A 144,179-nucleotide genomic window follows, 5' to 3' on the forward strand; every position below is an offset into this window, starting at 1 on the left:
GGGTTAAATAGCCCATAGGCTGCGAAGAGACACGCACTCCATTCGAGCGTGTGTGTCCTTTGTTGTTGGGGTTTTTTTTTGCTGCTTTGCTTTAGCACCGGCGAAGCGACGCGTGTCGTGGTTGGCTTTCGCTTGCGCTATAAACCCGGCGGCCACGAGATCGATTCCCGCTCACGATCGATAACGGTGGCGACTATTTCTGAACCTGGGGCCTCACTGCATGTCGACCCGGTGGTGAAGCGAGTGACTCGTGCGATGTGTTCACATCGCCACCAGGGAGGGGGAAACAAAGACGTCCGGGCGTGGTTCTGGCCACGTTGCCCCCCCCCCTCGCCCTCGTGCGCAGTGCCAACCTTCACTCGTGCTCCTTGATTCCAGCGGTTCTATCTGGACTGTGCCCTGCCCCCTGACATCACTTGCCCCAACTGCTTAGGTGTAGTCAGTCGGCTATGTCAGCCATCTGTGTCTTTGTGTGCGTTGGAGCAGGTTGCGTCGCGGTTAGGGGACTGAGCCACGAGCCTGGCGCACCGAGTTCGATCACCGGCCGCGGCTAACATCAGTGGCTGAAATCTGGACCGCGTTTGTGCCTCTCCAAGGTTGACTCCGCCGTAAAATCAGCATCGGGGACATACGGGCTCAGCACCACCGTGCCAACAACAAGAGTTGCTCATGAGCATCCCTTGCCCCGACAGCCTTGTATAGGCTACACGGGGGACCTTTGTCTTTGTAGAACACAGAGCGGCACGAGCTGCTATAACCACTACGTACGGGGGTGGTCTTGTGATCAGTCATGACGCCAGGATAGGCAATGGCGTAGCATTAGTTTGCGTGTATTTGTTGTTTTTTAATTACACAGAGTGGTCATAAGAAAAAAAGTGTCACCCTCTTGTGAGCTATGACCCGGGTCGCCTGAGTTCGAATCCGGCTCATGGCTAACGTCAGCGGCGAGTTATGATCGGAATATCGGGACAGGTCTTGCACAATCGCTCCTGCCGTCCCATCTCACCCCGCAATAAACCCTCGAGTGAAAACCCCGGCCGCCCTGGTAAAGCGTGGCAAGGTGACGCCATCGTCCAGCAGTGGATACAGATTTCCCCTGTGGCTTTATTTTGGCGCGCACGGTGCACGGTTCAGATATCACTCGGTACTGTATGTATGGTGACCTTCTTTCGCACCGTACGTAGCCAACCTTGCGAATCGGAGGCGCGCGGGGAAGGTCGACAAACTAAAAACAAAAAGCAGCAGTGAAGAAATTAGTTTTCGTTCTAGATTTAAAAATGCACGGCTTCAGGTTGCGTCCTAATATCGTATGGAAGAGCGTTCCAGACGACCGCAGAAGCGCATCACCGTCTTTGTTCGACGGTGAGCCGTGGCTGGCAATTCAACGATGATCCCTCGGGGTTCTTAGCGCTTCTAGCCAGGCGTTGTTCTGCTAAACGCACGCGTGTACAACGGCATAATTAGATTGCCATTCAAATATTAAATTTGTGTAACCCCTAACCGTGTAATTTTGGCTTGGAGAAATGCCACGAATTTGGTGGGTTTTTTTTTAGTATGGAGAGGCCCTTCATCGAACGGTCGATTGAATACGGATGTTGATGATGGTGTTGATGGTGGTGGTGGCGATGATGATGATCATGTGGGGAGCGCTATTGTAGTGGTTAGCAGCGCCGCGCTACTGAACCTGGCGGCCCGAGTTCGATTCCCACTCACGATCATCACCAGTGACGATTATCTGAATCGGTCCTGGGCCTCCCCTAAGGTCGACTCAGCCTCAAGTGAGTACCTGGTGCGGTGTGTAAACATCGCCACTGGGGAGACAAAGGCGGCCAGGCGTGGTGACTCTGAATGAGCACGTCATTCAAGCACGCACCCCCTTGTTTGCTGTGCCGGCCTTCGTAAGTGCTACTCGCTAACAGCACTTGCCCCAATAACAGTTTGTTAAGGCTATACGATGGAGCTTTTTGTCTTTGATGATGATGATGATGACGATGACATAGACAACACGCGTTAGCTCAAGTCGAAAAGGTTGTTCGCGAATTGTTACCGGAGACGTGGGGCGCCACCACGGTGGTGAGATGTTAATTACCTCGCCTGGTATACAGGAAGCTGTGGGTTCGATCTCGAACCGGACAGCTGCAGTATATTAGGGGTTCCCATATCTCTCTTTACCCGTGGCCGCGCGGATTTTTCTCCTGGGTCCTCGTCTCGAGTATTTTCGCTGCTGTCATACATTTTCATGTGATAATGAGCCAACTTCTTTGAGATGTCATTTGCGATGACCAGGTCACTTCTTAAAAAGCGCTATAATAAGCTCAGCGGGCAATACCTGGTAAAATGAAAATACTGTACTGGAGTGGAGTGTTTGGCTGCTACACATTAACACACGATGATAAGGCATTTATCATTCGTGATGGACAGGTCACGTCTGAACAAATGAGCTGTAGAGCCCAGTGGGCCTTTACCTGGAAAAATAAAATAAAAATAAAAGGGTTCGTATCACGGACCCGTGTTTTCCATTTGCCCGTCTTAAATTACGAGCTTCGATGCTATCCCCCCGTCCATCCCCCTACCCCGCAAGTAGTATCGGCAAATAGCACACAAGCACGAACGCTCGCTTCGGATTTAGAATCCAAAATCAAACAATCGTCGAAATGAAAAGGCAACACAGGATACACGCGCGCGCGAGTAATACGTGCGATCTGACTCCCACCCCCGCGTGCAGAGATCTGTTAAAAAATAATAGTGATTTAGGAATGTGTCTATAGAAATTGGTATTTATCTACTCTAACGAAGGTTTGATCTCCGATACGTCGCCGATTATATATATTTTTTTCATTTAATACCACAGTGTTATTAACGAATGTGTGGAGCGTTGTCTTTGGCTGTACATGTGGCAAGTACACAATGGCCAGCTCTGTGTTGTATAGGCGCTTTGCTGGAGTACAGAATACTACTTTTAATGCTCGTGGTTCTTTCGGTAAAGTCACGTAGATGAAAAATAAAAAAAATATAAAAAAAAAACATTACAAAATAAAAGAAAAAAACCCAGACGTTTCGACCGCAACACAAGCCGTCTTCATCAGGCGGATGAAGACCGCTTGTGTTGCGATTGAAAATAAATACAATTTTTTTAAATTTTAGCTGCCTGATGAAACCGCTAGTGTTGCGATCAAAACGTCTGGGTTTTTTTCTTTTATTCTGTAATTAATTTTTAATTTAATTTATTTTTTATCTACGTGACTTTACCGAAAGAACCAAAAATATGAATTCCTGCCGTCACGAAAGTTTTAAGTCAAAACTTTTAATGCTAATAAGAGTTGACCACGGCAAGCAGGGCTCATCTTCTCAGGCGATACATTTTTCCGAACGATGTTCTTGGAGTAGGGATCACCGGCGTAAGGCACTACCACTAGACTACAAGCTTCGCATAGCCATAATAATCCTGCATTATTGTAGCCTATAAAAAAGACCGAGAGATTAGATATTGGCACTCGAAATATATCCCTACTGAACAATAGTTAATCGAAGGTAAACCCAAAGAATGATCAACGCAGAAGTATGATATATATTTTCTGTAGCGTCGTTATTGTCAGTCTCACAACTCAGGAAGGCATTCAGAGCCGACGCTTTCAACACTTGCCCAAGTTCTGTGGTCTCTATAGCAATACATTGGGAGGGGGGGGGGAGATGATTGCTGTAAGTATCTTCCCAATCAATGAATTCGTGACGCCGGGCACACATTAGCCTACTCTTGCGAGTTTCGCCACGGGATCTTTCACTTCCACTGCGAAAAAGGCAGCGGGGGCGGCGTAGCATCGTCCCCGGCGAGCGCATCCGCAGTTGACAATAACCGGGGCGACCGCTGGGATTCGAACCGCAGATCCTCTGCAAACGAGCCACGTGGCAGCTTCTCGCGCGTGCGCGCTGGCGAATATTTACGAGCGCTTAGCAGCCTCGGTCGCGAGCGATTATGTGGGGATTTTGAACTCGAAGCCACTTCAACGGCCTAATCCGTGCGCTGTCCGCGGGCTTGTGGCGTCTCGTTCACGTGAGCCTCTCGGTCCGGGTGGCTTTAAGCCCTCGCGGAATTACTCCATGGGATTACGCATGATCGCAATAATACATAATTACTATTGTACACAGTCACAATAATATCCAATCCCAAGTAACTCAGTTATACACAATCCAAATGATACTAAAGCACAATTATACACAATACCAATTATGCATGATCCCGATTATGCACGATCACAATTATGCACCATCCCGATTATACACATTACCAATTGTATCCAATCACAATTATACACAATCACAATTGTGCCCCATTATAGTAAACAAACATCGCCCTCGTCCCTACTGAGAACACTTTTTCAGGACCCTCCTTACAATCGAGTGACGGGACTGCTCGAGAAAGAATACTCCAACCATCACAATAATAGTCCTACACACTATTTACGCGCCATGCAGAAGGGTGGTTGCCCGGAAAAATCGCCTATTATAGTTGTTTCCATTTTAAGGGCCCATCATGCGGTGTTGCTGTTGTTGTTATTGACGAATGCGTTGTTGTTGTTGTGTGCTTGTGCACCACCGCTAATGCAGCAGCAGCATCACCAAATACAATGTGTTTATAATGCCAAAACAATAAACTAAACACATTTTACTTTTTTTACCAGGTAAGGCCCACTGAGCTATGAAGTTATTTTTCTCAGAAACGATCTGACCTATCACAAATGATGGCTCAACGAAGTGGCTGTTCACGTGGAAATGTACAAATCCTCGGCACGCACGATTCTAAATGTGAAGCGGAAAAACTCGGAGGACGCGAAGAACAATCCACTCGACCACGGAGAGAGAGACATGCAAACTGGAAATACACAGCAGGCGTCAGGGTCGGGATCGGGATCGAACCCACGACCTCCTGTATAGCAGGCGACGGGGTTGACATCTCGCCAAAGCAGTGTGTTAACACAGGAGGCAAGCAATGATGTACAACGAATTAATCAATTAGCATTATTTCTCACGCTAGTAATACGTGCATCGAATTGGTGTGTAATCGTTGATTTGTTACCGCAATGGATATGCAACAAGTTGAAGAAATAAAATAACCATTGTTTAATTCTATTGTCGCGTATGACAGCAAAGCTAAGTGCAAGGTTCCAGGTGTGCTCGCCACGATGAGAATAGGGCTTCAGACACAAACACGGCAGTAGCATCGCCAGTAAAACAGCAACTTACGGTAGAATATGAACAGAGCAATGTGTATTTAAATAACTTGGGCCATTTCTCCTAAGCATCTGAACTGATATCTCAATTGAGTCCGTGGGTAATAGACACCGCAGTGCATTCGCGACATCGTTCATATAAGCAGGTGAATGCTCATTTATAATAATTATTCATGTACTACTCATCGTGCGCTGGAGTGAGCTGAGACAATGACACGTGGCATTACAGCAGCATTTGTTTAACAAGTCCCATTCTACCGGCTGAAGAGACCCAGAAAGTCCACTGGACATCTGTGAAAAGGCGTTTCATAGTTCATCGGATTCTTTCTCCTGTAAAGAATAAAGATTTTTTTGTCGTAACCACTCCAGAGTTCGGCTGCTTAAACGAATGCTGCTTGCTAATTATGATTTGTGCATAATACCAAAGATTGCTTTATTTACATGCACAGACGCAGAACGCAGTTGTGATTATATAATTTTACGAATCAGTTTCAAATGGCATAGACCAACGGATAACACGTATGCGGCACACGCAAATATCCGAAAAAAAAGATACATCATCATCATCATCATCACTCGGCTATGGGTTGTTAACATTTAACACGACAGAAATTAATGCGACCTAATCCCGGAGTTGTCGGTGTCACGTTCGCCGACGCTGCGGCAAAAACCGCCGTGAGACCATAAACACATCTCACTCGGGAACGCTCGGAGCTGCGAGAAAGCGAACACGCAGATGTCGAGGTTATCCGAACTCGGCCCCCGTAATTGCAATTCTCGCTTAATCTGATTCGTTTCAAATTGGTTTTGGCCCGCAGCCAAATACGTGGGGAGTAACAGTGCACGCTGTGTTTCGCCTGGCGTGTACACATCACAGGTACAGAGTAGAGCACATTGACAACACGTATACACATCACAGATATAGAGTAGAGCACATTCACACAATACGTATACACATCACAGGTACAGAGTAGAGCACATTCACACAATACGTATACACATAACAGGTGTAGAGTAGAGCACATTCACACAACACGTATCCACATCACAGATATAGAGTAGAGCACATTCACACAATACGTGTACACATCACAGATATAGAGTAGAGCACATTCACACAATACGTGTACCCATCACAGGTGTATAGTAGAGCACATTCACACAACACGTATACTCATCACAGGTGAAGAGTAGATCACATTCACACAACACGTATACTCATCACAGGTGTATAGAGTAGAGCACATTCACACAATACGTGTACACATCACAGATATAGAGTAGAGCACATTCACACAATACGTATACACATCACATGTGTAGAGTAGAGCACATTCACACAATACGTATCCACATCACAGGTACAGAGTAGAACACATTCACACAATACGTGTACACATCACAGATATAGAGTAGAACACATTCACACAATACGTATCCACATCACAGGTACAGAGTAGAGCACATTCACACAACACGTATACACATCACAGATATAGAGTAGAGCACATTCACACAATACGTATATACATCACAGATATAGAGTAGAGCACATTCACACAATACGTATACACAACACATGTGTAGAGTAGAGCACATTCACAAAATACGTGTAAACATCACATGTATACAGTAGAGCACATTCACACAATACGTACGTACATCACAAGTATAGAGTAGACCACACTGACACAATACGTACGCAATAATAATAATACTTTAAATTATAAAGCGTCCTTAGACAATTCTAGATTTGAAGCTTTCGTGACTGCAAGGATTCATATTCTTAGGTTTTTTTCGGTAAAGTCAAGTAGGTAAAAAAATAAAATTAAAATTTCGATTTAAAGCTTTTGTGACTGCAGGGATTCATCTTCTTGGTTTTTTCGGTAAAGTCATGTAGAATGGAAATAATAAAATAATAAAAATAAAACATAATAAAATAATATTAAATATGAAAAATAAAACATAATAAAATAATCTAAAATATGTTTTTATGTTTTATTTTTATTATTTCATTATTTCCATTCTACGTGACTTTACCGAAAGAACCAAGAAGAAAATTTTAAATTAATAAAGGTAAAATAAAAAATCACGACGTTTCGGAGGCAACACAAGCTTCCGTCTTCAGGTGGAACCGTCACAGCACGATTGCTGTATCAAGTAAAGAGCTTTTTTATTTTACTTTTATTAATTTTAATTTTATTTTTTGCCTACGTGACTTTACCGAAAAAACCTACGATAGAAAATAACTAACGAGAAAGAAAGCCATTTTTTTAAACGGAGACGTTTTTAGTTGAGATTCCGATATTTGTAACCGTCTGGCAAGTCAGGGGGACTTGGACGGGCCAAGGAGTTACATAGTTTAGGTGCCGCATTTGCAAAGGCACCGTCACCACCCCCCCCCCCCTCAAGTGTGAAGCCGAGAGTCCGTGGCGACTTTGGGCAACGCACAATCTGTAACATCTGACACAGAGGTATGCACGACTCATCTCGCACTGAACACGTGCACAGCAAACGTGTAGCTTGAAGTCACACGCACTAAATGTAAACGTAAAAAAAAACCTAAGACAAAATATCATCCGTCTTGCCTTGAACGGACTGTTGGGGCAAGTGATGTTAACAGGCAACTATGAAGACTGACACGGCACACGAGCGGGTGGGTGACCAACTCTACGCTCGGCCGCCTTTGTATCTCCAGTGGCGATGTTTACACACCGCACCATATACTCATTTTGAGGCTGAGTCGACTTAGGAGAGGCCTATGACCAGTTCAGATAATCGTCACCACTGGTGTTGGCCGTGAGCGGGAATCGAACTCAGGTCGACCGTACACCACATCGTTGTTGTGTACACAAAAACGACAAAGGTCACCCGTATAGCCTGTAACAGACTGTTGGGGCAAGTGCTGTTAGCGAGTAGCACCTGTGAAGGCCGGCACGGCACACGAGGTTTTACCAGGACCACACCCGCTGTATAACGCACGCGTGCTACATACACCACACACATGCACACACTATACATTACATAAACACATAGGCCTATATATATACAGTACTGTACGTGGACATGCACACATTAACGGAGCTACATTGTACACCACACAACGACAGACGGACACGCACACACACACACTTGGGTCGTCGGGTTCAAAGCATAGTGCGCTAACCACTGCGCCACCGCTCCTCGCGTGCGGCTAACATCATCAGGGGCGAGTGATTATAATAATCTGAACCGGCCCTCCATCGGGAAAACCCCGCAATGACGGGCGTGGTGAAGTATGGTCAAACAACCCACGTGACTGCCACGGAATTGGGAAGCATTCATCCAGCAGTGGATTGCCAAACGCATGCTCATACGGCCGTGGGATTCTCCGGAGACTCGTGAAAGTCCGCAGATGCACAGCGTGGGATGAGCGGTGGCGCAGTGGTTAGCGACCAGCGCCGCGCACCAAGACCGCACGATTGTTGGGTGTCTGAACCCGTCTCACGGCCCCCCTCCCCTAGGTAGACTCGGACCCAAATGAGCAGCTGCTGCGGGGTGCAAGCGTCAACACCTGATGGGGCTTTCGGCGAAAAGTGCGCCGTGCTGATGAACTAAAACCAAGCACTTTTCTCCCAATAATCTTCATAGTCCGTTGTGATTACAGGTGGATGTTTGTATTTTTGCTATTGGCGTGTGTTTGTTTGTGTGTTTGCGTGCTAAACATGTGCACATGTGCGTATGTGATAGGTTATGGATGCGTATATTTTCAATTGACGTGGGTGTTTTGCGTAAAATATTAATGTGTGTGAGTTTGTGCGTCTCGTGGCCGCTTTGCAAGGCGGTCGGGCGTGGTGCTGGCCACCCACCCCCTCGTGTACCGTTCTGGCCTTTATAGGTGCTCGCTTACAGCACTTGCCCCAACAGTCTATTGAGGCTATACGGGAGATCTTTGTCTTTTTGTATGTATGTGTCTGCGTGTATGTGTTTAAGTGTGTATCCATGCGTGTCTCCATGACGATTATCTGAACCGGTCCTGGGCGTCCCCTAGGTCGGAACAGCTTAAAATTGGTGCCGAGTGCGATGTGTTAAAAAAAAAACATTGCCACTAGGGAGACAAAGGCGGCTGGGCGTGGTGCTGGCCACCCACCTCCTCGTGTGCCGTTCCGGCCTTCACAGACGCTCGCTAACAGCACTTGTCCTTACAGTCTGTTAAGGCTACACGAGGGATCTTTGTCTTTGTGCGTGGGGAGCGGTGGCGGGGGTAGTTGGCGCACTGCGCTACGAACCTTGCCACCCGAGTTAGATTCCCGTTCACGACCACTGACAGTGGCGAATATCTGAACCGGTCCAGGGTATCCCCCCGAGGTCGACTCAGCCTCAAGGGAGTACACTTCATGAAGGTGTGTACACATCATCGGCGGCCTGCCTTCGAGATGAGAGGCCACAAAAGGCACCGTCACGAATCCACGAGATCACGTCTGACTCACCAGGGTGTCTTCCCCTCCCGGGTTCTCGTTTCTGGAATTCCCTGGCCCCTAGAACTCCACCTGACCTCCAAGACTACCCTTCCCTTTCGAAAGGAATCGAAAAAAAGTACTTTTTTTAAGATGGGTAGGTTTCAATGTACTGTATATATATGTGTACACACACAGAGTTGCCCAATCAGTCACATCGCGTAATTATATGTATTTATACACATCGCGTATGGTTATTTAATTTATTTTAACAAACGTTCAAAATGACTCCCATTAATATCACGCATGTATGGCCTCTTTTGTTTTCAATGTATGACAATAGGACGTTTTAAAAGATCGTAGGTGTCATCTTTCAACATTCATCAATTATCTGATTTGTTTAAATTGCATATACAGTAATATCCACGCCTCTCCTCTTTATACGTTGTTTTGCAAATATGTCGTCACTTTAGAGACACCACAACCATCATTTGCGTCGCCTCAACTCGCACACTCACGTCGCTGACAGCACCATCGTCCGTCCTTCCTCGTTATCCGTCGCCTTTCAGCCCCCGCCTCCTCCACCCAACTACTTCCCTGGGTTAAACCGCTTCGATATAACGCGTCGTTTCGATATCCGTCGTCGTACCTTTCACGCGAACCGGGCTATTACTCGAACAAACCCCACGCGTCCCGATGTGTTGGGCCACCCCGTTAATTACGCTGCCCACAGGCAACTGCAAACCCAAGAGGTACGCAGACTATTTTTTTCGAGCCATCCTGGACAGGGTGGTAGTCACGACACGTCGTCATCTATACCTTAGCGGCGAGCTTTGCTCGACTCTGTTTAGCATTTTATTTTAACCCCACCACCACCCCACCCCATCCCTCCCCCCACATTTCAATTTGAGTTCAGACCAAACCAGACCATCCTTCCTCGCCCGGAGCACTGCGATAAGACGAGACGATGGCATCGCTAAAGCCGCAATCTTCTCTGAAACCGGGTGCTCTGACTCAATTTGCGAGCAAAGACAAAGATCCACCCCCCCCCCAACTCCCGTCCCGCCCGCCCGCCCCACCACCGTACAGCACTTGCCCCAACAGACTGCTGGGGCAAGTGCCGTGAGCTAATAGCGGCACCCGTGAAGGCGGACGTGGCACGCGAGGGGTGGGTGGCGCACAGACACAGACACATACGAGTCGCCAGGACTCTTTCGTGATTGTCTTACCCGCGTTCTGCGGACACGCGCAGTTAAGTGAAGTTGTACCCCAATTTACTAGAGCGGTCATAAGCGACCGACACAAGAGACAAGGATTCCCCGTGTAGCCTCAACAGACTGTTGGGGAAAGTGCTGTTAGCGAGCTTCTACGTAGGCCGGCACGGCACACGAGGGGGTGGGTGACCAGCACCACGCTCGGCCGCCTTTGTCTCCCCACACCGCGCCAGGTACTCACTTAAGGCTTAGTCGACCAAAGGGAGTCCCAGGACCGGTTCAGATAATCGCCACCGCTCCCCTCTACGCATACGCAGACGGACGGACAGACAAGGCAGAGCAAACGGCACATCGCACAAGTACCCGCGTATCCCATTCACGGCACACACCTGCACGTGGCTCGAAGGCAAAGATCTCCCGTAAATTCTAGATTTGAAGCTTTCGTGACTGCAAGGATTCATATTCTTAGGTTTTTTCGGTAAAGTCACGTAGGTAAAAAATTAAAATTAATAAAAGTAAAATAAAAACTATTTATTTTTATTTTACTTTTATTAATAAAATTGATTAATAAAAAGAAAATGCTTTTATTTTTAATTTACTTTTATTAATTTTAATGTTATTTTTTTACCTACGTGACTTTACCGAAAAAACCCTAAGAATCTCCCGTAAACTGCCTTTAAGAGACTGTTGGGGCCCAGGGCTGTTAGGGAGCAACTGGGGAGAACTGCACGGTGGACGAGAGGGTGGTGTGATCGTCACCGCACCCGGCCGCCTTTGTCTCCCCAGTGCTGATGTTTTACACACACACACACTGCACCAGGTACGCATTTAAGGCTGAGGCGACATAAGGGAGACCCAGCACCGGTTCAGATATTCGCCACGGTTATTGGTCGTGGGTGAGAATCGAACACAGAGTCCTGGATTTGTAGCGCAGTGCGCTAACTGCATCACCGCTTCCCTATGACAAAGACCACCCATATAGCCTTCAACAGACTGTTGAGGCAAGTGCGAGGAGCACCTATGAAGGTCGGAACGGCACACGAGGGGGTGGGTGGCCAGCGCCACGCCCGGCCGCCTTTGTCTCCCTAGTGACAATGTTTCGCACCGTACGTAGCCAACCGTGCTAATTGGAGGTACAGCGGGGAAGGACAATAAACTAAAACACAAAAAGTAGTTGTAAAGAAATGAGTTTTAAACCTAAATTATTAAAAGTGCATATCTCCAGCGGCTTCCTAATATCGGAAGGAAGAGCGTTCCAGACGGCCGCAGATGCGCATCTGAAAGCGCGCGGATGCGTTATAAATAAATATTCGTTCAAGGTCGAGTCGACCTAGGAGAGGCCCAGTATCCGTTGTAGATATAACGCGACACTAAAGTTGGGCCTTGGACCGTCTGGAGTTTTCTTGCTTAAACAAATGCTGCTTGAAAATATTGGAACGCAAAGTCAATGAAGGGTCGATAGACCAAATGGAACATGGTGCTGTTGCATTGTTTGTTGTTGTTGTTGTGACGTTCTGAGACGCCCCCTACTGGACATCTGTGAAAAAAGAGCTTTACAACTTATAGGATTTCTCCAGTATCAATAAATATTCTGATTTCAATTGTCTGCGGTGTGTCGGTTTTGATCTCCCAGCGTCCTCATTGGCTGAAGCCCCACGCACGCGCCGCCCACCGCTTCTTCTCATTGGTTCCCGCCGCGGGTGGGGGCGGGGCATGTCGGGAGTAGGGGGGGGCTGTTGCACCGGTGTGATAAAGAGCTTTATAGTTCATCGGATTCCTCCAGTATAAATAAATATTCTGATCGTATAAGATACTGCGCGTAAAAGGAATGTTCAATTTAAATGTGACTGATATATCTCGAATAGAAAACAATTAAATACAATCGAAGAGCGTTGTACGAAGGTTCAACTTTCGACATATCTTTGATACGTGCTTGTGATCGCAGATTATTATAATAGTTATTTTCTGAAGAGCATTTATATATATAATAAGAATACTGTACGTACTGGGACTCTGATTTGGCATAACTCCTACGCTACAATGCACGTGCTTCGTAGTCTGCATACATGCGGGCGGTGATGTAATGTATACCTGGGCACAGACAAGCGATTCTATGAATAACAAACGAATTGCACAAAAAATACACGTGTATGCAAAGGCAAAGACCCCCCGTATAGCCTCACTAGAATGTTGGGGCGAGTGCGGCTAGCGAGCAAATATGAAGGCCGGCACGGCTCACGACGGGATGGGTGACCAGAGCTAGTAGACCCGGCAGCTTTTTTGTGTAACCAGCGCCAATGTTTATATCCAGCACCGGGTGCTCATGTGAGGCTGAGTCTACCTAGGGGATGCCCACGACCGGTTCAGATAATCGTCACTGATCTTGGCTGTGTGCATGAATCTAACTCGGGTCGCCGGGTTCGTAGCGTAATGCTCCAAACCACTGCACTGACGCTTGCAATTCACATATAAGGACGCGTACAGCCACACGCGAACAAACCAAAGACAAAGATCCCCCGTATAGCCTTAACATACGTTTGGGACAAGTGCTGATCGCGAGGACCTGCGACACACGCCGTTGCCTCATCGTTTGAGAACGCTCAACAATATGGCCAGAAGTTTGTAAAAAAATAAAAAACATCACTTACCAACGCAGCCACGCATGCGTAACGCCGTCTTCTACACATTATAAGACGCGCAGACCTCCTCGGGAGTGCTTCTTATATATCTATAATAATCCGCCAGAGAGCTTTTTGGGATAGATCGCGTAAATATATAAATGTGTCGTTAAAACCCGTCACCACCCGACACAGCGAACTAGGAAGGTTTGTCGCGTAAACAGTACGTGCCAATTTGTTAAAAATGTAAGAAACGAAACAGGTGGACTTCTGCGCATATCTGGCTGTCGCCTGATGAAGCTAGTTGCAATTACTGGCGAAACGTCGTGCTCAGATTGTAAATGTTGTGGCTTGGCTCTCCAACACACAACCGGTTAGTGCTGTACTAGTGACGAATTGGACACGTTCTCTTTACGTCGCAAACCTCACTAATTGGCTGTGTCGGGTGGTGGCGGGTTTAACGACACATTTATATATTTACGCGATCTAACTCCGCAACCCCCCCTGTGTGTTACGACTCAAGATCTGTCACCCATTTCACTGGAGCGTTTCGTTTCAGAAACAGGAGCGCCTCGCACTTGCCGTGAGTCCTGGACTCTCGTCGCTTGCACTCACTCCACGGCGCCGGTGTGAATATCAAAAGCGTGGGACGATTGCTCCGCGATACGCAGGTGAGTTGCGATGCCGAGCGGTGGCGCAGTGGTTAGCGCGCTACACCCTCTGACCGTGCAACCACGGAGTTTGATTTCCCGCTCACGGCTAACATCAGTGGCGAGTGATTTGTGAACTGAGCAATCAGGCCCCACCCCGCAACCTACCACCACCACCACTACCGCCAGCACAATGCCACACTAAGCAGCCAAATCCGTTGTTGTACTCTACTTATAAGCGCCCCCAACGGAACCGCATTCATTCATCAGTGGATTGCCAAAGGGCTGGAAATTATGATTATTATATTAGACAAATTATCTTGGCGATGTTCCAGCTGCTGCTGCGTTGGCAGTGGTGCACAAGCACAGTCCAACAACAACAACAGACATTTGTCAACAACGATTGTGGCCTTAAGTTGAGAAAAAAAGTCAACTATTTGCGAACTATTCACGTGTGAATTTAAAAGCGTGTCATTAGAACACGCACATGTGTTTGTACTTCTCAACAGGCAACCGTGGTGGAATCGAGTGCAGTCTCCAACTCGTATCTACTCCGTCTCTCTTCTGGCCTATCTGGAGTAGGAGCACCGCCCTTACACATCGTAAGTGAACCGAGTAATTCGCCTCCGGTGGAGTGTGACGCTAAAGCCGATATAAAGTCAGGGGTAAGCCCGCGACCGATTATTTGTATAATTAAATCGTATAATAAAGGGCCCATTACACACAGGGTGTCCATAACGTGTCTTTGTATATATATATATATATCATTAGTTCAATTACATATATATAGACTGTATGGACACCCTGTATATAGCAATAGGGGCTGGTGGGGAAAGTGATTGTCCTGGCTGAGATGATCTGTCGGGGAGGCCCGAAACCGGTTCAAGACAATAACGTCACTGATGGTGGCGCTGAGACGAAAATCGAACTCGGGTCTGCGGGTTCGGAGTGCAGTGCGCTAACCACCACCACCAGCACCACCAGAGGCCAGATTATCCTAGTGGCAAAAGTAACTACATATGCTACGGGCCCCGCACTTTCAAGGGCCCCGCGCTAAATGCTTTCAAGCTATCAATTCCGGTTGAGTGATTCTGCACGTGCTCTATTACTATAGTACTATACTGCCTTCAACTTTTATGAACGACTGCGTATTTAGGGTTAGCGATTTGTCGTACTATCTGGCTTTATAGCACATGAAAGAATACAATTACTTTACTACGCAAGTAAAACAGTTGTTTTAATATTTACGTTTTTTATAAATATTTAGGGCCCCTTTATAGCATATGTTACAGGCCCCGCACTTCGCTTCATCCGGCACTGAGCACCACCACCACTCTAGACGGCACAGAGCAGGCGTTGGCAAACCTGCGGCTCCGAAGCCGCATGCGGTGTGAGCTCTTTGACGACTGCTGCTTCGCGACGACTTTATTTAGCAAGGGACAACCCCCCCCCCCCCCACCGTCTCGTGTTCACCACAGAGGGCATTGCGATCCTTGAAATATCGAGGGGTTTTTTGTTGTTGTTGTTATCGAATTCGAAAAAAAATCATATTCTTGTTATTTTTTTTGCCGACCCCCTGCTATAAACTACAACTACATGCTGTTTATACAGGGTGGGCCCATAGGTCTGGAATCATAGGGAAAAATTGTTTCTGCAGGCCCAAGATGTATCTGAGTGATAAGGAAGAACGAGTCCAGATCATTCCACTCGTAGGCAATCTGAGACAAGAGGGAGGCCGCTGTTGAATATAACAGGCTGCATCCAGACCGCGACACAATAACACAGCGCTGCAGTGTTAGCAAACTTGTGGCAAAGTTTCGGGAAACGGGACCCATGCGAGAAAAACCACGCAGTGGACCCTCGAAAAGTTGTTTATCGGTGGACTTATTTCGCACGTTTTGTGAATAAATGCGTCTTTATTGCCTTCTTTGTATTATATTTCCTCTGATTCCAGACGTATGGGACACCCTCTATATATACACACAGTCACACGCGGTGATGGTGTAACACATTGAGCGTTTATTTAGTGCAACCGGCTGAGAGCCGCAAAAGACCGGCATAGAGTCTGGATTTGCAAGAATGCAAATGAGGTCACCAAAGTTATCACGAAGCAAGTCGATAGACGAAGGCGATGTGTGCGGCGAGGATGCGATAGAAATCGGCACGAAAAAACAACCGCAGAATAAATTCCCTGCATCGCTCGGAGGTGGCGGCGGCGGGGGGTGGGGGTCAGATAATGTTGTGGAGTGATTAAACAGCAGTCCCAATGACGAAATAAAGTCAGAGGAACAGCAGACGGATATATGGAGGGGGGGGGGGTGTCTCGTGTACTCGTGCGTAAGCGGTCGAGGGTTACGTGAAGCCAAAAGCGATTTGCAACTGAAGTAAGCATAAATAATCGACAGTTAAAGTTTGACATCGTTGTGTAGATGCGAGAGTAAGAGCCGTGGATATTATAAAGCGATGGGATTCCACGTCTTTAGGGCATAAAAGAGTCACGATGCGTAAGGTTTTATATATTTATGTTAACAAATTACATCGGGTTATTTAATTGCTTCTATTTAACAAATGTTCAAACTGATTTATATTCACATTCACGCGCGCACGAATTGAATTTTGTAATTAAATTAGGGGCCGTTCTTTTTGTTTGTAAAGTTTACAGATTCCTTCTTTAACCAGCTTTAAAAAAATCTGATTTATCTCGCTCATCCTCGAGTAGCAAAAAAATGTCACCTGCAAAGAAAGAAAGAAAGAAAAAAGAAGAAAAGTTGATATTAATAATGACAATAGATAAAATATTAACTTTAAAAAATAAAATATTTCAAATGTGTTATTTTCAGTGTAATTTTTTTAAAATAACCTAGTGTGTCCTGATTTTTGGGCCATACCGATCTCTATATTTATGATGTTAGCAATAACTATGCATCCAGGTATCAACAAAGTAAAAAATGTACTTATATGCACATATACAATATATAGACACAATACATACACTAATACAAAATCAAATATAATATATAGACAATACATGCAATCACACAAAACCAATATACACAACATAGACACAATACATACAATAATACAAAGTTTTATGTCAAACATAATGTTTTCTTATTTTTGGTTCTTTCGGTAAAGTCACGTAAAAGGGGAATAATAAAATAATAAAAATTAAACATAATAAAATAAAATAAAAAATAAAATTCTCACTTTAATCGAAATTGAATGTTTTCTTAATCCGGCCTACACATACAAAAACATACATGGAAACGTCACCAGTTACTCTTCCGTGAAATGAAAATAGAGAGTCGATTCATTTTGCAAATTGAGTGCAACAGTTGCTATGAACTATCGCGTCGATCTATCAATGTCCACTATCGATCATTACCTTAAACACAATCGATGAATCACCCACATACAGCAGTATACTCCAGCATGTGTCTATGATATCGGAGATAGCGTTTAAACACCACACACCCCGTAACTGCACAGCGCCTATCGATATACACACACACACACCTACACAACAGACAGTACACGCGACAAGACCAAGGCAGCTCGGATAGTCTAAAGCAGCGCTTCTTCTTCTAAACCTTCTTAACCTGGGGGTGCACCATGCACTCCCTGGGGGTGCGAGACGCCCTTTCTGGGGGTGCGAGGCATGGTTGAACTTGTTTTTGGAATGTTAAATAATCGAAATCACAAATTAAGCACGGATACGTAAGTACAACTCACTTTGTTTCATGAAACCAAGATGTATATTTTTTGTTACGATCGAGAAGTAATGGGGTTCAGGTTGCAGGTAAGGTTAAGAGCCACTGGTCTTCAGGAGGTGCTGTTAGCGAGCGCCTATTACGGCCGGAGTGGTACACGGGGCTGTGTTACGTGGTCGGCACAACGCCGGGCCGCCTTTGTATACATGTTGTTGACATCGTTTATTGTGAAAATTCGGTCACAGTTCCTATGATCACTGTTTCATTGCTTTTATGGCTTAATTTTGGTGATTTTTGAAAAGTTTTTCGGTTTGGCCATGTTTGTTTGTTGTAGTACAGAGTTAGACTGATGGCCTAAATCTAAATTGTCTTGTGGTTGTTGTTGTTTGACTTGCATCCCACTGGGATTTTTGCACACAGCGTTGGTGTACGGTGCTTTTTCTGCAATATTTTGCTGTCTTTTCTTGGATTTTCTGTTTGCACATAGTCACTTTAAGATGTTTTCTTGTTCATGTTTTTGTTTTTTTGTTTGTTGCGGTTGCACCCGATTCAAGAGCCGAATGGCTCACAGGGCTATACCTAATAAATGAAACTTGAAACTTGAATCTCCAGTGCTGATGTTTACGCGCCACACAAGGCACTCGTTTGAGGCTGAGTCGACCTAGGGGACGCTCAGGACCGGTTCTAATCATCGCCACTGTTCGTGCTTCGTGAACGGGAGTCGAACTCGTGTCGCAGGGTTCGTAGCGCGATTCGCTAACCACCGCGCCACCGCTCCCCCGTAATAGCGCTATGGGGTGTCCGTGTTTTCATTTGTTGTTAAATCGTTTGAAGACATTTGATAAATAAGTAATGGAAATCTATTTATTTATTTATTCAGTAGTAGTGGATTGGACAAACAGATGTTTGCTCTCGATGTGCTCTTACCTCGTTATACATAAAATATATTATTATGATTTGTATTAGATAATTGTCATATCAGTGCCCTATGTTAATGCAGGCCAATTCAGACTGTATTGGTCACCCCGTGCCCCTTATACATCTCAACGTTCATCCTTTCAAGTCGCATCACAAGGGAGAAACACACACAGATAGACACTTTTTTGTGCCCGTATTGAAACGGCTGTAACGCCGTATGGACCTGAAAACTCAATTTCCCTGTACAAGAATACGGGGTGAACCGTGTGAATTGACACGGTATGGATAATAATTATAACCGATGCCTGTGTTTCGAATACAAACACCATTAGCGGACGATCTTCAGTGATTTGAAAGAGTTATTTTCGAGGAACACCAATATATCTTTGTTTGCTCTTCATCGTGAAATAATAATTTGTTCGGGCACTTAGTTGCACGTAATCGGCGTCTATCTGCGCCAAATCGAATTAGGCCCGCCGGTGGTACCAGTTGGCTGTAGAGCGCGCGCCGCTCACACCGGAACGCCACGACGACCACATTCATGCTCTTCCCGTGCAATTATCATCGACGCGATTACGCAGGACGCGCATCACGCCGCAGCACTTTTGGAGAGAGAGAATTTGCGTGTCATCCTTGCGCAGGGGCCATGCTAATCTTCTCTGTATCGTTCCAATTTTTAGTATATGTACTGCCGGAGAGAGAGAGAGAGGGGGGGAGAGAAGCGCATCTCGATCAGCCGCTACCATCTCCAGACTGAACATCAACGCGTACGTGTGTGTGTGGCTTTCATAGGTGCTCGCTAACAGCACTTGCCCTAGCAGTCTGTTCAGGCTATACGGGGGATATTTGTATTTATCTTTGTGTGTGTGGGAGGGGGGGTGTAGTTGTAAGCACGCTGCGCTACGAACCTGGCGACCCGAATTCGATTCCCGCTCACGGCCAACACCAGTGACGATTATCTGAAAACAGGCCATGGGCCTCCCCTAGGTCTACTCAGCCTCAAATGAGTACCTGGTGTGGTGTGTAAACATCGCCACTGGGGAGACAAAGGCGTCCGGGCGTGGTGTTGGCCACCCACCACCTCGCCTGCAGTGTGGCTCTTCCTCATATGTGCTCGCTCACAGCACTTGCCCGAACAGTCTGTTAAGGCAATATTGTACAACCCACACCACACGCGCACACATCAACCTTAGCCGCACACGTGCGCACGTATCCACCTACAAAGAAAAAGATCCCCCATGTAGCCTTTAGTAGACAGCCCGGGCAAGTGCCGTGAGCGAGCACCTCGGGGCGGGTGGCCAGCGCCACGCCCGACCGCCTTTGTCTCCCCAGTGGCGATGTTTCCTCCACACCGTACCAGGTACTCATTTGAGGCTGAGTCGACCTTGGGGAGGCCCAGGACCTATCCAGATAATCGCCACCGCGGGAATCGATCTCGGGTCGCCGGGATACACAGCGCAGCGCGCTAACCACTACACCACCGCTCCCCGCCACACACACACCTCCCCACCTCACCCACCACGCCGGGGCAGAACTTAGGCGGCGCACCCAAACTCCAAACTCCACCTTCCTGCGGCTCGCCGCGTGGAGGAGGCGGGACGCTCCCCCTCCCCACCTGCCCCCCCCCCTTCCTCCCACTGTGTGTGGGGGAGCCGGTACAGGTGAGCGGCTATAGCGGAGCGACGAGCACGCGCTCACAGGTAGCTTCTCTACCCCCCTCCCACCCCACCAAACCACCCAACCACCCCTCAGGCTATTACCTGCCCGCAGCATCTTCGGCAGCTGTTCGTGCATAGCGTGTGCACGGTATAGCGCTCGTTCCCGCCCTGCAGCAGTAAGCAGCGACAGCGGCGGCAGCAGCAGCAGCAGGAACATCAACATCATCATCATCAACATCATCATCAGCAACAGCAGCTCCCCGCGGCCGCGTGTGCTGGCCGGCTGGTTGGAATCAGAGAGGCGGGCAGGCATGTCACTGCTGCACAGCAAGGCGGAGTGGCAGGTACGGCTCGCGCGGCGATGAGACGGAGCGGCGGGGGGTGGGTGGCGGACGGAACGCGTGGCGAGCGGCGGGTCGTGCGCGCGGCTGTGGAGAGACGGGGACGAGAGGGCCTTTGTGGAAGTCGTGCTCGCGGAGTGGAGAGTTCCACATCGTCGCGTTGCTGATGCGATGTCGAGATTACGCAATGGTTACTTGACTATTTTTATTTTTTAACGAGGTTCAGTTTTTGGTTTTCTACGCGCGTGTTTGTGTGTGCTCGGTAACAGCACTTGCCCCAACAATATGTGGAGGCTATACGGGTGATCTTTGTATTTGTTTCTTTGTGTGTGTGTGTTAAATGCGTGTGTGTGAGTGTGAATGTGAGGGCAAAAGAGCGACGCTCACAACAACGAGCAGAGCGCCGGGCGGATAAAACTCAGAAAGTTTAACACGTAGGCTTTCGCCACCAATATTATTCATAATAAGGGTTTGTTTGGGTTAGATCGCTATCTAACCCGTAAACATTTTTATTATTAAAACTCAGAAAGTGTTCACAGTCGGGAGCACAGTTGGTGCATCTGCCAGTCATCTCAGTCAGTGTCAGCCAACCCATGGCACCTGGGGTCTGTCCCGTGACCTCCTGCCAGCAGCTAACCTTCGACACATCAGGTGCTCTCAAAGAGCACCTAGCCTGGCACAATCGCCGTGGTGACGTAGTAGGTTTGGCGTTCGGTTTATTTTGCCACAGGTGATGCCGACTGCAGGGTAATGAATGCTCATTTTCGTCGGGGACCAGGGTACACTGGTTACTACAGCAAACAACAAATTGGACACACACACGCACACGTACACACCAAAAAAAAAATCGCAAACATTTCGATTTAAAGCTTTCGTGACTGCAGGGATTCATATTATTGGTTCTTTCGGTAAAGTCACGTGGAAGGGAAAGAAAAAAATGTTTTAATTTTTTTGTTTGTTTCCCTTCTACGTGACTTTACCGAAAGAACCAACAATATAATTGCTGCATGGTCAAGTTCCGAATGGCAAGACATTAGCGCGTGAACGTCACGGCACAACCCAGCACACGGAATAACAACCCAGCAGAGAGAGAGAGATCATCAACTCCACAAGAGAATATCGGTGCAATGCCGAAGTCGGTTAAGATTGTAAAACAAAATAAAACTCACCATTTCTAAGTTGAAGTCTGCAAAAGGAGAGCGATCAGTCGCGTGTGTGGATAGGTAGATATGTGTGTGTGTTATGTTCAGGACTTATTCTAGGTTTACTCAGCCTCAAACGAGTTCCTGCTGCAGAGAGAGACAAAGGCGGCCGGGCTTGGTGTTGACCACCCACCCCTTCGCGTACCGTTGCGGCCTTCATAGGTGCTCACTAACAGCACTTGCCCAGACAGGCTGTTCAGGCTATACTGGGGATCTAGATCTTTTTTATATGAAGACATGACATACGGGTTGTAGTATACACGTGTGTACAGGTATTTGCTGGCGTGTGTTGCTGTTTGTTTGTTGGCTGGGTCACGACGCCCGAATGCCCAGCCACCGCATGCCCAAGCAGATTTTGTTTGACCGGATCGAGGGGGCTAAACCGGGCGTGACACGGGCTAGAGAAGAGATGGAGTGATGTGGCACAGGAGGATGTGGAGCTGAGCGGACTTGCCGATGACTGGTACCAGCGGTGTCAAGATCGGCCTCTGTGCAGGAGGCTTGTGAAGGACGCTACTGGGCAGTTGGAGGCAGTCGCCCTCCAGCAACAACGGAGGGCGGAGGAGCGACGCTCACAACAACGAGCGGAGCGCCGAGCGAATAAAACGCAGCAAGTTGGCACAGTGGCTAATCTGCCAGTCTTCTCATTCAGTCAACTCACGGTACCCTTCACACTTCACGTGGCCTCAAAGTGCACCTAGTCTGGCACAAGCGCCGTGCCGACATCACTGCCACTTCCTGACGAACGACGGCTGTTGATGTTGTTGTGCTAGGTGTGTGTGTGTGTGTTCACCAGGCGTGTGTGGCTGTGAATCTTTGTCCGTCCTATCGTGGAGTAGCTGGTTGAGGAATCACACGCACACAACATTTTCCTCCTAACTTACCACTTAATTGAGCACGCGTTAAGCGAGAAACACACATAATTAGCGCCCTTGACACAACTGGATGCAATTTAAACGATAAGGTGCTTGTTGTAGGCGTAACATCTGGGGAAGACAGCGAATTAAGTTGCACTATATAAGCGATTTGAACGATTGTATGCAACTGGCAGGAGTATCCAATGCAAAGTTATTGAGTAAATATCGTGGACAGAGACGCGTGAATGGAAGGAAGGCCATCCTTGCAGACGGATTGGAGAGGTAACGCGGGTACGTAGAGAGAGAACGAGAGAGATCGATTCTGTTGGTGAATTATTATTGTTATTATGCGTTCATACATCGTGTTACGATACAATTCATAATTATTATGTTGCATATATAGACAATGTGTCTGTATATATTGGAAATCGACGTATCTAGATACATTACTGAACTGTAAATTTCGATTAAAGCTTTCGTGACTGCAGGGATTCATCTTCTTGGTTCTTTCGGTAAAGTCACGTAGAAGGCAAATAATAAAATAATAATTACTGAACTGTGTATACAGATAACTCTAAAAGATAGATAGTATGTAAATTAATTAGGCAATTATATGCATTTAGAACTTATAGTCTATGCCCTAATTTAAAAAGCCCGTTTTGAATATTGTTCACACGCTGCAAATTTTTTTATTTGACAAATTGTAGAACAAAAAAAAACCCTCTGAAAACAAAACTGTGCCTACTGTGAATTAACTTGGAATTTAATTCCAAACGAAGCGTCCGTGCAAAACGTGGCTGTGGCTCCAGAAAGTGCCCGCCACGCCTTTCACCGCAACCCCAACTCTTGCTGCTGCTGCTGCTGGGGGGTGCGTAACGCATTTTCGCTGCGACGACAAGCCCCCGGTAACGATACACATTGTAGAACGCTCTCCGTGCATTGCAATACTTACTGCCTCGCGGTCGACTCACTGTTTAAGCTCGCGGATTCTCGGATGAGAACTGCACACCCCCCATCCCCCTCCAGCCATCGTGGAGTTGAGCTCTCGGTGAGAGTGTAATTTGCTCGTTCAAGGAACCCATTTACGGACAGCAGAATCTCAACATTGATTGAAATCCATCGTAAACTTTACCTGTTACAACACGTTTGCTCTAACTGTTACCATATACGCTACTTTATTGAATGACTATAGTATTAATCAGTTCATCGGTTAATCGCAGCGCCACCGTGGCGAGAAGTTAACTCCCTCGCCTGGTATTCAGGAGGTCGTGGGTTCGATCCCGATCCCGACCCTGACGCCTGCTGCTGTATATTTGGAGTTTGCGTGTCTCTGTCTCTCCCTGGTCGCGTGGATTTTTCTCCGGGTCCTCTCCGCTTTCTCTGCGTTTAGAGTATTTATTTTATTATGTTTTATTTTTATTATTTCATTACTTCCCTTCTACGTGACTTTACCGAAAGAACCAAGAAGATGAATCCCTGCAGTCACGAAAGCTTTAAATCGAAATTTAGAGTATTTGTTTTATAATAAATGTCCACGTGTTAAGCCACTTCTTTGAGCTATCATTTGTGGCCAGGTCGCTTCTGAAAAAGAGATGCATAGTTCAGTGGGCCTTAGCTGGTAAAATAAATAGTAAAACATATAGTTTAGACTCAATTGATTATATAATCTTTGTTGTGAGCATCATCATCATCGTGTTAATGATTTATATATGGAGATGCAATGAGTCATGGGCGTTTGCGAATGTTTGAATGTGTTCCAGGAATTATCATTCTGTATCGTCTTCGGTTTGAATTTGTATTTCGTTTGTCTTCATATCTGCGATCGTCTAAGAAAGTGGTTCTAACCTTTACTGCAGCCTTACACCCCTTGATTCTCAATCGTAATTTATTTTATCATTGGTAATAAATACGGATATTTGATGAAACAAAGTACTCGTATGATAATTGTTTTTTTACCCTTCTATCTGGCAACAAAACTGACACCTTTTTACAAGGAATCATGTTTGCATAGACCACAATACCTGCAGTCATAACGCAAACAAAAAACATAACTCTGATAATGTATGCACTGTCCTTGAAGTTGATTGGTCCACACCCGAGACAGCTTTCCTTAGAGCCTAGTCTCACATGGGTTGGACCAGATGACGCCAAATAACATTATCAGAGTTATGTTTTTTGTTCGCATTATGACTGCAGGTATTGTGGTCTATGCAAACATGACTCCTTGTAAAAAAGGTGTCAGTTTTGTTGCCAGATAGAAGGGTAAAAAATCAATTATCATATTTTTTACTGCCAAATGAGGTTCCAATGGTGTGAAAGCAGTCGTACTCAAGTGCCCGTTCTTTATTTGTGTTTCGATGATTTGCCTTCTAAAAAAAAAATAATCTGGCCCATGTCTCGCACCCCCAAAAAGGGCATCTCGCACCCCCACGGCGTGCGTGCACCCCAGGTTCAGTAACCGCTGCCCTAAGCAGTTGATTCCCACGGTTGATTGTTTAATGGTTTGTACGGAATGTCTGACTCTCTCGTGGGGGTGAATTGAGTCATCGGCGATTGTAATATTTTTTTGAATGCGTTCCAGCAAGCGAATTCCTCGAACAAAAGTGTAATTTTTGGTGTTGCGTTTGATCGGCTGAACGTGATTGTTTGAGATATATAATATTAAAACCTGTTGTAATAAATAGGACTGTGAATAAGGGATAACGCCTTTTGAAGATCAAACGTTGCATGGTAAACATACACGTACATATGTAAGCCAGATCTCTGGTTGGTGTCTCCACATGTAGGGTAAATAGACAATATGTGCTGAGTTCATCGACCTCGCGGCTTTCCACACCAGCATCATCAAGCAGCACTTGTTCAAAGAGGTCAAACTCTGGACCGGATTCGACTTTCTGGGTCTCATCAGCAGGATCGGGCTGTGGTTAAAAAAAAAAAACTGCTGGCTGTGTTACAATGTGTCATTGGCCAGGGCACTCCATCCGAACCGTGGGATCCCAGTCGATGAAATCTATTGCTAGACGTACACACTCGGTTATGCGTTACTGTGAAGAATGAAGGGTAAAAGCACATACAGCGACTCCTCTACTTACGAACGAGCTAGGTTCCAGAGGTCTGTTCGTAAGTCGAAGGTTCGCTAATATTTATTGTATAATATACTAGCTGTACTACCCGGCTTCGCCCGGGACTTGTATCCACCACGGCCGGCCGCCTTTGTCTCCCCAGTGGCGATGTTAATACGCCACACCAGTTACTCGTTTGAGGCTGAGTCGACCTATGGGAGGTTCAAATAATCTTGACCGGTGGTGGCCATGAGCGGGAATCGAACTCGGTTCGCCGGGTTGGTAGCGCAGCGTAGCGTTAACCACTACACCCACCGCTCCTCACACACACAGACGCACAGACACACACACAGACACACACACAGACACACGCAGAAACACACAGACAGACACAGACAGACACACAGACACACAGACAGCACGCTAACCACTACACTACCGCTCCCCACACACCACACACGCACACACACAGACACACACACAGAACACACACACAGACAGACACACACACACAGACACACAGACAGCACGCTAACCACTACACTACCGCTCCCCACACACCACACACGCACACACACAGACACACACACACAGACACACAGACACACACACAGGCAGCACGCTAAGCACTACACTACCGTTCCCCCTACACACCACACACGCACACACACAGACACACACACAGACACACACACACAGACACACACACACAGACACAGGCAGCACGCTAAGCACTACACTACCGTTCCCCCTACACAACACACGCGCGCGCGTCCATAGGTACACATACACGCGCTTGCTGCAGACACACACATACACACACATACATACACGCACATACACACAAACACATACACACACATACACACACATGCATACACACAGACATACACATACATACAAACACACACATACATACACACAAACACATACACAATACACACACACATACATACAGACACACACATACATACACACAAACACATACAGACACATACATACACACATACATACAGACACACAGACATACACATAAACACATACACACATAGTCATGACCCGGCTTTGCCCGGGACTTGTATCCACCACGCCCGGCCGCCTTTGTCTCCCCAGTGGCGATGTTAATACGCCACACCAGTTACTCGTTTTGAGGCTGAGTCCCTCCCTCGCCACTCTGCCTCCCTCGCCACTCTGTAGAGGACGTGAAATTTGTATGAATTTACCTCAGAGTGGCGTGTTGGGTGTCGAGGCCTAGCACCGTGCAGAGCCTCCCGCCTTGCCTGATTTTCCCACCCGGCGAACGCTGGGTACGGGTGCCGGTCCCCCCCCCCCGCGCTATTAAAAATGGCGTCCACCCCGCGGAGAAAAGTTGCTACTCGTTGCCAGGGGCAACCGCCGTCCAATGAAAGCGGCGAAGGCGTCGTTAGCTGTTGCCAGGGGCAACCGCCGTCCAATGAAAGTGCGTATGGTCCGAAATCCACACACACATACACAGACAGACAGACATGCACGATTTTATATATATAGAAGATACAAGCAGAACTCCAGTCTGTGTTTCTGTACATATATAGAAATAACAAACATTTTTTATGTACACTATGGGAACCTCATTTGCCAGTAAAAATATGATAATTGGTTTTTTACCCTTCTTTCTGGCAACATACTCTGATGGTGCATTGTTTTTGAGTTGTGCGCCTTTTGGCGTCATCTGGTCCAACCCATGTGAGACTAGGCTCTAAGGAAAGCTGTCTCGGGTGTGGACCAATCAACTTCAAAGACAGTGCACATTATCAGAGTTATGTCTTTTGTTTGTATTATGACTGCAGGTATTGCGGTCTATGCAAACATGACTCCTTGTAAAAAGGTGTCAGTTTTGTTGCCAGATAGAAGGGTAAAAAAACAATTATAATTTTTTACTGTAATTCTCCACAATCCAAGACTCGTATATATGCTACTATACGGATCGTGGGGGGGGGGGGGTCGTGAGGGCCTTGTGGGAGGCCTTCATCCAGCAGTGGATTGGACATGGCTGCAGCTGATGATAACGTTGCTTGCGCTTAAGTGCAGACGTCCAGGAATACATGTTTCACTAATTTCCAGAACGCTGCTAAGCTGGCTCGGAGTAGAGATTATCGGCGTAGGGCACTACCACTAGATTACCAAGGTCCTCCTATCCAAAGTAATTATATCGTATCGGAACTATACATTCCTATAAACCTATGTTGTGTTAATGCGATGATGGCTATTTGGGTGACAGATTATTTTTCCAAGCATTTAAAAAAAAATTAACTTAACTGCATGAACAGGTGGAAGACAACATGAGTCGAGATGAGATGTGGATGGGTTGCCAATAAACGATTCTCCTTAACTTTGTATTTAAGAACTTGCATCTTGGAATCCCTGCCTCACTTGATACAGCAAATCTGGCTGTGACGGTCCCACCTGATGACGGAGACTTGTGTTGCCTCCAAAACGTCGTGAATTTTATTATTTTATTTTTATTAATTTTAATTTCACTTTTTTACTTACGTGACTTTACCGAAAAAACCAAGACTATGAATCCTTGCAGTCACGAAAGCTTCAAATCTAGAATGAAACGATTCCCCGTCACACAGCGCTCCCGACTATTCCGGGGCTGAGACGCAGCAGCGGTTGACATCGCAGCATCGTTGCAAAGGTGCCGCTCGGATTTCACCCCAGCAGTGGATCGAGCATGACGTCTGCTGCACGACTTCTCGTTAGCTTCTCGCTAAGTGCAACCCCAACACGGCCGTCATTATCTGCGCCTCCCCCCACCGCCATCCACTGCCCCGTGCACTTTGTGCAACAGTCGGAATTTTTACCCCGCGGGAGAAATCGGCCGAGCCGAGTTGCATTCCGAGCCTCATTTGCAACTCTATGAGCGACGGGCAGAACAAAAAAAAATGCGACCCCCAAGTCGAGGAGTCTTTACCATCGCCATTACCATTACTTAGAAATTCGCTCGCTCGCTCGCTCGTTGGCGCGCGTTCGCGTGTTTGCGCGTGTGTGTCATCTGTCGGGCGTGGTGTGCTGCTCTGCCCACAATCCTCCACCACCACCACCACCCACCCACCCACCCTCCCTCCCTCCTCCTCGTATGTCGCGTCGGCCTTCATGAAGCTACCTTTGGTGATCTCGCCAAGAAGCTGAAAACCACCACGGGAACTCCGGACATCTTTGCAGCAGCAGCAGCGGCGGTGGCGGCTTTTGACTCAGCCGCCGAACAAAGACGACTGCGCTTCTCGCTGCCGTCTGGAACGCTCTTCCTTCCAAGAGCCATGCACTTTTAAATCTAAGATTGAAAACTCACTTCTTTAGAGCTGCTTTTCGTGTGTTTAGTTTGTTGTCTTTCCCCCGCACCTCCGATTAGTTCGGTTGGCTACGTACGGTGCGAAAGAAGTTCCACAAACATACATACATAGGTGCTGCTACTCGATAACAGCGCTTGCCCCAACAGTCTGTTGAAAACTATACGGGGGATCTTTGTCTCTTGTTGTTCGCCGTGTGTGTGCGCTCGAGTATATGTGACTGATAATGGGTTTGTGTGCGGGCGTGGGTGTCTCGCTGTCACATATATGTGTGGAGTGTGTGAATGTCATGTGTGTGCCCGCGCGTGTGCATGTGTGTGTGTGTATTTGAGGAATAGCACTTGCCCCAAAAGTCTGTTAAGGCTATACTGGGACGTAATTTATTTTGTCTTTGGGGAGCCGTAGCGGCGACCCAGAGTTCGATTCCCGCTCTCGGTCACCAATACCGGCGACGATTATCCGCACCGATCCTCGCCCTCCCCTAGGTCGACTCAGCCTCAAATGAGCACGTGCTGCGATGTGTCAAGATCGCCGTGCGGGTGACTAAGGCGGCCGAGCGTGATTCGTGGCCACCCACCCGCTCGTGTCCCGTGCCGGCCTTCGTAGGTTGCTACTCGCTAACAGCACTGACCCACACAACGTGTGTTCAGACTAAACGGGGGTATCTTTGTCGCGTGTATTTCGGGGTGGGGGGGGGGGGGGTTGTACTGGCGCGTTTAGCGCCTTGCGTTACAGAAAACCCGGCGGTTACCTGAGTTCGATTCCCGCTTACGTTCAACATTAGTAGCGAATATCTGGCAGTACTTCGTCTATAGGGAACAACTCTGTATTTGTATTTATAATCTAGAATACTCACTGCATAACAGCGTCTCACAAGATCACAGATATGTACTGGACGAACGTTGGCGTGTTTTTATGCGACTCCGATGATATCCGGTGGTGTATTGATGGCAGCAGAGGTGTTTTCACACCTGCACGGAAAGGCGTTGCGCTCTCATTGCACCGGGCCGACGTTAGGAACGTACGCACGCCCCGTAGTGGGTTTGTGTACACAAACAAATTATTATTTATGAAGGGCGTGGATGCCCATGCGTTTAGCTATTCTGTAGTGGTGAGTGACTGAATGATGTGGATTTTAACGATGTTCTTTCTCGAAGTGCAAGACAGATGGAATTTGGTGCACGCTTTGGTCAAGCGATGCTTCTTCTGGGCTACAACAAACAACAACAACCGCAGTTCACTACTAAGTGGCGATGACGTTACCACGGCGCTTGTGCCAGGCTAGGTGCACTTTGAGGCCAGATCCAGGTGCTCATGGGTTGACTGGCTGAGATGACTGGCAGGCGCGCACCGACTGTGCTCCCCACTGTGCCAATTCTCCGCGTTTTAACCACCCGGCGCTCCGCTCGTTGTTGTGAGCGTCGTTCCTCTGCCCTCCGTCGTTGCTGGAGGGCGACTGCCTCCAACTACCCAGCAGCAGCAGCAGCGGCCCTTCACTAACCACCACCTCCTCCTCCTTCACAGCGGCCACAAACCCTAGGACCGCACCCGCACACAATCAATGGCAGCAGCAACAGCGTAGCGCTATGGTTAGCGGTGGCCGTGAGCGAGAATCGAACTCAAATGATCAGCGCTAGGCTGTGAACCCGGCGGCCCGAGTTCGATTCTCGCTCACGGCCACCAACACCGGAGACGATTGTCTGAACCGGTCCCCGGGCCTCCCCTACGTCGACTCAGCCTCAAATGAATACCTGGTGCGGTGTGTAAACATCGCCACTCGGGAGTCAAAGGCGGCCGGGCGTGGTGCTGGCCACCCTCCCCCTCGTGTGCCGTGCCGGCCTTCATAGGTGCTACTCGCTAACAGCACTTGCCCCAACAGTCTGTTAAGGCTATACGGGGAATCTTTGTTTCGTGTACTGTATATACACGTATGTATGCCTGTCACGTATAAGTATATATATATATAGGATATGTAGCACAAGGTTAAGTTATATTATATATTAAGATATATCAATATTATTATTGATATTTGGAATTATGTATAGCGTCCTGTAATAATTGACTTTAATAATAACAACAACAGCAACAACAACAACCCTTAGATTACATTGCGAATTAAACGTATTCGCTTGTCAGCTGTGAGACCAATAACGATTCAGTTTAGCGACAATATGTACGGAAGCCACCGCACAATGCACGCAACTAAACGCACGTGAATCGGTTTCAAGTAATTGCGCGCGTCTCGATGTACGCACTTTGTACGTCGGTTTTGCAAATCGCGTGCGTGCTGATGCATAACTTACGTGTAGTTGAATAGATTTGGCCATCTGGGGAGTGACCCTCCAGAAGTAACGAGTGGGTTTCAAAAGATTTATATCACCTCTTGCCACGGCAGCTTTCCCGTCGACTTCAGCATTGTATTGCAGTGGTTGTCCCACCTGATGAAGGTTACGTGTGTTGCGATCGAAACGTCGTGATTTGTTTTTATTTTATTTATACCTACGTGACTTTACCGAAAGAACCAAAGAGTATGGATTCCTGCAGTCACGAAAGCTTCGAATTAAGATTGCAAACTCTCTCGTGAAATCACGGGGGGGGGGGGGGGGGAGGCTTCTGCTCAAACGACGAATTCGCTTGTCGGGAGAAGCGAACACCACGGGGTTCATCTCCCGTGGTGTCCCGCGGCACCCACGATGCCACCACTCATCAAGATTCGGCAACGCCAACGGCAGAAGCGGTGGTCCGTGCAGAATATTGGGGGAAGGGACCGTAGAGGTTGGACAGAAGACACGAAGAAAAAGAGGAAGACTTACGTTTAATATTGAACAGCAATGCTATTATTATATTATTGGTTCTTTCGGTAAAGTCACGTAGAAGGGAGATAATAAAATAATATAAATATACAAAAAAATTCTCACGACGTTTCGACTGCAACACAAGCAATCGTCATCAGGTGTGAAATCCACAGCAAGAAAATTTGTTGTTATTATTTTTATTCCCACACTTTGTCTACCCAGGCAAGCCTCGGTGAGTCGTGTGACTCATTTTTTTAAAGCGAGTCACGTTTTGCTGTCGCGAGGTGCGATGATTATCGCCGTCGATTAATTAACGGGAAAAAGAATATTTGTTTAAATTAATTTATCAATATATCTATTTATCTATTAATTTCTTTTAACCTGGCAAATATTAAGTTCGTGGCGTCGGGCACACAGTGGGCAACTCTTGAAAAGAACGTCACGGAATCTTTAACGTCCGCTGTGAGTGGCGCGGAGAATACAAATACAAAGATCCCCCGTATAGCCTTAAATGGGATTTTATTGGTGGGGCAAGTGCTGTGAGCGAGTAGCACCCAATGAAAGCCAACGCGGCACTACGTTGGTGGGAGGGTGGCCAGCTTCACGCCCGGCCGTCTTTGTCTCCCTAACGGCGATGTTTACACCGTGCGCGACAGGTACTCGTTTAAGGCTGAGTCGACCTAGGAGGAGGCCCAGGACCGGTTCGAATAATCGTCATTGGTGGTGTTGGTGGGCCGTGAGCAGTAAATCGAACCCGGATCGTCAGGACTCGTAGCGTAACGCGACTGACACACGGCAGTATTAACCGGGGAGGCCGCTGGAATCGAACCGCGAACCTCCACAACAACAACAACAAGCGGTGCCTGCAGCTGAACCGCGTCCCCACTCCTACGGAGGAGAGCTTCTCTCTGTGTAGCAGTCACACATAGAATATAAAGTATGAATGCCCAGTATGTACATATATATCTACGTAGTATTTATATATGTGTGTTTTCTATTAACTATATGTCCAGGATGTATGCATGTTATCTATGTGTATAGTACAGCGATTCTAGTTGGTGCTATTATAAACAATTCTTGGTTATTATTATATATAATATATATTTTTAATGTTACATTTAAACGAATATTATGTCCGTTAAACTGTTATCGTCGAATAGAAGGTGTATATAGTATTAATGTAAACATACATACACATTAATATAACTCAGGTGCACATGCAAATGTACCTGGATTAAACACATTATGTCATGATAATTTTGCATATGCGCTTAGTACCAGTGGTGCACGAAGCAAACTACAATAATTAATTAATTACGTAGCAAAGTAATTCATATATAGTGGGCGACGTTTCGGCGAATGGTCCTTGTCCATGGCACATCATAATATGCCATAGAGAAGGGTCATTGCCCGAAACGTTGTGTATTACATATTTTTATTTTTAGGCTAGTGTTATGAACTAGTGTATTGATGTTTTTTGGTATTCATCATTATGCATCGTTCACCAATTATCTACCCGTAACACCACAAATTATCTCCCTAACCCTCTACTGCACAAAAACACACACCGAGCTGACGTTTAGGGTAAGGACCCTTCATCAGAGAAAGCTATAACTTACACGGGCACACAGGGCAATTACATTCTGGCGCGTGGTTTGTGCTTAGTGGTGCAACGTGCTTGGCATGGGTCTTGGTGCAAGGAATTCATTTTTAATGAAATTGTGGGGGGGTACCCCCCCATAACATTCACCCTCCCCCCACACACTCTTCATAGCCTCACGCCTGAGCCCTGGCGCAGTTGCACCGCCTGCACACTCAACACCTCTTAGTCCAGTGGTGCTTCTTAACCTGGAGTGCACTGCCCTTGGGGTGCGAGATGCCCTTTCTGGGGTGTGCGAGACAATGCCAGATTTTTGTTTAGAAGGTAAATCGTCGAAAACACAAATTAAGCACGTGCACGGGAGTACATCAATTCCGATGTATGCATTAACATTCCACATGTTTTGACAACTGAGAGCCAAAACGGTTGCAAATGCTGCAGTGAAGGTTAAGAATCAGTGTCTTCGACGGCTTCCGTACGGCCACTCTGTTCCAAGTCGCCCGACCAGGTGACGCGGGCAAGCGAGAGCGATGACCGCCCACGCACGTGGCTCAGGGCACGAGGCATTACCTGTCATGACGATGCCTCTCCACCCGCCTCAATCGCAATCCCATCGCACGCGACCGCTTTGTCCACTTCTGAGCGAGTGGTTTGCGCAACGGAGGGGGGGGGGGGGCGATCGAACCGCGCGTCGTTGGGCATCGCCGGTCAGCGCAAATGTGCCATGTGGTGCGCGATAAATGAAATGCGTCGCGACAAACCATCAGTGGCCCCGTAATCCTCCAACCCGGATCTGACCTACCGAGGAGGATTTGGGTCCTCCTTGAATGGGATCCGGACACTCGATGGAAGATGTGGAGACACTTTCTCCGTAAATGGAAGATGAACGAGAGTCCAGTTCGTGGCTATGGTGGTGCAACATCACAGAGCGTGCAACATGTCGTGAACGACTGCCCCATCGGATCATCCAACGGCGATCTGAAACAAATTCACGCTGCTGCAATCTGAAGCAGTCGAATGTGGATATCAAATCTCGACATTAAGTTGTAATCTTATCTTCTTATCTGAATGAGATTCAAATAGCGCCTCTACCAAGGCGCTTGACACCAACTATACAATTGTGCATAGCGTGATCATCCTTTGAAATGAAGAATTGGGCTCTTGTAAATGGTGGTGTAGTTTTGATGCAGTAAAACAAGAAGGATTGATAAGGAGGGGTTTGCGATTTTCCTGGTCGTAGCTGGGGGGTGTGGGGGGGGCTGAAAAGGAACGAAGCATCGTTGCATTAAATTTCGATTTAAAGCTTTCGTGACTGCATGGATTCATCTTCTTGGTTCTTTCGGTAAAGTCACGTAGAAGGGAAGTAATAAAATAATAAAAATAAAACATAATAAAATAATATAATAATGTTTTATTTTTTATTATTTTATTACTTCCCTTCTACGTGACTTTACCGAAAGAACCAAGAAGACATCGTTGCATTGGAAAGACAAAGGGGGACGGCGAGGGGCTGGAGACCGGCTCGCTTTCCAGAGGATGTCATTACAGCAGTGGGTTCTTGAATCCATCTGTGCGGAAGTTTGAGTGTGGTTACTTGGTCGTAAGCGACGGGAAATTTCGCTGCTGCTTGCCCCGTTTTCTCTCCCAATTGGCCAAACATCCCAAGTCATGAGCCTCTTTCAAAAAAACCCCACGTGAGTCTTGAGACTCAGTGAGGCTTCCCTGGGTCAATATTACAGGCCCATTATTATTATTATTATTGTTGTTTACACTCACTTTCATTATTTTCAACAATCGCACTTCATGACACATGCGATTCTTTACTCACCGGTACGATAATTATAGGCTTACTTAATGGTATTTATCCAGGTGTACAATTATGTAATTGTAAAATTGCTTCATGCCTATTAATACATTTCCGTGGATGTTTAGTGGCCGCTTCGGGAGAATTATACTGTATAACAATCGTGGTACTTGAATTGTAAAATGATTACATAATGACAAAGATTAATTTATCGATATATCTATTTATCTACCTATTAATTTATTTTCACCTGGCAAATATCTAGTCCGTGGCGTCGGGCACACAGTGGGCAACTCTTGAAAAGAACGTCACTGGATCTTTAACGTCCGCTCTGAGTGGCGCGGAGAATACAAATACAAAGATCCCCGTATAACCTTAAACGGGCTTTATTGGGGGGGGGGGGGGGCAAGTGCTGTGAGCGAGTAGCACCCAATGAAAGCCAGCGCGGCACACGTTTGGGGGAGGGTGTCAATCGCTACGCCTCCAAAAGAACTCGCAATCAAACACCTCGTTGTGAAACGACACAACGCAGAAGATCCCGTGGGGTTTGATCTTCCACCGAAGCTCATGGTCCACCCCTAAACCGAATCCACTGCTAAAATCGTGACGGCAGCAGCCAGCAGCAGATGCGGATGCTGCCTGATTGTGCACAAATTGAAAATTACAAAACTCTGCAGTAGTAGTGGTGCGACCGCGCAGCGTGTGACGACGACTCAACGCCCCGATCCGCAAATGCGAAGAAGACATCGCAGCGACGATGACGACGATGATGATGATGATGACGACGACGACGATGATGATGACGACGACGACGATGATGATGATGACGACGATGATGATGACGATGATGATGATGACGACGACGACGATGATGATGATGACGACGATGATGATGACGATGATGATGATGATGACGACGACGACGACGATGATGATGATGACGACGACGACAATGATGATGATGATGATGACGATGATGGTGATGATGACGATGATGCACCACTCCGCTGCCTCCTGACGCTGTTGCCTGCTGGCTGGATCACCACCTGAATGTGAAATTGTAGTCGTTGCCCTGCATCGACATCATCATCATCAGCCGCCGTACGAACGAAGAAGAAGAAGAAGACAGAAGCAACGCTTCTTATTGATGACCATTGGCGCGCGCGTTTGTTTATTTATTTAGCTCATCTGTGCAAGAATGCGTCTCATCAAAGCGCCTCCAATTATTCGATTTAAGCAGATTTACTGAGCCAGGAATTCTACCGGCAGTGTAGAGATTTTGAGGCGTGGTGGTGGTCGTGGTGGTGGTGGTTAGTGGTGGTGGTTGTGGTGGTCGTGGTGATCGTGGTGGTCGTGGTGGTTGTGGTGGTGGTAGTGAAGTGCTTTGCACGCTGCGCTACGAAACCGGCGACCCGAGTTCGATTCCCGCTCACGGCCAACACCGGTGATAGCGAGTATCTGAACCGATCATGGGCCTCCCCTAGGTTGACTCAGCCTCAAATGAGTATCTTGTGCGATGGTGGATGTGTAAACATCGCACACTAGAGAGACAAAGGCGATCGGGCGTGATGCTGTCAACCAACCCCGATGTGTACCGTTCCGGCCTTCATAGACGCTCACTAACAGCACTTGCCCCACGCAGTCTGTTAAGGCTATATGGGGGGGGGGGGGGCGGGGGGGCGGGAATATTTGTCTTTGGTGCTTGTTAAAGGCTACACGGGGGATCTTTGTCTTTGCCAGTCGCAGTCGTCGTGAAGGTGGCGATGATGACAACGGTGGTGGTGGTGGTGCCGGCGGTGTTGGTGATGTAGTAAGACGCATGTGGAGAGGAGGCGTGGGGTGGTGGGGCTTGGTGGATGATGTTAGGGGGTCGTGAAGGAGCTTGATGATGATGAAGGGGGGGGGGGGGTGGTGGCTTCATCCAATACCTTGAGCGCGGCGCTCGCTGGAGGCGATGCTGGAGAGGGGGAAATTCTGCCGAGGCGCCGTAGAAGGGCCACAGCCTGTGGCGTCTCTGCTCCGCTAATCCCTTAATCTCGCCGTCTTATCACGCACAGACAAACACCTGCGCCGCCCTCTTTGTTTTATCATTCCGTTTCTGGTTTATGCGCCTCTCAAAAGCCAAAAATTGGCCCCAATTTTGACGCGCGCGTGTGTCCGTGCGTGTGTGTATGTGCTCGCTTAACTGCACTTGCCCCAAACAGTCTGTTAGGGCTATACGGGTGATCTTTGTCTCTGTAGTGTGCTCGCTTACAGCACTTGCCCCAACAGTCTGTTAAGGCTATACGGGTGATCTTTGTCTCTGTAGGTGCTCGCTTAACAGCACTTGTCCCAAACAGTCTGTTAAGGCTATACGGGTGATATTTGTCTCTGTAGGTGCTCGCTTACAGCACTTGCCCCAACAGTCTGTTAAGGCTATACGGGTGATCTTTGTCTCTGTATGTGCTCGCTTAACAGCACTTGCCCCAAACAGTCTGTTAAGGCTATACGGATGATCTTTGTCTATGTAGGTGCTCGCTTAACAGCACTTGTCCCAAACAGTCTGTTAAGGCTATACGGGTGATCTTTGTCTCTGTAGGTGCTCGCTAACATCACTTTCCCCAAACAGTCTGTTAAGGCTATACGGGTGATCTTTGTCTCTGTATGTGCTCGCTTAACAGCACTTGCCCCAACAGTTTGTTGAGGCTATACGGGTGATCTTTGTCTCTGTCGGTGCTCGCTTAACAGCACTTGTCCCAAACAGTCTGTTAAGGTTATACGGGTGATCTTTGTCTCTGTAGGTGCTCGCTAACAGCACTTGTCCCCCAACAGTCTGTTAAAGGCGACACGGGGGATCTTTCCCGTCGTGTGTGCGTGTGTGTTCTCGTGTGCGTGTGTGTGTTGTCGTGCGTGTGTGTTGTGCGTGTGTGTTGTCGTGCGTGTGCGTGTGTGTGCACAGTATTTAGTTCCAGCCCGGACAATTCGTTGCGGGAATGATGTTTTGACCCACGCCGCATTCGATCTCGCGTCGTGACGTTACCTCCCGGCGACACCGCTCGCATCGTTCGAGGAGGAAATATCGTGGGGGCAATAATGGTCGGGTTCATTCTGGGTAAGCGCACCTTTGTATTCGAGCGGCAGTGCTTCGTGTCGATAATCCACACTCTAAGCCAGCCCATCAGCGTTGCGACAAACAGAGTCGAGAAATTAATCCCCGTGTTGTTTGTACGTGCGCGCGCGCGCGGGCGATGGAGGAGCGGTGGCGCAACGGTGCGGCTCGCTGAGCCATGAACCCCGTTGTCGATTCCCGCCCGCTCACGATCAATAATAACGGTGGCGAATGTTTGAACCTGTCCATGTACCTCTTCCCCTAAGGTTTGGCTCAGCCTCAAACGAGTAACCTGGGTGTAAACAATCAGCACTGGGGGTACAAAGGCGCCCGGGTGCGGTGTTGGCCACACACCCACGCGTGTGCCGTATCGGCCTTCATAGGTGCTCGTTTACTGCACTTGCCCCAACAGCCCGTTCGAGGCTATACGGGGAAAGTGGTGCAGTGGTTAGCGCGCTGTGCTGTGAACTCCGCTCGCGATCAATATGTTGGCCATACCCACCAGCAAAATACATAAACATCAGCACCGGGAGAGACAAACACGGCCGGGCGTGTTCCTGGCCATACCACGACATTGTGCGACGTTGCCGCCTTAACATAGCGGCTCGCTAACAGCACTTGCCCCAACAGTCTATGGAGGCTACAACGGGGTTTGCAATTCATTATCCGCCCTGCAATGTATACGGCATACGATTTACCCGTTTTGTAAGTTATCTAATCTACTTAAGCGTGTTGCGTTTGAATTATTGATTGCCTTTAACCGTTCTCGAACCAAGTAACAGTCAGCATGTCATAGGCAGGGACGTTTTTTTGTTTTGTTATTTTAACCTCCGCAATTATGCATACGTGGGGTGGAGGGGTGGCGCAGTGGTTAGCGCGATGCGCGAGCAACCCCGGTGAACCTGAGTTCAATTCCCGGCCACGGCCAGCGAAGCAGGGCCCATGGCGGCACATACAGGCGCCGTGCCAATAATATCCGGCAGTTCATTCGATGAGACGCTGCAAGTGGAAACCCGCCCAGAGTGTTGCGCTGACCAGCGTGGTGAAGTATAGTCAACCGCCACCACCACCGATATAACAACGGTGGCCGGGGAGGGATCTACATCCGGCGGTGAATTGACGAAAGGATTGTAGATTAAGAATCAGAATCACCCGGGGTCAATTCACTGCTGAATGAAGACCGCTCCATGCCTCCAACAGCTCTCACGACTCGGGGATGTTCAGCATTCCAACTCTACCAATCTACACAAACCGATTCCATTATTCCATTTCCAGTAGATTCACATTATAGTATTGACCAATACACACAAGACAACGATCCCCCGTATAGCCTGGAACAGACTGGTGGTGGCAAGTGCTGTTAGCGAGCACCAATAAAGCCAGAAACGGCACACGAGGGGGTGGGTGGCCAACACCGTGCCCGGCCGCCTTTGTCTCCCCAGTGGCGATGTTTTTACACCCCCCACCAGGTGCACATTTTAGGCTGAGTCGACCTAGGGGAGGCCCCGGACGGGTTCTCATAATCTTCACTGGTGTTGGCCGTGAGCGCAGTGCACTAAACGCTACACTACCGCTCCCCACCAATGCACACACACACACATATACATACGTTCGATTCACGTTGGCGTGTATAATTACCGGCGCGGGTCAAATTTTATTTTAATTAAATGTAAAAAAGAAAAAAAATCACACGGCAGTTTATATAAGCACAGCCTACTAATAAGGACAGCATTGGCATATGACAGGCAGCTGCTGCACCTGCCACCTTAATGACACGGGCACAATGGAAGGAGGGCGTTCGCAAACAGGAACACGAGACCCCCTCTGTATTGTGTGAGCAGCACGTACGGTGTGATCTAGCAGGTAAAGATAGGTCGTAATTATAATAATAACAACTAAAGTAACAATGAGAAACGTACAGACCTTTGTTAGATCCACCGCTCGACGAAGACCTCCCAACGCCGTGTCGAGCATGGACATGGGATAGGAAGAAATTCGGGAGTGTAGCACGTGGTAGTAGTAGTAGTAGGAGGAGGAGTCTAACACCACCAATATTATCCATAATATAAAAAAATTCGTTTGGGGGGGTTAGACGTAAATATAAACGTGTCGTTAAAACTTCCACCACCCGACGCAGCCAATTAGTGAGGGTTCAAGTCAACTAGTTAGTCGTTCAGCACGAGCGGGCCGCGTTTCGGAGAATAAAACCACTCTAAACGTTTACAATTCGAGACACCGTGACATTTGGCTTACGGCTTTGGGACCGTTCGAGTCGACCCCACCGCGGCGCTCACTGCGTGTTGACGAAGTGGCGGTGGGAGAGCCGGAATCGGTTCAAAGGTCATTCGTCGAGCCAGAATCGGTTCAGAGGTCATTCGCCGAGATGGAATCGGTTCAGAGGTCATTCGCCGAGCCTGTATCGGTTCAAAGGTCATTCGCCGAGCCGGAATCGGTTCAGAGGTCATTCGCCGAGCCGAAATCGGGTCAGAGGTCATTCGCCGAGCCGGAATCGGTTTAAAGGTCATTCGCCGAGACTGAATCGGTTCAAAGGTCATTCGCCGAGACCGAATCAGTTCAAAGGTCATTTGCTGAGCCGGAATCGGTTCAGAGGTCATTCGCCACTGTCCCATTGGCAGTGGCGTTATTCCGGGGGATGAGGCGGGGGGGGGGGGGTTGAACTCGGCCCGCAGGGATCGTCGCGAGCGTGCCGCTAACCACCGCGCCACCGCTCCGCCGTGAATCATTCAAATGTGCGCTTCGACGAACGCAAACTGCTCATTGCATCGTCCGCGTTCTGCAAACGACGTCCGGCGTTGTTTGTAAGAGACTCACGCACAGGGCCTCTGCTAGGTCGACTCGGCCTCAAATAAGTACCTGGTACGGTGTATAAACATCGCCACTGGGGAGACAAAGGCGGTCGAGCGTGGTGCTGGCCACCCAACTGCTCGTGTGCCGTTCCGGCCTTCATAGGTGCGACTCGCTAACAGCGTTCCATCCCATGACGCCCTTTATTCAAGCGGTGAGAGCCGTGTTCAAATTATTATACAAAGTGTTTGCACACATTGCGAGCTGGCTACACTGAACCCATAAATCCTCAATACCTACAGATGCCGGCCCATGTGCTTTTAGTGATTACTCGGGGATTCAAAACTTAATTTGGAGCTTTCGTGACTGCGGGAATTACTCTTTGGTTCTTTCGGTAAAGTCACGTGTGTGCCTATACAAAGTATTTCTGTGATATCTATCTGTCTGCTTATATGTCTGTCTATATGTCTCTGGTTCTGTGTTTTATCTCTCTCTCTAATTTAGCATTCTCAGGAAGAACGTAATCAACCAGGTAGGGTGGTTGACTGTTATGTTATCCGACTCTCTGTTGTATTACATTACATTTCTAAGTATACTAGATTTGTGTTTCTATTTCATTTATACCTGATGATGATGATTGCTTGTGTTGCAATCGAAACGTCGTATGCTAGTATTTAATTTATTATTTTCTCTTTATACGTGACTTTACCCAAAGAACCAACGAGTGATTACTCGAGAAACCTATTAAAGCCGACGTGGTGCATCATTTCTTAGCATCAAGATGATCGATTGACAGATACAACAATATAATCGGCGGCGACGTTTCGTGCAATCGCCCTTCCCGTCGCGCGCATGACGCACAAGGGCCACTTGGCCCGTATTGTCATTGACGATCTGTTTGGGGGTTTTTTCCCCCCGTCGCGTCCTTGCCTGTCGCACCGCTGCCAACGCAGCAGGAAACTCGCCGACGTGAATCTGGGTGCGTAGAGGCGACACCCGGTAGGGGAGTTTGTCGCCAGGGAAAGGGAGGTGTGGGACCGCCGATGCCGCGACCCTCACCAGGACAAGCGGATTGTTTTACCTACGTGACTTTACCGAAAAAACCTAAGAATATGAATCCTTGCAGTCACGAAAGCATCAAATCTAGAATTAACGAAGGAGAGAGAGAACACCCACCTCAATCTGAGGAGCAAGGGGGTAGGGGCAGAGGGGGGTGAGAAATTATTTTCGAGCGAAATTAACATCTCGTTTAAAAGCATCGATGGAAACATGTGCGTGTGTGTGTGTGTCCCAACCCGACACTTTTAAATACGCGTGGTTAAGTCGCTCTAACCATCACTCGTCTCTTTGCTAAGACATAGAGCCGATTGAAATACTAATTTAATTTAGAACTGCTTTTGTGTGTGTGTGTCCTGTTTGTTTGTCCCTCGCCTGGCACCTCCGATTAGCACGGGGTGTCTACGTACGGTGCGAAAGACATTCAACGTACATACTTTCACAATGTTGGCTTAAACAAAAGAACACCCTTCTCAGGCTACGGCTGTTCGCATGCAAACACGGCCACCCGAGGTGGTTACCTTTGAGAGAGACTGAAGAATATGATTAACGTGTTATTCGACTGTGCACATTTTCAAAAGAAAGACGTTTGGCACGAATCGCCCTCAGTGGATGCCTTTGTTTGAAAGTGGGGAGGGGGGGGGTCCTATGGAACGGTGTGAAAACCTAAAAGTGTAACACTCTCGTCAAATAACACTGGCTTATCGAAATACAATGATATTATTATATATTTCTACACAATGGGCGACGTTTCAGACAACGTCCCTTCTTCAGAGCACACGGAATGTAATAAGGATGAGATAACGAGAATGATGTGAAATCTATTTGCAGAATATTAATAACCGCAAACCTTTAGCAGCGCGATTAAGGTGGTCACTAGCGGCCAGGGGTACATCCAGGGTGGAGATGGAGTGACGGGGGCGGCTAGGGAAGCTCAAGTAGTAAGTAGCAGCAGGATTGCTGTCCGTGATTGTGTGGCGACGGAATTGTTGGTGCGCTGCATACAGCCGTGGATAGATCGTGGCCAGGATGATGGCGACAATGTTGATGCAAATGAAATGAGAGAGCATTACCTGGAAATTCAATTTCAGACAATTGTTTTTTAACACACGGATCATCTTAACTCCGATGATCCATATCGTACTGGTAAGCTGATAGGCTCCAGACGACACCTGCCCGCAGGTCGTGTTTATAAAGAATTATAAAGAATTATAAAGAAGGCTGACAACATCCGTGATTGACATGGGCAGGATGGATTTTAATTCCAATGTTCGAAACGGGGACAACCCCTAACTGTGTCGTGTCAACAGCGGGGGCTTATTTGGCTGTCTTATTTGCACCGCACGTTTTCCGACCGCGAGTCGGTTGAACCCCATTATTACGCGTGAATTCATTTCTTAATCGATGACTTTATTTTCTGAAATCTGAAAGGGGGGGGGGGGCGGGGGGGGGTTATCTGAGAAGCCCCGGTGTAAATGCCGGGCAGCACGTGGATGATAATTGTTGTTGTTGTTTAAAATATGTAATGAAATTGCGAAGTTGTTCTGCAACGGAAGGTTATAAGACAGCTGTCATGTTTAAGCTTTTCTCACAATGCTGCTGCGTTCGTGGCACTAAGAGTAGTCGTCGTCTTTGTTCTACGTAAGAATAAAATACCAAGATCAGATCTATCGCTAGGTTGTTGTTGTTGTTGTACAAATATATTTGTCCCCCCTATGATTTATGGAAGAATTAATCCGGCGAAAGAATGACATTGCTCGGAGCACACACATTGAAACGTTAGAGACATTTTAAATGAACCCCGTGTGGTCAATCTTCTGTATTCGTTACTCTAACCCCTTCGTTGTCACTATCCATCATCTTCATCGCCATTATTATCATTCAGCTTCTTCTTCCGGCGCCTTTTCAACTCAATCGATTGTTTGCTTGTTACGCGGGGAAAAAAAATCCCGTGTAGCCAGCTACCCAGCTAGCTTCGGTGGCAGCCACTAACAAGCAGAGTTACTGCTGGCGCAGTGAGGAGCCCAGCCAGCAGCCAGCCAAGAAACTCGAAGCATAGATTATTATATATTTGCATGGGACAGGAGTATGACACCAGCTGTGTACATGCGAAGATGGGCCAGCATACAGACCAACACAAAGGCAACAATAATGTGGGGGACAATGTCTGTTGGGGAGCACGAAGAGGCTGATGTGGTTATAAGCACCACGCCCGGCCGCCTTTGTCTCCCCAGCGCTGATACGTTACACATCGCAGACGCCAGTTCGCCGCTGATGTCAAACCGTTGCCTGCAATCGAACCCAGGTCGTCAGCTTCACAGCGGTGTGCTAACCGCTGCGCCACCACTCTCGTTTACACACACACATTGCACAACCACACACGGTGTATACACAGTATACATATATATGTAACGCGTTTCGTAACAGGTAAATCGTTTTAAAGCTTTCGTGACTGCAGGGATTCATCTTCTTGGTTCTTTCGGTAAAGTCACGTAGAAGGGAAATAATACAATGCTAATAATAAAACATAATAAAATAATTCTCACGACGTTTCAGGCCACAACGCAAGCAGCCGTCCTCAGGTGAAGAACAGGTCTGTCGATAAGACAGAGTCTGAATGTCTTATCGACAGACCTGTTCTTGTCTGAATGACTCTGTCTTCTCGACAGACCTGTTCTTCACCTGAGGACGGCTGCTTGCGTTGTGGCTGAAACGTCGTGATAATTATTTTATTATGTTTTATTTTTATTATTTTATTATTTCCATTTAACGTGACTTTACCGAAAGAACCAAGAAGAGGTAAAACGTTGTGTTTTATTAAAGCAACGATACCAAATTATCTATGCAGGTTGCTCCGTTTACAGACACCCTATTAATATGACGGGGAGAAATAGTTCGGGAGTCTATATGGGATAACCTTTTTTATTCGTGCCAGACTTTGTGCTGTACATATTTATTTGTTCGTTGAATTGTTTTACTGGCGATGTGCGTTGCAAGCATTGCGGATTGTCAAGTTAATATGGTCGTAAGAATAAAATAAAAATGCGATAATAGTTATGGGGGGAAAAAAAAGCCTAATCGTCATATCGTGATAAATGACAACGTACAATATCGTGTACAATTATAGTGCAAATGATCACACTGTCAACAATTGTATTGTGGATGTGGAACGATGCGTGGCCCAGCAGCAGCGGGTTCACCGCTCGTTGTGGCAAAAGTTCGCGGTTCGAATTCCAGTGCCCGTCCTGGTTAACACTGCGGATGTTGCAACGATAACAAATAACCCGACGCACGCTGTGCTGGACTCACAGCGGACGTTAAAGATCCCCTGACGTCACTCGCAAGGGGGTAGGGCTTCGTGTGCCGGCGTCACGCGATGCAAATGTTCCAGAGTCATTCACGAGATGACTATGTACATGTACACACACACAGAACTAGCAGAACAACATCAACGCAGAGTGTACGAATGATTGGGGAGAGGTGGGTAATGTGGAAAATTGTATATTGAATATTGTTGCTGTTGCTGCTACTGCTGCTACTGCTGCTGCTGTTGATGTTGCTACTATTTCAGCTTTAAGTCAAGAGTTGCTGCTGCTGTTGATGATGCTGCTGTTGCTGTAGCTGCTGTAGCTGCGGTTGCTGCTGCTGTTGCTGCTGCTATTACTGCTGCTACTGTTGTTGTTGCTGCTGCTGTTGCTGCTGCGTTTGCTGTTGCTGCTGCTGTTGCTGCTGATGTGGCTGTTACTGATGTTGCTACTGCTACATCTACTACTGCTCCTGCTGCTATAGTTGCTGATGCTGTTGCTGCTGATGTTGCCGTTGCTGCTGCTGTTTGTTGTTGCACAGGAGGTTGGAGGGTTGCACTTTTTTTTAAAACACGCATTCCTTTTGTCAGCGCTATTTTATTGTGATAAGGGCAATAGGGCAGGAGAGAGGTGATGGGGGCGGGGGGTTAGAGGGTGGGGGGGGGGACTCGGGGAGACAGGGGGAGGGGCTGCAAAGTATAAAGGTTGCACGGTGAGACCAACACATTCCTGCCCGACTGCGCCTCGCGCACAAAGCCCGCAGGTAGTAAAAGAGACGCGAGTGAGACAGACAACGAAATATAAAACAATATATTTATTTTCCTTCCATCAGCGCCGTGGGAGCCTCCAGCAATATTTGTAATGGTCTTCCCATGCTTCTCCAAGGAGGGGTGAGTGAAGAATTTCTTGCCATCGTTAACTGCCATTAATCCTCTAATTTTGTTTCACTATCCGCCGGGGGGGGGGTAACGAATCGATTCTTTATTTGCCATGGTGGTGAACCCATGGGGATTTCTCCAGGATATATAAAGATTCTGATTCTCAACTCGCCTGCAGAGACGAACAGAGCAATCCATTTATCACTCAACAACAGCCGCAACAACCGCTATTCGATACTAAACGATGGGTGACGTAACAACGGCGCTTGTGCCAGGCTAGGTGCCCATTGAGACCGCGTCAAATTGTTGAAGGCTCGCTGCTGACAGGAGGTCACGTGACGGGTTTGTCGTTTTAACCCACACGGCGCTCTGCCCGTGGTTGTGAGCGCGGGGCTCTGGTGCACTTCCTCCGCCGTCGCTGGAGGGCGACTGCCTTTCACGAATGACCTCCTCCACAGAGGGCGATCTCAGACACCGCTGGCGAGCCGGTCACACGCAGAGTGCCACGACTCTTGTGGGATTATGACTCGGGTCGACGGGTTTTAACCGCTGCGGCGCCGCTCCCTACAATACCCCCCTCGACACACACACCCACACACTCACACACTCACACACACACACCCACACACACACCCAGACACACACACACACTCACACACACTCACACACACCCACACACACCCACCCACACACACCCACACACCCCCACACACACCCAGAAACACACCCCCACACACACCCAGACACACACACACACACCCACACACCCACCCACACACATCCAGACACACACACACACCCACACACACACACCCACACACACACCCACACACACACACCCACACACACCCACACACACCAACCCACCCACACCCACACACACCCACACACACACAGGCACCCACCCACCCACCCACACACACACACATACACCCACCCACCCTCACACATCCACACACACCCAGACACACACACCCACACACACACATCCACACACACACACCCACACACACCCACACACACCCACCCACACACCCAGACACACACACACACTCACACACACACCCACACACACCCACCCACACACCCAGACACACACACACACACACACCCATACATACCCACACACACACACATACACACACACCCACACACACACACATACACACCCACACCCACATACACACACACACACTCATACACACACACACCCACATACACACCCACACACACATATACACTCACACACACACCCACACACACACACCCCTCCACACACCCACACACTCACACACCCACATACACCCACACACACACCCCCACACACACCCACCCACACACACATCCACACACACAAATACACACACACACGCCCACACACACATCCACATACACACACACACCCCCCACACACCCCCCCCACACACACACACACATACACACACCCCCACACACACACACACATACACACACCCCCACACACCCACATACACCCACACACACACCCCCCACACACCCACACACATACACACACCCCCACACACACACATACACACACCCCCACACACACACACACATACACACACACCCACACCCACATACACCCACACACACACCCCCCACACACCCACACACACATACACACAGACACACACACATACACACACCCCCACACAGACACCCCCCCACACACACACGCTCACTTCACGCTCACCTTCGCCACAGTGCAAAGCTGACCTGGCCATGTATACAAATTCAAATTGGCTGCCACGCCTCATATGCAAATGAGGCTGTGTTGTTAAAGGATAGGCGAGGCGATGTTGATTAGGGGGGCGGAGGGGGAGGGGCGGGGTCGAGAGGGGGATCGTGAGTTGGTTGGACTGGGGGGGGTGGTAATCACATACCTTTGGTTAAGATCTTTTTTTTAATTCTCATTATTTTTATTGACAGGTTCAATGGGCCAAAACGCCCAGCGGCCAGCAACGAAACAGAACTGTTAAAGTTGTAATGATTCTAGATTTGAAGCTTTCGTGACTGCAAGGATTCATACTCTTAGTTCTTTCGGGAAAGTCACGTAGGTAAAAAATGAAATAAAAATTAATAAAAATAAAAGAATAAAAATCACGACGTTTCGGAGGCAACACAAGCTTCCGTCTTCAGGTGAAACCGTTACAGCAAAATATCTTGATACAGAAGACGAAAGCTTGTGTTGCCTCCGAAACGTCGTGATTTTTATTCTTTTATTTTTATTAATTTCATTTTTTACCTACGTGACTTTACCTAAAAGTTGTAATGGACAGCAAAGTTAACATATTCCGCGAATTGCGCGAAGTTTATATACTGTAATGCGAGCTTGTTAAAAGAGATAATGGTGATTGGAGGGGAATTCCAGAGTGGAGCAGTGGGATGGAAGAGGCAGAAAGAGATGCTAGAGAAGTGACCTGCAATGTGGTGGTGGTCGTGGTTTAACGCAGTGTGGTGTTGGTGGTTGGACACCGCGTGGTGGATGAGACGAGGCAGTCCTCAACATGGGTGGATGAATCAACGAGTGGAGTTCACGGGAGCAGGAGGCATTGCGTTGTATTAGCGATAGAAAAGTGACAAGGAGGTGACTGACCGCCGTCACGTTCTTCGAAGACACCGGTGGTTGTAACCATCGACTTTTTCAGAACATCAACTGGGCAGATGCGCACATCTCCATCATGAATGGCAAAGCCACAGTAGCGCGACTATGGCCAAGCAACCCAAACCACGGATCTCCAGTAAACCCACAGATGCACACAGAGATGCATCGACTAATCGAGAGACACAGAGACACGTGGAGTTACATTCAAAGTACAAGCCAAGATAGTGCGACTGTGGCCATGCAACCCAAGCCACGGGTCTCCAGTAAACCACCGTGGTTCGCGTTTCTTCAACGGAGGAGGAGCAGCGGACACTCTCTCTGCTCTGCTGAAGCCCTTCCTCTCGTCGTGACCACCAGCAGCAGCAGCGGCGGCGGCAGCATCATCTGGCCGTCGCCTGATGATGCCGGTTGTATTTACTTGCGAAACATCGAACTCGAAATGTGTGGTTAAACCCGCCAGCCCACTTCGCGCAAGAAGAGCGCACAAGTATTGGCTTCGCACCGATGACTCGATTAAGGAACGAAACGGGCGGACTTATCCACAAATCTGGCTGTCGCCTGATGATCCTGGTTGTAATGACTGGCGAAACGTCGTGGGCTTTACTCTCCAGCACACCGGCGTTGCTGTACTAGTAACGAATTGGCACGTTCTGTTCACGTGACAAACCTTACTGATTAGCTGTGTCGCGTAGTGGCGGGTTTCACGGCGCACTTATATTTACACGATCTAAAACCCAGGAAAACACCTCTATCATGAGTAGCAGCAGCAGCAGCAGCAGTAGGAGCTCAACATTCACATCGAGCTATTGAGCGACAACAACATCGCTGCTGATAATTGGTTCTTTACCCTTCTATCTGGCAACAAAACTGACACCTTTTTGTAAGGAGTCATGTTTGCATAGACCGCAATACCTGCAGTCATAATACAAACAAAAGAACATAACTCTGATAATGTGCACTGTCCTTGAAGTTGATTGGTCCACACCCGAGACAGCTTTCCTTCGAGCCTAGTCTCATATGGGTTGGACCAGATGACGCCAAAAGGCGCACAACTCAAGGACAATGCACCATCAGAGTATGAGAGCTCGGGGCAAGCATCTACACTATGGGGACCTCATTTGCCAGTAAAAATATGATAGTTGGTTCTTTACCCTTCTATCTGGCAACAAAACTGACTGCAGGTATTGCGGTCTATGCAAACATGACTCCTTACAAAAAGGTGTCAGTTTTGTTGCCAGATAGAAGGGTAAAGAACCAATTATCATATTTTTACTGGCAAATGAGGTCCCCATAGTGTAACATCGCTGCTATTGCACGCGACAATAAACGAGCTGGGTAATTGAGCGAGTAGCTTTGGATCACCGATGAACTCGACTGCCGCTCGTTCTTACGCGCAATTCATATCGGGTTTTTTGTTGTTGAACCCTCTCTCTTCTCATTAAAAAGAAATCTGCTCAAGCGAGGAGCGGAAATGTATAATATCCACCCCCCCCCCTTGACAGTAGGGCTGGCAATAACCACGGAGTTTTTTTTTTCAACCTCGGAAAATGTGTGTGTGGGGGGCGGGTGGTGGCTCAGTTGACAATACAAGCGAAGCAAGTTCTCTTCTGAAGTCAAATGGCTGCGAGGTGTGGGTGGGTGGATGGTTCTGGAGAAGAGGGGGGAGGGCGGTAATGTTGTGGGGGGCCGGGGCGCGCTAACGCGGGGAGCGGTGGTGCAACGGTTAGCGCTGCGCTACGAACCCGGCCACCCGAGTTCGATTCCCGCTCACGGCCAACGCCGGCGACGATTGTCTGAACCAGTCCTGAGCCTCCCCTAGGTCGACTCAGCCTCAGATGAGTACCTGCTGCGGTCTTGTCGTAAGCATCGCGGCACTGGGGAGAGACAAAGGCGGTCGGGCGTGGTGCTGGCCACCCAACACCGTGGCGGCCTTCCTAGGTTTGCTGCTCGCGAACAGCACTTGCCCCAACGTCCGCAGGCTATACGGTAGGGGGGGATCTTTGTCTTTGGGGCGCCACGCACCTTTGGCAGAGGCCCCCCTTTTTGAATGACAATGCGGCGTCTCGAGTCGAGGCGTGGCAGAGGGAGTCTGGAGCTCCGCGGGTTTTTTGTGTCGAGTTTTTTTTCTTCCTCCGTCTCTTCCAGAGAGGGCGAGGAGGGTATTTGGGGGGGAGGGGGGTTGGTGGGTGGGCGGGTGGGTGGGGGCGGTAAAAGACAATGACACACAGAGAGAGGGCAGAGACAAATCCCAGCACGTGAGCTCGAACGCAGGCGCCGCGGATCAATTAAGACGGCGAGGGATAGCCCCCACCCCTCTCCCCTACCACCCCCCCTCGCCCCCCCCTCTCCACCACCTCGCCCCCCCCTCCACCTCTCCATACACACTGGAGGGCCCCGACAGTGTGGCGGGCTCCGGGCTCCTGATTGGCCGGCGCAATGGACTTTACGACTATTATTATTTTCATCATCATTGTTCGTTCATCATCACCACCACCACCACCGTCGTCGCGATCATCGTGAGCCGTGATTCATCCGCTGCTGGTCGATGAATCGGCGCCCAAACTGCTTCGTCATCCAGCAGCGGAAAAATCGCCGGACCATCTCCCGCAATCGAGCGGCGTAGAATAAATCCGTCCCTGGTTTCATCGCTCCGTCTCTCCCCGCGCGAACGTTCCCTCCTTGCGTGGTTGTCATTTCAATTCAGTTTCATGTATTTGGTATAGCCCCGTGAGCCATGCGGCTCTTGAATCGGGTGCAACCGCAACAAACAAAAACATGAACAAGAAACAGCTTAAAGTGACTACGCGCAACAGAAAAATCCAGAAAAAAACAGCAAAGTCTTCCAGAACAAGCACCGTATATCAACGCTGTGTGCAAAAATCCCAGTGGGATGCAAGTCAAACAGTAACAACCATTTCGATGAAAGAAATCAGTCTAATTCTGTACTACGACAAACAAACATGGCTAAACCAAAACGTTTTCGAAATCACCAAAATAAATCTATGAAAACAATGTAACAGTGATCATAGGAACTGTGATTATTCTCATCGTCGTCGTCATCGATGTTATGTGCACGCGAGAGGGTTCGTGTGTCGGTGGATTTGTGGGGAGCGGTGGCGCAGTGGTTAGAGCGCCGCGTGACGAATCCGACAGAGATCCGAGTTCGTTCGATTCCCGCTCACGGTCGCCAGACACCAGCGACGATTGTTTTAACCGGTCCGGGGCCTCCCCTAGGTCGACTCGGCCTCAAATGGGTACCTGGTGCGGTGTGTAAACATCGTCACTGGGGAGACAAAGGCGTCCGGGCGTGGTGCTGGCCACCCATACCATCGTGTCCCGTGCCGGCCTTCGTAGGTGCTACTCGCTAACGGCACTTGCCCCAACAGCCTGTTAAAGGCTATACGGGGGATCTGTGTCATTGTTGTTGTTTGTGAGCATCTCTGCTTCTCTCTGTTGCATAATGATTGTTTAGTAATATTTCACAGGCCATTGCCAATCCAATCTCGGGCGAACACCTTCCCCATGTTTGACCATACTTCACCACGCTGGTCAATGCTCGTTGGTGAAGTGCTTGTTGAGGTGTGAGTTGGACGAAGGGAGTTTTTCGCCACTGATGTTAGGCGCGTCTAAGAATCGAACTCAGGTCGCCGGGTTCATAGCGTGGTGAAGTAGAGTCAGATCACTCCCGGCGTGTTAAAAACAACTTTCATTGAGCACCTGTGAAGAAGAGCTTCATAGCTCATCGGATTCCTCCAGTATAAACTCATATTCTCATTCTGAAGCGGTGAAATCAGCAGTGGCATTACATCGTTAAAGAGTTCGCGTAGCTATGATCGATTACACGACTACGATCGGTGCCACGAATAATCGGTTCATCATTGCATGCATCGAGCGACAGAGATAAAATTTTAAATCGATAAACAGTCGATAGGAGACGTCAGCAATACAAGGATAAGAGAGAGAGAGAGAGAAGAAAAAAATCGATGTTTGTGAATCGGCACTTTGCCCACCGCTGAGCCCAGCAAAGCAATTTCACCGGCAGAGCCTTAACTTAATTACAGGTATCCTCGTACTCACTCGAGTGGCAGAGATCATGTGGTGATTATAACAAGTCCATTAAAGTTCTTAGTTTAATTGCGGGTTGTACGCAGCGCGCACCCCTATTATCTCCTATCGTGGCCTGTAAATTGCTACTCGCTACGCTATAATTTGCGCGGCTGGCGAGGGAACGGCCGGTTCAAGGAGTCCCTTGAGGAAATCAATCATTGCCCACGCCGCCGCAAACGGACTGCGGATATATCGAGTCATCCAGCAGTGGATTCATGGTGACCGACGACGACGATGCTGCTCGTGATGATAATGGTGACGAGTTGCGTGCAAGCTGTCGGCTGTGCACGTGTTTGCTCGTCGACATATTTGACAGTGGTTATAGTCGATGTTGGTTGTGCAAAGTTCTGTTCGCGAGTACTTCTCCTTCGACCCAGTATCCACATGCCTACCTGGCTATCTCCACCTGCCTAAAGTGTAATATACCTGCTTGGCGAACTACCCGCCAACTTACCTATCTACCTATCCACACACTAACCCGTGTCTACATTCCTACCCAGCTACTTAGTACTGTACATACACACGTACCCACCCACCTACCTGCCAGCCTACGCACTTATACACCTTCATAACGTACATACCTACCCATTCGCATACACATCTACCCACCTACATATACACATATTAGGATGTGTGTCTCTGTGTGTTATGTCCGTGGGTGTCTATGTGTGTATGTGCTGGCCACCCACCCCCTCGTGTGCTGTTCCGGCTTTCATAGGTGCTCGCGAACAGCACTTGTCCCAACAGTATGTCGAGGCTATATGGGGGATCTTTGTTTTTTGTGTGTGCATGTTCGCGCGTGCGAGCTCGATTCTCGCTCAGGGCCAACACCAGTGACGATTATCGGAACCGGTGTTGTGCCTCTCCTAGGTATACTCAGCCTCAAATGAGTACCTGGCGCGGTGTGTAGCAGTAAACATCTCGCCGCGAGCGGAAGCAAATGCGATGGGGCGCGGTGCCGTGCCGGTCTTCATAGGTGCTGCCCGCCAACAGCACTTGCCACTGCAGTCTGTTGAGGCTATACGGGTGATCTTTGTCTCTGACGAGAGAGAGATGATTTGCATGCCCTCATTGCGTCTCAACGCAATTGCAATCCAGTCGTAGTTAGTCGTCGTCGTAATAACGATACGAGCTCTGCTCTGTTGTTGGACGGCGAGGCGCACGCGGTTAATCGAGACCAAAATAGCAGCATCATCATCATCATCGTCGTAGTCAGCAGCAGGATGAGGCATCACGGAGGCTCGCGGAGAGCCGAGATTGTGTCACCGTGCAAGTAGATGAGTTCGCCCCCCCCGCGTCTCCGTAAGAGCACCAGTCTGATCGTGTGTTTCCACAAAATACCGGTTTAGAATGTCACAGGTATTGGACAAAAACATGCTTCATCATCACAACAACATCGAAGGAACCGCGCCTACTGTCCAGTGCGTTGTGGGGAGCGGTGGCGCACGTGGTTAGCGCACTGCGCTCACGAACCCGGCGACCCGAGGTCGATTCTTTCCCGCTCGCGGCCAACACCGCTGAAGATTATCTGCACTGGTTCTGGTCCTACCCTAGGTCATTGCAGCCTTAAATGAGAACCCGGTGCGGTGTGTGTGTGTGTCCACACCGGGGCGTGGCTCTGCCCCCCCCCCATCCATCCCCCGTGTAGTTGCTACTCGCTAACAACACAACATTTGATCCTTATGGCGGTACCTCGGGGTACCAAATAATACTGAATGCCCGAGACACTAAAATATTTTATTTCTGGGACACTATTTTTTGCCAGGGGTGTACTTCACTCCGCGATTGGGGTACCAATCAATCCGACATCGGTGACACACTCCGCGATGTCGAAACGCAGCACCGTAGTGGTGGTGCATGGTGTACATCTCGTCCAGATGAGTCGATTGCCGCATCGCCCACCATCAACCGACGAAAAATGACTGCGTCACGGACATTGTGCGAGAGCCATGGGTACGATGGTTCCCCAGGTTCGTTTGCCCCAACAGTCTGTAAAGGCTACACGTGCCCGGGCGTTTGATCGTGTTCATCGGTAATTAGTGGCGTGACTAAGGCGTGCGCGCGCGAATTCGTCTGCTGTATGTTTGTATTGCACAACAATAGGCGATCGTGTTTTGAGAACACAGCAGCATATTAGGGGTGTAACTTTTAAACGGCAATAACAACAACCACCACCACAACCGCCGCCGCCCGCCACTAAGTGGCGGTGACGTCACCACGGCGCTTGTGCCAGGCTAGGTGCACGTTAAGGCCACGCGAAGTGTCGAACGCCCGCCGGCAGGAGGTCACGGGATGGACCCAGGTGGTGCCATGGGTCGGCTGATTGAGATGACTGGCCGATGCACCACCTGTGGTACCTTCAGACATACACACACACACACCACAAAGACAAACACTGCCGGATAGCCTTTACAGACTGTTGGGGCAAGTGCAATGACACGTGGTAATGTATTTTAAAATGACCCAGAATTTCGAAACCGGCCCATGGTTTACTTGCTTAAACAATTGCCTGCTTTATTATATTATTTGGTCTGGATGGCCAATCAATAGGTCGATGATGCGAACAAAAGTATAATAATAACAAACAATAATTATTATCGATATATAGGGTAGCCCAAAAGTCAGGACACATGGGCTAATTGCATTCCTTTCAAGAAATCAAACAGGGTTATATAATTTATTTTAACACATGTTAAAACGAAATTCCATTACTAATATTAACGCATAATGCGTGAATTCTCTTTTGAAATGAATTTGTGACTTTTCTTCTCTCTCTCTATAAGTTTACAGGCGTCATCTTTAAACATTCGTCAATAACGTTTTGTCTCGATTCAGTCAAATTTTTAATCTTATCTTCATATTTAGACATCGTCTTGCATCCAAGGCACTTTATTTTGGCGTTTCCTGGTCTCACACCGGTGAGACGAGGCCCTAAAGAAAGCTGTTTCTGGTGTAGGCCAATCATTTGCAAGGACAATGCATAATATATTATCAGTGCATGTTTGTGTGTAAGTTCACCACAAGTTCGTGTGGTTAATGCAGACAAGATTCCTTGCAAAAAGTTTCTATTTGGTGTTTGAGCATATTAACACAAACTGTTTTATTGCCAGAAAGGGCAACACCTAGTCTTATTTCTTCCATATGGTGGCATGTGTGTAAATGTCACCTGGAAAAGGAAGAAGACGAAATGGAAACATCAATAACGATGGATGCAATCTTCTTGGTTCTTTCGGTAAAGTCACGTAGAAGAGAAATAATAAAATAATAAAAATTAAATATAATAAAATAATTCTCACGACATTTCGGCCACAACGCAAGCAGCCGTCCTCATGTGAAGAACAGGTCTGTCAGAAAGACAGCGTCTGAATTAAATACCCCACGCTTGGAGCGTATATTCATTCAGACGCTGTCTTCCCGACAGACCTGTTCTTCCCCTGAGGACGGCTGCTTGCGTTGTGGCCGAAATGTCGTGAGAATTATTTTATGCTTTATTTTTATTCTTTTATTATTTCCCTTCTACGTGACTTTACCGAAAGAACTAAGAAGATGAATCGCTGCAGTCACGAAAGCTTTAAATCTAGATGGATGCAATATGAACTTAAAGAACAAACATTGAACATGTTCTAATGCCGGTGTTAATATGAACACGATAACCCTGTGTGTCCTTACTCATGGGCCTCCCTGCATTCGGCGCTGAGAGAAGCAACAGGGCAGTTGGATTAAAATGACCCCGCGTATGCCGCTGTGCTTCGGGTTCTATTCGCTCGCTGTTGTGACAACAATATCCGTGCGAGCCGCGTTCATCCCCTGTGTGCGTTGTAACGCGATAATCCCGTGAATTTGCTGCGTCCATCTGTGCGGCGCGCGCCTCTTCTCAGCTTTGCGATTCGCTGCTGCTGCGATTATGAAAAAAAACGTAGCATCTATCATCAACACCACTGCTGATTGAAGGTCACCCCCAAGACAAAGCTCCCCCGGGTAGCCTTAACAGACGTTTTGTGGCAAGTGTTAGCGAGTAGTACCACCTCTTGAAGGCCGGCACGGCACACGAGGGGTGGGTGGCCAGCAACCACGCCCGGCTGCCTTTGTCTCTCCAGTGACGATGTTTACTACACACCGCCCCAGCTACTCATTTGAGGCTGAGCCGACGTACGGACGACCCAGGCAAAGGTTCAGATAATCGTCAATGATGCTAGCCGTGCTTGGGAATCCAATCTCGGGGTGACCTTCAATCGCCGGGTTCGTAACGCAGTGTAGGTGATTGGGAAAGAGTTCGATTCGCGTGCAACTGTCAGCGGCGAGTGATAATATGAACGATTCCTTGGGCTCCCTTCCTGCATCAACTCGCATTGACGAGCGTGGTGAAGTATGGTCAAGGTAACCCTCGACATTTAAAATTGCACGATCGTTTCGCTAATCCCCCCTTGTCTTAATTCTCCGCACCTACCACGTCCCCCATCCGTGTGTCTCGATGTATCTCTGTGTGAGTCTATGTGTCTCTGTGTGTCTCTGTGTGTCTCTGTATGTGTCTGTGTCTCTGTGTGTGTCGATGTGTCTCTGCGTGTGTCTATGTATCTCTGTGTCTCTGTGGGTCTCTGTGGGTCTCTGTGTGTCTCTGTGTGTCTCTGTGGGTCTCTGTGTGTCTCTATGAGTTTCTGCGTATCTCTGTGTGTCTCTATGTGTCTCTGTGTGTATCTCTATGGGTCTCTGTGTGTCTCTGTGTGTCTCTGTGTGTGTCTGTGTCTCTATGTGTCTCTGTGTGTGTCTATGTGTCTCTGTGTGTATCTATGTATCTGTGTGTGTCTCTGTGTGTCTCTGTGTGTGTCTGTGTGTCTCTATGTATCTCTGTGTGTGTCTATGTGTCTCTGTGTGTGTCTATGTGTCTCTGTGTGTATCTATGTATCTGTGTGTGTGTCTGTGTGTCTCTGTGTGTGTCTGTGTATCTCTGTGTGTCTCTATTTATCTCTGTGTGTCTCTATGTGTCTCTGTGTGTCTTTGTGTGTCTCTGTGTGTCTCTATGTGTCTCTGTGAGTCTATGTGTCTCTGTGTGTGTCTGTGTGTCTCTGTGTGTCTCTGTGTGTGTCTGTGTGTCTCTATGTATCTCTGTGTGTGTCTGTGTATCTCTGTGTGTCTCTGTGTGTGTCTATGTGTCTCTGTGTGTCTCTATGTGTCTCTGTGTGTGTCTGTGTCTCTGTGTGTCTCTACGTATGTACCTCGAACTTCTTCCGCACCGTACGTAGCCAACCGTGCCTAATCGGATGTGTCTCTATGAATCTCGACGTGTCTAAGCATCTGTGTAGGTCTCTACAGTGTATGTATCTCTAGGAGTATAAATGCGTCTCGGTGAATGTTCTGATGGAGTTGACAGGACTTGGCGGAACCACTCCCTCGTAGCACGAAATCAATAATCAAATGAGTCACATCGAACCGCGTACAAAAAGGCAAAGATCCCCCGCGTAGCCGACACAGACTGTTGGGGAAAGTGTTGAGGCAAGAGCTCTTAGCGCGCACCTATTGTGGCAGACACGAGGGGATGGAAGTGTGTCCAGCACCACGCCCGGCCGCCTTTGTCTCGCCAGCAGTGAGGTTTATATCACACCGCACCAGGTACTAATTTAAGGCTGAGTCGACCTAGGGGGGAGGGCCCATGACCGGTTTATTTACATTCGCCACCGATATTAGCCGTGCCGAGGAATCGAACTCGAGTTGGGGTTTCCCGGGTCAAATTGCAACTCCCTGCGGCACTCTTAACCACCAACAACAACAACAATAACATCAACAGATGAATCAACAAAAGCAGCGTGACCTTTAAATAAAAAAATCTAGAAAATAAGCGACGTTTCGGGCAAAGGCCCTTCTTCACAGGACACGAAATCAACCTTCGAGCAAAAAACACGTGGCCGCAGCCGCAGCTCCCGAATCGCTCACGGCCACTAGAGGGAGACACGCGCAGCGACTCGGAGAGAGGGAGGGAGAGGAAAGGAGAGTGTGTGGGGAGAGAGGGAGAGTAAAAGAGAGGGAGGGAGAGAGCGAGTGAGAGGGAAGGAGAGAGGGAGGGAGAGGAAAGGAGAGTAAAGAAGAGTGTGTGGAGAGAGGGAGGGAGAGTAAAGGAGAGGGAGGGAGAGAGAGGGAGAGAGGGAGGGTGAGTAAAGGAGAATGTGTGGAGAGAGAAGGAGGGTGTGGGGAGAGAGGAGAGAGGAAAGGAGAGGGAGGGAGAGGAAAGGAGAGTAAAGGAGAGTGTGTGTGGGGAGAGGGGGAGAGTAAAGGAGAGGGAGGGAGAGAGAGGGAGGGAGAGCGAGAGGGAGAGAGGGTGGGGAGAGTGCGCGGGAGGGGTGAGCTGAGTATGGGGGGGGGAGCGGGGGGAGGGGTGGGCTGAGTGGGGGGGGTGAGTAGCCGAGGGGCGAACTTGAATATATCAGCGGCAGCTCGCAGGGAGAGTTGGGCACTCGCCGCGCCAGTGAGGACCAGGAGTCATACCCCGGAGTCGTCATGCTTCTGAAATTACAGGACAATGTCAAATACTCGCTGCTCTCCGACGTAAGTGTACGCGTGTGTGTGCTAGTTAGTGTGTGTGTGAAGGTGTGTGTTGGTGTGTGTGCTAGTGTGTGTGTGTGTGTTAGTGTGTGTGTGAAGGTGTGTGTTGGTGTGTGTGCTAGTGTGTGTGAAGGTGAGTGTGTTTAATGTATGTTAGTGTGTGTGTTGGTGTGTGTGCTAGTGTGTGTGTTAGTGTGTGTGTGCTAGTGTGTGTGTTAGTGTGTGTGTGAAGGTGTGTGTTGGTGTGTGTGTTAGTGTGTGTGTTAGTGTGTGTGCTAGTGTTAGTGTGTGTGTTCATGTGTGTGAAGGTGTGTGTTGGTGTGCTAGTGTGTGTGTTAGCGTGTGTGTGTTAGTGTGTGTGCTAGTGTGTGTGCTAGTGTGTGTGTTAGTGTGTGTGCTAGTGTGTGTGCTAGTGTGTGTGCTAGTGTGTGTGCTAGTTAGTGTGTGTGTGCTAGTGTGTGTGTTAGTGTGTGTGTTAGTGTGTGTGTGTTAGTGTGTGTGCTAGTGTTTGTTGGTGTGTGTGTTGGTGTGTGTGTGTTAGTGTGTGTGTTTAATGTGTGTTAGTGTGTGTGTTAGTGTGTGTTTAATGTGTGTTAGTGTGTGTTAGTGTGTGTGCTAGTGTTAGTGTGTGTGTTCATGTGTGTGTTAGTGTGTGTGTTTAATGTGTGTTAGTGTGTGTGTGTTTAATGTGTGCGTTAGTGTGTGTTAATGTGTGTGTTAGTGTGTGTGCTAGTGTGTGTGTTAGTGTGTGTGCTGGTGTGTGTATGCTGGTGTGTGTGTGCTAGTGTGTGTGTTAGTGTGTGTGTGTGAGTGTGTGTGTTAGTGTGTATGCTAGTGTGTGCTAGTGTGTGTGTTAGTGTGTGTGTGCTAGTGTGTGTACTAGTGTGTGTGTGTTAGTGTGTGTGTTAGTGTGTGTGTAGTGCGGTGTGTGGAGCGGTGGTGTCGCGGTTAGCGCGCTGCACTACGGCCAACACCGGTGGCGATTATCTAAACCGGTCCTGGGCCTCCCCTAGGTCGACTCAGCCTAAAATGAGTATCTGGTGCCGATGTGTAAACATCGCCACTGGCCGGGCGTGGTGCTGGCCACCCACCCCCTCGTGTGCCGTACCGGCCTTCAAAGGTCCTCGCTAACAGCACTTGCCCCAACAGTCTATTCTAGGCTTTACGGGTGATCTTTGTGTCCGTATTTGCAATTCGTGTTGATCACGAGTTGTATGTTGTGTATATATATTAAGAACGCGCGATGATTTTAAAGTTTTGTTGTTTGTCGCTTAAGAGAGGGGGAAGAGGCCAGTCGCGCACGAGGGGAGCGATATAGCGAATAACGTCCCGGTCACAACCGAGCTTGCTGATGAGACCCAACAAAGTCGAACTCTTCGCCCGCTTGACACAAATCGGCCGGGAAGGCCGATAGGAGATACACACCGCGAGACGAGGCGTTTCGTTGTCACTCGGATATACGGGCAACGGAGTGTGGTTACGCTGGTTTGTTCAATGCATCGTATTGCATTTTAACTATCGTATATTCCGCGGTGCGTACAGCATCTTTTTTCTATGCTTTGTCGCCAGAGGTATATTCATTTGTCGAGAGGCATGCCTGTACAGCACATGGGTAGTAGGTATGTGAAGTCGGCGCGTTCTTGAAGCGCGGCCTCTATTCTTGTATATAAATGCGCCCATTGATTCTGTGAAGGGTGTTGAGATGCCGTCTGCATCGAGACCTCTACATATGAATCCACGTTGCATTTGCATCGCATGGACTCCTCCCGGGAAGCATAGATTTTCATGGAGACCTACGGTGAAACAGGCTCTCCGCTCTATGTAAGATGCATGCGCCCGCTGTGTGTGTTGTTATGTGCAGCGGTTTTGAAATTCACCTTTGAACGCACGAAGGTTAAGATTGCTCTACATCGTGTTTGCCGTGGAACTTAAAGCTGACGCGCGCTTGTGAGCGCACATGCAAATGGTGCGTTCGTACACGCAGACAAAGATCCCCCATACAACTTTAAGGAGCTGTCGGGGCGAGTGCTGTTGACGAGCCACCTATGAAGGACCGGTCCGGAACACGATCAGCACCACGCCTGGCCGCCTTTGTCTTTCTCGCGGCGATGTTTACACACACACACACACGCGCACCGGACCAAGTTACTAATTTCAGTCTGAGTCGACCTAGCGGAGGCCCAGGACCCGGTTCAAACATTTCGCCACTGTTATTGATCGTGAGTGGGAATCGAACTAGGGGGGGGGGCGTTCATGGTGCAGTGCGCTAAGCGCTCGGTACTGCATTGGCACATCGCACGAACACGCACCACATTCTATATATTCTTTGAATTCCTGCAGTCACGAAAGCTTTAAGTCAACATTCTATATAGTACACGCGGTGCAGAAAATTAGTAAAAAATTTACGTGATATGTTTGGTCGATAAATGTTACCATAATTAAATACCTAATGCACGTGCGATGTATTATGCGTACACGTGCACGTGCGTGCGCTCTGATAATGTAACGCGTAAGTTAATTTCAGCGTCTTCTATAATTATATCTGTAATATATAATGTAACTCCAAAATAATGTAACCCATAAGACAAAAAATACGCGTGGCTTAAATTACACAAAACGTTGCTCGATGGGCCGAACGGCATTAACCGCATTCCGTGCATACACGGTCATCATTTGCGAAATAGCCCCTCGGATCGCAATGTGACATTAGTGGCAAGACTGCATCAAGCGTGGTGGAGCGGTGGCGCAGCGGTGAGGGCACTGCGCACTGTGAACCCCGATTGATCCCGAGTTCGATTCCCATGCACGCCTCTAACATCCGTGGCGTGTGATAACTGAACTGTCTTCTTGGTTCTTTCGGTAAAGTCACGTAGAAGGGAAGTAATAAAATAATAAAAATAAAACATAATAAAATAAATTAATTATTATGTTTTATTTTTATTATTTTATTACTTCCCTTCTACGTGACTTTACCGAAAGAACCAAGAAGATGAATCCCTGCAGTCACGAAAGCTTTAAATCGAAATATAACTGAACTGGTCGTGCACTGACCATAGTGGTGAAGTATGGTCAAATGAAAAATAACCCGAAGCTACTTTTTATTTATTTGAGCAGTTAAGGCTCACTGAGCCATTAGCTCCTTTTCAGAAGCGATCTGGCCATAAATGTTGGCTCAACGAAAGTGGATTATAGTCATGTGGTCTTAGTCTCAAATGAGTACCTGGTGCGGTGTATAGTAAACATCGCCGTTCGGGAGACAAAGGCGGCCGGGCGTGGTGTTGGCCACCCACCCCCTCGTGTGCCGTGCCGGCCTTCATAGGTGCTGCTACTCGCTAACAGCACTTGCCCCAACAGTCTGTTAAGGCTACACGGGGGGATCTATGTCATCGGCTTTGTCATGCGCCACATATAAAGTAGAGGCCCATGCGTTAACTTGGTTCATCATCATCACTATTCTCAGCCATCATCTATCCACTGCTGGATTGATCCCTACTCAGACCGTCAAAGCCCACCGGTTAAGTAAGAATGCAATGAGCAACACATTCACTCGATATTGTACTTGGAGTAAAGCATTTGTCTGCTTAAATAGTGTGTGTATATAGTGTATAGTGTGTGTATGTATGTGTAGGTATAGTGTGTGTATATGTATAGTGTGTATGTATAGTGTATGTATGTGTGAATGTATAGTGTGTGTGTATATGTATAGTGTGTATGTATAGTGTATGTGTATGTATAGTGTATGTGTGTATGTATAGTGTGTGTGTATAGTGTATGTGTATATGTATAGTGTGTGTGTATCGTGGGGAGTGGTAGTGTAGCGGTTCGGGCGCTGCGCTACGAACCTGGCGAACCGAGTTCGATTCCCAACCACGGATAAGACAATTGACGATTATCTGAACCTTGCCTGGGTCTCCCCATAGATCGACACAGCCTCAAGTTACTACATTCTGCGGTGTGTAAACATCGCCTTCATAACAGCACTTACGCAAGAGAGGCTATTACAATGTGTCCATCACTAACTTTGAATGGTATGCATTGTAATTATATGTACAGTGTATTTATACATCATATATAGCATATGGTTGTATATGCCTAAATATAAACGGATCTGCGTTGTGGGTTTTTGTCATGTACTATGCATATACATGGATTTTAGGACCGTGCTTTTGAATGAATGTGTGGAATATAATCCCCCGTAAATCGATAACTTTTCTCGACAAACTTTTACCCAACTGAATCCGTTGAAATCCAACTGCAATGCGCGCGTGTAATTTAAAACTCGGATAAACGACGACGACAACAACAACAACAAAAACAATTAACTCAGAATAAAATAGGGCTATTAACACAACATCCTGTTTCCATTAACCATTACACGCGGAGCGGTGGCGCAGCGGTGAGCGCGCAACCGCGGCGAGACGAGTTCGATGCCCGTGGCTGCGGCTGCCACGACTGGCGATCGATAATTATCATCCGAAGCAGCTTGCGTGAGCTGTGGTTCCACGTGAATTTGCGCGAACGACTACGGCGCGATAGGCAAGAGAACTCCCACTCACGCAGCAGCGCAGGGCACGGCCGATTCACACATTTTATATGAATGATTCCAGTATTATCATTCTAATATGCGTTTTAACATACTCTAATTGCGTTTTTTTGCTAATTGATCTATGCGCATGCATGTCAACACAAGGTGCGGTGGTGGTGATGGTGCCTTTGATCAGAGATACCGAATTCACATTCACGTGGTATACACAGTACCTACATTTGCTAACCACGGCAAAGCTACAATCAATAGAGAATACAGTAACTGTCATTATCGTTAGTGTTATCATCAGTCAACTATGGTTTAAACTAAAACTAAACTATTTTTATATTTTTTCAGGCAAGGCCCACTGATCTATACACCTCTTTCAGAAGCGTCTTGGCAATCACAAATGATAGCTCAACGAAGTGGCTTATCGTGTGGACATTCAAAGCAGCCACATGCCCTAAGCGTGTGTTGGTTCTCAATGTGGAAGGACAAACCGGAGAACACGGAGAACAATCCACGCGACCGTGGGCAGACAGACACCGCAAACTACAAATATACAGCAGGCGTCAAGGGTTGGGATCAAAACCCACGACCTCCTGTATACCAGTCGAGGTAGTTAACATCTCGATTTAAAGCTTTCGTGACTGCAGGGATTCATCTTCTTGGTTCTTTCTGTAAAGTGACGTAGAATGGAAATAATAAAATAATAAAAATAAAACTTAATAAAATAATTCTCACGACGTTTCGGCCACAACGCAAGCAGCCGTCCTCAGGTGAAGAACAGGTCTGTCGAGAAGACAGCGTCTGAATGAGATTCATTCGTCGTGAGAATTATTTTATAATGTTTTATTTTTATTATTTTATTATTTCCATTCTACGTGACTTTACCGAAAGAACCAAGAAGATAGTTAACATCTCCTAGCCACCGTGGCGCCCATGCTGGATGTCTTCTCCCCGCCGAGCCATCTCTCACGATCTCTCTCTCTCTCTCGATGCACCAACGACGAGCCACACACGAGCGCGTGGTATCTCTGCACAGCGACTTCTTGATGATGGATAATATAATGATCCATATCATCCATCCGCACGTGGCAACTTAATTGCGGTTATTTTTCACGGCACGTGGGTTTGCTTGCGTGCGCTACTACTACTACTCCTACACTCACACGTCGTACCGCCGCTACACGCGTGTACACGTAATTGATATGCACACTCGAGAAACTTATCAAGTATAACGTAATGATAGTGCATATTGGAATGGCAGATTATGGAATAGCAAATGCGTTCGAGAGTTTGTCCGCCAGATGATTATTATGATGATGATGATGAATATTTGGGCGATAAAGTTCAGTTCGTGACCGGAGGTTCGTGCTGGGTGGAAGTTCAGCGGGATTGAAGAGGCAGGCCTTCATCCAGCAGTGGATAATCTCGCCATGGCTGATGTCACGCCACTGTTGGATGAGTGTTCCTCCGCGGCGCGGTTTGGGACGTGGCCTGTAGATTGATCGGACGTACTTAACCATAGTAGGCCGACTGTAGTCGGTTCGTCGAGTTTACTGGATGTTTACGAATTTAAATTGATAATGTCGTAATGGCCGTTGACGCAGTTTAAGATGACGTTTCTCGCAATGATCCTCATTCAGTTGTGCTAGTTTAGCTCGCTAAATGTTTAGTTTGAATACTGTTGCTGTTGTAGTATATTTATCAAATGGTTATATATATATATATATTTGCCGTGTGTGTGAAAACAAAAATAACACATCCGCAAAAACAACTCATCAAGCATATACTGGATACCGGTGGAATGTGAACTTAGAATTACTCTGAAGTTGTGGAAGAGTGAGAAGGACGAGATATACGTACATACATATCGATACATATCCATTAAAAATAGATCTATTGGGGATAGTATTTGTCGTGAAAGCCGACGTGCTAAACTGATCTATATAAATGCCTACATTGGGATGCTAAATATATATGAGAGTATGCTCCACCAAGTTTCGCACGACACACTTAAAGAAAAAAAAATATCTATCGATCGGTGAAGCAGGTAATTTGCCTCCGTGGCAGTGCGATACTGAATTAACAAGGATGTGCGCAAAGACTGCGATCCAAACACACAAAGATCGCTCGCATCCCCCCGTGTAGCCTTTAGCAGACTGTTGGGGCAGGTTCTGTTAGCTAGCACACGAAACGAGAGGGTGGTGTGGTCGGAACCACGCCCGGCCGCCTTTGTCACTCCAATGCTGATGTTTACTACACAGTGCACAGGATACTCATTCAAGGCTGAGTCGACCTAGGGGAGGCTCAAGATCGGTTCAAATAATCGTCAGCGGTGTTGGCGCTAGCAGCTACACTACCGCTCCCCACTACAGACACGCAGACACACAAGACAAAGACACACACACGCAGAGACACACACGCAGAGACACACACACACGCAGAGACACACACGCAGAGACACACACACGCAGACACACACACACGCAGAGACACACACACACGCAGAGACACACGCAGAGACACAGACACACACACGCAGAGTCACACACAGACACACACACACACGCAGACACACACACACACAGACACACACGCAGAGACACACACACACGCAGAGACACACACACACGCAGAGTCACACACAGACACACACACACACGCAGACACACACACACAGACACACACGCAGAGACACACACACGCACACACAGGAATGTCGCAATCCACTGGTGCGCCGCAGCGCGTTGGGCAGCGCACGAGGTCGCGCTCCAAACCCGTGGCACGGGGCGACTCCATCGCGTTCTGTGGCACGGACGGCATCGCTCTCTCATCTCGGCCATCGCTCGTGCGCTCTCATTGCCGCTCTCACCCCGAGTCCAATTATATTATCCCTCACCTCTCTGTGTGTCTCTCTCTTTGTGTGTGTCTCTCTCTGTGTGTCTCTCTGTGTGTGTCTCTCTCTGTGTGTCTCTCTCTGTGTGTCTCTCTGTGTGTCTCTCTCTGTGTGTCTCTCCGTGTGTGTCTCCTCGTCTATTTGTTTCGCTGTCTCTCTGCTTGTCTCCCAGTCTATCTCCCTGCGTATTTTACCTCTCTGTGTATCTCTCTGTGTGTCTCTCTCTGTGTGTCTCTCTGTGTGTGTCTATCTCTGTGTCTCTCTCTGTGTGTCTCTCTCTGTGTGTCTCTCTGTGTGTGTGTGTCTCTCTCTGTGTGTCTCTCTCTGTGTCTCTCTCTCTGTGTGTCTCTCTCTGTGTGTGTCTCTCTCTCTCTCTGTGTCTCTCTCTGTGTGTCTCTCTCTGTGTATCTCTCTCTGTGTCTCTCTCTGTGTGTCTCTCTCTGTGTGTCTCCTCGTCTATTTGTTTCGCTGTCTCCCTGTTTGTCTCCCTGTACTTCTCGCTGTTTTTTGTCGTTTACCTCCCTGCATATGTTTTATCTCTATGCCTCTCATTCTCTTTCTCAACCTCCCTGGGTTATTTCTCTCTCTGCCTCTGTCTCCGTGTCTCTCCGCCTCGATGTCTGCCTGTTTCTCGTGTCTCCATCCGTCACCCACGGCAAATTGGCATCGGATACATTGTAATTCCCTCCAAATCGTCTATTTATCCGAAGTTCCAGTAACCTTTTTTTGGAAGAACCTTGAAACGTTTTAACCATCAGCTACATCTCTACCACAATTTTATTCGTGATGTGTGTTGCTGGTCGCTTGGCGTTGTTTTAGGGCCTACGGGTTTCGTGTTCATCAATCGCGATGATTAGTTGAGTCGTATAAATCGAGTCTGAGACGAGGGCATGGAGCAGCTCGGACGCATAACGCGTCGCTGCGTCGCGTACATCTCGAGGTGGTTACTCAACAACACCACCACCACCACCAAAAACACCACCAACAACACCACCAAAAACACCACCAACAACACCAACAACACCACCAAAAACACCACCAACAACACCAACAACACCACCAAAAACACCACCAACAACACCAACAACACCACCAAAACACCACCAACAACACCAACAAAATCACCACCAACAACACCACCAACAACACCACCAACAACAACAACACCAACAACACCACCAACAACAACACCACCAACAACACCACCAACAAAATCACCACCAACAACACCACCAACAACAACACCAACAACACCACCAACAACAACACCACCAACAACACCACCAACAACACCACCAACACCACCACCAACAACACCACCAACACCAACACCACCACCAACAACACCACCAACAACACCACCAACACCACCAACAACACCAACAAAATCACTACCAACAACACCACCAACAACACCGACACCACCAACAACAACACCACCAACAACACCGACAACACCAAAGACAAAGCTCCCCCATATAGCCTTGAATATACTTTTGGGGCAAGTGCTGTTAGTTAACAGCCTATAAAGGCCGGCACGGCAAACGAGGGTGTGTGGGGGCCATCACCGCGCCCTACCGCCTTTGTCTCCCCAGCGGCGATGTCGAGAACACATCACCGCACCAGGTACTCATTTGACGCTGAGTCGACCGAGGGAAGGCCCCAGAACCGGTGTCAGATAATCGTCGCTGGGTGTTGGTGGGCGTGAACGGGAATCGAACTCGGGTCCCCTGGTTCGTAGCGCGGCGCGCTAGCCGCTTACGCTAAGCGCTCACCCGGGACACGTGCGTGTGTGTCTCTGTAGCGGGAGTGGTGAACCGGCCACACCATTCCCTCTCGTCGGTGTGTTTCGTTCCGGCTTGCACGTGTCGCTCACTAACAGCACTTGTCCCAGCAGTCTGTGTGGGCTACGCAGGGAGCACCTTTGTCTTGGTGTTTGTAGCGGTTATCGACGCTGGGCGCAGCGTTGGTGAGATGTTAACTATCTCGCCTGGTATGCAGGAGGTTCGTGGGTTCGATTTCCATCCTGACGCCTGCTGCTGTTGTATATTTGGAATTTGCGTGTTCTCTCGCTCTCTCTCCCCGTGGTCGCGTAGATTCTTCTCTGGGTCCTCCGTGTTTTCCCTCTGCGTTTACAAAGAACGTCACGCGTTTAGAATGTTTGTCTGCGATAAATGTCCACGTGATGAGCCACTTATTTGAGCGAGCATTTGTGGACAGGCCACTTCTGAAAAGATGAATGTAGCTCAGTGGGCCTTTTATGGAAAATTTTTAAAAAAATTGTTTAGTTTAAGATGACGATCCAAGTTCCCTATATGGCCACGATTAACACTCTGATTATACTATACGTACCGGTCACCAGGCCTACCTTAGGTCTACTCAGCCTTAAACATCAAAAGAGTACTGGACACATTGATAGACCAGTAGTTAGATTGGTAGTTAGATTGATAGATCGATAGTTAGACTGTTGGATAGATTGACAGATAGATTGGTAGTTAATTTGATACATTGATTAATTGTTAGATCGTTAGTTAGAGTGATACATTGGAAACCAGACTGACAGTTATATTAATATACTGATATTGATAATTATATTGATAGTTAGACTGATAGATTGATAGTTAGACTGATATATTGATAGTTAGACTGATAATTATATTGATAGTTAGACTGATAGATTGATAGTTAGATTTATAATTAGATTGATAGTTTTACTGATAATTAGATTGATAGTTAGACTGATAATTAGATTGATAGACTGATAGATTGACAGTCAGACTCATAGTTCAGCACGGAACTTATTTATGTTAATTGAATTTCACCAATACCTGCTCGACTTGCAAGCTAATCCGCGGAAGTTCATCTCACATCGTTTTATTGAAATGTCCATTACACATTTGGGCGAAAAGCGGATAACTTTCAATGCTATCGGAACGAATTAGCGCGTATTTTCTATACTCGCTTAACGACCAAATCACTGAACGACCGGTTTCGTGGATAACCAATGACCGCCGTTAAGAAGAGGAGTTCTCCTGTACAACGTAGAGGCATGTGCGACTATCGGCTGAGCTTGCCTTGCGAGTGAAAACGATCAGCCTCTCACCGTTCTTTTAGGGGGAATCACGCTTCAAAAATGAACCTCATGGCGGGACCCCGGGGTTCCCCCATAAACCCCCCGGCTCTCTCGCATGAACTGCGTTGCGACGTCATTCTATGTCTGTTGAAGGCGAACGACACAGCGATCTGTTCCTCTCGACGAGCTCTGCACGATGCGCTAATCAAAGTTTTGTTTCTTCTGCGCGTTCGTCCTCGCCGCTGCGCTTGGACACGACACGACAACGGAACGATCCGATGTGCGCGGTGAGACGGAGTCGCCAGAAATGAATGAATGAATTACGATTTTGACGACCCGTTTAATGTTAAGTTTCTAACGGTCACGCACTCACGATCGTTTGGCGTGTATACAGGAGTATGTCAGAATATTTATGTACGCTGGTGGAATCCAATGAGCTATAAAGTTATTTTTCACAAGCGTTCAGTAGGGGCTGGTCAGAACGTTACAACAACAGGCAGTGCAAAAACACGACAGGAGTGCAAAGTATAGGAAAGGTAGGGAAATCACTCAACAATGTGTACAACTAAAACTAAACTGATGTGTTTATCTCAGCAGGTAAAGCCCACCGAGCTACAAACTGCTTTTTCAGAAGCTACCTGGCCCCAAATGATAGCTCAACAAAGTGTGAAAATGTATAGCAGAAAACTAATTCTAGATTTGAAGCTTTTGTGACTGCAAGGATTCATACTCTTAGGTTATTTCGGTAAAGTCAGTAGGTAAAAAATAATAATAAAAGAAAATACTAATAAATTAAAATAACTCAATTAAATCACGACGTTTCGGAGGCAACACAAGTCTCCGTCTTCAGGTGGGACCGTCACAGCCAAATTTACTGTATCAAGTGAAGAGAAATCCAGGAGTCAAGATCTTAAATACTGGTTAACCAGTACATTTGGCTGTGACGGTCCCACCTGAAGACGGAGACTTGTGTTGCCTCCGAAACGTCGTGATTTAATTGAGTTATTTTCGTTTATTATTATTTTAATTTATTTTAATTTTTTACCTACTGACTTTACCGAAAAAACCTAAGAGCAGCAAACTAATCTAAACAATATCGACGCATAAGTGTTTGTCTAAGTGATTGCACACTCACATGTGAGAACAACTCATTTCGTTTATTTTTGAACGTGTGCTTTGAAGAAGGGTCGTGACTCAAAACGTCCCTTTGAAGACATCCACGCGGTGTGTTGTTATTGATCACGGGACGTGCTGAGTTTGATGTTTGTTGTTGGCGTTGACTCTGCTCGTGCACAGCAGCCAACGCAGCAGCATCGCCAACATAATTAGCTTCACGTCGCGTTCGTGCTATCACAATATTGCATCCACGCTCGCATTAGCACATACTGCAATTTACAGCAAAGCACTTTTACGCGATCGTGATCATCACGTGCGATCTACCGCTCGATGAACGGTCTGCGGCAGTCGTCCCCCACGTGGCAAGTTGCCATCCTCCGACTCGTGTTCCGTCACCAGTCTCGTCCATCGCCACCACCACCATCATCGTCGTGGTCGTCATCCCGTCTAGCCGTGATGCGTCCACCCACGGCCGTTCATAGGGGGGTGCGGGACCCGGGGCAACTCACGAACCGTGTGGGTGCCCCCGATGCCTTCAAACTAAACCGGAACTCTTCTTGGTTCTTTCGGTAAAGTCACGTAGAAGGGAAATAATAAAATAATAAAAATAAAACATAAAATAATTCTCACGACGTTTCGGTCACAACGCAAGCAGCCGTCCTCATTCAGACGTTGTCTTTCCGACAGACCTGTTCTTCACCTGAGGACGGCTGCTTGCGTTGTGGCCGAAACGTCGTGAGAATTATTTTATGATGTTTAATTTTTATTATTTTATTATTTCCATTCTACGTGACTTTACCGAAAGAACCAAAAAGATGAATCCCTGCAGTCACGAAAGCTTTAAATCGAAATTTAAACCGGAACTATTACATCTGACACCGGCACGTCTAAGCGCGCCCCCCCCCCCCCAAAGCGCGGGGCCCGGGGCGGTCACCCCAATTTGGCCCGTACCCTAAGGACGGCTCCAACTATCCAAACCAAAACCCAAGCACGCCGATGATGAGTCGAAGCGCAGCGCTTCAATTCGGGCGACTCAAATGGCCGTCAAAGTTAGCCGCAGCGTGCTGCGTTTCACAGACAGTAATCGTCTGCTACGGTGGCTTTACCCGTCTCGTCAAGTCGATTCTATGCGTGGTGTTTACTCACGCGTGTGGGCGCCTTTTCGTGGCACAAACCTCGATTGAAAACTCATTTCTTGAGGACTGCTCTTTGTGTGTGTTTAGTTTATTGTCCTTCCCCCCCCCCTCCCCCGCACCCCCGCTCAACGCGGTTGGCTACGTACGGCGCGAAAGAAGTTCAACACACGCAAATACTTTAACAATATGAGCAAAACAGATAACAGCAAATCCTACAGCTATACATCATCACATTCCCAAATGATTGTAAATTATATTTGTGAAGCGTCGATGCCGGCAGGGACACCGTGGACTTTGCGACGATCGCTCTGTGTCTGACAACAACACAACCACCAACAACAACACCATCATCAACAACATCATCATCATCATTAACAACAACAACAACATTCGCCACTAAATGGCGGTGACGTCACCACGGCGCTTGCGCCAGGCCAGGTGCACTCCGAGGCCAGAGTGTCGAAGGCTCGCCGACAAGAACGACGCTTACGGATATTGTTTAACTGTGAAGCAAACGGCTGGTAGTAGTAGTTCACGCAAATAAATAAAGAGGTGGTGAGGCGGGGGGGATTAAATACACCCGCACGCAGTATTGACCGGGGCTGCCTCGGGGTTCGAACCGCGCACCTCTCTCAACGTCGTTGACGCCCACGTGTTCCTTCGCTCGTTCACAGTTCGCTCCAATTAGCGGCGTCACGACGCCAATCAACGCCGCCGCTCACTCGCAAGGCCTCGCCGCTCTTCGCTTGGGCATTCCGTTGAATCGCGCGGTCACCCGCTTATATCATCGTCGTCGTTATCGTTATAATCAATCGGCCATGGTCAATCCACTGCTGGAAGAAGACCCCAACCCTAAGCCACTGCCGCCGCCGCTGCCAGCACTTGCCCACGAATTGATTCCATTTCATCGCTCCATCTCTCACGGCGTGCGCAAACCTGTCGGACGCGTTCCATTATGATCATCATCATCATTATTATAATAATTGACGTTATTTGTTTACGGCCAGTCCGTTGTTAATCTCGACCGTTGGCCATCAAATCAAATCCCTTCTCGAGCCGTGGGGCGTCCTGCCCCAAGCCGTACACCTCCTCCTTCGAAGCTCGACTCACGGCCGTCATTCCGACCCCCCCCCCCCCAGCGTCTGCTCAAGCGCCGTGCGCTCCTCGTCATCCGTTGATGTCCGCGGGTGGCCACGCGTGCGATCCATCTATAGACACCCCACTTATTTTCTACATTTCTCACGACCCCCTGCCCCCCCCCCCTCCCCTCTATCTCTCTCGCCCCTTGCGTCCTTCTCAAAACGTGGTTGACTTTCGCGGCGTTGAACGATTTTAAAGTGCACCATTTGGAATTGGTGGGAGACTTTTTAGAGGCTTTGAAATGAAATCGTTTGGGGTTGTTTCTCCCCACCCCTATCTTCCGTCCTATAATGTTACTATTTTAGCGGGGGGGGGGGGGGGGGGGCTCTACAAATGGATCACCATGTGATGTAAAGTCAAGTCTGTGTATGGGGGTGTGTCTGTGTGGTGTGTTGTAGGTGTGCAGTCCGCGCGCATTGTTGGCATACATCCACAAACTCGCCCAAAAAAACTTCCGTGGCCTTAAAAGGGACACACACATATATATATATATAAATCATACGCGACGGTTCTGGCATTGAGCCCTTCTTCATTGCAGAGACAGGGCGACGTTTTTTTGCGGGAAATATGTCTTCACGCATATTAATTTCATTTTGTCGTGTAATTTTGTTTCATTATCCGTGCTTGTGCTCCACTGCCGACGACATCCGCAACATCAGCAGTAACACCACAACGACAACAAACTAAAACTATTTATTTGATTTATTTCAGCAGGCAAGGCCCACTGAGCTATTAGCTCCTTTTTCACGAAGCGACCTGGCCACAGTTGATAGCACGACGAAAGTGTCTGATAATCGCGTCGTCTCAGCCTCAAATGAGTACCTGGTTTGCGCTGTATACAACAACAAAAAACATCGCCACTAAGAAGACAAAGGCGGTCGGGCGTGGTGCTGACACCCCCCCCCCCCTCGTGTGCCACAGGCGCTACTAGCTAACAGCACTTGCCCCAACAGTCTGTGAAGGCTACACGGGGGAGAGGGGGATCTTTGCCTTTTCTTGTTGACGTCTCGCGCCGATGACATCTCTGACCAACACCGGCATGGACACCGTGGACTTTGCGATGATCGCTCTGTTTGACAACAACACAACCACCAACAACAACATCATCATTAACAACAACAACAACATTCGTCACCAAGTAGCGGTGATGTCACCGCGTCGCCTGTGCCAGGCCAGGTGCACTTTGAGTGGTGACATTTGACACATTTACACACACACACAGCCGCATTACAGTACTGTATATATATATATGCAGCGCGAGGTCGATGTGCTTATAACTACATCAATACGATTTATTAGTTTTGATGTTACAATTTGAATTTCCCCAAACATTACGGAGTTTAAATCGTTTAACTCGGAGGTGCGGGCCGGATCAGCCTAGTAGCCAACATTGCTTAAAGTCTCACGCTAATTATAAACAATCACCAACCATAATAAAAGTAAAAATCTCAACATTCGTCAATAAATACTGGCGCAAGAAAAAATATATAGTAGGCGACGTTTCGGGCAATAGCCCTTCTTCATGGCACATGGTTCCGCATCATAGGCGAACCGATTAATTTGCCTCGAGTGGAGTGTGACGCTCAAGCCGATGAAAAGTAAAATACCGTATACATTCTTGAGTTGTGGAAAAATATACAAATATATAATAATGTGCGGTAAACACCGCACGTGCACGCGTGAAATTACAGGTAAAACAAACATTACGTCTATCTAGTAACAGTGCGATTCATGCTGGCAATTTGTGTTTAATTAATTGGCTTATTTAACTTCAGTTCATTTTTCGTCGACGATGCAGGCCAAACAGCCCATTCGGAGAGCTCACCCTAACCCCAGTGCAGTGTCACAACAACAAACAGGTCCACGGATGCTTGACAAGTCAAGCAGTTGTATGGCAACAGACTGGTTCCTTGCCACGGAAGCTCTGTCGCCTACTTCAGCATTTTGTCTTGCTGTGGTTGTTCCACCTGATGAAGATTGCTTGTGTTGCGATCGAAACGTCGTGATTTGTTTGATGACTTTACCGAAAGAACCAAAGAGTATAGTAACATAGTCATTTAACATCGTCACAGACAACGTATTCTGGGTGCAGCGATGTCTCGTGCCATTCACGGAAAACGACAGAGTTTTAAACAAGACAAAGATCATCCTTAGATCCTCAACAGACTATGAAGGCCGGAACGGCACACGAGGAGGTGGGTGGCCAGCACCACGCCCAACCGCCTTTGTCTCCCCAGTGCCGATGTTTACACATCACACCAGGTACTCATTTGATGCTGAGTCGACCTAGGGGAGGCCCAGGACCGGTTCAGAAAATCGTCACCGGTGTTGGCCGTGAGCGGGAATCTAAAGCGGGTCGCCAGGTTCATAGCGCAGCGTAGCTAACCACACACACACATCCAGGGATAAGTCGAAATCATGTTCTGGAGTTCTAGAATGAACGAATGAGCCAGTGCATCGCAATTGAGCATCGCTAATAGGTGAACAGCGGCCAGGTTTCCATGCAGAGCTGAACAGAATGACGACGGGATTCAATCACGCAATTGGCGTGTGATCTCCAAGACGGCATGGAATAAAATACTCCAGATAGCAAATTTAAGGTGGGGGCGGGGGGGGGAGATCGCATTTAATAAATAACAGCTGTTTAAAGTAAACAATAAACACACGCGACTCGTGTGTCCGCCCCAGTGGTCATGTCACGTAATAAACACAAAGACAAAGAACCCCCGTGTAGCCGACACGAGGCTGTTGGGGCAAGTTGCTGTCTGCGGGGACCTATGAAAGTCGGCAAGGCTACACGAGGGGGGGGGGGGGGTGGGTGGCTAGCACCACGCCCGGCCGCCTTTATCTTCCCGAGTGGCGATCCTTACACATCGCAACCGGGTACTCATTTGAGGCTGAGTCGACCAAGGGGAGGCCCCAGGACCGGTCCGGATAATCGTCACTCCTGGTGTTGTTCCGTGAACGGGAATCGAACTCGGGTCGCCGGGTTCCGCAACGCAGCGGTAGCGTCAACCGTTGTGACTCCTCTCCCACCGCACACGACCGCACGACTGTGTGCGCGTGTGTGTGCGTGTGTGTGCATGTGTGTGCATGTGTGCGTGTGTGTGCGTGTGTGCATGTGTGTGCGTGTGTGTGTGCGCGTGTGTGTGTGTATGTATGCGTGTGTGTATGCGCGTGCGTGCGTGTGTGTGCGTGTGTGTGTGTGTGCGTGTGTGTGTGCGTGTGTGCGTGTGTGCGCGCGTGTGCGTGTGCGCGTGTGTGTGCGCGTGTGTGTGCGTGTGCGTGCGCGTGTGTGTGCGCGTGTGTGTGTGCGTGTGCGCATGTGTGTGCGCGTGTGCGCGTGTGTGCGTGTGTGCGCGCGTGTGCGCGTGTGCGTGCGTGCGTGTGCGTGTGTGTGCGCGCGTGTGTGTGCGTGCGTGTGCATGCGTGTGTGTGCGCGCATGTGTGTGCGCGTGTGCGTGCGTGTGTGTGCGCGCGCTCTATAAACAATAGAGTTCACGCATTTAACGTGCGCATGAGTGATGGCAATGACACGAGTGTGAATTCGTGATCGTGTGCACGCGACTGCGTCGTGTTCCGCCGCGACTCGCGCGTACGGAGAGTGTACTCGCGTGGCATGCGCTCGTCTCTCTTCGTCTCTCTCTTCTTTCTCTCTCTCCCCGTGTGCGTGTGTCTCCCATGTGTCTCGCGTACGTATGTTGAACTTCTTTCGCGCCGTGCGTGTGCCAATCGCGCTAATCGGAGGTGCGGGGGAAGGACAACAAACTGAACACGAAAAGTAGTTCTCGAGAAATGAGTTTCCAGTCTAGAGAGTTTTTAATCTGTCCGTGTGTCCTCACGTCTCGCTCCGTCTGTGTGCATGTCTCCACGTCTTTTTGTGTCTCCGTGTTTTCTCTGTGACACTCCGTGTGCGATTCCCATCATGTATTTGTCCATGCGAGCCTCTCTGCGCGTATCCGTGTCGGTGTTTCTCCGCATCTCTCCGTGTCTCTGTACTTCTCTCCCTGTGCGTCTTTCTCCCTGTATCCGTGTCTTTGTCGCTGTATATTTTCGTCTCCGTTCCCCTACTTCTCTGATTATATATTTTTGTTCTTTCTCCGTCTCTGTATTTAAATCTGCTCTCCGCGTCAGCTTTATCTTCCGTCTACATCCGCCCTCTTGCTCGTCTCACCCCGTACCTGTCTCCGCGTCTCCCCCCTCTGTCTCCCCGTGTCCATCTCTGTCCCTGCCCCCCGTCGTCCGCACCCCCTTGCGCACCACCACCACCACCACCGCCGCGCGTTCATCATCCGCTCCGCTTTAACCAACCCACGAGCCTCTCTCCTGGCCCCACAACGCATCGCTCACCCCTCGTCTCCTTTGCTCCCCTCTCCGCACCCAAAAAAAACACAACACAGGAGCGCTCAGAAGGGGTCGGTGGCCATGGAGGTCCGCGACTCACGCAGCTGGGACAGGGCAGCCCGTACTCCAACGCGCCGCCGCTGACGCACGCCACGAGCGGCGGCGCCGACTTCCAACCCCCCTACTTCCCTCCGCCGTACCAGCCGCTGGCCTACCAGCCGCAGGACCCCTACGCGCACGACCCGTTCGGCCTTAACCAGCTGCACCACGCCGCGCAGTACCACCATCACCACCACCACCATGCCCAGTCGCAGCAGTGGCCCGCAAGCCAGCGGCAGTCCGTTGGGCCCGGTGGCGGCGGCGGGGGCGGAGGAGGAGGCGGCGGTCCCACGTCCGATGGGGTCCTCTTGTCCCAGGCGTCGATGGCGCAACAGCAGCGGGGGTTGGCGGCACAGCTGTCGGGCCGCGACTACTCGGCCGCGGCTGCTGCGGCTGCGGCGGCTGCTGCCAGACGGCCCGACATCCTGTTGCACGGAGGACCCGGCTCGCTGGACCACCCGGGCCTGGCCGAGCAGGGCTTGAGTCTGCATCATCAGATGGGTCATCACGGATTGGATGAACAGCAGGTGAGATGTTCCGCGATGGATCCATCGCCGGTTGTAAATAAAACAAGTATAACCCGTAAAAACAAAGTTTTTCACTATAAATCCTTTATATGCGTGGCGGCTAGAGTCCTCTCGTCCTCTGGCTTGAGATGGCTGCCACCTATGGGTCAGATGATTGTCTGCCAGTATTAAGCAATTGGTAATTAAATATTTAATTTGTTTTCCCTAAAAAGTGTAAATTTTTGGGAAAAAAATTTCACGAACATTAATTGTCTCGCACAGCGAGTCTGTGTGCAAAATGTCAGCTCGATTGGATCACGGGAAGTGGATTAAAAAACGACCGAAAAATTTGCACGGTCGTAAGCAAGCAAGCAAGCACGCAAGCACGCAAGCAAGCGAACTTAATATATAGGATTTAAAAAAAGGGGGTTGGCTTGAGTTTAGTTATTGCGTTCGTTTCGATATTGAGATGGAACATCTCGTTCCAGTTGGCTGAAACGTAATAATGATTCGTGCACAAAGAACAGAAATATATTATCGGCCTAAGGAACTACCACTAGAATACAAGACAAAGATCTCCCGCATAGCCTTAATAGACTGTTGGGGCAAGTGATGTTAGCGAGCACCTATGAAGGCCAGAACCACACACGAGGGGGTGGTGGGTGGTCAACACTACGCCCGGCCGCCTTTGTCTCCCCAGTGGCGATTTTACACACCGCACCAGGTAGTCATTTGAGACTCAGTCGACCTAGGGGAGGCCCAGGACAGGTTCAGATAATCGTCGCTGGTGTTGGTTCCTGTGAACGGGGAATCGAAAACGGGTCGCCGGGTCCGTAGCGCGCTAACCACTGCGCCATCATGTCCCCTCCCCCAGCGCTCGTGCCAGGCTAGGTGCACTTTGACGTGTGGAGGCCTACGTGAAGTGTTATTGAAAACACGCACAAAGACACAGACAAACACACACATCTTCTTGGTTCTTTCGGTAAAGTCACGTAGAAGGGTAGTAATAAAATAATACAAATAAAACATAATAAAATAATTCTCACGACGTTTCGGCCACAACGCAAGCATCCGTCCTCAGGTGAAAACCAGGTCTGTCGAGGCGACAGCGTCTGAATGAAACAGCACACGTGCTTGGAGCATATATATAAGCCTGGGTTATTTGTATTATTTTATTACTTCCCTTCTACGTGACTTTACAGAAAGAACCAAGAAGATGAATCTCTGCAGTCACGAAAGCTTTAAATCGAAATTTAAACACACACAGACAAACACACACACAGGCAAACACACACGCACAATGCTTTGCAAACACGTTTTTGCAGTTAGCGTTCAGCGTGTAATTAAGGGCTCGCGTAATTACATGCAGAGGGAATTCATTGACTCGCTGGAAATCTGCATAAATAGACGACAGCGCCAGCGGCGGTGCATCGTCGAATAAGCTCAAAGATGCGACCTGTTTAATAATCCCCTCGTCTGCAGGGGGCATTCAAAGCACCCACGGTACTTAGTTCCGATATTAATAATGTTGTATTAAGTAGGCGACTTGGCGAGAATTAATGACGCGGGCCAGCGGCTGTTTATTGGGCGCGTGTCACAAACGTTGCGCACACAAAGGTAGAAAAGAGAAAGATTGGCCCGTACGGGCACATGCTTGTCAGCGGGCAGCAGCACCGATGGAGACACGCGAGAGGATGGTGTCGCTAACGCCACGCCCGACCGCCTTTGTCTCCCTAGCGGCGACGTTTAACGCACTCATTCGTGGCTGAGTCGACCTAGGCGGGGTGGGTGGGGGGGACATAACCGGTTTCAGATTGTCGCCAGCGGGAATCGAACTCGCGTCGCTGTAGGTTCGTCGCGCAGCGCGCTAACCACTTGCGCCACCGCTCCCCCGTGCGGACCCTAATGCTGCACGATCGATGGCGTCGCCACGTTTAATTACGAATTCACTCATAGCAGGCAGCGCATGGCACGCGAGCATCGCAGCGTTTCCACGTTGTCCCAGACCCGCGTGGGCTGTCACGACCAATTAATGCGCCGGTCCACAGCTATCGAATGTCTCTCGCTGGTCGACGTTTCGGGTTGTTTGCCGCAGCTGTATTTGTCCACGTGACAACTGCATTTGGTGTCGTTTTTATGTTTGGCTGGCCGCGTCGGGTGATCGAGGGCTCTACGTGACATCACACGTCCACGATTTCACTTTAGAAATATATTTGTAAAAAAAAACACACACACCAACTAAATCATCTAAGTCTTCTTATTCATCATTTAATTTTGCGTGTCTCGCTTCCACGACGCTGTGCATCCACACCTCCATGACCCGCACCGGGGGGGGGGGGGGGGAGCGCATCGGTCCACGTTACGGACGCGCGAAGCCAAGCGTTGAGCATCCAGCGCTTGACGAACGCTCCCATGATCGATAATTCCACTGGATCAACAAAAAAAACACTTTTTTCTGGCCTGGACTTTTGCAGCTGTTTTCGACTAATTTCAGGGTGCTGATTCCAAATCTGATCTCAGATTTGCTCCATCACATCTCATTTTTATGCTATCGGCATACCTGTCACTTATGATTGCAAGTTGTTGCGAGTCAGTGACTGCTTAAGTGTTAAAATATGGTGCTGTATTTTTAGGATAAGTGTGTTTATAATATAATTTTATGTAGATATCCAGTTTTTATTGAAAATGCAATACTTGATATCTCAAAAACCTGATGTGATAGACAAAAACTGATGCCAGATTTGGAATCAGCACCACAAAATTACCTTAAAACCGTTGGAATACCTTATGCCAGAAAAAGTGTGTTGACCAGTGTAATATATTTCGATTTAAAGCTTTCGTGACTGCAGGGATTCATCTTCTTTGATCTTTCGGTAAAATCACGTAGAATGGAAATAATAAAATAATAAACATAAAACATAATAAAATAATTATCACGACGTTTCGGCCACAATGGAAGTAGCCGTCCTCAGGTGAAGAACAGCCTCTGTCGAGGAGACAGAGTCAGAGTCTCCTCGACAGGAGACAGAGTCTCCTCGACAGAGTCTGTTCTCCACCTGAGGACGGCTACTTGCGTTGTGGCCGAAACGTCGTGAGAATTGTTTTGTTTTGTTTTAGTCACAGGACAACTCAGGCCGTCAAAACACCAGCGACAACAAACCGCTAGGATCTTGTAGTTCACCGATATTTGGGTCAAGCAAGCCTGGCATTGCTGCTGGTGCTGCTCTGACTGTTGCTGATGAGACCCTGAAAGACGGAGCCTGACAAGATGGTTGCCATATTCTTAAGTTTTTTCGGTAAAGTCACGTAGGTAAAAATATAAAATTAATAAAAGTAAAATAAAAATAAAATTAAAATCACGACGTTTCGGAGGCAACACAAGCTTCCGTCTTCAGGTGGAACCGTCACAGCACGATAGCTGAATTGTATTTTATTATGTCTTCAGGTGGAACCGTCACAGCACGATAGCTGTATCACGTGATACACTTGATACAGCTATCGTGCTGTGACGGTTCCACCTGAAGACGGAAGCTTGTGTTGCCTCCGAAACGTCGTGATTTTTATTTTATTTTTTTATTTTACTTTTATTAATTTTAATTTTTTACCTACGTGACTTTACCGAAAAAACCTAATAATATGAATCCTTGCAGTCACGAAAGCTTCAAACCAAGATGCTTGCCGTTCTAGTGTAGGCTCTCTCTCTCTCTAGCGTATGGCAAGTATGTGCAAAGTCGCGTGTCCAAGTTCAAGTCTGTGAGCCGTGTAGGCCGATGAGATGTGAAATAGAGCGTTATAGCTCATCAAATTCTGAAAAAAATGGTTTATTGTTAAAAAAATAATGATGATAATGTATTCATCAGATATGTGGAGGCGTATTCATATATATCAACAAAACATTTCTAGCAACGCACACGTTTTGTGACTGTACGTCCATCGGCCAGTGCTCGCCAGCCAGCCAGTAAAACTTGTTTCTAGACGATAGTAAGCTAGTACGCTTTGCCACTGCGGCAGAGCAGTGCAATGCAATTACACCGACCTCGCTTAGCGGGGACGTGGAGACCCGGCGCAATTTATCCAATTTAGTAAATCCCAGGTCAAGTGCCCCTCTGTGATGGTTCAGTTAAGAGAGAGAAAAAAAACACACACACGCACGAATATTCCCCACCCACCCACCCCCACACCTCCACACACGTACACACATTGCACGTACTGACTGACGTACAAAGACACAGATCCTCCGTATAGCTTCTAGATTTGAAGCTTTCGTGACTGCAAGGATTCATATTCTTGGGGTTTTTTTCGGTAAAGTCACGTAGGTAAAAAATTAAAATTAATAAAAGTTAAATTAGTTTATTTTTATTTTATTTTACCTCCGTATAGCCTCTAACAGACTTTTGGGGCAAGTACACGTGGGGGTGGATGGGCCAGCACCACGCCCCGGCCGTCTTTGTCTCCCCAGTGGCGTTGTTTACACACTGATATGCGCACATGCACACGAATAGACACACACACAAAGACAACAATCCCTCCATATAGTGTTAACAGACCTTTGGGGCGAGTTTTGTTAGTGAGCAACCTATGAAGGCCGGAGCGGCATACGAGGGGATGGGTGGCCAGCTCCAGGTCCGGCCGCCTTTGTCTCCCCAGTGGTGATGTTTACACCGCACCAGGTACTAATTTGAGGCTGAGTCGACCTAGGGGAGGCCCAGGAACGGTTCAAATAATGGCCGTGATCTGGAATCGAACTCAAATCGCTGGGTTCGTATCGCAGTGCACTAATCGCTATACTACCGCTACCCACGTCGCCACATACACATACGCGCATGAACACGCGAATGAACACATACGCGCATGAACACACACGCGCATAAACACACGAATGAACACACACGCGCATGAACACACACGCGCATGAACACACACGCGCATAAACACACGAATGAACACACACGCGCATGAACACACACGCGCATGAACACACACGCGCATAAACACACAAATGAACACACACGCGCATGAACACACACGCGCATGAACACACACGCGCATAAACACACGAATGAACACACACGCGCATGAACACACGAATGAACACACAGGCGCATGAACACACGAATGAACACACACGTGCATGAACACACGCGCATAAACACACACGCACATGCACACGCGCATGAACACACGAATGAACACACACGCGCATGAACACACACGCACATGAACACACACGCACATGAACACACACACACACATGAACACACACGCGCATGAACACACACACGCGCTTGAACACACACACACGCGCATGAACACACACGTGCATGAACACACATGCGCATGAACACACACACGCGCATGAACACACACGCGCCCATGAACACACACGCGCATGAACACACACACGCATGAACACACACGCGCATGAACACTCACGCGTGTCCAAGCCCGCGTGCCGCGCGCGATGCGATGCGACAGCCGCTCCGCGCGCCCGTGCCGCGCGCGCCACTCAGAGGGTCGCGCGCGCGCCGCGCCTCGCCTTCTGATTGGCCGCGACAGCGTGCGCAGCCCCGCAGGCCATAGCACAGCGCCCCCCCCCCCCTACCGACCCACCAGCCAACAAGCCGGGGTTCGACTCTCGCCCCCAGTTCACTCTGAATGGGAATATTCGGCACGAAGTTGTTCGGGCGCGCTATACGGAGCAGACAATTAGAGCCGTGGGGGTTAGGGGCGCATTCGCCACGAGATTGACCGGAGGCCTTTAGATATATTGACGTGTGACACGATAGGGCTAAGAGAGCAATGGATGTGGTATGTAGTGCGTGTGAGCACTACAAACTCCCTCTCCTCCGCCATCAAGGTGTGCGTGATTATGATCAGGATGGGTTCAACCACCAAACCAATTCCGTCACCGCGCAAACCACCGCGCGTGCGTCAACGAGACGATGAGTTTTTATTGATGTGTTTACTCCCGCACCGCACTGCCCTCTGCTGCCCACAACGCGGCTACGCAGCAGCCTGTAGCCACGCCGAGGTCACCGATCCTCCGAGCGCTATCCAGGCTCGGCCTTGCTTAGCCTCACCAGATCTGACGATCGTCGGGCAACAACTCCTGAAAAAAATGCCGAGACTCATTTTTTCCGGAACGCTGTTACAGGCTTGTGGGGGGGGGGGGGGGGGGTTAGGGCTTATTGGCGTAAGGCACTACCACTCGATTACAAGTTGTCCGCAATGACCCCTTTATTCCCATACAGCACCGTACATCACATATGTAGGAGCACAGGGCACGGTGAGGACGAGGCAAGGGGAGACATGGATTTGGCCCCTGCCAGAACAAATTTCCCGAGACGGCGTTCCAGAATGTTCCAGAACGCCGTGGCTTAGCAGTCCTCGCCGTTCGTGAATCAACATTGTTGGCAGCGCTCAGAGGCACGAAACTAACCCGGGACTCACAGTGACACCAGCTGCCCTCTGTCCGTCACACGGCCGCGCGGTTCCGAAAGCTCGCGTCAATGGGGGTGTCCGATTGAAGTGGATTTGTCGACTCCGCTGGCATTATGTTTTTTTATTCGTAAGTGGGGATGTTGTATTTAACTAGATTTGTTTTTTTTTTTATCTAGACCTGGGACACGCTTTTATTGGAACCGAGCGCTGAGCATACGAAGTTTCATATTCACAATCCGAGAAATTCTGGCACTTTATCTCTTTACGTACTTGCGAGTGTGACGTTAACGCCAAGATAAAGCGTGGCCTTACCGGTACACACACCACGTTAGTTACTTTAAACACACCAGTAACATTTGCACGTTTATTTAAACAAGCTAACGTTTTGCGGGGAATGACCCATTATGAAGACGAATTTTATGTTGATTTTATTACAAATGTTTTTTTAATTATAAATATGAACTTATACACCAACTGACAAAAGCCATTCCTTATACATTTTGGAAGCTATTGAGAACCAAAGGGGTGCAAGGCTGCAGTAAAGGTTTAAGAACCACTGCTCTAAATAATGCAGTTTCACAATCGGCATTAACCAGGGCGGCCCCTGGGATTCGAACCGAGAACCTCTTCCAACAAAGCCAGGCGAACGCGCTGCCGCCCCAGAACCGTGACCCATGCCGCACGTGTTGGGTGAAACGCAATCGTCTCCCGCAGAGTATTGTATACGAATACTGAGAAACAGCTTTTTGTCTTCATAATATTTACGCAAACTACGCGATTTTTTTAAAATTTTAGTTTTCATTTTTTTATTGAAACAAAAGGGCCGAGAGCCCTTAGTTCGAGCGCGTTGCGTAGCTTGCTCGATCCGACGAAACGATCCCCAATGCAGTCGACCCATCCCACAGGAGTATAGGGGGGGCGCAGGCCCAGTCACGTGGGGGGGGGGGGCATTATGACAGAAGACGGATGGACGCGGAAACTTTAAATCAGTTGGTTCTTTAACTTGACTGCAGAAATCGTTAAAAAAGCAGTATAATGTTAATAAATACACAGGGCTTCATCTTCTTGGTTCTTTCGGTAAAGTCACGTAGAAGTGAAATAATAAAATAATAAAAATAAAACATAATAAAATACAAATAAAAATTCTCAAATTCTTACACAGGGCTTGATCAATCAGAGTGGCCGTATAAAATTTCGATTTAAAGCTTTCGTGACTGCAGGGATTCATCTTCTTGGTTCTTTCAGTATTATTATATTATTATACTAGCTGTACTACCCGGCTTCGCCCGGGACTTGTATCCACCACGGCCGGCCGCCTTTGTCTCCCCAGTGGCGATGTTAATACGCCACACCAGTTACTCGTTTGAGGCTGAGTCGACCTATGTGAGGTTCAAATAATCTTGATCGGTGGTGGCCATGAGCGGGAATCTAACTGGGTTCGCCGGGTTGGTAGCGCAGCGTAGCGTTAACCACTACACCCACCGCTCCTCACACACACAGACGCACACACACACAGACACACGCAGAAACACACAGACAGACACAGACAGACACAAAGACAGCACGCTAACCACTACACTACCGCTCCCCACACACCACACACGCAGACACACACACAGAACACACACACAGACAGACACACACACACAGACACACAGACAGCACGCTAACCACTACACTACCGCTCCCCACACACCACACACGCACACACACAGACACACACACAGACACACACACAGACACACACACACAGACACACACACACAGACACACACACACACAGACACACACAGGCAGCACGCTAAGCACTACACTACCGTTCCTCCTACACACCACGCACGCACACACACAGACACACACACACAGACACACACACACAGACACACACACACAGACACACACACACAGACACACACACAGACACACACACACAGACACACACACAGACACACACACACAGACACACACACACACACATAGACACAGGCAGTACGCTAAGCACTACACTACCGTTCTCCCTACACAACACACGCGCGCGCGTCCATAGGTACACATACACGCGCTTGCTGCAGACACACACATACACACACATACATAACCGCACATACACACAAACACATACACACACATGCATACACACAAACATACACATACATACAAACACACACATACATACACAAAAACACTTACACAATACACACACACATACATACAGACACACACATACATACACACAAACACATACAGACACATACATACACACATACATACAGACACACAGACATACACATAAACACATACACACATAGTCATGACCCGGCTTTGCCCGGGACTTGTATCCACCACGGCCGGCCGCCTTTGTCTCCCCAGTGGCGATGTTAATACGCCACAGCAGTTACTCGTTTTGAGGCTGAGTCCCTCCCTCGCCACTCTGCCTCCCTCGCCACTCTGCCTCCCTCGCCACTCTGTAGAGGACGTGAAATTTGTATGAATTTACCTCAGAGTGGCGTGTTGGGTGTCGAGGCCTAGCACCGTGCAGAGCCTCCCGCCTTGCCTGATTTTCCCACCCGGCGAACGCTGGGTACGGGTGCCGGCCCCCCCCCCCCCCCCCCGCGCTATTAAAAATGGCGTCCACCCCGCGGAGAAAAGTTGCTACTCGTTGCCAGGGGCAACCGCCGTCCAATGAAAGCGGCGAAGGCGTGGCTAGCCGTTGCCAGGGGCAACCGCCGTCCAATGAAAGTGCAGTCCACACACACACACACAGACACACAGACATGAACGATTTTATATATATAGATTATTTTATTATGTTTTTTTTTTATTATTTTATTATTTCCATTCTACGTGACTTTACCGAAAGAACCAAGAATATAAAGTGGCCGTACTTACGTGCCCGTGCTGAATTTATCTTTTCGATTATTAATCTTAAAACAACAAAAATCTGCCCAATTTTCGCACCCTGTGACGGTTCCACCTGAAGACGGAAGCTTGTGTTGCCTCCGAAACGTCGTTATTTTTTTATTTTTTTTATTTTACTTATTTTAATTTTTTACCTACGTGACTTTACCGAAAAAACCTAAGAATATGTTGAATTGCCACTTAGCTTTACCAACAAATTCGGACTGTAACTTTAGACGTCAATAAATTGTCCAGCTTTCTTGTGGAGGGTTAAATTATGTTTACAAAAACAATGCCGCTGTGTTATACGTAAAGCGCACGGTTATTATTGTAATAATAAGAATAGGGGCTTCTGACTGCGCTTCAAATCAAACAGGCGTGTCACGTGTTTACAGCACACGCACTGGATGGCAGAGACGTCGCTGGACAGCTCTTTTATCAATCCACTGCTGGATGAAAGCCTCCCCAAACCGGATCTGTCACTGGGGGTTGTTCGATTATCCTTGGGGGGGGAGTGGGGGAGCTGGTCGAATGAGTATATGGAAAACCCCGGGTAAGCCGGGTTCATAGCACAGCGCGCTAACCACTGCGCCATCGCTCCTCTGCCACACCGTATACACACTGTGCGCACACCTGTACACACCGTGTACACACTCTGTGCGCACACCGTGTACACACATCGTGTACACACAGTGTGCATACACACCATGTATACACACCGTGTGTACACAGTGTACGCGATGTTCGCTCTGTAGTAGCTGTGCACTTACACAAACAAAGACAAAGACCCCCGTATAGCCTTAACATACCGTTGGGGCAAGTGCCGTCAGCGAGCACATTATGAAGGGCGGCACGGCACACGAGGGGGTGGGTGGCCAGCACCACGCGTCGTTGTCCCACTCGTGCCGATGTTTACACACCGCTCCAGGCGCACACACACACACACGCGTGTGCGCACATGGCAGCCGTGTGTCTAACGGTTGTGCGTAATCATCCACAGATGGAGGAGGCCCTCAATTTAAATCTGATGGACCACTCCGACTCGGTGATTAAGAAAGGTACGCCCTTCTCACGGACGCACCGTTACCCTTTCCGTCAGTCCACGTTCATCGTCATGGGCCTTTACCGATCCACTGATGGATGAAGGCATCCCTTCCGCCCCCCCAAAAAAATATTCAATCAAACCACCCAGCACCTGCACGCAGAGCTGATTCTGTCGCTGTATCTCCACGGTGCGCGTTCTCTCTCGGACGAGTTCCATGCTTTGGCTGCCGCTCTGCCGTTAGTCTCGACCATCGGCCGTCACCGTCCCATCGAGCGACCGGTCCAGCCCAAGCTGATTCACTTCTTGCTTGCCTCTCAACAAGACTCCTCTAACCCCGAGCGTGGCTCTCCATCGCACGCGATCGTCTCGCTGTCAGTCCCCCCGTGTAATTGCAAGCGTGCATCTCGCCCACGATTGGGTTTTGCCCCCTTGATCTTTCGTACCCGCCGCTTTCCATTCTGTACACTCCTTTGAACGTCTTCGCTCAAGTCCACAATCTTGATGCACGTTTCACAGCCGGTTTTTCGAGCATTCATACGAAAAAAAAATGTACGCGAATATTTATCCACGTGTATAAAGCGATTCATTTCGAGCATGCGTGAATTTTCTGTCTTCCTTCCGTAATTTTTTTTGTTATATCCATCAGTCGTCATCGGCTCGTCCAAGTCGGGCATGCACGGGGGTGGAGCGGGCGAGATGATGGGCAAGGGGAGCCTGGTGGGCAGCGTGGGCAACCCGGGAGAAGTCTTCTGCTCCGTGCCGGGGAGATTATCTCTGCTGAGCTCCACGTCAAAGTACAAGGTGACCGTGGGCGAGGTGCAGAGGCGCCTCTCTCCGCCCGAGTGCCTCAATGCGTCTCTGCTGGGCGGCGTTCTGCGCCGGTGAGTTGGTCGCGGAGAGGAACTCCGTTACACGTGGCACACACCGCGAGGGGCACGGGGCGCGGACGGGGGCAGGGAGAGCCAAGGATGTAATGCGTGGGAAGATGGTGAGAGACCAGCACGGTTGGCTGCATGCTAGTCGACGTCCACGTACCGAGGAGCGGGAGAGGGAAGGGGTGCCGCGTGCGGAAGTCCCCGGCATGGACGACGAGGAGGCGGAGGGCACGGCTCGAAGACGAACACCAGGAATGGAGAAGGAGGATGGAATATGTGGGGGGGGGGGGGGGGGGGGGGAGAAGGAATGGCTGGACCAAGGTGTTGGAGATGTACGACGAGGGTGATGATGAGGGAACGGGAGAAGGGAAGAGAGAGACTAGAGAAGAAGGGAGTGAACGAGGAGTGAGCTTTGTGGAGAGCAAGCGTCTGTTTTCACAGTGGGTGGGGAGAGGGGAGTGGTTCAGAGCGGGGGGTGGTGGCAACACCGAAGTCACGTGGTCTGCGGGAGGCTTGAGCAGATTGAGACAGAGAGGCTTGCGTGCCGGCACTACCCATCACGCATTGCTTCCCCCACACGAGTCGACAGAGCCCACTGTGTTCACGGCTACACGCTCGCTCGTCACGGTGGCACACGGAAGACCCGACGCAGGAGACCCCCTGGGGTTTGATCTTCCGCCTGAAGCTCACGGTCTAACCCAAACCGCATCCACTGCACAAACCTTGACAGAGGCGGACATCTGATGCACAAACGGAAAATGTAAAAACTCTCCAGCCGTGTGCGACTGTGGTCATCCACAAAAGACTGTACAACGTGGAACGACGCAAAGCCCCGATCCCCAAATACTAAAAAGACATCGGGGTTATCTGGCTGCACGTGAAACTGTAGTCGTCGCTCTTGCGTCTGGATCATCAGCCATATGGAAGACGAAGTGGCACATTGCAATTGGCACTCGCTCACTGCATTGGCTCCTCGTCGTCGCGACTGGCCACGATCCACTCCGCTCATTTGGCCGCAGCCCACTCGTGTACGCTGCCACATGTTCATTAGCTAGGAGGGGCAGAATATGTTCTCACCCGCGTAGGCATTAGCCCCCCCGCTTCACGCGATTGGCCATGCTCCGCTTATGTGTGTATGTGTTCTGTGTGTGTGTGTTTGTGTGTCTTTCGTGCATGGGTGGATATGTGTGTGTGTGTGTGGGGAGCGGTGGTGTAGCGGTTAGCGCGCTGCGCTACGAAGTCGGCGGCCCGGGTTCGATTCCCGCTCATTGCCTACGCCAGTGGCGATTATCTGAATCAGTCCTGGGCCTCCACGAGGTGTACTCAGCCTGAAATGGGCACCTGATGCGGTGTGTAAATGTTGCCACTAGGTAGACAAAGACGGCCAGGCGTGGTATTGGCCACCCACCCCCTCGTGCACAGAGCAGGCCTTCATAGGCGCTCGCTAACAGCACTTGCCCCGACAGTATGTTAAGGCTATGTGGGGGTTCTTTGTCTTTTGTTGGTTTATATGTATCGACTGCGTTGATGTGGGTACTGCCAAATGTTATGTTACTGCGTGGGTGTGCTTACAGTTTCAAGTTCCTGATGTTTAAACACTCGAGAACTGGGCAAACATTATGAACTTGCAATTTGGACGATGCCATCTCGTGACGTGACTAAATGTTTGCGTCGTTAAATGTGTCCTCACCTTCGAAAGAAGTTCAACACACAGTACATACAATCAAGGATAGTTCGCAAGAGTGACCTGGTTGTAAAGCGATCTGCCAAAAGCCATCGCGTAATTCAATGTGATGTTAGCAGCCGGGGCCGGGAATTGGACTGGGTGACGCGTTTCGTAAGCGCAGGACGCGACGGACGACACCAACAACAGCAGCCACTGCTATCCGTCGCCACGTGGCTGCGACGTCACCACGGCACTTGCGCCATGCTCGGTGCACCGTTGAGGCCACGTAAAGTGTCGAAAGGTCGCCGGGAAGAGGTCACGGGAACATACCCCCCGGTGCTACGGGGTTGACGGACTGAGACGGCTGGCAGATACGACGCGTGTGCACGCTACCCCGCCGCGCCAACCCACCGGCGTTGGCACGGTGTGCGTTAAATCTTGACTTAAAGCTTTTCGTGACTGCAGGAATTCATGTTCTTTGGGTCTTTCGGTAAAGTCACGTAGATAGGTTCAAAGAAAATGACGAAAAAATGACAGTTATTTTTGTAACAGTTATTAAAAAAAAAAATGAACTTATCTACGTGACTTTACGGAACGACCCAAAGATTACGGTTTGCGTTGTTTGGCACCACCGCTCCGGTCGGTCTCGGCTAACCCCCTTCCCGTCCTCCTCGCAGAGCGAAATCAAAAAACGGAGGCCGCTCAGTTGAGGGAGAAACTGGACAAGATCGGGCTCAACCTCCCGGCGGGCAGACGCAAGACTGCCAACGTGACCCTGCTCACCTCACTAGTGGAAGGTGAGCGAGCGGTGGCGGCGATGGATGACGTCACAGCGGTCATCGCACTGCGCTTACTACGAACCCGGCGTCTCGATGTCAAAAAAATTGTGAAAAGTGAGAATAGTTTTTTTAAAAATCTTTTCTGGAAATAAAACGGGAGGTGTTAAGATAGTTCAAGCACCAAACAGAGAAGTTTTTCAAGGCATCAAGTCTGCATTAACCACCCGTACCTGCGGTGAGCGTGCAGACGAACATACTCTGATGATATACGCATTGTCTTTGAGACTGATTGGCCTACACCAGAGACAGCCGTTTCCGTCGCCCTGTCTCACCACCAGCGTCAGATCAGAGCATGCCAAATGGACGACCAGAACAAGGGCAATGCTTGCGAATTCGATTCCCGGTCACGATCAACATTTTCCGACCTACACGTGAGCAGGTCCCCGGGGCCTGAATTTGAGTGTACCTGACGCTGTGTGTAATCATCATCATCATCATCACTGGGGGAGATAAAGGGCGGTCGGTGTTGGCCAACCAACCACCGGGGTTGTCTCTAAATCGGTACCACTCTCGACTGGTGCTGTTCGACGTCACGTGTTACGTTGACAACGAGATGCTTAGCCCATGCTAAACAAAAGCTGCTCACGTAATTTTGTAAAATTTCAAAGGCTGTACAGCCCGGCCTGGCATGTTCGCACTCGGCATTTGTTTAGCGTGCCCGACACTGCTGATGAGACCCAAGAAGGTCTGAACGAGTCCGGTTTATTCGCTTAATCAAATGCGGCCCCCGTGAACATGATGTTATTAGGCCAAGAGGCCGACATAAACGAGAGCATAATTTAATGTTTACGTGGCGATAGGGAGCTGATGGCTTTTGATTAATTTAATTGAACTAACTAGTGGTACACTAACTAGTAGGGCACTAACTAGCGGGCCGCTAACGAGCAAGGCACTAATTAGAGAGGGCACTAACTAGTTGGGCACCTATTTAAAGCTTTCGTGACTTGCAGGGATTCATCTTCTTGGTTCTTTCGGTAAAGTCACGTAGAAGGGAAGTAATAAAATAATACAAATAAAACATAATACAATAATTATCACGACGTTTCAGGCCACAACGGCTGCTTGCGTTGTGGCCGAAACGTCGTGAGAATTATTTATTACGTTTTATTTTTATTATTTTATTGCTTCCCTTCTACGTGACTTTACCGAAAGAACCAAGAAGATAGTTGGGCACCGGTTAGTGCGACACTAACTCGAGGCGCGCTAACTAACTAACCGCGCTGCGTGTCCCAGGCGAGGCCATCCACCTGGCGCGCGACTTTGGCTACGTGAGCGAGACGGAGTTTCCCTGCAAGGCGGTGGCCGACTACCTGACGCGCCAGCACGCCGACCCCTCCGACATGCACACGCGCAAGAACATGCTGCTGGCCACCAAGTGAGTTGGCTGCGTAGCGTCGGGAGCTCGTCGCCGCTATGTTACGTGCGCGCACGTTGTGTAACGAGGGCGCGCAAGCGTTTTTCGCTAATTTTTTACCTTTTTTTCAAAGCGTTTTTAAAATTAATTTTTTAACCAGAAGCAACCTCACCTCACCCACCCAGAGGGGGAGGGAGGCAGATGGCGGAGGGATAGGTGGCAATTTCGCCGATAAGACATCACACGTCAGGGGCCACACTCAAGGCCACCCAGGGGCCTGCAGGGTCACTGGTGGCAATGAAGAACACCGCTGGTGTTCACCACCGCTGTGAGTCGGACACAACAGGCGGATCTATGAAACGGACTGAAATCCCCCACTCAGTCTCTCCGTTTATTTTCGCCGCTGGCCTTCCATTCTGTGGTGGACTATCCCATGCCCCCTGCCCCCACCATACCTCGCTCTACCTGATTCAGGGTGGTTGGTGAACCAGCGCTCACCGATTCACTCCGGCCACTCGCTCGTTCACCCGCCGGTTGCCAGCCACCCCCTTGTTGCTCTTCTATCGCTACGGCTACTGCTACCATGGTTAGAAGCGACCTGGCCACATATGATAGGTCAACGAAAGTGGCTTATCATCACGTGGAAAGTTCATCACGTGGAAATTTCACCACGTGTAAATTCCAAGCAGCAAAATATTCTAGATAATGCAGATGCATGTTTGTAAATGCGGAGGGAAAAACCGGAGGGCCCGGAGAAAAAATCCACTGGATCCCAGGGTGTACACGCAAACTCCACGTATACAGCAGGCGTCAGGGTCGGGATCGAACCCCCTGACCCCCTGCATACCAGGCGAGCAAGATAACATCACACCACCGTGGCACCCCTCAAATTAAAACAAAAGCAGTATAGATTGTAGACGTCCAGATTGCATTGGTGTAGCCCGGGTAAGCCCACGGACGTTCAACCGTCCAGGTTTAGTAACCAGGCTAAGAAAAATCCTGCTTGGCTTTGGAGATCCCGACGAGATTTGGCGCGGCCCTGGGCGATTCCCAGACCTTCGTAGGCTTCGTCTTTTTTGTTTTGTCCGAAACGGGAGCGACGGTTTAATTTGTGGGTTTGCTCACGGGGCCCGAGTGTTGATACGACGGTGATGCGAATTCACCACGTGGTTGTGTCAACAAGGGCGGCTCGAATCCAACGCGCGCACGCGAGCTCGCGGAAACCTCCTCGCCCGTTCTGTTTTTTTGTTGGTGTTCGGAGAACACGAAACATTAATTTGTTAAGAAAAAAAAAACCTACCAGTTGCCGGCAAGAGGGTGAGGTTTTACAAGGACACATAATTGTATGATCTCTACTGGTGTTTTGTTAACAATGACCGTGCTTCTGTTGTGTGTGTGTTTTTTTAATGGACTAATTCAAACCCAAAACGCTCTTTAAAAATATTTTTTTTATTCCTCGTCTTAAATGCTATTTTACCTGGCTAAGAATACAGATCTTTAACCACATTCATTATGGAAATCCAAAACTACTTTATATAAGCAAGCCACCATCCAGAATGCAATTAACTGTGGAAGGTACTGACGAATTAAATGAAATAAAAAGCTGAATATGTTAAACTTCTTTCGCACCGTACATATCCAACCGTGCTAATCGCAGGTGCGGGGGAAGGACAACAAACTAATTACAAAAAGCAGTTCTAAAGAAATTCGTTTTCAATCTAGAGTTTTCAAACTATCCCAGTCTGTGGGTCTCTACGTGAGTATAGGTCTTGATGAGTCTATGGGTCTCTATGTGAGTCTATGGGTCTCTATGTGAGTATAGATCTTGATGAGTCTATGGGTCTCTATGTGAGTCTGTGGGTCACTGTGTGAGTCCGTGGATCTATGCGAATCTGTGTGCCTCTATATATGTACATTGAACTTCTTTTGCACCGTACGCAGCCAACCGCGCTAATCGGAGGTGCGACCAAAGGGCAATAAATGTGAACACAAAAAGCAGTTTTGAAGCATCGCGTTTTCAAGTAATGCAACCTCCGTGCGGTCCGTGTGTGCGTCCTTGTGTGTGCGCCGCAGACAAGTCTGCAAGGAGTTCGCCGATCTGCTGACCCAGGACCGCTCCCCGCTGGGCAACGCGAGACCGCCCGCCGTGCTGGAACCCGGCATCCAGGCGGCCCTGACGCATTTCAGCCTCCTCACTCACGGCTTCGGCAGCCCGGCCATCCTGGCAGCGCTCACCTCCTTCCAGAACTACCTCACGGAGGCGCTCAAAGCCACGGACAAACTCTACCTGAGCGGCTCCCAGCAGCAGCAGCAAGGCTCAGGGACAGACTCGTCCAGATCGAGCGTGGGTGGGAAGATGTCCGATAAAGAAGATAAACATCACCGGGGAAAGTGATCTCCTCCTTCTCCTACTCCTCCTCGCCATTGCGGCGACGAACTTCGGGTTCATTGTAATGATAATTCTATCAGCAGTAGCAGCAGCTGCAGCAGTAGTAGCCAGCTGTGGCAGTGGCGTAGGTATTGAGTGTGCAGGCGGTGCAACTGCACAGGGACCCACGACTGCTGGGCTATGAAGAGGGGGGAGGACGGGAGAGGGGAGGGGGGGGGGAGGTTGGGGGAGAATTGATTTGGACAGAGGGCTTCATTTGCATGCGCCCGCACCTCCGATTAACACGGTTGGTCATGTACGGTGCGAAAGAAGTTCAACAAACATACATACCAGGGCCCATGCCAAGACACGTGGCCGCGTCACTGAGCAACGCAAGGGATCGATTTGGTAATGACCACGGGTCGAGAGTTTACGCCGTGAGTGCAGACAGATTAAAAACAAAACAAAGCGTGGGTGACCAAGAATTAATCTGGACTTTTTTTTTTGGCGCTTAAAACAAGAAAAGCAACTGGAATTGTTTTAAAGTTATTTTTTACTGACGCTCATTACGGTGGCGCTAAACGACTCGTGCTTGATGCTGTTGTTGATGTTGACGTAACACGGCGCATTTGTAAATGGTGACTTGCGAGAAGGAAATTTTGAAATCTTCGCGTGCGCGCGTGCGTGCGTGCGTACACTGGACATTGTAATCACATTGCGACTTGCTTCGAAATCCACAATCGCTCGACGTGCCAGCGGAAGACAAAAGGCGGACGGCGGATCTTGCGGCCCTTTGGATGATGAAGAAGACGACAAGGGACGAGTTTCAAGAAACGATTACGACGACAACGACGACAACGTCGTCATCATCAAAGACTGGGACGTCGTTGAGAACAGAAGGACAATCTCACGAGGAAGAAAACGCTTGCGTCTTGTCGATGGAGAGAGAGAGAGAGGAGACACTCGGATAGAGAGTGGCCGATTAAGAAAGTTAGAGGCGGTCGTGGAAAGTGACCAAATATGTTTATTTTATTTTACTTGTTTTATTGGAATCATCAACGCTATGATCACCGTCGTCGTCGTCATAACCATCACCACCTTTGTGCTGAGCGTCACAACACCGAAACCCCCACGGTACAACTCGCCCCCCATGCTCGCCAATCTAATCCGTTCAATCACAAAACGATCGCAGCTGTTCGTGGACAAATTGCATAATTTATATCATTGGAAGGCGAGTGGCACTCTGTCAGTCCACTGCTGGATGAGGGCCCGGCTCCCAAGTCAGTATCGATCGTGGCCGTAACAACCCCTGACATCGATTATTGATAACGCATCGGACTCACTCTGTGTAACAATTCTGTGAATTTCGATCGCTCATGCAGTATACTGTATATATATAAAATGTTGCAATGCATTGGTATTGAGGTTGTTACCAACCTTGGTCGCTTCCAGAACCGCTCCCTTCACTACAATGTTAAAATAAAATATATGTACTTGTTTGGGAAAGTAAAGATGATCCAAAAAAAAAAAAATCCGTGTGTCAATAAAGTTATACAAATGTAATGACACCCACACACTCGCGCGCAGCCACCGGATTATACGGCGCAGTACAGAAAAAAGTGTGCGTCTTATAATCCGGATCATCCGGTTTTAATCGATTATTTAATCGATTATGCCCCCCGTTGTGTAAGATATTTAGTTTTGTGGTTGTATGTATATACAGAACACACGTATGCTGTATATATATATACACACACACAAAGACAAAGATCCCCCGCGTAGCCTACGTAAGACTGTTGGGGCAAGTGCTGTTAGCGAGCGCCTATTGACGTTGGAATGGCTCACAAAGGGGGGGGTGGGTGATGTGTCCAACCCCCACGCACGGCTGCCTTTGTCTCCCCACCTCATTTCATGACGTGAACTACACCGCAATAACATGACCCAATTTTAAGATGTGAGTGCGCTAACCACTGCGCCACCACTCCCTTACGCATCGTTTTCTACGGATAATGAGACGCTCCGCAAAGTTAGACGAAAGTAAAGTGCGAAAGGTGTGCCCCGTTGTCAATACGGTTCTACAAATCTGATCTCACACACACAGACATGGTAGGGTGCAAAAGAAGTCCAACATACATATACAAAGACAAAGACCCCCCTCGTATAGCCTGAACAGACTGTTGGGGCAAGTGCTGTTAGCGAGCACCTATGAAGGCCGGCAAGGCACGCGAGAGGGTGGGTGGCTAGCACCACGCCCGGCCGCCTTTGTCTCCCTAGTGACGATGTTTTACACACCGCAGCAGGTACTCATGCGAGGCTGAGTCGACCTAGGGGAGGCCCATGAACGGTTCGGATAATCCGTCAGTGGCGTTGCCCGTGAGTGGAACTCGAGTCGGCGTGGTTTGTAGCACAGCGTGCTAACCGCTGCGCCACCGCTCCCCCCCCCCCCCCAAACACACACACACACTCGATTATAAGACGCACCGACAACTTTTTGCTTTTAAATATACAGAGGGGGGGGTGGGTGCGTCTTATAATCAGGTCACTCCGCTCCGTGTGTACATAGCGACACGTGTTAAGTTATGTGTACGTGATGTACATACCCGTGCATGCGAAGGGGATGGACAATATTTAAACTCTGGGAAAGAAAAAAAAAGATAAAAGATGCATCTTTTTTTGTTTTTTTACATATTTACCTCAGAAACATGATGGGAGAGAGCAAACCGTTGTTGGGAGGATTGTATTTTTCCAAAGCATCTTGTTTTTAGTCATCATTTATTTCTCGTTTTTTTCTCTCTCTCTTTTTAGCTTTTTATTTGTGTGTGTGTGTTTTTTTAATTAATGTTATTAATATAATTGTATTAACATAAACTAGGGTGGTGGAGGGAAGAAAGACACAAAAAAAGACGAGGATTTTTTGTCGCTTGCTCTGATAAATTTATTGGACTCTTTGTTTGGGAAATGACGCGTATGCTGTTTGTAAATCTACTGCGAGGTTGTACATATTCTGAGTAAATTGTTATAACGGTGCCCGAATCTATAAATAAATATACACATTCTGATGTCATCCCACATCTTCATTTTGTATTGCGCTGTGAGAGACACGTGAATTATTTCGAGTTCGTTTTAGAATTTATTTTTCTCGGGGAAATGTTTGGACAATTGTGTGTGTGTGTGTGCGTTTATCACAGTTTTCGAACAAACTCCAGTTATCGCCACCGCCGTAAAACGAGAGGGGGAGCTTTGCTTAAAATGTTACTATACATCTCCTTATAATTATATATATCCTGCACATAAAACGCACGTATGTTTAACACATTCTATCAGCCACTAGTGCCTCAATGGAGTGCATTGTTGCAGCAGCAGCATTATTGGCACAACGCAACAACAACAACAACAAAACCCTTCTGAGATCCCCAGCTTCAACATTCAACGTCTCATCAGCAGAGCCGGGGCTCGCTTTAACCAATGCTGGTGAACGACCAAATGTCATTGGGGGCCGTCCATAAATGACGCACGCGATTTTGGACGATTTTTGACCCCCCCCCCCCCATCGTCACAAAAAGTCAGACCCCCCCTCAAATATGACGTCAAAAAGCTCTGCCCCCCCCCCCCAAACCCATATTTCCCTTTTGAAAAAAAACATGCTTCAAATCGCTTTAAACTATTATCATCGTAGTGTGTATTTAATGTGGCGCTGCACTCTGATGTTGTAGGAGTGTTGTTATAACAATTCTATATTTATTTAAAGTTGCGCATTTTCATGTGACGTCACATTTCTCACCCCCCCCCCCCCCTCTCGTCACACATCGTCACAAATGTCTGACCCCCCCCCCAATTCTATATTTATTTAAAGTTGCGCATTTTGATGTGACGTCACATTTCTCAACCCCCCCCCCCCCCTTCGTCACACATCGTCACAAATGTCTGACCCCTCCCCCCATAGGTGCGTGACGTCATTTATGGACGGCCCCTTGGCAAGGACCCTCTCCCGAGATGTGTATACCGGTTTGTGCCATACGTGATGACGGGAGTGGTCACTTGCCGGCGTTGCTGTGCCAGTAACGAATCGGCACATTTTCCTTGCGTGACAAAGCTTGCTAATTGGCCGTGCCGGGTGTTGGCGGGTTTAACGACGCATTTATATTCGCGCGATCTGACCCAAAAACCTCTGTTGCCGGAGTGGTAGCATCGCGGTTATCGCGCAACGCACTCCGAACCCGGGCGAACCGAGTTCGATTCCCGATCACGACTAACATCGGTGACGAATCTGAACTGGTCCCTGAGCCTCCCCTGTCTAAGTCGTCGACTCAGCCTTAAAACGAGTACCACGTGGTGTGGCGTGTATGTACGTACGCTCGCCGAACTTCTTTCACACCGTGCTCAGCTAACGCTGCTAATCGGAGGCGTAATCATCAGGGAGACAAAGGCGGTCGTGCGTGGAGCTGGACGCCCTCGTGCGCCGATAAACGAACCTCATGGCGGTACCCCGGGGAGCCATCGTACCCATGGCTCTCGCACAATGTCCGTGACGCAGTCATTTTTCGTCTGTTGATGGTCGGCGATGCGGCAATCGACTCATCTCGATTCGAGCTGTACACGATGCACCACCACTACGGTGCGTACCGCGAGCGTTCAGGGTTTCGGGCGCAATCGTCCTCGCTGCGTTTCGACATCGCGGAGTGTGGCACCGATATCGGATTGATTGGTATCCCAGTCGCAGAGTGAAGTACACTTCTGAAAAAAATATTTAATTGCTTCGGGAATTTTGGATTATTCGGTACCACGGGGTACCGCCATAAGGATCAATTTTGGCCTTAATAGGTGCTCGCAAACAACGCTATGCCTCCCTTCACAGTCTGCCACACACACTGCTCTCAATTCCAATCATCCGCTCTTCACGTCACTCGCGACGCGTTTAGCAATCAGCAGACCCCCAAGTAAACGGATTGGTAATCAATCTTAATTTTGGAGCTTTCGTGACTGCAGGAATTATTCTTTGGTTTTTTCGGTAAAGTCATGTATAAAGATAAAATAATAAATTAAATAATAGCATACGACGTTTCGATTGCAACACAAGCAATCATCATCAGGTATAATGAAATAGCGACATAGAATCTAACCAGAAAACTATAGACAGACATATAACCAGACAGATATCACCAAGATACATAGAGAGAGCAACCCAGGTACAGAGAGGGGTGATCGTCTCTGTGGGGTGCCCTTAAATAGACAGAGGGGGGCGGAGGCAGAGAGAGAGGGAGGGGGTAGGGAAAACATTTACATGTCAATGAGTACGAAGGGAGGCGTAGTAAAGTAAGCAGGCTTAAAGGGAGGATTGGTAATCGTGGCCAGGCGTTTTAAGGAAAGGTCAACACAACGGCAAATCAAACCACTCTACTCGCGACACTCCAGCGCTCGCATTAACACGTGGATACAGGTCAGCACGCGCACGCCGCAGTATTCCACTCACGTCCACGCGCGCGTTCAACCGTCTGGAAAATCCCGATAATTGAGGTTTCGCACACAATTAGGGCGCCTCCTTCTTGACCCGGTGAACGGCGAATATCGCGTGAACGCAGCAGCGGCGAGCATCAGCTGCCCCTGTCCGCGTTGTCATTGTGGCAGTCGCATGCGTAGGGGTTGAACTTCTTTCGCACCGTACGTAGCCAACCGTGCTAATCGGAGGTGTGCGCGAAGCACAACAAGCCACACGCACGTCTGGTCTCATTGTCAGCTCTCCGCTGCTGGACGAAGACCTCCACAAGGGTCAGTGGCGAGCAGGCGAAGGGGCATCACCGGCTGAGCGGCGGTGCAGCGGTTAGCAACCAAATACCAGCCGCGATTATCTGAACTGGTCCTGTGCCTTCCCTAGGTCGACTCCGCCGCAAATGAGTACCTGGTGCTGTGCGTAAAGATCGCCACTGGGGGAGACAAAGGCGGATCGGGCGTGGTTGCTGGCAACCGACCCCCTCGTGTACCGTGCACAGCTCTAAAAGGTGCTACTCGCTATCAGCACTTTCCCTAACAGTCCGTTCAAGGCTATACGGGGATCTTGGTCATCTGTACACATACATATGAACGCACACTCGCATACTGATTGCCAGTAAGTGATTGGTAATCGTTTCCGGGGAAATGTTAGTACAAACGGCATGGCGGCGTGAGTTACTGCGTGGTACATTATTTGTCCTCGTTTCTCAGTGAAAAGGGTTTGAAAAAAAGGTCTGCAAGCCGTGCACATTGCTTCGCTCACGAGGGAGTCCCAGAGTGGTATTCAGCCAACTTCCTCCTGCACCTGGAACCGTCAGGAATATTCTGGACGTCGGGCGTAGCCGAGGGTGGAGCCAGGCCGCGCCGAGAGAGATAAAAGGGAAGCCCCGATCACAGATCCGGGCTGTCTGCAGGTGAAGTGAAACCCAAGTGCTACGTCTACGTCTTCGACATTGTGGGTCAGGTGGCACGTTGGCTGCTCTGAACCGATTATAGTTATCCTGTATGCAAGAGAAATATGTGTATTGCGGTCCTATGCGTAACACGAATGAGAATAGGTGTATTTAGTCCCGTGTGTAACGGTGTTGCGTAAAGTGTCGAATAAAGGTTGTTGCCTCCTAAAAAGTGTCTGCGAATGACTCACTACGCATGTGCAGTGACATATAATGGGTCACTACGGCGCCTAGCGCCATCTACCGACAGAGAGAGGAGTTGCGTGTGTAGTCGCCCTCTGCCAGCAGAGTACACGATCTCATGGAAGAGGTTTCTAGGGGAGCATGGTTCTGGGGGCTGACAAAGTAGGGGGCATTTGAGGACGTAGTAGCCCGATTGGCTGGCAAGGGCACGTGATAGGACAGGGTAAGGATGTGGGCTCAAGGTGACAGAAGGGACACGTGGTGTATGGCCCAGAGTCTTCTGGGAAGTTCCAGAAGGGGGCGTGGCCGAGGGCGGAGCCACGACACGCTGGGGGGCATAAAAGGGAGGTCCCGGGGTCCCATCAGGGCTGTCTGCTGGAAAGGAACATCTTAAATTTCGATTTAACGCTTTCGTGACTGCAGGGATTCATCTTCTTGGTTATTTCGGTAAAGTCACGTAGAAGGAAATAATAAAATGATAAAAATAAAACATATTCAAGTAATTATAAAACATAATAAAATTATGATGTTTATTTTATTATTTCATTCTTTATTATTTCCCTTCTACGTGACTTTACCGAAAGAACCAAGAAGAGGAACATCTTAGTTTAGACGCACAATATCACACGGGGCGATAAAGCACGCAACGCTCCACGTGGGGCAGGAGAAGCGAGTGCACAGGGAAGCGGTCTGCTTGCCAAATGCGTTGTCGTTGTTGGTTGATGCGTTGCTTTAGGGTAGTGCTTCCCCAACGCTTCCCCGTGACTACCGGGGTCACATTGCTGAGTGTTTCAAGATACACCACCCACCACTCCTCCTTGCCCCCTGTAACCAGCTAGTGCGGGGCATGTAGCATATGTTATAAAAAGGCCCTAAATACAAAAAAAACTTACATATTAAAACGAAAATCTTTTACTTGCATAGTAAAATAATTGGATTTTTTCATTTGCTATTTAGCCAGATAATACGACAAATCGCTAACCTTAAACACACCCAGTCGTTAATAAAAGTTGAAGGCAGTATGGTACTATAGTAATAGAGCAAGTGCAGAATCACTGAACCGGAAATGATAGCTTGAACGCATTTAGCGCGGGGCCCTTGAAAGTGCGGGGCCCGTAGCATATGTAGCTACTTTTGCGACGAGGATAATCCGGCACTGCCTGTAACAACGATCCACTCATATTACTTGCCGCTCATAACGCAGAATAAACTTTGTGCACGCAACCGCGTACCACGCCCCCCCCCTCTCTCGACACGTGTACAACACGTGTTGTGTCCTTCCGCCGCACGTACGGTGCGAAAGAAGTTCTACAGACATACGTGTGTGTGTTTGACGAGTGAGCCCGGATGGTACACACTGCAATGCGTAAATATGTTCACGAGTGAGCGACTGAGTTATGTAAACTGCAATGATATATCCATAACAGAGGCTTCATAAATGTTGTCGTTCAACCTGCCACCACCCGACACAGCCAACCAGTAAGGTTTGTCACGTAAACAAAACGTGGCAATCCGTTACTAGTTCAGCACACCGCTTGTGTGTTGGAGAGTAAAACCCGCAACATTTACCATTCGAGTACGACGTTTCGCCAGTAATTACAACCAGCATCATCAGGCGACAGCCAGATTTCTGGAGAAATCATCCTGTTTTGGTCTTAAATAGAGGGTTTAACGACACATTTATATTTACGCGATCTAACTAAAAAAACTATATTGTGGCTAATGTTGGTCGCGAAAGCCTACTACGTGTAAAACACTGTAATAATATAATTATGTTATAAATGGGTCAGATGACTAACCTCTGGCGCGAAATAAGTTCAACAACACACACACGTACACATAATTTGAAATAAAAAAAGTGTTTAAAATTTTGGGCCAGCGCCCCCCCCCACCCCCCAAAAAATTGGGAGCAAAATATGTGTTTAAAGATTACGTTTGCTTATGTTTGCCTAATTGGTATCATCATCATTATCTTGCTAATTGCTGATCCTTTCATCTATCCCCTGCTGGATGAAGGCCAACTCATGCTGTGTCGGTCGTTAGACAAAACCTTGACAACGCTGGTCATTGCGGGTCGCTGAGTCGGATGATTGACTCAGGACCGGCTCGGATATCACTGTGACGTTAGCCGTGGCCAGGAATCGAACTCAAGTTTCCAGGGTTCGTCGCGCAGTGAGCCAACCAGTGCACCACCACTCCACTGCAAGTTACTCGTACACACGTACACACGAGTATACGTATCGAGTCACGGCGACACAAAGAACACCCCACGTGCTGATAAACAATTATACTGCTGGGGGATGTTGATCGGTGCTTGCCAGAGGTTATGAATCCCATAATTAATCCGCATAGGATCCCTCTGGAGCACACTGCCACAAGCGAATATGTGGATAGTCGTAACAGCAGTAACAATAATCATTACAATAATATATGCGGGAGCGGTGGCGCAGTAGCGCGCACACCGCTCCTAGTGACCTGAGTTCGATTACCGGCCACGGCTAGCATCAGTCGCTTCTTTCACCAACACACACTGACCAATAACGGAGAAGTATGGTCAATAACAACCGTCACGACCGACACGGCGCGGCGGTAGATAGACGAAATACAAGGCTGTACATTTTGCAATAATAGCGACTATAATAATGATGATGATACCAATTAGTCAAACATACGCATACGACATGAACACATGCGTACGCTGCATTAGACGGCACGCTAATTTTCGAGATGTGCGGTAATGTGGCGTAAATTTGAGTGCGGCGTGGGGAAACCCTGACGCCTCGTGCGGGGATCGCGTGAGCATCTGCCAGTTCTCAGAGGCAGCGGCAGCAGAGGGATGGTGATGGGGAGTAGGAGGATGGTGATGGGGAGGAGGATGATGGTGATGGGGAGGAAGAGGAGAATGGTGATGGGGAGAAGGATGGTGATGGGGAGGAGGATGATGGTGATGGGGAGGAGGATGATGGTGATGGGGAGGATGATGATGGGGAGGAGGATGATGGTGATGGGGAGGAAGAGGAGAATGGTGATGGGAGAGGAGGAGGATGGTGATGGGGAGGAGAATGGTGATGGGGAGGAATGGTGATGGGGAGGAGGAGGATGGTGATGGGGAGGGGGTGGATGATGGTGATGGAGAGGAGAATGGTGATAGGGAGGAGGATGATGGTGATGGGGAGGACGAGAATGGTGATGGGGAGGAGGATGGTGATAGGGAGGAGCAGGAGAATGGTGATGGGGAGGAGGAGGATGGTGATGGGGAGGAGGATGATGGTGATGGGGAGGAGGAGGATGATGATGATGGGGGGGGGAGGAGAGCGGGGGTGAGGGTGGGTGGGTTGGGAGAGATCAGGGGGGAGGCGGGGAGGAAAGAGTGATCGAGCGAGGAGGAGCTGGGAGGATGCGGGTCGAAGAATTGTTGTATGGAGAAAGAGGAAATGGTCGAAGTGTGAGGATGGAGAATTGAGAGGGAGGAGTGATGCTGAGAGCGAAGCGAGAGTCAGAGAGAGAGCTGAGAGATTCAGATAGAAGAGGGGGGGGTGAGGAGCTGAGAGTGAGGGGAGGAAGGCTGTGGAGCTCAGGGGTTCTTTAGGAAGGAGGGAAGTGAGGGTAAGGAACCCGGGAGCCTGAGAGTGAAGATCTGAGAGGAGACGTGGGGGGGGGGGGGGGGGCGGTATGAGCCCTCGCGTGGCGGGCCGCACTGTTTAATCGCTCGAGATGGCGTTAACATGAGCAGCTGCTAGCGCTACGCTAATCGCGCAGTGGCTCGTAGATTTATAACGCTCCACCTAAGCCCTAATGGGGTCTGTCATGAGGGCTGTGATTATTACTATTATTCTTCTTCTTGGTTCTGTCGGTAAAGTCACGTAGAATGGAAATAATAAAATAATAAGAATAAAACATAATTATGTTTTATTTTTAATTAAGAAAATAATAAAAATAAAACATAATTATGCAGGAATTCATCTTCTTGGTTCTTTCGGTAAAGTCACGTAGAATGGAAATAAGAAAATAATAAAAATAAAACATAATTATGGTTTATTTTTAAATAATAAAATAAAAATAAAAATTTATGTTTTATTTTTATTATTTTATTATTTCCATTCTACGTGACTTTACCGAAAGAACCAAGAAGATGAATCCCTGCAGTCACGAAAGCTTTAAATCGAAACTATTATTATCATGCGGTGGGAACCCACAGTGATGACCCATGTACTCGCTATACAAGTGATGTAACGTAGTCTCTGTCATTGGAGCCACGCAAAGCCACGTCACAAGTATTCCACGCTATGTAGTTTTATGTCGACGCGTGCCGAGTAGACGCGTGCGATCAAATGTGCCAGTCAAGGGGGGAATCAAATCGATAGGACGGCCCCATCGCGGAGATGGAGCGATGCTCATCTGGGATTCAGTTTGGTATTCTTAGGTTTTTTCGGTAAAGTCACTTGATACAGCTATCGTGCTGTGACGGTTCCACCTGAAGACGGAAGCTTGTGTTGCCTCCGAAACGTGATTTTTATTTTATTTTTATTTTACTTTTATTAATAAACATTTTTACCTACGTGACTTTACCGAAAAAACCTAAGAATATGAATCCTTGCAGTCACTGAAAGCTTCAAATCTAGAATTCAGTTTGGTGTTGGCTCATTCTCAGCAGCGGGAACTTGGGAACCACGGCATCGACGATGAGCTATTGATTACCTATATGGCCTTTGACCCAGGTCAAAACACCCACGACCCCAACATGATCACCGTCACAACGTGAAGACGTTTTCTCAACAATCGAAATTCGCTTCCCATTCTTATTATTTGTTTAAGTTGAAAGACACCGGATAGTGATGGGCAAAGCCTTAAGGCCCACTCACAAGTATGCAGAGTATGAATATATGCATTTTGTGCGTATGTATATGTGTACGCAATCATTTATATGCGTGTACCATATGTACAGTGGTGCAGCGGTTAGCGCACTGCGCTACGAACCCAGCGATCCGAGTGCAATTCCCGCTCACGGCCAACACCGATGATGATTATCTGAACCAGTCCTGGGCCTCTCTTGGGTCGACTCAGCCTCAAATTAGTAGCCTGGTGCGGTGTGTAAAAAAACATCGCCACTGGGAAGACAAAGGTGGTCGGGCGTGGTGTTGGGCACCCACCCCCTCGTGTACCGTGCCGGCCTTCATAGGTGCTCGCTAACAGCACTTGCCCCAACCGTCTGTTAAGGCTACACGGGGGATCTTTGTCTTTTTTAATCTTTGTATATTTATGATTTATCTATGTCTGGCAAGTGTATGCGAGCATGTACGTATGCATAATGCATTTGCTTTGTGAATATTGTTACATGACCCACAGCTATGGAAGCTGCCCTGGTTGTTTCAACAAACTCTCTCGACAGGCAAACAACCAATCAGACATGCAGACAAAGCAGACAGACAGAGAGACAACAGGTGTAGAGCCCACAGGCAGAGACAGACAGAGCTACCCGTGTAGCCTTAGCAGACTGTTGGGGCAAGTGCTGTTAGCGAGCACCTATGAAGGCCACCACGGCACACGAAAGGGGGTTGTGTGGCCAGCACCACGCCCGGCCGCCTTCGTCTCCCCAGTGGCGATGTTTTTCGACACCGCACCAGGTAACTCATTTGAGGCTGAGTCGACCTAGGGGAGGCCCAAGACCGGGAATCGAACTCAGCTCGCCGGGTTCGTAGCGCGTAGTGCCGATCCCCAAGACCAGAAAAAAAACCGTGGAAGATTATCTTTGAACGAAACGCACAAACACCGAGTATAGAGAGCCCCACATTTTTTTTTGTTACACGCAATTCCAAAATCAGTTTGATGTCGTGAGAAGCGGCAGCCTGCTTAAGTGGGAATGGTCTCCGGCGCTCATTACGCAGAGCTCAGCTACCGTCTGGCTTCGGGCTCTGACTCTGATGCTCCCAGCCAGGGCACAGTGGCCTGAAAAAAACTAAATATTCAAAAAAATATATAAAATATATATCTTTAAATAATAATAATAAAATTATTTCCCCTCCCCCCACCACCGACCCTTTGGAGATACTAAAGGGTTGATGTCCGTGCCTTATTTTCCCGTCTTGGTTGCAGCATAATTCAGGTTGGTTGCAGAGAAAGAAATAATCCAGAGTGCGTTCGGTTATGACGATTAAGGGATTTGCTTGGGCATTGTGTGTACACGCACACACAGACATCAGTGAGCATCGTTAGCACTCGTGTTTATTGCTGGCATATGAACAAAATATATAGTGAACCATAATTCGTTAGTGCCGGTCAGTGCGGGTGAAGTGTATCAAATTTCGAATGTTTTTAATACTCATTTAAAATACATTATGTATCGACATACACCTAATTGTCAACCGTGTGTATGCATCGTGTAGCTCATCTCTCTGCTCTGATAAAGGCCCGTGACCCGAAACGTCAGTGTATCTACTCATTCTGTAATTACGCAGTGTTAATAGCAGAGATGGTGATTTATTTTTGTTATATTTTCACAATCTTGATCGTCCACCATCACCACCACTACCACCAACCGGCTCATTCTCCGAATTGAATTTCACAATTTTACCTAAACATAAACCCGAGTGTTTCATTTGTATAGCTTCGGTTGTTGCGACGTAGGGGAGAAGATGGGTGGAGAGGTGGCTGGGTGGGGGGAGGGGTGTAGGAATAAAAGAATGAGACGTGGGGAATTGGAAAGCAGAGACAGGCAGCCCCATGCACGGTGCTTCTCCACATGGTTTTTAAGTTGATCAGCCCGAGGCGGAACATATGTCATATTCCCAGCACCCAGAAACGCACACGCTATCCTACACACACATGCGCTATGCAGAGCGCACAGACAAAGATCCCCCGTGTAGCCTTGTAGACCAAAGAGGCAAGCGCTGTGAGGGAGTACCTATTAAGGTCGGGATGGCCAGCAACGCGACAGACAATTTTGTTCCTCCAGTGCTGATGTTTATACATCGCACTCGACACTGGGGATGTGCTCCTGATGGTTTTTGATCGGTGGGGTGAAACGTGGCTAAATGTGCAATTTAGAAATTATCCGAAATGTTTTATTGACATTTTCGGATTGATTCGAAAGTATGATGTCACGTGAAATGACTTCACGTGACGTCACTTCCACGGCTTACCTCGCTGAGTGGTGCCACGTGGCATCGGAAAACGTCACTTTCGTCAGCACGAAGAGGCGTGAATCAAACGATGCAAGCGATCCGAAAAAAAAATTACTCAAAATTGAGATTTAACAAAAAAAACATTAAAAAATATGCAATCCCTAAAACTCCTGCCTACTAGGTACAGTACTAATTTAAGGCTGAGTTTACGTGGTGGAGTCCCAGGACTGCGTTCAGGTATCACTCGAGTACCGTTAGCCTTGACAGGGAGTTGAAGCAGAATAAGCCAAATTTAAATGGAGGAAAAAATTCTCAAAAATGTACTTGTCTTTGTGTGTGTGTGCTGTCATTGGTGACCAGGATGACACCATCAACTCACTGCACTTGAGAACCCGGTCTAAAAGCGAGTGGCCAAAACCCAGATATGAACGAATCCGTGCCTACGATACTTAACCCACATGTACCGGTTCCTTTGTGTCGATTTTATACCTGGGCGAGATCTTAAACGGCCGTCAGGTAAACCTCAATTGCACGCCATTACATGGCTAAAATTGCACCTTTGATTGAAGATGTTGCCACTATCTGAATTTACATCTGCCCACACGATGCAATGACTCTGCCTGCAAATTAGAACGACCGCAAAGGAAGCCACACACTCAGTGCCGGGTTAAGCTAGTGCGGGGGCTGTAGCATATGTTATAAAGGGGCCCTATATAAAAAAATACATTTTAAAACAGACATTTTTTACTTGCACAGTAAAGTAATTGTATTTTTTAATTTGCTATACAGCCAGATAATACGACAAATCGCTAAGCTTGAACATCCAGTCGTTCATAAAAGTTTAAGGCAGTATAGTACTATAGTAATAGCGCAAGTGCAGAATCACTGAACCGGAATTGATAGCTTGGAAGCATTTAGCGCGGGGCCTTTGAAAGTGCGGGGCCCGTAGCTTGTGTAGCTACTTGTACTACGAGAATAATCCGGCACTGCACACACGACTCACCCCACCTAGTGCTCCTTTCCGCAGTCAACCGTGTCCACCTTCATCCGATTTGCAGGCTAGCTGCATATATTCTAGATTTGAAGTTTTCGTGACTGCAAGGATCCATACGTGACTTTACCGAAAGAACCAAAGAGTATAGCTGCATATACTTTACAATACCTTTGTCAATCCACTATACCGGGTGACAGCCCATCCATCATGCAATCATTAGGGGCATGTGGCCATACTTCACCACGGCTGGTCAACGCAGATTGGTGAAAGCGGGTTGCCGAGGCCAGGTTCAGATATTACTCACACACTTAATATTATTAATACGTGGCCAGAAATTGAAATCAGGTTCCCAATCAAACTTATGTTCGGGCAGATTACTTAGCTCCCACGCCTCGCCTATGTTTCAGATGTAGCCCAAAGCTTAATATTTGTCGCGAGGTTCAAAGTGCCGGGGGCTAAGCACTGTTCCACCGCTCCCGTTAGTTTACATACCAGCTTGTTGAAACGCAGTAGCAAGTGGGCACACCTTCATTTAATAATTATCCGAGGCCCCGAGGAAGCACGTAATTAGTTCCAAGTCCCAATCCAAATTAAGATGTTTTGTAAATATTGGTGAATGTGCATCACACTTGCAACACGCCATTCATGATGCACGGCCAACGCATTGGAGTCGTCAACCCAGTGGAGATGGAGCGTCGCGGTGGTGAGATGTTATCTCCCTCGCCTGGTGTGCAAGAGGTCGTGGGTTCGATCACGACTGCTGTGTATTGGGAGTTTCCGCGTCTCTCCCCACGTGGATTCTTCCTCCGGTGTTTCCCTCCACATTTATGAATTCTTTTTTCTAGTACGACTGCTAAACATTTCCACGTGATGAGCCACTTCTTTCCGACAGCCCTGTTCTTCACCTGAGGACGGCTGCTTGCGTTGTGGCCGAAACGTCGTGAGAATTGTATTTTGTTTTATTTTTATTATTTATTTCCCTTCTACGTGACTTTGCCGAAATAAACAAGAAGACTATCATTTGTGGCCAGGTCGCTTCTCAAAAAAGCTTCATCGCTTAGTGGGCCTTACCTGGTATAAACATAAAGTTTGTAGTTTTTTTGTCAAAACCAAAAATTAAACGTTCACAAAATAAAAAGAATGCAGAGTACTCTGGTCAAGAGGTGGAGAGTCAGCAGGAGGCTTAGCATTTTGGTTGGCTAGTGGGTTTGAAAAATAAGAGTACGAGTCAGTGGTAGATTCAAGGGGTAGGGCAATATAACCCCTCCCCGCTCACCTCGAGACCCTGAACGTTGGCATTTTATTGACTTTTACCACGGGGGAAAAACCCCCGTTAAAGGCTTGTATTATTAACAAAGGTTCTTGTTTAAAAATCTTGGAATTTCAGGGCACCACTCTCACCCCATACCTTTGTAAGTTTCTAGATCCGCCTGTGGTACGAGCGGTTGGTTGGGTAGTTGGTGAGAGCTAGAATTAGTTGCCCAGTTAGGAAAATTACTCATTTGTCGAGCTAGTTGCTCCGCACACAATGGATCTCGGTCCTTTTAGTTGATTTTTCCCACTTCACTTTGCCAATGCTGCCGTTGCCAATGTTATGAAAAGTTTTAGTTTTTTTGTGCGCGACCCCTGTTGGCGGCTACTATTTGCATACATTAACGATTGCCCCATGTGCGAGAGTTGGTTTGCCTCGGCACCGACCAGAGATGGGAGAAAATACGTTCACAATAACAGGGAGGCCAACTGAAAATCACCTATGGAGGAGACCCGTGGCCGGGCTGGCAAGGTTAAGCATGTCACACTCTTGGCGCACACACCAACACCACGCGTACTGTTGTGCGCACACACACTTGCACACCCACCATTACATTCTCCCAGACGCATCAAAAATGTCCCGTATAGCCTACACGGGCAGTTGGGGAAAGTGCTTTTCGGGAGCACCTATGAAAGCAAAATAAAGGCACACTCTTGAGGGTGTGTGGCCAGCACCACATCGTTTGCCTTAGTCTCCCCAGTGGTGATGTTCACACACCGCACCAAGTTTAATACGTAGGCTTTCACGACAAATATCCATAAGATTTTTTTTTGTTAAATGGCGTACAAAGTCCTCATTTACGGCCGAGTCGATGTCGGAGGCACAGGACCAATTCAGATGTCACCAATGTTGGTCGCGAGCATAAATCAAACTCGGAACACTGGATTAGCAGTCCACTACATTACCACTCCCCCATGATCACTCAAAACACATTCACCCACACACACTTGCACAAATATACATAAAGTTGCATAAATATATACACACGCACTCATACCATTCACACATACATGCTTAAGTCAACACAACCACAAGCTCATTCACACACGTGCACACACACACATTACACGCACACGCTCGCAAACACGCAGCCTCGCCATCACGGACAGCCACGCGTCTGTAATGAAGTGCCGAGCACGCCATTACTTACCGCCATTAAAATATCCAGCGGCGTACATATTGGTTCATTTCAGCGGGGCCACTAAACCGCCAGCATTGCACGCAAGCAACTACATAAGTGTGGCGATGATAATAAAAAAATAAAGGTGGAGGGGGGAGGGAGCGAGGTTGTGTGAAAAACACATATGCAATAAAAAAAAACCCAAGAGCCGAGATGAAGCTGGGGCTATTTCGCCATCATGGGATCTGCGTTAATAGTGTGCCATTACCAGGGAACCCTTCGCAACCAGCAATATCCAGGCGATATTACTACAGTTCTGGAATATCGCATAATGCAGTAATATGCGTTAAGGGGTCGTAATGGAGCAAACGCTACCTCTTTGGTGCTCCCATTTCCACTTGATGGCGAGCGGTACATCAACGCGCGCGAGCGCACGGTCTCTCTCTCGTTTTATGCGCGCCGAGGCCAAAAGGGCGTGGAGAGGTTTGATGATGGCATTAACGGGGGGGGGGGGGGGGGGGCGGCGTCAGCGCTGGCCACAATCAGGCGCATCGGCGCTAACTCGGCTTCACAGCTGTACTCTTCAAACACGGCGGAGGGAGGCGGCGGGTGCGGCGATTTATTTTTTTCCGGCAAAGATCGTCGCAGTTATTCGCGAGCGATGCAAGAGAAAAAAAGAACGGGATGGGAAAAGAAAATTCGAATTAACCACAAGTAAACCGAAAGCTATGCAGATGCTGGTTTCGTCGCTCGCGCTAAAAATTGACGAACACTTCGACGTCGCGTCGGATCGTTCATGGGCGAGCGCGATGTTGCCCACAGCCCACCGTCACCACCCCCCCCCGCCCCCCCTCCTCCACCCCCTCCCCGCACAAAACGCTGACGGTGGTGCGCAGCCAAGCGGCGAGCCGGCCCCAAAACCACCAGCAGCGCTGCAAGCGACATCTGAAACTAGTTTCGTGATGGGCAGACGGACGAGGGAGAGAAGCGGCGGCACGTGTCAGGAAGTGGGTGGACACGCGGGTGGGGGGTGGGGGGGTGAAAGAGGGCAGGAGCAAGAGCCCCGTACATCGTTAGGACAAAAATGAAAGCTACCGTTTTATTTTACGATCAGCGCTTGACAAAATTACGACACAAAAAAGCCTTCGAAACAATAACAGTTTCCCCCCCCCTGCCCTCCTCCCATCCCGTCACTTCAACAGACCGGAATATCTAGATAACGAAATTCGGGACAAAGGTGGATATCGCATTGCTGATGGGGCGATATCACTGGCGCTCGTTTGATATGCCCGCCCCCCCCGCCCCCCGTCGGTGGATAGCGCACGTCGCACTACGCGGTCGCCTTGGGGAGTTCGGCCACCACCCCTGGCAGCTCCTTGAAGGGCGCCGCACTCGCCCTGATGGTCGGCAGGTCGTGCACCCCACCCTGGTCGACGATGCGCACAGTGAACGCCGGCAGGTTCACCAGGAAGCGCTTGTTCATCTGCGCTCGGGGCACGCACAACGGGGGGAGAGGTGAGTAAATATAAAAAATATATAAATATAAACACGGCGGCAGTGCAGTTCACACGAACGCAGCAGATGGTCGCAGACCAGTCACCCGTGACGTGTTAGCGCAAGGCACAAAAGCCACCCCCAATTTGTGCGAGCACGCTTGATTAGTGGCCGTAACTCTTGAGCAAAAAAAAAGTGACGGTGAAAATTGCCAGCTGGTTCAGGCAGGGAGCCGCGCGCTTAAAAGCTGGATCCGTGTACGTTTGCAAGGTAATCAACTAAAGTCCACACACTTCCACCTTGGGTACCATGAATACACAGGATTCACCACGCCAGCGCTAAAAAATCATTGGCTCATGAGCGTGCAAGGTAAACGATTCACAAACCGCAACCGATTCTTGCACTGCCACGATACATGGATTGAATCGCTCGCATGTGTAATTATCGACTTTAAGATAACATGCAAATTATACTATGCCTTTGGGCCAGTGGGACAACGGAGATAAAAAACGGAAAAAAAAACAAGACGAAACGTACGGCAGAGAACACGCGAGGACAAACGATTGGAAGTTTGGCCCCACACCCCCCCCCCTGGAATGAGAATTTATCACACTGCCAGAGCCATGCCTACGACCAAGTACAGCGGCGACATCATTAAAGTACGTTGTGTTTATTAGATGTTGGCTGCGTGCTATGTGCCGCAACGGCCCAATTAAACGCTGTTGCTCCGAGTTGTGAACCGGAAGTCAAACGAGGAATGTGGCTACTCTGCACCCGATGTTCGCTCACGGGCAACAGAGGGAAAAAAACATTAAACCTTCACATAGGGTTTTTCCACTGCGGCCGAGTTCATCTAAACCTCCGTTAGGGTACAGTTAACGACAAGTACTCAGCAATAAATGCTGACAGAAATATTCATGGCAATAAAGATAACGATATAAACATTTGACCAAGGGGTCTAGAAAGTGACAAGCAGCAACGCTTGATGAAATCTCTCTGACTTTGATAAGTGATTGCTAATTAGGACGGTTGATATTTGGGGAAGAGAAATGTTTGCTTAGGAGTTAAAAACATTAAGGGGCAATGGGGGTAATTTTGCAGAACATTAAACAACTACTGTTTATATTTTCCTGTTGTCAGGCATTGTTGACGTTGGTTCGAGATTCACAATGCAAAACCACACATTACCTCTTGAGCACATTTCTGCAGAATCTCAACCGCCTCCTCCCGGGTCAAGTCTAAAACAACAATAACATCAAGTACATAAGAACATCATCATCATCATTAGCAAAAACAGAGCCCGCACAGTGATCAATGCCTATTGATAACTCCAGCAGCACTTGTGCATTCTCTTTATAGCCTGCGCGCAACATTAACTGCCCCGTCGTACGGAAAGCCGGTCCCCGCCCGCCTGCCCCGCTTGCCCGACCGATGCTTAAGCACATTATGGGCTGAGGCCGGCTCTTGATGTGATAGGGGGGGCTAATGAAAAGCAGTAGGAGCTCTAGTCATGCCAGCGGGGTGCTGGCTGCAGAGGCGAGATGCCTCTGTCTGCCGCTTTCCTCGCGCATTCCTCGCCCGCTCTCTCTCTCTCTCCGTGCGCGCCCCCCGCGCATGTGCGTGCGTGCGCGCGGGGTACGCTCGCGCGTCCTGGCGCGTGCCGCGAACGCGCAGTAGCAACGGGAGCGGGGGCTTGCGTCCGTTTAAAAAAACGCCGCTTTGATTTGCCTCCCACCACCCCCCCCTATCCGGTTGTTCTTAAGTACGTACGCACGTACGTTTTAATGAGCGAAAATACAAGTCGCGGGAGCGCGCGCAGATATCCGCATCGTGAAAAATCTTTATCGTCGTGCCCCACAGTTGATCGCGTAAGCTCGGCAATGGTCGCGTTTAAACACTGCTTTACGTCACGTCAGCCGGGAAGACGGCAATAGCTCGGCTCTTAATTAATTCTGCGGACTGTCTGTGGCTTAATCACCAACATCACAGCCACCGTTAGTGGCCTCCCCCCGGAGGGGCTTGCCTTCATTAGGCGCTTCTCTTAATAAACCAGTGGCGAGGGCGATAAGGGAAGTGCACGGTTGGCCGGAAAAAATTGTCGGCGAGCGTACGCGAGCTGCCGGCCAGGGCCACGCTGGACGAGTTGCACCACTTGATGGGAGCGCTCTTCAGCTCCGTTCCGCGCAAAGCCACGACAGTCCACCTCTTTGCCAGTTTTGTCATTGCAATTTTTTTTTATATCGACAGCACGTTAATTGATTGGTAAATCTTAGCCTAACAAATATCGCACGTGTCCGCTGATTAGAGAATTTGGCGGCAACATTGGCCTGTGGGTGGGCCTTTAGAACTGCGGTTGGAAGGAGAAGAAGAAAAAAAAATCACTGACTTAACGAAACAAAATAACAATTCACTACATCCGGCAGAAGTGCCTAGTTTGGCACTCTGAGCCCCGGGCAATATCCACCGAATCCCAGGACTCCCAGCGTCATTAAGGGGGCCTCTGCTCCCCCTGCTGTGAGCAGACCAAGAAGACCTTGCAGCGGTAGAGTTTAGAGATGTTCTCTTGTATACGTTCATAAAGCTCGCAATGTGAAATATATAATTTGGCACGTTCGACCGCTTGCACCCCCATTATGGAGTATTTAATTTTGAACGAAGCATGGTGTAAAACAAAACCAACACAATAAATAATATTTACACAGAGCTTATGGCAATGCATAAGGGTACTTTGTCGGCATGCAACGATGCCATGGTGCGTTGTTATGCTCGTGACAGATGCACTGCACTGTGCGCGTGAGAATTAAGCATTGTTTGAGTCACGTATACTGCGTGTGGCTGGTTCGTGGAACTCCTGAAGCCAACAGATTTCACCAACACCGCACGACAAAACAAAAAATCATCTGCTGAATGAAATCGTGACCCATAATTGCGACAAATCATCACATTTTTGAGTCGCAAATCGTTCAAGGTCTAAACATGTAGTACTGGTAACGAATGAGAAGTGCCACAGGTGACATCTTCATAATCCCCCTCAATCTCACCCCTGACCACGAGACCTTTTATTCCCAACAATGTCATCTTACAATTGAACAATTTCCCCCTGAAAGTGGCCGATTGTTAGTTCTCAAACACTCCCAAATCACAGTTAGTATTGTGATAGGAGGCTGACTGGGAATACCAGATATACTGCATGCTTGTGCTGAGGTGGCCAGAATATGGCAATACAGCGATGGATTCTTGAAAATCTGCGTGGAGCTTTGGGCGTTTCCGCCCTTGCAAATACATAATTCCCGCAGATTTTTTTCCACACTCTTACAACGGGCATTACCAAAAATCTCCACGAATCCCAATACGTTGTCCACCAAGGAGGGAGGGAGTTATACGTTGAGCTCATGCGCAAGCGCTACACATCGATTGTCGAAATGGAGGAGCCTTTTTTGCTTTTCTATTACAACTCAACGCGAGCCAGCTACGAAGCGCCGCTCACAGAAGGGGAAACAGAAAATTCCTTCGAAAAAAACAACAGCCTGAGTGTGCCGCAGCAGGGCCCAATGAAGGGGGGGGGGGAAAACTGGCCTCGATCTGGACTACCCTTAAACAGAGGCCTTCATCCAGCAGTGGACAGATCATGGCCAACTGCCGATGACGACGACGACATTAACTGTCCGAGTGGGCGGCACTCACCGGGGTGGTAGTGTCGGTCCAGGATGGTGATGGTGAGGGCCGCCCCGTAGCCGTGCGCCGCAAACGGCACCCGCACCATGGAGGACAGGTAGTCCATGTAGAAGAGGGAGGGCCCCTCGCTCTCCTCGTACCCAGCAAGCAAGAGGTTCACGTGGTACGGGGTCTGCACGCGCGCACACACGGGGCGGGGAAGACACCGCGGGACCAACAACCGAATCAAAGAGGTTCCCCTTTCTTATTAAGTGGACCCGGAGGTCATTTGACTGAACCTTTGGGGGAGGTGTAATATTTCTGCGAAATTCGCTCCTGTGCCCCGTTTCTGAGAAGACGAGAATTATCGACGGATGACTGACATTACACAGGTAGCATTAATCAGAATAAAACCGGAGGGGTATTGAATTGAAAGTAAAGAAACTTAATCAGTGGGTGCTATCAGGAAGTGTGGTGTGTGGCTTGCAAGGCTGGCAACACATTTAGATTGGCACAACTTGAGCAGTCGCTATCATGGAAATCGCATAGAATTTGTGAGATCAGACACTGCTCTCTGATGTCCAAGTGCATTCTGAAGTGGCTGGATGACTCGGGAGATTAACGTCGTGCCAGTGAAATTGGACCGGCGTTCTAATCTGACTTCTCAAAGAAAACAAATCTGATTGCGATCGTCCAGTTTCCACGAGGTGTGATTAAACAAGGTTTAAGTGTCGTGAATTTACATCTCAGCACAATCACCAACGGTTGCGTACAACATTTTATTGACGAATATTTGGTTTTCACTTGCATAATTTGTTAATTGTTTCAACTCTAGAGTAAAAATTTGTATTGTTTGACTGACATGCAAAATTCATTGCCGGGAATAAAAAAAGGCCGAAAAAAACGACTTCAGATGTGGAGTGGCATTATCTTCCAGCGCCCTTCAACATCCGCCGACACGTTGCTTCACAGTGATGGTCCTAAAGGAATGTTTTTTTTATGTCTCATGAAATTATGCCAATAGCCGAATCAAAATCACAACTTGACTTAAAGCTTTCGTGACTGCAGGAATTAATATTCGGTAAAGTCACGTGACTTTACCGAAAGACCAGTAGAATACAAAATTATGTCGTACATTCTGCAAGTGCTGTAAATAAAGGCATTCCACGTTCACATTTCAAGTGTACTTTCAAAGATGTGAGCATGACGCTTGTAAAAAAATATATTTAAAAATATAAAAGCATGTAGTGGGCCCCGCTGTTCATAGGATTGTCACCGGACCCCCACAACGCGTTGGCGGCAACCACGATTTTCAACGTTCGTGGCCAAGCGAGCACCACATCCCCTCACTCACGTGAGCCCCACTGCCATTGCTCATTAACCCCCTGCCGCACATCCATCAGGAGACAGCGAACAAGTCGACAGACAAATTTGTGCCAAGGAACGTTGGAATTAATCTATTCAGGAAAAAAATTGCTAAAATGATAAGATTTTTTGGCATGTTGCGAAGGCTGCCAACACTACTCCAGCCTCACATCTGTTATCATCTCTATGTTAAGCGTGGGCCACCCAGCACTGCCCGCCCGCTTGCGATTTTGGAGAAACCGCTGGTGCGCCGTGACATGCCAAGGATCCTCCTTCCGAGCCGCCCTCCCGTCCAGACCGTTGGGGTCTCCATCAGTCATTCTGTCAGGTCACCGCAATCGTGCAGAGACTCATCTGTACGTCCAGATGACCAGCCAACCATCTAACCGTGTCACCGTCCTGTCCCAACCGGGCAATGTGAGCTAACTCCAAGCGAGCGCTAAAAGCACCGCTTCTGTGCGCAGCCAACGGGAGTTAAATGAAGTTTAACACAGTTGAACACGTAGGCTTTCGGAAGTTTAACACGAATAACAAAAGTCGGTAGGAGTTCACGGTAGATCATAGCTAACAATGCAACAGAAATTATTATTGCACGTCAGTTGTCAATACAAATTTGTTTAGCAATGCCAATTTTTACCATTCGTTACAACCCATGTAAGAGTGCACCGTTTATGATTTTGGCAAACTATACGCAAATGTTATATTTATGCGAATGGGAAAACAAGACAACATACAAAATAGACAACAGCATAAACGATAATTTTTTTTTATCAATTCTTAAGTAGAATTGACCCTAAATCATGATAAATTAGCAGGGGGTTGTTGAAGGGAGGATAAAGGATAATGTGTTATGCAGAACTATGCAGAACTTTATAGCGCAGACTAAATTGTTCAATTTAACATTAATGTGATGGTTGATAACATTTGAAGTGGATAAGCTACCAGTCCACACCTTCAAGACCAGTGACATAACTGAGAGACGTGCCTCAACAAGAAACGTAAAAAATAGTTTGTTGGAGATCATAACAGGCACTTTTCTTTTTTAAACACAAATCAAACGTTAACTTAATAAATCACTTAATCGCCCCAACAGCGTGATTAATGCACAAATTTAAAAACGCCAACAAGGTACCATCGCTGTGATGCCAAAGGCAGGTGATGGATGCATGAGAAAAAGGTCCTTTGATAAGCGTCGACCAAGCATACTTTAAAAAAAAAAAACGGCTCGCCGTCCCGCAGAATGCGAACCCGGGCCCTGCCAAACCAGCGATTCACAATTTATGAGAATTTTTCGGCGTTTGGCAGCGGCGGTCGGCGAGGGACCCACCCTGCTGCGTAGGTAGTCGGCCAGGTTTCGGCGCGTGAAGTTTGCTGCAGCAGTCGGTGACAGCTCATATCCTGCGGCCAAACACAGAAGACAGAAACGCATTTAGCAAATCAAATAAAAAAGGGGGTGGGGGGGGGGGGCGGCAGCGGGGGTATCTCGCAAAACTCAACGCGCAGCAAGCGCGCACGTTCAGAGCTGCGCAATTTGAAATGTGTTGTTGTCGCTAATAAAACCTGGGAATCGTGATGAGAGAATAAGCGACGCCGGCGCTTGCTCTCAGCTGTCATTACGGCTTATTAGCGCACGTGTGAAGTTATTAATTCTGATTACTGGCTCTCTGCTTAACGAGATGACAGATGGGCAGGGCTCCGGTGCGCCTGGGAAGCGAGGCACGTGCGTCCTGGGATCGGCGGAGGCGCGGGAATGCGTTAATCCGCGCCCGTGCACAGATGACGGCGTCAGCGGGACCTAAACCGCTCCCAGCTGGAGCGCGGTGCGCGCGTTTCTCACTTTGTGAAGGCGGACATGCCGCAGTGGGCTTTTGGCCTGAAATACCTTCCTGGAAGCTTGCCATAAAGCTGTTAATGCAGCTCGAGTCTCTCTGTCTCAAAGGCTCAACTGCTGGTGATGGAAACTTACAAAACACAAAAGGTGATGTTCCCAACATGCTCTGCTTCGAGCAAACCTAACCTCAACCTTACTTCAATGTATTTCTGTGCGGTGGTTCGATTTAGCAACCTGGATGATCTAAAAAAAATACTTGCACGTACAATTACGTAATTTTATAACGTTTAAAGTCGCGTATGAAATGACTGAAGTAAACACGATATGTATGGGTAGAGATATCTGGTCCTTTAGAGCAAAGTCAACTAGACAAAGAGTTCTCAAGTGTTAATGTGTATCCATTAAAATATTAACACCGATGCAACTTATACATTTTGCCATACTCAAGTGTGGGAAATATGCCAAAGAATAACTGCATTGAGGAGATAGATAAATGCAATCAACCCATGGTGCTAGATGGATTGCTGCATTGTGAGAGGGATGGTGACAGTTGGGTGTGCCGTCAGCAAACAGAAGATAGATCATGGCAAATGATTAAGACCCAATTGTGGCACAGTAAATCACCAAATTGGCAAGTTTAATCCAGCAACAGTTATTGTCATGTATAAATAAAATCTACACTTTATATAAATGAAAATTTTTCTGGTGAAAAATGTCAGATACATATAAAGAGTAATACTTTAAAACGGGCATGAAAATGATAAATTCACTGCAATTGACATATCAAAATAAAAACACTTTTCAGGACAACCAAGTTACATGCTATTCTTAGCACCACGTTTGTAAGCTCGTGGAAATGTTGCCAGGACACAAAGTGACCCAGTCACATGTGGGAACGATGAATCTCAGTGGGTTTAGCATCGTGTCGAAATTCATTTTCTACAAACACCGTCTAAATATGTATTACTGTCCACACTTGTTCATTGTTGTTCGTGACTTGAACATTGCATTACCGTTGAGGAAAATTAACAGAAGCACATTAATGTTTGTAAATGTCAATATTTCCCGTTCACAACGAGGACTGAACGTTTCTTGCCTACTGCAAATGCGATAGCTGTGAAAATGCCACGACTAGGGATATGATTCAAATATTAAAATTCGTTTAAAAAATCATGCTATATTCAATGCATATAAAATGCATGTTTTCCAATTCATATTAAAAGATTAAATAAATCATAAAGGTGTACTGAAGTAGTAACGAATTGGCACATTGTGTTTATGCGACAAACCTTACTAATTGGCTATGCAGGGTGGTGGTGGGTTAACAACACATATTTACGCGCTCTAATCCAAAAACCTTAATTATGAATAATATTTGGCGCAAAGCCTACATGTTAAATTGAGATTCAATACAATAAAACCACTGGATTATCTAGCTACACACCATGTTTTATATTTTACATATCACTATCATCTAAATAGACTCAAAACAATGAATGCTCTGTAGATAAATAGCATTACATTCCTTATATATAAAACCACAATAGATTCTGTAGAGTCACATCACCCAAGATTATAATTCATACTACTTTAGAATCTACAGATTCACATGACTATCGGTTCTACATTCATACCACTACATTTTATAGATTCATACCATTAAATGTTCTACATTTTCACATCTCTTAGCTTTTTCATGCCTTTCTTCAACATTAATTGTGTAGTGTTAGATAAGTAGTCCTCCGCTCATTTTTTATTTCCCCCCACCTGCTCCAACCCCTTGCACCGTCAATTACAACGTTGGTTATCTCATTACTTCCAAGTGGTGACATCTATTTCATCACTTTGCCTCTCTAGGGATTTGAATCTGTTTGCTGAGAACAATCGAAATTCTCCTGCCTCCTAAAGTAGATTTTTTTTCATGTTAACCGTCTTGTTCTTGCCTGCCATTAGCTTCGTCTTCTTTTTTTTGGCAACGTTAAAGCTCAACTTGCACAAGGTCAGCTTGTGATCACTTCCCGTGTTAAATTGCTGAAGACAGGCATCTCTAGAAATATGGGGTTTGTCTGCGAGAATTGAGTAAAATTTATTTAAAATGTTTCCACTTTTGATACTGCAATATCCATTTTCTAGACTCCCTTTGTTAAAGTGTTTATAATCTTCAGGTCCTGGCTGGTTTTTAACTATAGTTGACATTCTCCTTGCTAATTCCTTACTTTGATACACATTTGATCATCTTTGCATCGTTTACTCACCTATGCAATCATAACAAGGAAACGATAGATGATTCCCTTTTAAAATGCTCTAATTGATGTACTAATTCGTCAGAATTTTTATATTATTACTTCACTAAACGTAAACAATGAATAACAGATAAACGAAGACGTGGTTTTCTTACTGTCACTGAAACTAGATCTTTACATCTCAGACAATTTGCCAGTGAGTAAATTCTAAGATTAATAACATAACCCAGACTGTCCCTATCTCTCTCCGAACCTTCATCACGTAAAGCCAAGCACCCTCACCATTCCTCATCTTGTAGAGCTGCACATTCTTCTGCACGTACTCAGCGAACTGCACAGTGTCTCCAGACTCCCCCGTGCACAGCAGAAGGATGCGGTCGCTTAGCCGGAACATCTTCTCCTGGTCTGAGTGCGGGCAACGTTGGAGATTAGGTTAAAACAATTGTGCAATGTTTTATGTGGTAAACAAAGGTTGGTCCCACTGCCTACCTTTTGAAATGTTCCAATTTTATTAACTCATTAGCCGAACAATTAATATTTTAATCTTGATTTAAAGCTTCCGTGGCTGCAGGAATTCATATTCTTTGGGTCTTTCGGTAAAGCCACGTAGATAGAACAAATAAGAAAAATAATAACAATATCACGACGTTTCGATCGCAACACAAGCAATCGTCATCAAGTGAAAAATATAGCGGGAGAGCTGCTGGGAATATATATTGTTATTATTTTGATTATTTGTTCTATCTACGTAGCATTACCGAAAGACCAAAAGAAAATGAATATTTAAATTTAAAAAATCTGAATGGAATCCTCAGTCACAGGTTATATAACTGGAAAAATATAACTGCATATTTTAAACAATTGTTCTTTGTTTTAATGGCCCTGAATGTTATAACACTTGGGTATTCCAAAAAAAAATGTGATGAAGCATAACGAGTTACATTATTTTGAGTAAGACAAAAATCAGTATTGGTACAGCTCGGTTTGAACAAAGTCCTGTTCGACATGCAGCCACCAATAGAAAGAGTCATGCAAGGCACTATGGGAAAAACACAAGCTGTCATTTAATATACAGGAGATTCGTTTTCCAATAAAACAGACACAAAGCATTGAAATACATGCATTAACAGTTAAACATATAAACACATACTGTATTAAAATAATCACGTGTTAAAATCAATCATGACTAAATATCCGTTTAAACGCAGTCCCTTGTCAGCATCTTTCTATTCCAATTTCTTCCTCTAAAATTAATAATCACACATGCTGACCTTAATAGCCTACATTTAAATGAATAGGTTTTACACTGGCTATGGTATTAACCTCATGGCATTGTTGAACACCTTGTTTGTCACACTCTGGTATCAACTATACTAAAATTCTAAAGAACCTTTAAAATATACTTTGTACTGCAAAACATCGTAGCTGGAAGTTTGTCTCAATGAGCTGTCATCTAATTCAATGGAACAAAAACGTAGTTTACTTCCAATATCTTTTGTAGATAAACACAAAACGTATACACACATTCATGAATAACATCGTGCGTAACAATATGACAATTTCACAACATACGCGTTAAATTAAAGTGTTGATAAGATTACATTTAAATAAAGCGGTTCTTGTCCATTGTCCTCCCGCTCTCTAAAATGAAAAGTCATGCAGACATTGAGTCTTATACATTCCGGTTAAAGTATGCTTCACTAAAACCACCGAACTTCACCCAAATTACAACACGTCTCAGCATCTGACTTATGTTAACACAACAGTTTAACAAGTCACTGATAAAAACACCCCACACAATTAAAACAAAGCTAAAATGCACATCCAACGGACGCTAGGCCGCAAGGTCCATCGGCCTCTCCTAGAATCCGGGGCGGGCGAGGCGCTTCTACCTCCGCAGCGAATCCATCCGAGAGTCCCAGCCGCGCTAGGCCGCACGGGGCCACATCCCGACCACGCTTACAACGCGAAACAAAAAAACCACAGAAATTAACCGCGGCGATATCTCGACGACGGGTGCAACCCTCACCTTGCTTCATCACCACGATGCTGTGCGCGCTCACTGTGTCGGCCGCCACCGCCACAAAGTCCTTTCCCTGGATGCCGATGCAATACTCCATCTTGTCCCGTCGGTGAGATCTCGGCGAGTGACGTCACGCCCACTCTCGCGATGTTTTGGATCTCGCGAGACTTGGGTTTGCGTGACGCGTCTCTAGTAGGGGGCAGGTCAGAACATTAGTAGGGGCAGGTCAGAACATTAGTAGGGGCAGGTCAGGATGTTAGTAGGGGCAGGTCAGGAGGTTAGTAGGGGCAGGTCAGGATGTTAGTAGGGGCAGGTCAGGATGTTAGTAGGGGCAGGTCAGAACATTAGTAGGGGCAGGTCAGGAGGTTAGTAGGGGCAGGTCAGGAGGTTAGTAGGGTCAGGTCAGGTGGTTAGTAGGGGCAGGTAAGAACATTAGTAGGGGCAGGTCAGGAGGTTAGTAGGGGCAGGTCAGAACATTAGTAGGGGCAGGTCAGGAGGTTAGTAGGGGACAGGTCAGAACGTTAGTAGGGGCAGGTAAGAACTATAGTAGGGGCAGGTCAGAACATTAGTAGGGGCAGGTAAGAACGTTAGTAGGGGCCGGTCAGGACGTTAGTAGGGGCAGGTCAGGAGGTTAGTAGGGGCAAGGTAACATCTAGAAGCATCCAGCAACATCCCAGTGCCTTGTGCGATGATGATGCTACGTCGAAAATGCCGTACGAGCGATTATTGGCTCCTCGCGCTGCGACATAGTCCCGTTCACTCGATCGCGTTATATCTAACCCGGCATCCTCGTTTTATATATAAAAAGTGCTCTCTAATACATTGGTCGTGTCAGACATACAATTCGCGCTATGGCAACTATACGCAGCGTTATAGGAGACCGGAGTGTCTTGTTAATTGTGCAAGTGCGCCACTTACAATGCAGGAGCAGCGACAAATAATTTGCATTATTATTGTTGTCAGGTTTGCTGGCGATATTGCCGCTGCGTGATCCCCAAAGGTGTAATTTGCGGTGTCGTATTTCAGCAATTTGTGATGTTTTGGCCAATACCTGTCACAAATAAATGGTGGGGGGTTGTTTTAGCTACGGGAGAAAACCGGAGAACCCGGAGAAAACCTCCCATCAAATAGTGGCGGAGAGAACATATACACTCTACAGAGATGGGCACCCGAGTTAGGAATCCATCCCAGGGGCTTATCGCTGCGAGGCACGTGTGTCCACACCAGGGCCACCCTGTCGCCCGTACTGTTAAGGTGTTGTGAATGGGGGGAGGGGGGGGATTTGATAACCCACGAAATATGATAATGACGATGATGATACAAAAATTATCGACTTAAGGCAGTAACGTGAATATAACACGCACCCCATAAAGTCTCTAGCAGGCCGTTACTTTGAAGAGGTGTGCGGTTAATGCAACAACAAGTTCTATTGGCAGCCACAGCTGACATCAGTCGTTGCTAGCATCTTAAATAGTCCTGGGTCGGAATCGGAATCAGAATATTTATTTATACTGGAGGAATCTTATGAGCTATAAAATAAAAATTGGCAGCCACAGCTAACATCAGTGGTTGCTAGCATCTTAAATAGTCCTGGGTCGGAATCGGAATCAGAATATTTATTTATACTGGAGGAATCCTACGAGCTATAAAATAAAACAATTCACAGATGTCCACCATCCTTCACTGAGCAGCGTGCGTCGTGTTTGTATGGTCAAATAGCCCCAATGGCTGCCACAACACTAGAAGGCCTTCATCCATCTGCACATTGACAAAGGGGGCTGTGGAATACAATTTCATATTGGAGGAAGAATTATTCATGAAACAGCCCAAAGCACAACCTTTTGGCAGTATTGGTAGCAAATATATATTCCACTGGTGATCCCTAATAATGGCGAAACTTGGATTCTGTTGCAAGGTTTTTGGACTGCAGTAACATTTTAAAGGATTGGCTTTCAGTTGCCTTAAGGCTGCTGGATATAAGGACGACTCTGCTGTTCACAAACATCAACACAGGAAATGTTCAATGAAGTTTCCTCTCCCCCCCCCCCCCCCGGGAATGATTTTGCAGCGTACTCTTACGACATATGAGAATGTAGATTAAATTGCTTAATCAGTGACCTTCACTTAATAGCTATACCTGGTGGAATCCATCATCATCAATGTCAATACACTGCGAGATTGAGTGATCTCCACACCATCGCCGTCTGATTTAAGTATATCGGTCAACGTTCGCCCAATGTTCTGAACCACATGCTAACCTTGGCATTTTTACGACTGACACTTCACCATGCTAGTCAGGGGGGGGGGGGTGGTGAAGGGGGGGGAAATGTTGTCTTACTGAGTATCTGTCAGCTAACAGGTGCCTCTTACCAAATAGAGATACCATACCTGTCAACCTCTTATAAGCGGTCTACCTTATTGCGGACCAATTCAGACCTTATTGGTCACCCCGTGCCCTTATAAATATCAACGTTCATCCTACAAAGTCCCATCACAAGGAGAAACACATGAAATAAAAACAAATATTTGCCGTTTTGGAACGGCTGTACGCCGTATGGACCTGCAAACTCAATTTCCCTGTTTAAGAATACGGGTAAATTGTATGGGTGGACAGGTATGAGATACTGAAGGCTGGCAGGTTTTTTTATATGCATCAAAATAAACAAAAACGATGTTTTATTTTTATCAGGTAAGGCCCACTGAGCTATGTAGCTCATTTTTTCAGAAGCGGTCTGGCCACAGCTGATAACTCAATGAGGTGGTCTATCTTCTTGGTTCTTTCGGTAAAGTCACGTAGACGGGAAATAATAAAATAATAAAAATAAGACATAATAAAATAATTATCACGACGTTTCGGCCACAACGCAAGCAGCCGTCCTCAGGTGAAGAACAGGTCTGTCGGGAAGACAGCGTCTGAATGAAACACCCCAGGCTTGGAGCGTAGAGGTGGTCTATCATCATGTGGAAATTTATAGCAGTAAAAAAAAATACTCATCGTCAGGTCAAGGCATGAAGAATAAGGACAAAATATAAACTCGGCATGTAACTATCCACTTGATGCTCCCAGCGATGTGGATGAATTGCCACAATTCTGGCTTGCAGTTTGACTGATAACCTTGTTATTCTTGGTTCTTTCGGTAAAGTCACGTAGTGGTGGTTTTCACACCTGATGGTGATTGCTTGTGTTGCAATCGAAACGTCGTGAGAATTGTATTGATTGATTTTTATTATTGTATTATTTCCCTTCTACGTGACTTTACCGAAAGAACCAAGAATATGAATCCTTGCAGCCACGAAAGCTTTAAATCGATAATCTTATTGTTTTGTGGTTATCATCTAACTTATTTTGTCGCTTTTTCCCCGTTATTTTTTACACTTTCACATTATCTTAAAGGTACCAACAGCATGCAAATTGCATGAATGGTAAATTATTCCTTGTTGTACGTACACACAGTTTCATATCGTGATCATATTTGTTTAAATTACGTATTATTCCACGCCTAAAATAAACCCTGAATGTGTGATGATATTTCTGCTTAATTTAGCGAGTTTCCAATTCATCTTTTTGTTCAAATGAGTGTCAATTGTATGATTAATACGTGTTTGAAAAATCCACAGGAAAAAAAGACATCTACACGTTTATAAAATTATAATCTTACTCACAAACAGTATAAAACATGTATAGAGTATTCACATTTTGTGGAATGCATGGCTTAAGCAGACAGCGAAGAAGGTCTAGATCAAAACAAACCACAGGTTGATAAATTGCATACACTCACAGAGAGTTTTAATCAGCTTTGCTACAGTAAAAGCAACATCACAGCACTGAACCAATAGTGGCAATGAAAGACGGACAACATTTGTTTTGCATTCCTCAACTTACACATAGACATTTTTAGTCAAATAATTGCAGTTACTTTTCTTACTTCTTTGTAAAAACCCGGAGTGGGGGATATGGGTAATAACGTACCAGAAGATTGGCATGTTATTGATGTTTACCACAGAAAATCCATTGAATGTCGCGTATTATTAATGGAAGGCTCTATTTAAACAGCTATAAATGTCAGGACCGAAAGTTTACAAGGTCTACTTCTGGTCTGGGAACAGCAGCTGACAGAGTTATCATCCATCGTGCATTGATTAACAGGCAGTCGAGTGAGAAGGGAAAGTCTGTTTCATGGGTAACACCAACACCACACTACCACTTGGCTCGGGTTCGCGTTTTGCATGTACGTATTTATAAATGTTGAACTTATTTCGCACCGTACTTAGCCAATCGTGACTAATCGGGGGTGCGGGGGGGGGACAACACACTTAACACAAAAAAACTATTCTAAAGTAATGAGCTTTCAATCTACATTTAAAAGCGCACAACACCCGTGGCTTCCTCATATCGGAAGGAAGAGCGTTCCAGACGGAAGGCAGAGCGTTCCAGACGGTTAGCCAAAATTCTAGATTTGAAGTTTTCGTGACCGCAAGGATTCATACTCTTTGTTTTTTTTCGGTAAAGTCACTTAAGCGGTTGTGCTTTCGCTAAGTTGTCCCCACCTGAAGAAGGACGCTTATGTTGCGCCCGAAACGTCGTGATTTAATTTATATATTTTTTTTACCTACGTGACTTTACCGAAAAAAAACAAAGAGTCGGTTAGCCAAAAGCAAACTTTGCGACTCTCATATTCTCATCAGGGAAACAAATATAGAATTTTCACGGCACCAGGACCCACGAGTCAATGCTCAACCCAAAAATCATTGCCCTCCCAAAAAAACCCCTCAAAACAAACCGATACAATTCGCATTCTCACACAACTGTGGCGATGTGCTTACTAACTTCCCTGCAGGCGCTACCTCTGCGCTATTGTATCATCATCGCAACGGTATCCCCAGACCACAATTCGCGACTGTGTGCATGGTGGGGGGGGGGGGGGAGTTTGAGTTATTCTCGCTTCAAGCCGGAGGACAGGTTATCACTTTCACATTATAATTATGAGCCGATGCGAGAGACTCTTTCTCGTGAATAGAAACAACAACAAGAAAGCTCCCCTCCGTTTCCGTAAACTGCTCATTGTGTCACGGTGTACATCGCACCGAATGCTTTTGAGCGTCGAGGCTGTGAATCAAACAAGTACAGCCACGCCATTGTGTTCCAAATCCCCGAAGCGTGCTATCCATCCAGCAGGAAAGACACAAAACACACACACACACATGCACAGAAAGCTGTATATCTAATTACACACAAAACACGACTGCGACCAACTCTGGCTTTGGCAAAAGGCCCTCCCTTTTTTTTAGAGTTTGGCAAATAACACAGCACTCGCTCCTAGCAGTTCAACTTTTTTCACCCCCACTGCAAAATCTGCAGGGGTTGTGGGGGGGAGAAATGCCCCCCTCTCGCCCCAACATGTGAATCGTGACCATTATGCAGAAGGGGAGAAGGCGGCGGCGGCGGCGGTGATGATAGGACATTCTGTAAGGCGACGTGACACATGTACGCCTTCTGGAAACAAAGGCAGGTCTGTGCGCGCCAATCACTCGCTCCCGCGCCAGCCCATGCCTCTCATTCTTCCTTTGTTTCATTTTTATGCTCCTATTTGTCGCGCTTTGAAATCAGCGGGCGAGCGGCACCAGAGTGCTGGGGGGGGGGGGGAAGATGGGAAGATGAGTTGGGGGGGGGGCTTTGCAGACTGGGAGTTGTACACAAAGACAACGATCCCCCGTGTAGCCTTTAACAGACTGTTGGGGCAAGTGCTGTTAGCGAGCACATATGATGGTCGGCACGGCAGATGAGATGGCCAGCACCATGCCCGACCGCCTTTGTCTCCCCCGTGACGATGTTTACACACCGCACTAGGTACTCATTTGAGGCTGAGTCGACCTAGGGGAGGCCCAGTACCGGCTCAAATAATCGTCACTCGGGTCGCTAACAGCACTTGCCCCAACAGTCTGTTAAGCCTATACGGGTGATCTCTACATTTGTATGCTTACACAAACACGCTCGAGGGCCGTGTGTGTGTGTGTGTACAAAATCAGTCAGGTCTCTATGGAAAAAAAAAAGTTTCAAATATTATACGTGATAGAAAATATGATTGACATCGTTCTGGCAACGGAATCTTCTCGGCCGCCGGACTGGCATTATTAATAGGCGCTTGCAAAAGCCCTTGCCCATTGCCTGCAGTGTAAGAGATTATACTGGCGGATGCGTGGAGGGGTCTTTGATCCATTGCCTCTCGTGTCACTCTAAAAGTGCCCGCCGACATCATCAGATGTCGGCATCTGACCGGGCCGAAGCTGGGTCGTTCTCGGATGGAACACCGTCTGGGGAATACTAAATGTCGTCGGCTAGGGCTACGGAGAGATGACCAGGTAACGGCAGGACAGCAATGGGGGGTTTTGTTGTTCTTGTTGTTGTTGAGTCCATAATGTGCGCGGAGCTTCGAATGTGTCCCGCTCGCGTGCGTTAGGTTTTCTCTGGGCGCTCTCCACATTCCGAACATTCATTCGTGGAACTGGTCTGACCACGCGATGCAGAGCCCCGCTGAAAAGAAATCTTGACATTAAATGATGCTTTCCCGAGTAAATTAAAGGCATGATTATGCACATTATGAGAAACATTATCTGTGCGTCTGTGGGTTTGTCAGTGACAGCATCTACTTGAGTAATGTTCACCGTACAGAGGGTTCATTCCGACTGCAAGGAACCAGAGGCCTACGGCATTGATGAGCTATGTACGACTGACGAACTGTGACCTCGGTAAAATAAAAATAAAAACATGACCAAACATAATTCACCACGCAAATCCTACGAGGGTTTATACATTTCTAATGTCGCTTAGCGTACCTCTAGTTTTTAATGTGAGAGTATGTGAATTGTTTTATACAAAAATGCGAACATTCTGGGGGGAGGGAATGTGAGTGTTTGGCAAGAGTTACACGGCGACATTTCAAGGGCATCTTCTCAATAAAAAATAAGAATTTTCAATCTTTCATTTCCAAGGGGTGTGAACTGGTGATGTGCTGGATAGAGATGGTACGGATAGACGGCAGAGGTGCCATCTATGGGATGGGACGGTGTTATTGTCGCCTCTTCTGCGGTCACTCCTGCAGCTGCCTCTCTCTACTCGTACGATTGCTCAGACTGCTGCTGGCTGCTAGGTACTGCTATTGCTACTGCGGATTACATTTTTGTTACTTCTACTACGAATAACTATTGGTACTACCCCTGCTGGTGCTGTTGCTATGAGTGTGACTGCTAGGACGGCAGGCTGACACCGTCGCAACACTCGTGGCTCGCATCAAGAAGGGTTCCCAGATTCGATTCTCCGACTCGGGTGTCTGTGTGTGTGTGTGGAGTTTGCATGTTCTATCTGCCTGTTCTGCATGGGTTTTCTTCTGGAATTCTCCGGTTTCCACCCATAGCTTTAAAAAAAGCCTATACAACGATATGTGGTATTGGCCAAGTATCCATCCCAATCTTTAAAAATCTACTGATAAATTGCTGAACTGGGATAACACTCGACCCCGCCCGTCCTGGGAACATTTGGCAGGACCCGTGGGTAAACACGCGTAATAACAGTATTATTATTTTTTTACTTTTACCAGGTAAGGCCCACTGAGCGATATGGCTCTTTTTTAGAAGCAACCTGGCCACAATTGAAGTGGCTTACCATCACGGGGACATTTATAGTCGCCAGATATTCTCGACAGCACGTTAATTCTAAATGTGGAGGGAACAATCGGGAGACAAAAAAAAATCAATGCGACCACCACGGGTCGAGACAAATAGAGAGAGATGCAAACTCCAAATATACAAACTTAATTTACACTTCTATATTTGAAGCTTTCGTGACTGCAAGGATTCATACTCTTAGGATTTTTCGGTAAAGTCACGTAGGGGAAAATAAATAAATAATAGAAATAAAAAATAGAAATAATAGAAATACAATATTTATTATTTTCTTGGTTTTTTTCTGTAAAGTCACGTAGAAGGGAAGTAATAAAATTATAAAAAGAAAACATAATAAAGCATTTTATTATTATTATTTTATTATCTCCCTTCTACGTGACTTTACCGAAAGAACCAAGAAGATGAATCCCTGCAGTCACGAAAGCTTTAAATCGAAATGTATTATTTTATTTCTATAATTTTTGTTATTTATTATTAGTTATTTTCATTACTTATTTATTTTTCCCTACGTGACTTTACCGAAAAAAACCTAAGAGTCCAAATATACACAACAGGCGTTAGGATCGGGATCGAACCCACCACCTCCTTCATACCAGACGAGGCAGAAAACATCTCACCACCGCGGCGCCCCTAAACTGCTCCTCTACTGCTGCTACTGCTGCCGTCACCACCACCGCAGCAGCAGCAGTGGCGTAGCATGCTGCGTTGTGTGCGGCGGGGAGCGGTCGAGGCCTCGGGCCGCCCCGGGCTCCGTGGCAGATGCGTGTTCGGGCTCGCTGCGGCGCTCTCCGGAAAATTGGGCCCTGGGGCGACACGCGACAAGGCCTGCCAACAAGAAAAGAAAGAAACTGGAGAGAGAGAGAGAGAGGGCGAGAGCCAGAGAGAGAGAGAAAAGATGATATAAACCGTCTCCTCCCCACCAAACCACCCCCATCTATCCCCCCCCACCCAAGCCCGCTCCCCCACCTCTCTTCTCCGCTACCACCACCACCACCAACCTCACCCCCCACTGTCGCCCCGTCTTAAATGCTAATTTGCTACCCTTTGCAAGGCGACGGCGCGTCGCGAATAGAGCGCTTCGCTTACCACACTGAGCACCAATAAAACGAGACCGAGACGTTTTTACAGTGATGCCTAAAAACATCATCATCATCATAAATTATTATTATTACTGTTATCATCGTCGTTTTCATCAAAAGAATCACCATCGTTTTTACGCATCTTTAAAGATTAGAGTGATTGGCAGCACACGTAAAAGCAGCAACGGCATCATCATCATCGTCGTCGATGTAATCGATGTCGTTTTTGGTCATTACGTTTCATGATCACTCGTCGAAGCACAGCATCAAAGAGCATAAACCATCACGCAAACTCCGGTCATCCTCACAGCAGCCACTCTTGGCTAACCGTCGAGCAAAGACAACCTCAGATGCGCGTCTGTGGCCGTCTGGAACGCTCTTCCGTCCAATGCTAGGAAGCCACTGGAGCTACGATACACTTTTACATCATCATCTAGATTGACAACCCCATTTCTTAGAACTGCTTTTTGTGCTTAGTTTGTTGTCCTTCCCCCGCACCTTCGGTGAGCACGGTTGGCTACGTACGGCGCGAAAGAAGTTCAACATATATCTGCACATATGTAGTGTAATAGCGCCAGCTGGGAGACAGCGGCTGCAACTGTGGTGGGCAGACAGCGCACACGCCGGCGAGGGTGTGCGCGGCGCGTGGGCAAAGCGGAGGAACTGGGGCAAGGCTCACTGAGGATTCTAGATTTGAAGCTTTCGTGACTGCAAGGATTCATACTCTCACGAAGGTAAAAAATGAAATTAAAATTAATAAAAGTTACAATAGAAATAAAATAATAAAAATCACGACGTTTCGGAGGCAACACAAGTCTCCGTCATCAGGTGGGACCGTCACAGCCAGATTTACTGTGGCAGGGATTCCAAGATGCAAGCTCTTAAATACAAGTTAAGGGGGAGGAGCGGGGGGGGGAGCTTATCAGAATGTGGTAGCCAATGAATGGAACGTATTGGGAGGGGGGGGGGCTAAAAAAAGAGCACGAGGTGTACGTGAGGATACCATTTGGAGTGCGTCTGAAACCTGCGAGCGGGTTCGAGAAGGGGGGCACGGTGAGGGTGGAGCCCAGAGCGGGGGCACTCGATGCCACCGGTTCTGGGAGTGGACTCGTCTCATCGTCGCTAAATGTCTCCGCTAGACATCGCGCCATGAAGGATAGCAGTTGGCTGTCTCAGTCGACGCCGTCGGTGTTAGACGGCTCTTGCTGAGCTACTGTGGAGCGTGCGCGGACAAGACCGTTGAAGTTGTCGATGGAGAAAAGTGCCTCCTACAAACTCTGTCTCTGAATCGTTGACGATGCACATGCATAATTATCATCGTGGTCGTCATCCGGCAGCATCGTCAGCACCAGCGCCGTCATCATTCCGGGCTTTGTTAATTTATCATAATCATTAGCATCACCACTCGCCTGCACATCACAATGATTGGCAGCAAATGTAATAAAATTATCACCATCAGCAGCAGCAGCATCAGTTCCTTTATTAGAGTATCAGCAGTAACAGCCGCATCATAATTAACAATGCCACAGGAATGAAGTCAGTCTGAGTCATTGTCGTAGTATTGTCCCGCATGGAATCTCTTCTTCTACCACGCGTTTGTCCCACTCACGTGGGATCCACTGTCCTTGCCAACCTTCTCCACTCCGCCCTGTCCTGATCCATCTCTCGTTCCGCTCCTTGTGCCACCGTGTCCGATGCCACCACATCGCCCCCCCACCACCTTCACCTCGTCTTCTTCTGCCTTCACATTCATCTCTTTCCTTACACTTGCATCACTTGCCACCTTCTGATCCAACATCGTTTTCCCGTCGTCTCGCAACATGACCGAGCCACACACACAGCCTATTCTCTCCCATCTTCTGTGATTTCTACCAATGTCTCGCATTTGAATGGTGAGTGGGAACATCGACTGCTATTGCCGTTGTTGTAAATGAACGCTGCTGTTGCTGCGTCGGCAGCGGTGCACAATCAACAACAACAAGCCAACACATTCTTCAACACTGTGGCCTTAACAGAAAAACTAATTTAATAGGTGATGTTTTAAGCAATGGCCCTGTCATAGCAAACACAAAAATCCCCCGTATAGCCTTAACAAACTGTTGGGGCAAGTGCTGTTAGCTTGCACCTATTAAGGCCGGAACGGCACACGAGGGGGTGGGTGGCTAGCACCACTCCAGACCGCCTTTGTTTCCCTAGTAGCAATCTTTACACACCACACCAGGTACTCATTTGAGGTTGAGTCGACCTAGGGGAGGCCCATGAGCGGCTCAGATATTCGTCACTAGTGTTGAAGAATATCTGAATCGAACTCGGGTCTCGTCGTGCCATATCACATCACTCTAAACATGGACGTGTTACGTAGGAGGGCCATTGCCCGAAACGTTAGCTTTTTCATATTTTTTCCTTCTTTTCAGGCCACAGTGCTGACGAATGCACGGCCAATGACGCCACCACCAAAGAACAATATCTGATCAAGCCAATAATAAGAATAATTATTATCAGCGTTAGAGCGTATAGGTTGTCATCGTGACCACCACGAGCTCACACTTGGCGTGTTTGCATTAATACAATACAGTATATATAGAAACGTACACTTGACTTAAAGCATTCGTGACTGCAGGAATTCATATTATTTGGGTCTTTTGGTAAAGTCACGTAGATAGGTTCAAAGAAAGAACAAAAACAAAAAACTACGACGTCTCGTAGTTTCTGAACCTACCTACGTGACTTTACCGAAAGACCCAAAGAATATAACGTACACGTTTAAATAAACAAAATTAATCGGCTTCCCAAAAAAAAAACCCCATTCGGTCACTTCAAATGTGCGATCAGGAGCAGCTGATAAGGGGTGGGGGGGGGGGGGTTACTCTCAGAGCTTAATTAGTAGCGGTATGCTACTTAAGAGGGCAGCCCGGCGATCATTGGCTTAACCCTGCAATCTGCAAAGGCGGCACCACCTGACGACAGGCGCCCAGGTGCAGCTCGTTCAGTGGCAGGTTGATGACGAAGAGAGATAAAGGCGCGTGTGAGGCAACCGGTCGGATGGACGGGCCCAAGGGAAAATTGAACGGACAGACAAAATACGAGCAAACACTTGACAAGAACGCGGAGAAATGCCCGCACGGATGGATGGACAAACAGGTGGATAAGGCATTGGGGAAATGGATGGATGGAAACCAAGACAAATGGATGGACGATTTAATCGATGTATTTACTGTCGAACAGACGACGGGACGAATTGCCTAATGGGAACATCCGACACACGTGCTCGCTGAATTGTTATGATGATGATTATGGTGGCAATAATGATGATTTATCATAATTCACGATAATAATGCCATTGAGGCCACTCAAATTTCATTCGTCATGGTTGCTAAGTTAGTCCTGCCTAGGCTTTAACTTATAGTCTCACGATTTGAGAGCCTTCCTTAGCTACAGAGCTGAGCAATTTCGAAGGCTATATTATTTAAACGGAGTTACCAAACTTCCGCTGAAATATATGAGCGATGTGTGGAACTCATTCAAGGGGTCACTATATTGGAGGAAGCTGTGGCACATTGTGCTCACAACTTAAGGTTGATCGGTGGCCACAGTTCGATTCTTGTCCACTGCGAATTAACTAACTAACACATGTTGTGATATGCGTGGTAAAGAAATTACAGCAGTGGGAGTAATTTGAAAATACAACTATAAACAATTTTTTTATTTTACCAGGTAAGGCCCACTGAGCTACACAGATATTTTTAAGAAGCGACCTGGCCACTAATAATATCTGAACGAAGTGGCTTATCACGTGGCCATATATGTCAGCCAAATACTCTAAACGCACATTGATTCTGATTGTGGATGCAAACCCCGAAGGACACAGAGAAAAATCCACGGGAGAATATACAGCAGGCGTCAGTGTCGGGATCGAACCCACAACCTCCTGTATACTAGGCGAGGTAGTTAACATCTCCTAGCCACCGTCAATTGCTCTATTAATTCCGTCAACCACCCATACACACGGTAATACAACTCAGTCACAGAGGAGGTGGAGCGGTGGCAAAGTGGTTAGCGCACTGGGCAACTACCACCAACCCGTAAACAACCCTCATCACGGGGGGTGGCCTTCATCCAGCAGTGGATTGATGAATGCCTATAAAATATATATATTTTTAAATTATCGGTGTTATGTTGCTAATAGTGCCTACAGCGTTCATTTGTCACTTGCTGACAAGCCGCCACCTGCTGGGACGCACACTCACCCCCAATAGTTTTCCTAATTGCAGGAGGATCATTGCGCGCGCGCGTGCGTGTGTGTGTTCAGGTGCACACGTGTGTAGCGGTAGCGTCGCGTTCGGCGCGCTGAGCTACGAACCCCGGTGACCCGAGTTCGATTCCCGCTCAGGGCCAAGAACAGTGACGATTATCCGTTACCGGTCCTGGGTGTCTCCATTGTGCGGTGTGTCAAGATCGTCACGAGGAAGACAAAGGCGACCGGGCGTGGTGTTGGCCACCCACCCCTCTTATGTGCAGTGCCAGCCTTCATCGGTGCACGCTAACAGCACTTTCCAACAGTATGTTAAGGCTATACGGGGGATCTTTGTCTCTGTCTCTGACACGTGCGTACGAGTAACTGTGTGCATGTGTGTTGAACTTCTTTCGCACCCTACATCGCCAACCATGTTAATCGGAGGTGCGGGGGGGGGGACAAGCAAACTGAACACGACGGCACGCAGTTCTGGCACGATGAGCGTCACCTGGCTTCTCTTGTCTTTAATATAACACTCACAGCAGCGTGCAAGGGGAGCGGATACGTTTCTTCAAATCGTCACCGTCATATTTTGGAAAATTCGGCACCCTGTAGTTTAAAGTTGTAAACTCTCCAAATGCAACATTCCTCGTTAAACTTCGCCCAAAAGCAAACATGTTCAAACGTTTAGCACTCAAAAAACATTTTGGGGGGGGCGGGGCAGGGAGAGGGGTACACCCATATATGCAAGTAAATATATCGTTGTGCGTTTTCAAATGCCTTGGCATGTTTTGATATACAAACATTCATAGACGTAGGTTCACAAATAAAAAAAATTAAACAATTTTTTCCAACCCAGTTTTTTTCGAAAGGGGTATGACTCAACATGAAACTTTTTCGTCGCTATTAACTTTATTTGTGCCAAAACTCAGTCTTCTTGCCGTTCTAAAACATCACGAGACTGTTCATCAAAAGACAAAGATCTCCTTTATATTCTTTAACAGACTGTTGGGGCAAGTGCTGTCAACGAGCACCTATGAAGGCCATGCTCAAAGATCATGAGAATGTTCATGAAAAGACAAAGATCCCCCGTATAGCCTTTAACGGACTGTTGGGGCAAGTGCTGTTAGCGAGCGTCTATAAAGGTTGGCACAGCACGCGAGGGGGTGTGGGTGGCCAACACCACGTCCGGCAACCTTCGTTTCCCCACCGAGTCGACCTAGGGGAGACTCAGGATTGCTTCAGATAATCGTCACTTGGTGTAGAACGTGAGCTGGAATCGAATCCACTGGGCACTCTCCCGGCTATAAATAAACTACAATGATGGTGTTGTTGCCGTTGTTGTATTATTATTTAAAATATATATATTTGGGGTGCACCAGAATCCCTGTTTGCTTTTATAAACCGGCGGGTCGGCTTAGTGGTTGCGAGGTCAGACTCTCGCAGCCACGAGGTTGCGAGGTCAAATGCTGGTTGGGGATTGACTCAGCTCATAACGCCTCCTAGCACAATGAAATGAATATCACTTCATGGGGAAATCAACAGCGGTTGTCTTATGGAGGGATACTCACCTCCCGCCGTAGGAATGTGGAATTTCCACCACTGGCTCAGGGCTGTAATGAAGAGATTAGCGCCAATGCATCAATGGCCACTTCAGTAGGACATCGTTTTTGACTTTCGATGTTTAACTCTACATTTTAATGCATTTCGTGACAACTTGTTTGCCCGTTGTGCTTTTTATTTTTCTTCTTCGACGTCTCTCTTCGAAGAGAGACCTCTGGCATTCGCTATGCTGTCACCCACTCATAAATACGGGCAATACATTCAAGCTGCCCCCCGCCCCCCAAGTGATACGGACACATTTGAGCCAAGTCTGAGCCAACCCTTAATCGTCTCGTTCTCAAAACGTTAAACCCACGCATTGCGCCGTGCACCTGTCAGAAGATGCGGGCAAAACAAGGCACTCACAAACACCAATCTATAATAAAGGTACATGTTTGGGGGGTTAGATCGCGTAAATATAAATGCGTCGTTAAACCCTGCCGCCACCCAACACAGTCAATCAGTAAGGGTTGTCACCTAAACAAAACACGCCAATTAGTTACCACTTCAGCATACCGGTGCGTCGGAGAGCAAACCCACATCATTTATATTTACACGATCTAACCCCCCAAAAAAACCTTTGTTATGGATAACATTGGTCGTGAAAGCCTACTAATACTACCACTACGTGTTACACAAACGCCTCTCTCGTGACCCGTCCGTGATCCTCGGATAGGGCGCCCTCAATCACCCGGGGGGACCAGACCGGGGCCGGAGTGCCGAGCCCTAAAGTCTGCCAGGTGACGCCGGCGAAGGGATCCCCGTCTCTCCGCTCGGCCGCACAAAGTGTGCCGTCGTTTAAACACGAGCGCTGTAGACACGTACTCTGGCGTGGGTGGCTCACGTGACAGGGCATCTGCGGTGTTCGCTGGGTCTTCTTCAACTCACAAAAAATCCCGCGCCCCGACATCTCGTTCCCTCCGTGACACCCTCTGCCACAAACCCACCTACCAACCTAGCTACCTTGTCACCCGACCGTCCCCGACCTTAGCCACCCGCCCTACTCAGATCAGAATTGCACGAGACCAGCTCACGCCCAGACAGCTTGCGGTGCCCTCTCGCTGCCCGTGCGTGTTTTGTAAGGGGCACGCAGGTGAGGAATGTTGCATTCCAGCAGCCGAGTTTTTCATTCACCCCAGGGCCCTTTGATGTCTGAGTTGAGGTTTTTGTTGTTGTTGTTGTTGTCCGCGCAGATTTTTCTCTCCCATCTCGATCTGTCGGGTCGTCAATGTCGCTATTGCAACTCGCTCCTCGGTGAGACGTCTGGCAAAGAAGAAAAAAACACATTACAAAGCTGCAGCGTGTACAACGTTCTCTGGCACGTGTCGTTACGGGGAACTGCAAGATCCCATCGTGTCCGTCCGGTGTCGTGCTGTCGACTTCCCCGCCCCTGTTCGTACGTAGAACTTCTTTCGCGCCGTACGTAGCCAACCGTGCTAATCGGAGGGTCAATATCTTCATTGACCGCCTCTTGCTTTCTATAAAATAATTCCCCCTGTTTTGTACAGCGTCTTGCGGTGCGGGTCGTGATACACGTGCTCTCGCATGCACATCATCAACATCACGATCTATGGAACAGAGCCCCGTTGCTGCCCACTGCACATTTCGTCATTTGTTTAAACTTTCCTCCGTCTTGTGGCAGTATGCTCGCGTGTGTGTACACGTAGAGATTTTATGAACAGAGTCTGCTTCATCGAGAGAAGGATGGGGTCATCATTTGGCACATTGAGGCCTACATACGGTAGCGTGTGGATGGTGATGATGGTGGTGGCTGTGGTGATGATGATGATGGATGGTGGGCGCTGTGGTTAAGAGACGTTATCTCCCTCGCCTGGCACGCAGAGTTACCTGAGTTCGATCCCGGACCCTGACGACGCCTGTTGTATGTATGCATGTTGAACTTCTTTCGCACTGTACGTAGCCAAACGTGTTCCTACACATTTAGAATCAATACGCGCTTAGATTATTTTGTTGCTGCTATCAATTCCCACGTGTGATGATGATATCAGCCATTTGCAATGAGCTATCATCATCACGCGTTGCTAAGTCGTCTCTGAAAAATTAACCCGTAAAAACATATAAATCCTTTATATGCGTGGCATCGGTTTTATTTTATTATTCATTTCTGTTTTTCTTGAGTAAGAGTTTCATTTTTATCACATTGGTATTTTAAATTAAATATGAATTTTTTTTTCCTAAAAAGTGGAACATTTTGGAAAAAATTTTCACGAAAATAAATTGTCACGCACAACGAGTCTGTGTGCAAAATGTCAGCTCGATTGGATCACGGGAAGTGGGTTAAAAAACGACCGAAAGATTTGCACGGTCGTAAGCGCGCAAGCAAGCAAGTGAACTTAATATAAAGGATTTAAAAAGAGCAATTGGTGTCTTCATTTTGGCCATGTCATTTGCATACTGTGCCATTAATTACCACCACACGTTGCTCCTACTCTACTGTGTAACCTGAGTGTTTGTACTAGGTATGTGTCATCATGTAACTAATTACTGCAAAACTATCTGTCGTTCTATAAGTGTCGTTTTATACGTATATTTATAAATGTACAGGATGGCCAAAAAGTCAGGACATTATAGGGTTATTATATATTTTAACAAATCACATCTGGTTATTTAATTACTTTTAACAAATATCCAAACTGACTTCCATTAAGATTAATGCATGATGCGTGAACTCTTTTTTTAAATGAATTTAGTATTTTTTCCCCAAGCGTCATCTGAAAGGGAAGACGAAAAGTAGACATCAACAATGATAGCAATAGGTGAAATATGAACTTGCAGTATAAACAACGAAAACGTTCGAATGCTCGTGCCAAAATAATAAGCCTACGTGTCCTGACTTTTTTTTTGCGCCACCCTGCATCGAAATATTGCGGTCTCAGTGATGTGTTGGCGGCCCCATTTTTCTCCCTAGGGGCGACCATTTGTGAATGGCCAGTCATCAACCTCATTTTTACTGCCTTCATGCCCGTCTTCAATCATTTCTGTGTTGTGTTCTCTGATTTATTTCCACTCTTCTCCTAATCGTTTTTGTAGACTTTCGCATGCTCTCGTATTATATATATTTTATATATATCTCGTAACTTCGTGCGTCTTTCACATCCTCTCCTCGCGGGCCATCACGCCTTTTTTAAATCCTTTATATTAAGTTCGCTTGCTTGCTTGCGTGCTTGCTTGCTTGCTTACGACCGTGCAAACATTTCAGTCGTTTTTTAACCCACTTCCCGTGATCCAATCGAGCTGACATTTCCACACGGACTCGTTGTGCGTGACAATTACTTTTCGTGAATTTTTTTTCTCCAAAATTTTACACTTTTTAGGACAAAAATATTATATTTAATTACCAATTGCTTAATAGTGGCATGCAATCATCTGACCCATAGGTGGCAGCCATATCAAACCAGAGGACGAGAGGACTCTAGCCGCCACGCATATAAAGGATTTATAGTGAAAAACTTTGTTTTTACGGGTTAATTTTTTCCATTACTCGGATCACGTGGAATGATTGTCTCACGTGGAAGTGAGACCATCTGTTTAGAACCGCACTTTGGTGGACCTGATGCAACTCAAACGTTTTCGCGGTGCAACGAAATGCACCCGACCGTAACAACAAAATAATGGTGCTACAATCATTCTCCATC

General features: G+C 47.8%; 2 protein-coding genes and 1 pseudogene across 2 annotated transcripts; 1 reads left to right on the top strand and 2 right to left on the bottom strand.

Moving 5' to 3' along the window:
• Nucleotides 1-19,391: 19,391 nt before the first annotated feature.
• Nucleotides 19,392-19,476, bottom strand: LOC133353412 (U6 spliceosomal RNA; annotated as a pseudogene).
• Nucleotides 19,477-20,506: 1,030 nt separating this feature from the next.
• On the top strand, nt 20,507-99,212 carry LOC133353210 (transcription factor AP-2-beta-like). The gene is given in 8 exon segments (XM_061569278.1): nt 20,507-20,776; nt 78,114-78,683; nt 89,002-89,059; nt 89,693-89,927; nt 92,265-92,292; nt 92,294-92,384; nt 93,660-93,801; nt 95,854-99,212. Coding segments are annotated over 8 exon segments (1,479 nt in total). The 5' UTR covers nt 20,507-20,743; the 3' UTR covers nt 96,176-99,212.
• Nucleotides 99,213-113,912: 14,700 nt separating this feature from the next.
• On the bottom strand, nt 113,913-126,094 carry PSMB2 (proteasome 20S subunit beta 2). The gene is made up of 6 exons (XM_061569280.1): nt 125,935-126,094; nt 124,188-124,310; nt 121,159-121,229; nt 118,497-118,659; nt 116,001-116,050; nt 113,913-114,801 (listed from the first exon to the last, which is right to left on the bottom strand). The coding sequence occupies exons 1-6, from the start codon at nt 126,023-126,025 to the stop codon at nt 114,649-114,651; spliced, it is 651 nt and encodes a 216-aa protein (XP_061425264.1). The 5' UTR covers nt 126,026-126,094; the 3' UTR covers nt 113,913-114,648.
• Nucleotides 126,095-144,179: the final 18,085 nt, after the last annotated feature.

Source organism: Lethenteron reissneri, chromosome 43, assembly GCF_015708825.2.
Source record: "Lethenteron reissneri isolate LAM-NWPU_2019-01 chromosome 43, ASM1570882v1, whole genome shotgun sequence".
Taxonomy (NCBI): domain Eukaryota; kingdom Metazoa; phylum Chordata; class Hyperoartia; order Petromyzontiformes; family Petromyzontidae; genus Lethenteron; species Lethenteron reissneri.

What these genes read in the sequence shown, in the direction of transcription:
- PSMB2 (XM_061569280.1), bottom strand. Translation starts at nt 126,025, where the DNA reads ATGGAGTATTGCATCGGCATCCAGGGAAAGGACTTTGTGGCGGTGGCG. An exon ending in CATCGTGGTGATGAAGCAAG is followed by an intron (nt 124,311 to 125,934) that starts GTGAGGGTTGCA and finishes GCCCGCACTCAG; the next exon opens with ACCAGGAGAAGATGTTCCGG. An exon ending in TGCAGAAATGTGCTCAAGAG is followed by an intron (nt 114,802 to 116,000) that starts GTAATGTGTGGT and finishes CCCCGAGCGCAG; the next exon opens with ATGAACAAGCGCTTCCTGGT.